Source organism: Sarcophilus harrisii, chromosome 4 (genome assembly GCF_902635505.1).
Source record: "Sarcophilus harrisii chromosome 4, mSarHar1.11, whole genome shotgun sequence".
NCBI lineage: Eukaryota > Metazoa > Chordata > Mammalia > Dasyuromorphia > Dasyuridae > Sarcophilus > Sarcophilus harrisii.
The window spans coordinates 95010313-95150175 of NC_045429.1; the positions used below are offsets into that span (position 1 = coordinate 95010313).

General features: G+C 39.5%; 3 protein-coding genes across 3 annotated transcripts; 2 read left to right on the top strand and 1 right to left on the bottom strand.

The window, feature by feature from the left end:
* Nucleotides 1-16903: 16903 nt before the first annotated feature.
* Nucleotides 16904-20810, top strand: SHISA4 (shisa family member 4). Its single transcript, XM_003767568.3, has 5 exons — nt 16904-17123; nt 17535-17706; nt 18578-18711; nt 19830-19997; nt 20205-20810. Exons 1-5 carry the CDS (start codon nt 17045-17047, stop codon nt 20249-20251), a joined length of 600 nt encoding a protein of 199 aa, XP_003767616.1. The 5' UTR covers nt 16904-17044; the 3' UTR covers nt 20252-20810.
* An 8209-nt stretch (nt 20811-29019) lies between these two features.
* Nucleotides 29020-96658, bottom strand: LMOD1 (leiomodin 1). Its single transcript, XM_003767569.4, has 3 exons — nt 95928-96658; nt 36465-37919; nt 29020-31246 (listed from the first exon to the last, which is right to left on the bottom strand). Exons 1-3 carry the CDS (start codon nt 96186-96188, stop codon nt 31220-31222), a joined length of 1743 nt encoding a protein of 580 aa, XP_003767617.1. The 5' UTR covers nt 96189-96658; the 3' UTR covers nt 29020-31219.
* Nucleotides 96659-110231: 13573 nt separating this feature from the next.
* Nucleotides 110232-128089, top strand: TIMM17A (translocase of inner mitochondrial membrane 17A). Its single transcript, XM_023501880.2, has 8 exons — nt 110232-110362; nt 111119-111236; nt 111861-112201; nt 119776-119875; nt 120021-120084; nt 123521-123649; nt 124791-124901; nt 127571-128089. Exons 2-8 carry the CDS (start codon nt 111225-111227, stop codon nt 127654-127656), a joined length of 843 nt encoding a protein of 280 aa, XP_023357648.2. The 5' UTR covers nt 110232-110362; nt 111119-111224; the 3' UTR covers nt 127657-128089.
* The last annotated feature ends 11774 nt before the right edge of the window (nt 128090-139863 follow it).

The following is a 139863-nucleotide window of genomic DNA, read 5'->3' on the forward strand; positions in this document are numbered from 1 at the left end:
GCAGCTGGCTTCTCTGATCATAATGTTTGCTGCTAATGGGGAGAAGGGGGAAGAAATACTCTCTTTTCTACTCTTAGAAACTTGACCTTAGTGGGTTGTCTGGAGTTCAGTGATGTCAAACTCAAACAATCAGGGACTACTAAAAGGAACATAAGGATCTCAGCAGATAGGTCTTTCTACATGGTGACTTTAAAAATCACATTAACATCAACTATGTTTGTATTTTTAATTTGTTCAATATTTCCCAGTTGAATTTGTAATCTAATGGGGGTAAGGGGAAGGAGTCTCATTGACACTGCTGCTTTATAGTATCTCCATAAGTCCCAAATTCATTCTTTCCTGGGTAGTGACCAGCCTTTTACTGTTAAGGTCTTTCATATTCTACATGCCTGTCAAAAAAAAAAAAAAAGAAAAGAAAAGAAAAAAGGATAATTACCTTGGGCTGAGGTGGTCCAGAAAGGTTTAGGGGATAGATATGGAAGAGGGCATTCTAGGAGCAATGAGCAGAAGCATAGAGGTGGGAATATATCATGTTTGAGAATAAAAGTCAATTCTGGCTTGGATGGCAATTTCGAAGAAGTAGTTTGAGATTAAATTCTGGGAAACTGAGTGCCAGGCTAATTCCTATGAATTTTATTTGGTAGTTGAGTGGTAGAACTGCTTTAGGATTAATGAGGAAGCATAATGGCTAGAAATCTAGTTAGAATGCTATAGTAGTGTAGAAATGAAGAATTAAATATAATGGTGACATTTAGAATATAGAGTGTAAGAACATTGTGAATTGACAGGATCATAAACTCGAAGAGCTGAAAAGAAACTTGGAGGATATTAGAGCCCCGTTTTGCAGATCAGGAAACATATGACTTACCAAAATCACACAGGCAATTATGTGGCAAAGCTTGTCTTAAAAAAAAAAAAAAAAAAACAGGTCTTTTAACTCCAAATCCCCAACATTGTAAGACCTAGAAACGTCTCCTAGATCACAAGTCTGGATGAGTAGTTGACCCTATGGCCCAAAATGTGGGAAAGGAAAATTTACTGTAAGGCTACTAGAAATGAGAAGTCAGGGCCAGCAAAGAAATGATATAGAGACCAAGACTTAAAATTTAAGATTAAAATGAAGGCTTGCTGAGAGAGAGCCCAGTTGTGGTGAAAGAAAGGTAATGGCAAAAACAGAAGGCATAGGATAAAGATGGCCAACCTTAGGGTGCACACACTACTAGTTTTAAGTAGTCCAGAAATTTATTGAAAGCCTCTTTCCAATTAGGAGCATCCGGCAGGGCTGGCTTGGGAGCAGGAGTATTCGTTATAAATGGATCTTGGGGCCTGTTCCTCCCCAGCAAGTAGTATGGGGCACTCCTGAAAGCACGTGTCCTAAATGTACCTATCAACAAATCTGTTCTAGTTTGAGGTAGATTTGAAAGCCATCTCAACTATCCCGTACCTTGTTTATGCATAATTCTATTGATGTTGTATCTGCCCATTAGACTGAGCTAGTATTTATTTGTCTTTTAGCAGACTCACATAGTAGGCACTTACTAGATGCTTGTTGACTTTGAGGCAAAAAACCAGGTGGTTATGACCCGGGTTGTCAATGTGGAGTGTTATCTCTGCCCATTAGACTGTGCTAGTATTTCTTTATCTCTTCAGCTTTTAGCACTGGACCCACATAGTAAGTACTTATTAGGTGCTTATTGACTTTGCTACCAAAAAACAGATTATGATCCATGACTTCAATGGGGAACTTAAGTTTTTAGGGAGGAAGTTTTTTCAGGTGCATAATGCAGACCCTGGTCTACTGGTACTTTCTGTATCTAAATTAATTAAGTGGGTGGGGTAAATTCTACTTCCAGAATCCAGAATACAATTAATCTGCTCTCCATCCTGCTTCTGGGATAATAACTTTTTGGTTGCAAGTGAAACTGGTCACAAGTTGTTTCACCAGTTTCTTCAGTCACAAGTTGTTTCACCAGTTTCTTCAATACCTTAAGACCATCTCTTTCCCTTTCCATGGAGGAAGAAAAAGCAGAGAGCTAAATCCACATTCTGGTCTTTCTACAGATGTAGGAAAAAAGAAAATGGGATTGACCTGAAAAAATGACCCACTCGTCCTCAAAAGGTATTCCAAGGCCCTGAGATTGGCCACTCCCCTGGATCAGAATAGATGGGATTCCTGCACTGAGTAGGAGCCTATTCTTAAGATATTGTCAACAGTGATAAGAACCACTTTACTGATTCATTCCATGACTCCGAGCAGACACTTTAAAAAAAAAAAAGTCGAAACCATTGGAAAAAAGCTTGGAGCTACTGGAAGATACCCTGATGTAGCTGAAACCAGGGCTTAGTGACGAAGGTTTGTTAGGTTTGCTCTCCTCTGATGATTAGATCCGTTTTATCAGATTCCCCAGATTCTAAGTCTGCTCCTAGATGTTAGAACAACCATCAGAGAATCATAGATTCAGAATTGAAGGGACACTGAGGCTGTACTCATTTTATGAAGGAGAAAGTTAAGCCCACCATGAGGTCATGCAAGCAGTAACACTGGGAGGATCTGAATCTAGGACTTCTGTCTGGTTCCATGTTTATTCTTCTTTCATGCCAGAAGGCGAAATATAGTAGAAAAGTATATGTTACCCATTCCCTATGTGACTAGCACAGGTAATAGAATTAAAAGGATGACATTCCCTGCTCCTTGAGTTCACATTTTAATTAGGAAAAAAATATATGGAAGACTGAAGCAGGATAGATGGAAAAACCTGGCAGTCTTTGGAATGCAATTCAGATAGCAGTCCCCCCCTCCTCCAAGCAGAGTAAAGAGCCAAGTTTCTAACCAACAAGTGTTTAGAGAGGGATAGTGCTCCTGAGATCTGGAGTGAAACAGGCTTCTGGCCTCCCTTTGTGAGCAATGAGGAGGAAAGGTGCTGTGTCAGCATCTATAGGGGGGAATAAGGGAGCACAGAATTGTGCAAAGGAGTCCACTCCCTGCTAAGGCTTTAGTGGAGAGGGAGAAATGAGACCCCTACACTTGCCCTGGAAACAATAGGAGGTTCTAGTCCAAAGTCAGACCCTCCTAAAAAGGTCTTCCTGCCCCAGTATTTTTACAGGCTTATAAAACCTTGGGCTGCATTTAAAACAAAAATTCTTCCTATTATCTTAGTTTATTTTCTTTCTTTTAGGGAAGAAGGATGATGTTTGGGTCTGAATGGAAAGGAGAGGTTAATGGGAGCAGGAGGGGCAAACATCCTCCAGACTCTGGACAAAGCCCCAGGAAGTGTCCACTCTCCAAATAAATGTGGGGTTGGGGAAAAAGGAGCTATCCATAGCCTAGCGGAGCGGGGGAAGGGGAAGAAATTCTAAACAGAACCCTCCCCCCCTTTGGCTCAACCATCATTCCTAAAATAGCCCCTGCCAGCCTTCCCGGTCTCTTCCCCCAACTCCCCCCTCCCAGTCACACACAGCCAAGGTGCCATTTAGAGGCAGACACTCAGGGCCTCTGAGGAGCAGACTGACCCCCAGTGGGTTTCCTAGGAAGATGAGGAAAGAGCGGTCAGAGAGCTCTGACTCACATCAGTTAAGGAAAAGCCCCTAGCAGTTTCAGAAGAATTCAAAGCTATCTATGGTCACATCACTATGCTTAGAAGAATGCAAATTAAAATAACAGGTACCACCTCCTACCTTAGGTTGACTAATGGGACAGAAAAGGAGAAAAGCTGGAGGGGATGGGGAGAAATTGGGACAGCAAAGCACTGCAAGTGAAACTGCAAGCGCCAGCCCTTCTGGAGGGGGGCCATAAAGGAGAATAAACCAGGGCTATAAAACAGCATACCTTTGACCCGGCAAAACCACTCCTAGGTCTAACTCTCAACGAGACAGAGAAAAGGCGGCTATTTGTACAAAATGTTAAAGCACCTCTTATAGTGACAAAAAATTGGAAAGAGGATGTCCCTCAGTTGGGCAATGGCCGAACAAGTTGAAGTATATGGTTGTGAGAGAATACTACTGAAGTCCTGGTTATTAAAGTGAGAAAGCTGGAAGCACTGATGGGATTAAAGTACTCCCGAGGCAAGCTGGAAGGGCTCAGCCTTAAAGGGGCCTTTTATTTAAGTGGACTTTTGATTAGAAACTCCACCTTTACTTATCTAATCAGAAAGTCAGGTTGTGATATCAAACTCCCAGATTATGTTTTCTCTATAAAAAGATCTAAAAAAGATTTAAAAGGGATTTAACATCCCAAAGAGTTAGCAAAAATGGATAGATCTCTTGCTAAATGCCTTTTAAATTTTAGAGCTAGTCACCAGTCGCTCTTGGCGTCCTCCTGGTCACTGCTAGGGAATTGTCTTCCCCCTTGTTAATTATTAAAAACCCCTTTCCTTACTAAAAACCCTTATGGATTTGACCCACTCTTATTTGCATTTGGAGCTCTATATCTACAAATTCTTGTGGGACAACTATGCTTTTGAGGTCTCACTCTATATATCAAATTCTCACTCTATACTCCATAATTCTGATGACCTGGCATGGGAAGAGTGACTGCATCCTGTAACTTCAACACTATTGTGCTTTAAGAAATAACAAACGGAATGTTTTCAGAAAAACTTGAAAAGATATATTTGAACTGATGCAAAGGGAAGAGAACAGAATCAGGAAAACATTGTATACTATAACAATGTTATACCAAGACCATTAAATGATCTAACTATTCTGATTACCCAAGACTTGGAAAGGTCCCATTTTGAAACATTCTATCCATCTCCAGAGAGAGTACTGATGAGCTGTGAATACAGATTGAAGCACATTTTTTAACTCTTTTTATTGTTTAATTTGTTTTCTTTTGCAAATAACAAATGTGGAAATGTTTTGCATGACTTCCCATGTATAATCAATATAAAATTGCTTGCCTACTCAAAGAGAGGGGAAGGAAAGGAGAGAAATTTGGACCATGATATTTTTAAAAATGATTATTAAATGTTTTTACATGTAATTAGGAAAATATTTGGCAAATAAAAAGAACAAAAAGAAAAGACCTTCAGTACTGAATGCCTTGTGATTAACTTTCAAATTATCATTTCAATTTTAGTAAACAAAATATGAAATCAGAGAAACCAAATTAAAAGTTGATTCGGGCTTACTGGTTGTCTCATTTTCCAGAAGGGATTGGACTAAGTGGTCTCTAAAGTCTCCTTCAGCTTTAAATCTTGAGGATGGAAAAATAGAATTATTTATGCCCCTCATCTTCCCAGGGCCCATGAGGGAAAGATTTGAGGAGAGCCCATCCTACCACAGACTGTTGCCACATAACCTAGGCCCTGGGGATTGTATAACAGAAGACTGGAGAGAAATTAAGGTGACTTCACAAGAGAAGAAAGCCAGATGTGGGAGTGGGACACTTGGCTGGAGAGAAAAGATAAAGCAGGAAAGCCAGCTCAGGCACTAATAAGCAATCATGCTGCAGAGTCAAGTTTCGATCTTAACACTGATGGCTATCCTGACCCCAAGCAGCCTGGCACTTTGCACATTCTAGCTTCTATTTTAATCTGTTCAAGTCTGGGTGAGTGGAAGAAGCATTCCTGTAAGGGGATCCCCAAAAATTCAGGCTTGAAATGGAGAGGGTTCAGGGAATAGAGAGGAAAACCTCCAAGTTATATTTGGAGCAGCTGATATGGGTGGGGATTGTTCTTCATTATTCTCAATTCCCCCATTCTACCCACCCCAAAGAACAAAGTAAAAGAATGTGAATTTCCATTCTGAAAAAAAAAAAAAAAAAAAAAAATCTAAGAGATTAGAAATCAAGATAAACTTTCTAGCTAAAGATGTAAACAACAGTTGGGGATGACTAAGGGACCTCTTTCTCTGGAGGCCCTTTGGAACAGTAGCATCTTTCTTCTGGATCACTTGTCAAGAAAGACATTTAAACATCTGTCATCTCTAACCAGGTCCAGATACCTAGGTTATCATCTCAGAACCCTAACTAGCGCTGGGTGAGCTTAGCTAAATCTTAAATTTAGCTCTGCTCACATCAGGATTTCCCTTTTCCTTATTCTCCACTTCTGCTTCCCATTTTTTGCCTCCCCCGTGGAGGATATTATGAAGACAGATGAAATCAGAGGAAAAATCCTTGGCAGGGAGGCTGTAATTAACTGTCTGCAGCTGCTGCTGCTGCTGCAGGGGGTGGGGGGGTGGACAGTCTGGTGGTAAAAGGTGTGGTTGGGGCATTATTTGAGATTAGAAACTGCTCAGGGTGGGACCAGGGTGACTGCTCAAGAACCAGAATCGGGTAGAGAGGAGGGAGAGGGGTTGAGAAGAAAGGTGATCCTGAACTCACATCTCAGTTTGACACATTTTAGATTGCCTGTAGTATCCGTTAAATGCTGGGGATGGGGAAGTAGCACCTAAGGGATGCTCGGACTTTTTTTTTTTTTTTTAATGACTGGATTAGAGCTGTCCAACTTTGGACCAGTCTGCCAAATAAGAGCTCCCTTGGAAATGGTCGGGGACTGGATAACTGCCTTTTAGGGATATTGGAAAGGGTAATTCTCCAAGGATGAGGTGGATAGTCGGACTAGGTGACCTCTGGTTTGACTTGGCTTGTTTTTTTTAGGGTTTTGTGGCTTGCTGAGGGTCACACAGCCAGGAAGTAGCTGAGGTTATATTTTAACTTGGATCCTCCTAACTCCAGGTCACCTAGGAGGTAACCTCAGAACTCCCTTCCAGCTCACATTCTATGTAACCTAGGTGAGGAAAGGTACTAAGAAACAGGAAGGAAGTGGGAAGGTGACATGTAAATGTGTAGGTGGGAGGGGGTAAATGCAAGAGGAAGAAAAGTCTTTGTCCCTGCTACCCCTCAGCCCTAGAGAAGAATCTCTGGAGCTGGGAAGGAGCAACTCAGAAGATTCTGTCATTCTCTTCTAGCTGAAAAGGTGACTCAACACTGAGACATTCCCACGCCTGCTCAGACCCACAGAAAAACTCAGATTGGGTCATCTGCCTCCTTTTCCTCCCTCTTCCCCCCCCCCCCAAACAAACACAAGCCATACATAGTCTAGGCATTGGTCTAGACAGGCTTCCCCAGCTCCAGCCTCTTCCCCATCCCCCTCAGCCTTTCAGTTACCCCATCATCAAGAAGTTGCCCGATATGAAAGGCCCTGCCCCCAAGACTCCACCTACTTATTTGCTTTTCTGACTTGGTCCCGTCTAATCTAACCTAATAAGGACTTAGAAAGACTCGGGAGAAGAAAAGAATGAGGAAAGAGGTTCAGCTTTTCAACTGTGATACTAAATTTTTTGATATTAAAATATATATTATTAATATTATATAATTATATTGTGTGTTGTATTATATTGGTATATTTCTATGACATTAATATATAAAACATATAATATGTAATATGTAAAATACATAACATTTAAAAATTTTATGCTGGGAAGCTAATTGGCAACATGGCGCGGGGCTGAGAGAGCCCTAGTTTTATTGTTGCTCTCCATAGTGAATCTCTGCTCCTCTGATAATCCACTACCTCCTTCCCATATACGAGCCCTGAAGGTGAGACCAAGATGTTCTGACCAGGTCAGCAGAGTTAAGTTTCTCTGTGTCCACGGCCAAAGCAGCACCAGAGGGAGTTGCCCACATCATCTTCCTGGCCTTGTGGATGCAGATAGAAGAAATAAGAGCAGGCTAACAGAATTAAGGGGGAGGAGGAAGGGGGGGGAGAGATTCAGGAGGGACAGGAATGTTGAGGGGTGAGATAACCTAAGAACGATGGGTGTCCCCAGGCAGGTTTGGGGAAAGAATTTGGAATTCGTGGTCCCAGTCTCCAAGCAAGATTTGGCAAAAATGGGTTTATTTTTGATGCAGGAAAGATTCCAGTTTTAGATTCCCAACCCTCCCTAGTTAATGTAAATTACCCTTTGACTCACAAATCCTGATCCCTTTGAATTGCAATAGAAGATCCGGACCTGTCTCAGTCCCACCGGGATCTGAGCCAACTTTGGGGCTACACCCAAAAGCCCCTCGAGCTAAGTCTCCTATTACAAAAGGGCCACGCTGGGAACCCCTCTTTGCAGAGATTCCATGCTAGCCATGTGAGGACCCTATGTCCAGTGCCCTCCTTATCTCTACCTTCACCTATCTCCTACTTCTAAACTCAATATTAAACATCTTTTATCAGTCTAGCTCTCAGGCTAATAAATGCTTTTATTGGGGACTCGCGCCGCTACTAGACCTCATTTATCGCCGTATCCTTGCGCCGAATCCAAGGGGGTTGCAGGGGAGCTCTGTTTGACTTCCTGTACCCCAAACCTGCCACTAGACCTTAACTAAATCCTAACTTCATTTAGGTACCCCAAATCTGGACCTCAACATTTTCACTGAGAGGCTCTTTTAGTGGACCCCTTTCTGATTAGGAAGATAGCAAGGATTGAGATACAGAGTATTGGTTTTATTTAGTCTTCTATGGTTTGGGACTAGGGAGCCAATTGAGGGACTAATTTCCAAATTAATAAGGGTGGTGATTGTTTCCCAGGTCAAAGTGATTCCCAGATCATTTGGAGATGGGAGTTGCCCATGGGAAGCAAGTAGGAGGGTGGGGAAGGGTTGAGATGGGGATCATTTTAGGAATTTTCCCAGGCCAAGTGGCCCACTCTCCACAAAGATCAGGGGGACACAGAGTCCTATTACATCAGGAAGACTGGGGAGAAAGGAGTAGGGAAAGGACACAGGCCAGATAAAGGGAGCTTCGAGGAAAGGGCTAAGAGGTTACAGGTAAAGGTTCAAAGTTTTTACTTCCCTCACTGGGAGATAATGATCTTATGGTCCATGAGGTTGCTGCCCTCATGGGGACTATAGCAGGGGGATGATGTACCCCCCCCAAAAAAAAAAAAAAATACAAAAACTTATGAAAAAAATTGAATGTAAGTACATAAGAAATACAACCAAGATTGCAGAGGAGAAATTACTTTCTTTCATTTCTCCAACCTCCTCACCCCTCCCCAGCCAAGCATTCCTTGACTAATCTTGAACAACTCTGGTCTCTCCAAACTCTCAGCCACATCTCCCTCAACAATTAGGTTTTTCTCCATATAGTTATAACTAGTTCTCACTTGCCTTTTTTGTTTGTTGTAGTCTCATGACTCTATCTTAATTGTATTTCTCACCTCACAATGCAAAAACCTTATATTTGTAAAGAATGCTCTCTGTCATGTAGGCTTTCCAATAACATTTTCCCCAAGGATTGATTATTTTCTCCTCACTAGCCAATGTTATAAGAAATAAGCCATTTGTAACTCTCTCCTTTTCCAATCTTTTGGCATTTGACACCCTGATCCCCTTGGGGTTGAGGGATATCCTGACTGGTGTTGAGCTCAAAGGGCATTATAGATATTATTGGTTATATGAAAGTTGGGAGACAGTATATGTTAACTAAACATTGCATTATGGATATTATTGGATACATGAAAGCTGGGAGACAGGATTCTCTCTCCTATTCTTGGACCCAATAGCAATCACCACTGTGCCAACATCCCTGGCACAAACTAGAAAGGGAATATTGAAAGGAAAATTCTTTACATGAGCATTCATTCAGATTAATGAGACAAAACTCAGGACAAAGAGAATTAAAAGGATCTTATTATAAGTTCATCAAAGCGGTAAGAAATGACCAGCAGGATGATTTCAGAAAGAACTGGAGAGACTTACATGAACTGATGCTGAGTGAAATGAGCAGAACCAAGAGACCATTATACACTTCAACAACAATACTATATGATAATCAATTCTGATGGACGTGGCCCACTTCAACAATGAGATGAACCAAATCAGTTCCAATAGAACAGTAATGAAATGAACCAGCTGTACCCAGGGAATCAACTCTGGGAGGTGACTAAGAACCACTACATAGAATTCCCAATCCCTCTATTTTTGTCTGCCTGCATTTTTGATTTCCTTCACAGGCTAATAGTACACTATTTCAAAGTCTGATTCTTTTTGTACAGCAAAATAACTGTTTGGACATGTATACATATATTGTATTTAATTTACACTTTAACATATTTAACATGTATTGGTCAATTTGCCATCTGGGGGATGGGGTAGGGGGAAGGAGGGGAAAAATTGGAACAAAAGGTTCGGCAATTGTCAATGCTGTAAAATTACCCATGCATATAACTTGTAAATAAAAAGCTATAATAAAAAAATTTTTTTTAAAGTAAGTTCATCAAAGCAGCAACAGATTGGCCAATCACTGAAGATCAGCAATAGCTTCAAGGTGGGGCTGGCTTTTATAGGTATTTTAGATCAATTCAGCAAAAGCAGTGGGGCTCTTGAATCTCTGTCTCTCCTCTAGGCAGCAAGAAGGTCATAATTTGCAAGTAAGGATACATGACAAAGAGCAGGCAAAGCAAAAAGCTGTCGACTCTGCATCTCATCGAAGCTTTCCTCCCCTCCTCCTCCCTAGTTGATAAGCAGGGCTGGAAATCTGGGGATGCTGAGTCAACATAACTTTCAACAGGAGTTTCATGGGACTATGGGTTAGGGGTAATAGAGTATACTGAAAAGATCACTGAACTTGGAATCAAAAAACCTGGCTTCCATCCCTGCTCCACTGGATGATCATCACTTCTCTATCAACTCAGCTGTCTCATCTTTGTTGTTGTTCAGTCATTTTCAGTCATGTCTAACTCTTCATGATCCCAATCGGGGTTTTCTTGGCAAAAATATTGGAGTGGTTCTCCATTTCCTTCTCCACCTCATTTTACAGATAAGGAAACTAAGACAAGCAAGAATAACTTGCTCAGGGTCACACAGCTAGTGTCTGAACCTGTATTTGAACTCATAAAGATGATTCTTTCTGACTCCAATCCCCTACACCCTATCCACTGTGCTACCTAGCTGTCCTATCTTAAATACATCAATAATAAGGGCACTATTTACCTCTATCCAGTTCAACCCAGCAAAAAAAATTATTAAACAATTACTCTGCATAAGCACTGTGCTGGGTTCTGGAGATTAAAAATGGCAAAGAGATTCCCTGCCTTCATGTAGCTTACCATCTAATAGAAAGTATAAGATATAGTCGGTGTATGTTAACTAAACATTTTCTATGTTCCAAACATTGTGATAAGTTCAAGAGTTACAAAGAAGGGCAAAAACATGGCATCTGCCCTCAATGAACTCACATTCTAACTTGGGAGACAACATACAAACAACTGTGGAAGAGAATCTCAGAGGGATGGGCATTAGCCAACTGAGGGAGGAAAGATGATTGAAAAGGCTCCCTCTCCCCTCATCCCTCACAGAATTTGGGATTTAAGTTGAGTCTTCAAGGAAGCCAAAAGTCAGAGATGAAGGGGAGAATTCTGGGCATGGAAGTCACACAAATAAGTGTGTGATCTATAGCAGGATCACAGGATCACAACAAGAAAGCACCTTAGAGACCATCTAACCCAGTCCCAGCAACAAGTAAGAAACCTGAGGTCTAGAGGCTTTCACCAAAAGGCAAATCTAAGCCCCTGCCCAAGCTTTCTTGGCTCATTGTTTAGGTTATCTGTTATCTGCTCAGTCAGACACTCAAAGGTCTTCCCCCTCCCTGACTGATATCTTTGTGCTGGTAAATTGGGTCATCAGTTTTCTCAATTTTTACCTAGTCCTTAGGAATTGAATAGACTGATCTCAGATAAACTGAGACCAGAGAAAGACCTGAATTTAGAAAGGCCAAGGTCATCCACTGCACATTGGGTATTGCCAATCTTTTTTATTATTTTTAAAATTAATTTTAAATTTAAATACAAAACCAGAAAAAAGAACATTTCCAGGCACACAGCAGAACATAAGAGAAAATTCAATATAAAACCAGGATATAAATAAAACACTATTTACTTCTTTTGAAAAACCTTTGTATTTGTTACACATTGCTTTCAAAACTATCCGGCTTCTCTGTGCTTCGTTCTAAGTTTTCCTTTATTCTTTGCTGTGCACTTTGTTTATTCTCTCCCTCCTTATCCTGCCTTAGAGAAGGTTGTAATTAAACATGTGTATATGTATAAGTACATACAAATACATGCAAATATAGACATATATGCACATAAACATATGTATATATGATAATATATAGTTTTGTTTTCTATTTGTTCATAGCCTTTGATGGTTCATCAACTGGGGAATGAATGGGATAAACTGAATGAAGACCTCTCATAAGAATGTGGCCTCAACCCATGTCCTAATTGTGACTTGAGACTTTGCAATAACAAATTGAGCTACAGCTATAATATGCAGGTGTTCAATTAACTTAAACTTACATTTCTTTCCTCCCTACACACCTTTTCATTAGTATTAAGTTGCCAACATAGTTTAAAAAAAAAAAAAAAAAAGTGTGTCATTAGCTAGTATGTATCTGGAATAGATTTTTAATCTCTGGGTAGATTTCTGAATTAGGACTAAGTCTGGACTTCCCCAGTCAAGGAGAAAAAAGTCAGAAGGGTATGGGGGCTTCTAGGTTAGGGTCTATATAATCCTGTGTTTGCAAGCTTGTGCTTTTCACTCCTCTGCTGATAAACACCTTGTCTGTTGGGAGTTGCCTTCTCTCAGAGATTATAATAAATCCTTTTTGCTTTTTACATTGAGGTTCTTTGATTTTAATTTGGGTAAGAGTCTCTGTCCCATACAGGGAATGACTAATGTTCCTATAAATTTGACAAAGTTTAATTTTGTATTTGAGAAATGAGATCTTTATCTGAGGAATTGTCTATGAAATTTTTTCCCTAATTTTCTGTTTTCCTTTTAATCTTGACTACATTGGGCTTTTTGCATCTGGACTTTTTGATATAATCAAAACAATCCATTTTATACCTCAGAATGCTATCTCTTGTTTATTACAAAATATTCTCCTATACATGAGTTTGATAGGTATTATATTTCATGATTTTCTGATTTTCTTGTGATATCTTCCTTTATATCTAGATCATTAAGTCATATATTCATTTTGACTTTATTTTAGTATATGGTTTACGATATTGTCCTATACCAATTTCTACCAGTGTGTTTTCCATCTTTCCCAATAATTTTTGACAAATAATGAATTCTTACTCACAAAACTTAAATATTTACATTTGTCAAACACAAGATTACTATAATATACTTTATTTTAATTGTGTGTATTATATACCTACTGATCTATCTTTCCATTTCTTAGCCAGTACCAGATAGTTTTGATATTTACTGCCTTATGATAGTTTAAATCTGGTACTACTGAACCTTCTTCCTTTATACTTTTTTTTCATTAAACTTCTTGACCCTTTGTTCTTCCAAATGTATTTTTTAATGTAGTAAATCATTTTTCAATAATTCAATTGGGATGGCATTGAATAAGTCAAATCATCATTATATTGACATTGCTTACCCATGAACAATTAATATTTCTCCAATTAACTAAATCTGACTTATATAAGGCATTATTCCAAAGCAATTCCAATAGACGTGGGATAGAAAATGCCATCTGCATCCAGAAAAAGAACAGTGGATATTGAATATAAATCAACAACATATGCTATGTTCATTTCTTTTTTGTTGTTTTTTTTCCTCCCATGGTTTTTCCCTTCTGTTCTGATTCTTCTCTCCCAACATGATTCATAGAAAGCAATGTGTATTAAAAATAAATTAAATTATTTTTTTAAAATGTTTTATAATTATGTTTATATAGTTCTTGGGTCTGTTTTGGAAGGTATACTCTCAGATATTTTATACCATCTATCATTATTTTAAATGGGGTATCTCTTACTATTTTTTCTTGCAGAGTTTCATTGGTGGTATATAAAAATGTGGATGATTTATGTGGTTTATTTTACATTCTACTTTTTTGCTAAAATTATTGTTTCAGCTAATTTTTAGCTGAATCTTTAGGATTTTCCAAATAACATCATATCATCATCTATTAAAAGAGTTTGTTATCTCATTTCTCATTTTAATTCCTGCAGTTTCTTTTTCTTCTCAGTGCTACTGCTAAAATTTATAAAACAATATTGAGTGATACTCATTATTCATAGTGTAGTTTCTCTATTTATCTTTTAATTAAATCTGTTTTAGCTTTAATTTTGTCTGAGATCATGATCACTACCTCTGTTATTTTCACTAAGTGAAGCATAACTTTTTCTCCCATCCTTTATCTCTCATTTTTAATTGTTTCTTATACACAATACATTATAAGATTATGGTATTTAATCCATTCTGCTATCCATTTTATGATTAAATTCATCCTATTCACATTCAAATTACTAATTGTGTATGTCCCTGCTTCCATTCTATTTTTCTTCATTGCTTATCCTTCTTACCCTATTTACCCTACTCCTCCTTATGTGTTTAATTTACTTTTTTTTAACTGAGACAATTGGGGTTAAATGACTTACTCAGGGTCACACAGCCAGGAAGTGTTAAGTATCTGAGACCAGATTTGAACTCAGGTCCTCCTGACTTCAGGACTGGTGCTCTGTCCACTAACTACACTAACTAGTTACCGCTCTAATTTGCTTTTTTTTTTTTTTTTTTTTTTTTTAATAGCCTTTTATTTACAGGATATATACATGGGTAACTTTACAGCATTAACAATTGCCAAACCTCTTGTTCCAATTTTTCACCTCTTCCCCCCCCACCCCCTCCCTAGATGGCAGGATGACCAGTAGATGTTAAATATATTAAAATATAACTTAGATACACAATAAGTATACATGACCAAAACGTTATTTTGCTGTAGAAAAAGAATCAGACTCCGAAATATTGTACAATTAGCTTGTGAAGGAAATCAAAAATGCAGGTGTGCATAAATATAGGGATTGGGAATTCAATGTAATGGTTTTTAGTCATCTCCCAGAGTTCTTTTTCTGGGCATAGCTAGTTCAGTTCATTACTGCTCCATTAGAAATGATTTGGTTGACTCTAATTTGCTTTTAACAATTACTTTGACTTCCTGTTCCTTACTCTACCACTCCTCTAAGAGTCCCTCCCTTATCCTATCATGTCATCCTCTTATTTCATCACCATCTTGACCTTATTTTGCCACTACCTTCGATGGCTCTGGAAAAGAAAGTGAGGCTAAAGACTTTGCCCAGCTCTGCCACATTCAAATCCAATTCATGAGCAAGCCAAGACATCCATCATTCTAAAGAGAACCATCTGCATCCAAGAGAGAGGACTATGGGGACTGAATGTGGATCACAATATAATATCTTCACTTTTGTTGTTGTTGTTTGCTTGTTTGTTTTTTCTTTCTCTTATTTTTCCCTTTTTGATCTGATTTTTCTTGTGCAGTATGATAAATGTAGAAATATGTATAAAAGAACTGCACATGTTTAACCTATATTGGATTACTTGCTGTCGGGAATGGGGGGAAGGGAGAGAAGGATGGAGAAAAATTTGGAACACAAGGTTTTGCAAAGGTATCTTTGCATGTATTTTGAAAAATAAAAAGCTGTTCTTATTTAAAAAAAAATCAAGGCATCCATCATTCCCATGATGTCACTGGTCCAATTGCAGGACAAAGGAGGAATAACAGCATGGTGACTTGCCAGAGGTGACACAGGCAGTTGTTTTGACCTTCATTCTCAAAGAGCATCATGACATCAAAGAGATGATGCCATGACATGCAAGTGAATTGTATTTAAGGAAGGGAGGGAGGTGCAAAGTCACCAGCCTTGCTCTCTCCAAGCCATCTGGGTTCTGTGGCAAGATACAGATCAGAGTGACTGGAAATGGCCCTGGGTGTAGTGGGAGATCTTGGCCCTATTAAGCTAAAGTCTTTCTTTAATAGGTCTCAGTTTGTGGCAATGTCCAGTCAGTGATTAAGGCTGGATAAGCACACGGGATCAGCACCTGACTCCAACTCTAGTCCTTTTACCAACCTAGCTCCAGTACACATTTAGTACAAAGGAATTTGGAGGGAGATCACTTTCAATTGTCTGAGTCCGGAAAGATCGGGGAGCTAGTGTCTGAGAGTTAATAATTAAGCCCACAACAAGGATGCTAACAACTGATACTGATCCAACAATTTTAAGATCTGCAAAGTACTTTAACATACATTACCTCAGTTGATCTTCACAAAAATCTGATGGGATGAATGCTTGAGAACATTAAAGTACTACATAAACAAAAGCTACAAAAGCGATGATTAAAATAACTATTATTAAATAGATCCCCAAAGATGTATTTTAAAGAAGAAATGATTTATCTCTTAAAAGTGCCAGTGTTCTCATTGTCCAAAGCACGACCAACTCTAAGGCAAGTCCCAGCACTGTATCAACTCGATGGGCACACGGGTGGGGGGTAGGGCCCGGCCTTAGCAGGCCAACACAGCTGGCAAAGCAACAGGGCCCTGTGAGGGCAGGGTGACACAATGCAGCTCTGAGCAACTTCTCAATGGGAGTCTGTGTTCTCAGGCTCTGAAGAGGGGGACCATCCCCCAGCCCCTTCTTTCCACGTCCCCCTAGGCTCCTCCCCATGATGGACACTCGGTAACCAGGGCAGCCTCAGCTACGCTTTACTCTCATGAAGGCTGGCACCGCAGCCCGAATATTCCCGGATGGTCCCCGGACCGAGGGTTCTGGCTCTTGCCTTGATTCCCATGGCCAGGTGAGGAAGGACTGGGGCGGGCATCACTGCAAGCTCCTGCATGAGGGGCAGAGAAGGCAGAGGGAGTGGGGGACAGGGTCGCCCAACTGAATTCAGGAGCGGTGCATATTACGTAAGGGGTGCGCGCTGCCAGGGCCGAGGGGGGGAAACGCCAGACCGGGCCCCCTGTAGACTGGACCTTTGCGGGGGCCAGTAGCACCGAGCCGGCAGGGGCAGGGTTACCCAGGCTAGACAGCCTCCTTAGTCCCTCCCCTCGAGGGGGCGGGCGCAGGATTCGGAGCTGCGGTCCGCCCGCCCGCCAGCCGTGGTCCCAGCCCTACCGCAGCTTCGGCGGCTCCGGCTCCCGCTGGGCTGTCTTCCTCTTCCCCAGTTCTTTCCTTCTGCCTCCTCCCCGTGGCAGCCCCAACACTGCCCTTGCCCCTGTCCTTGCCCCCAGTCATGTCGCCTCCGGGGCTGACCTGGGCCCCAGCGCAGCAGCTAGCTGGAATATTGTTCTTCATCCTGTTGGCTCCTCTGGGTAAGGGGGTGGGAGGTTGGACCGGGGCAGGTTTAGGGTGGGGAAGGAAGGGAGTGATGGGGTGGGGGAAGGGGGACATAGGACCCAGAGGGAGCTCCCAGAGGAGGGAAAAACAAAGGGCTCTGGGCTCTGGGAGGGAAAGTGGGGGGGTGACTGGATATCCCGGAGGAGGGAAAGGGTGTCGAAGCAGGAGCTCGGGCAATCGGACCCCATATTTGATGTCTGGAAAGTGGGCATGGGGTCAGATGCCAAGAAGTGAGATCTCATTGGGAGAAGCTGCAAGGGGGAGGGGAGGGAGGGAATTTCGTGGCTGCCAGGAGTCCATCCAGGACTGGTATCCACAAGCAGTTAAAGGGAATAGGCTGCAAAAGGGAGAAGCACGGTGCCCACCGGGTGCCTACTTGTTCGTAGTGTTGGCAGATGAGGACTGCCTGTGGTATCTGGATGGGAACGGCTCATGGCACCCCGGGTTTGACTGTGAATTGGCCTCCTTCTGCTGTGGGACCTGCTACCACCGTTTCTGCTGCAGAGACCTATCCAAGCTCATCACTGAACGGCAACAGAAGCACTGTCTGGCCTTTAGGTGTGAGCTCCCAGCCTCCTCTACCTAGCCTTTCTTCTCTGGCCCTTATTCCCTCCTCTTCCATCTCTTTTCTCTCCAGTGGTTCTGTCCCTACTGACTCTTCTTCCTTCCGCCATCCTTTTGTTTCTTCCTTTCTCCTTCCCACATTTTGATCTGAAACCCAGGAGGCTAGCTTGGTAATCACAGCTAAATGATTAGTGTCTAGGAGTGAAATGATGGACTCCTGGTTTCCATGTAGGGAGTCAGTGCTGTATACTACAGGACCTGGGACTTGACCAGGGATGGGCCCCCCTTATCTCCTCTCCCAGAGCCCTATTGTGTTTGTTGTGTTTTGTTTAGGGTTTTTTCCCTGTCCAGCAAAATTCCTGAGAGCTAAGTTAGCTGTAGAACTCAGACTGTGCTTTATCAACTCTAACTACTGCTGGTATGAAGTCAACGCAGTAAATCAATGAACAGGTTGGGGGTGCACTAAGCACACTCTCTTCCTCTGGTCCTTTATCAGCTCCCTAGGGCCTTCCTGGTACACCCAGGAGAGTATGGTCATAAAAGTAAACCCAGAAAACTACAAGTCCCAGGATGCCCCATACTTAGTCAGCTAGATATCTGCTGGCTCACCATGTTGGGGAAACTAGGCTCCTCTCTGTAGGGAAGAGCCACAGAACTAGGCCCTTTTTCTGACTAGCTATTACTGCCCCCTTCCCCCCCACCTCTGGACCCTGAAGCCCTGGCTAGAGCCAAGCACATTATGTTGGAATGTTCAGTCTTTGTACTACAATGGCAAACCAGGATAGCATCCATCTAGTTGGAGTCCCCGGTGTCCTGGCTCCTTTCTACATGGACCGGCTTTGACAGAGCCTTACTGTGCCCCTAGCCCCAAGACCATTGCGGGTATTGCCTCAGCTGTGATCCTGTTCATCGCCGTGGTGGTCACCACCATCTGCTGCTTCCTCTGCTCTTGTTGTTACCTGTACCGCCGACGCCAGCAGCTTCGGAGTCCCTTAGAAGGTATGGACTGGAGGGGGAGTGCCTGAAGCCTATGTGGGCCTGGGGGATACAGGGTGGGCTCAGCTGGGCATGAATATATGTGCACCGAGGTTTGGAATCACTGGTCGCTTTATTGTGGGCTGTATAGTAAGGTAGATCTTAGTGCATATTTGAAAGTTATCTATAAAATAGAGCACAAGTATGGAGTATGTAGTAAGGTAGATAGGTTATTATATAGTTGAAAGTTATATATATAATCGAGCTTGTAAATATTGGGTTATGGGGCCAGGGCAGGACGACAGCTGTTATACTGTTAGAAATTGTAGAAAGAACAGAGTAGCAGATGTCATAGGATCTTAGAACTTAAGAGTCCCACCCCCTTATTTTATAAATGAGGAAACTGGGGTCTGGAGAGGTTGTAATTTATCCAAAGTCACATGGCTAGTTAAGTACCTGAGGCAAGATTTGAACTGGGAGCTTCTGGATTCCAAAGCTTTCTATACCACGGATACTCTTGTCAACCATACCATGCTGCCTGTCTCACCCTGGTGGGTAGAATATGTATCTCCATGGGGATGGGGAAGGGGGGAATTTGCTGTGAGTGACAGAGCCTGGGGAATTTACCCCTTGGACAGCTGTATGGGAGTTTTGGACTTTTGGCCTCCCTGTCCCAGCTGGGTATTCCCCAGGTGGCCTGTTCTCAAGGACTGAGGTTTCTGAAATCTGAGCCCCCTCCAGGAATTATGCCTTCCCTGACTGGGGGTGGGGGAGAGGGAGGAGTGTCTGCTCTGTAACCTGATCTGTAGCAGCCGGTGTCTGAGCCCTACCCACCACTCCCCACCCCTCTAGAACTCTGGGGGCTGAGGGTTAGGGAGCGGGGAGTATGAATCCTGGAGTTCACCCAGCCAGGATGGGCCAGGAATATCGCTAAAGTGCTGTCCTTGGTCTATTTGAAAGGGATCCAGATTCTACCTTAGGCAAAGCCCTCTTGTTCCCTTTCTCACCTATAAACCAATAGGATCAGCCTGGATTATCTTTAAAACTCCTTTCCCTTCCGACTGTCTTACTCATTCAGCCAACAAGTGTTTATTCTGTGTTCACTGTCAAGAGTATTTAAGGTCTGTCCTTTGCCGTCCTAGTTCAAGAGATCCCGATGGCAGGCATCCCCATCCAGCCGATGTACCCGTATCCTCAGGACCCCAAGGCTGGCCCTGCGCCCCCACAGCCAGGCTTTGTGTACCCCCCCAGTGGCCCTGCCCCACAGTATCCCATGTACCCCGCTGGTCCCCCAGTCTACAATCCTGCAGGTAAGAAACCCTAAACCCCTCTGTTGTCTTCCCTTGAGTGCTCCCAGCCCTGCTTGGACATCTTCCATCCTCCCGCCTTCAGCCCAAAGTTCGTTTCCCAGTTACCGGTTTTCTTCCCACATACCTCCAAGCTCTCTCTCACTCCCTTCCCTTAATCTGCCAAGGGCTGTTGTTCATGTCACTAATTCAATCCCTTTTTCTTTCCAGCTCCTCCTCCCTACATGCCGGCACAGTCTGCTTACCCTGGGGCCTGAGGAACCAGTCCTGTATTTCTGCAGCCTTCCCTTTAGGCATCCACTTGTTCTGAGGCACACCCTAATTTCTCCACCTTGTTCCACTGGTGGGAAAGGATCATGCAGAAGGATCCGTGGACACTGAGCATCAGACCAAGCAGGACAGATACTTTGATTTGGGATAGACTTCCTGAAGACACGGAACAGTCGTGGGATACCTTACTGGGAAAGTCTTGGGATACTTTGGGGTAGGGAGGATGATGGGCTTCTTTTTAATGAAGGTGGAAAGATATGAAGTATTGGGAAGGAAAGCACAGTGGGTGAGGGTACCCTCCGCCCCCTGGTAAGTAATGTCCTCCCTCAGGCCACCTTAAGCAGTCCTGGTGCTTACCTATGTCTGCTGCCATTTCCACTGTCACAACTCCCCCCATCTGGGTGAAGGTGGAGATGGAAGAGGACCATATCCACTGGTCACCAATCATCCTTTTACTCCTTATTCTTCTCCCTTCTTTCCCACTACTGCCTTGCAAACCAGGGCTATCCCCACAGATTAAAGCTGTAAATGTGTAACACGTCTAAATCCTAACTTCAGTATCTTTGAGCATGTCCTTGACTAGCAAGGACATAACCCAATTCTATCCGTGACTATCTACCCTTTGTGGATTCCTAGAAGTTGTGTCTGCTTCTTTTGGGTTTCCTGACTTGGCTGGGCAGAGATTGGCCCCATACATGAGTCTCCAGTCCAGGGAGGGGGCAGAGACACAGCAGTGCTCTGATGTCCAAAGTTGGCATTAAACTCAGTTGAGCAGCCTGGCACCAGACCTAGATGTAGTTTACAACAGAGGTACAACTAAGGTCTTGCTGTGCCAGAGATGGGCATAAAACCACTGTCTGGTCGTTCCCTAGATTATGGGGATGAGTCTGGTATTGCTGCTCTTGGGTGGGTAGGAAGATTGCCATGTGGTTTTGGGGATGACTCACTTAGGGGTAGGAGGAACAGAAAGGAGAGACTCCCAAGCTTTTCTCACTCAGGTTTGCTTATAATTTTCTTGGAATGAAATGAGGGTGGGTGCTGTGAGGAACCTAAACTGGCAAAGGAAGCTCAGAACCCAGAAGCAGAAACTGGAATTTCAGAGAAGCTAAAACGGGTATCTTTTCTTGCTGCCCCAGGCCTTAAGAATGTCCCATTCCTTTTGTTAAGGTGCCTTGGCTCTTTTTTTCCTGCCCCTAAGACTATTCTTTGCTGTTGCTGGTGCCCTTCTTTCCCTATCCTTGCCAACTGACCCATAGACACATCTTTTTCTAGGCAGAGACAGGGGTGACTCAGCTTTTGGGTCCCCATGCTAAAGGGATGTGCTAGAAGTCTGATAGGCAACTGCCCAGGGTGAGAGATAATTGCTTAACTTCGTTCTCCAGTACTCAATGTGTTCCCAGATAGAGGGGAAACCCCAATTCTTGGCTATCTCTATTTGCTTTGTGACTTTAACTCAGGCATTTCACATCCTCTGGTCTTCAACTTCTTCTCTGCAAAATGAGCTCAGGATATATCTCTTAGAATCCCTTTCCATCCCTGAGATTCAGTGGAATAGCCAAGAGGATCCTGTACCCAAAAAGTCTCCAGAAGTGTTAAACCAGACCCCTCCTCCCAAAAGGGCTACTGTCACACCTGCTAGAGGAGGGGGTTTTCCTGGGATTCTTTTTATTCAAGTAGGGAAAAAAAATTTATCACCAGCCTGCTTTCTCTCAGCCCTCCCACAATCTCATCTGTTCTCTATATACTTCCAAGAGCTTTTCCTAAACTGGCAAACCAGTGTTACTCAGCAACTGGTTCCTTTTCTGGCCTACTATGCTCATAGCGTCATCTCTTAGGTTCTTGGCTCCAGCCCTAAATTTTGTTTCACTCTGTGCTAAATCTTCCCTCTTCTTTTCATACCCTCTGTCTCAGGTCCCACCACTGTCTCAGTCTTATAGTAAGGTCTAGGTGAGAAGGGAGGCTGGCCTTATTGGAAGTAGAGGTCTCAGGTCTGTGCTGTAATGTTGGCCACAACACCCAGGGCTGCTACTTCCCTTGATAGCACCAAAACAGTCTCTCATTGATTCTGTACACTCCTTAGAGAGGGCTCTCAGTTCTTCAGACTGGGCTTGTGCCAGTCACTCCTCAGCAAGGCAAGGTGGGGACAAGGCTCTGCCCATTGTGAGGATGATGTCCCCTTTGTTGCTTCCCCTGCCTCAGAAACCTCTCTCAAGAAATCCTTAGACCTCCCAAATTGTTCTGTAAGCTGCCTGGAGCTGAGAGGTTCCTACCCATCAGTTGTGGCTACAGTTCCGTGGCTTTCTCAGAGTGGGTAAGGTAATGTGACTTAGGTAATAGAGGGGACAGATTTGACCTTAAATGGTTCAACCTTCATCCCTGTGGCCACAGAAGTCATCCAGGCAGAGTCAGGGGCACTGGCCTTAAACTCTGCATCCTTTTTTCTAGATTGATAAAATAGGAAGCTTAGGTGGGAAAATGGGGGCCTAGGAGGAGACGGTTTCTGTTTTGGCAGGTATACAAATATGTTCAATAGCTATGACTGTTTACTTAAAAAAAAAAAAAAATTGTACTCCAGGAATATATCTTGGGTTATATTGCTCCATAGGGCTGCTAGCAAAGGAGAAGGGTACTAGTGAACGCTATTCATTTTTATGGAAATATTTCCCAGCATGGTATAGTAATAAAACTGTTGAATTTGGAGGCAGAGAAGTAGGATTCAATCAATCGGACAGGGACATTTATTAGTCACCACTGCTAGTTGTTGGCCACTGCTAGGTAAGTACTGGGAATGTGAAAACAAAAATGAAACTATTCCTGCCCTCAAAAGAGTTTCTGTGGGCAGAAACAACATGCACACATGTATGTAAATGCAATGTAATTTGGGTAGTCTGGTGGACCTGTGTGTAGTGCCAAAAAATAAGATCTCTTTGGATAAATGAATCACTGAGTAATTGGAAAAAAAAAAAAAAAGTCCAGCTCCCAGTTCTGCCGAATGCTGTAACCTGTGACCCTAGGCAAATCACTTTGCTTGGGTTTCAACTTCATCAATAAAATGAGGGGTGGGATTGGATTAGATGGTCTCTTAAGGTTCAAACCTATGGTGCTATGATCCTAAGGATGACAAAAGTACTGTTTTTACAGCATGCGACTATTGCCTAGAACTGACCTTTGGTGATATGATTGTCTTCACCTCCTGTACTCTTAAGAATGACACATAATTATTTCATTCCTGAATCTCTAAAGATCCTTTCCCCATGATTAAGAGGAATCTCCAAGCAACAGATTGTAGCACAGTGCAGCTTCCTCTAACATTAGTCCATCCGTGATTTTATAGTCACTTGTGTCGCTAAAGAACTGAATAGATGAAACTTTCAGCCAAAGGCAGAATGGAGTACTCAGTACCATGGATCTCTCGCCCACAATTCTCACATCCCCAGATGCCTTCTCTCAGAGTCTGTCATTATACAGGGATAGGCACTGGGCAGATTGAGTGGTTGGAGACCTATTTAGGGTCTAGTATATAAGTAATCCAATCCTCCTCAAAAATGGCACAGGTTATTTACAGAATAGACTACATAGGCTGGGGCAAGGAAGGGAAGAGAAGCAGATATTTATTGCTGGTCTTTATGCAGCAATTTCAGTAAGATTTTGATTGGGACCAAAGTAGGAGCTTCGGCAATGGCAAAGCAAAGTGGAGGAGAAAGGGAAGACGTAAAGGTCAGAAGGAAAAGAAGAGCACAGGATGAATCATAATTTAAAGTTGGAACTCTTAAATAAGAGGCTTCTAGGTGGCTCAGTGAATAGTGTGCTCAGACCTGAGTTTAAATAAGATTTCAGATAATTTAGTAGCTGTGTGATCCCTGTTTATTTATCCCTGTTTGTCTCAGTTTCCTCATTTGTAAAATGAACTGGGAAAGGACATGGCAAAGTATTCCAATACCTTTGCCAAGAAAATCCCAAATGGAGTCACAGTTGGACACTGATGAAAAAAAATGACCGAATAAGACCAACTAGACTTTACAAGTGAGGAAACCGAGTCACAGGACTTGTTCCGCATCATACAAGTATTATCACAGCAAAGTCTTGAACCAGAACCTTCCGATTCCACAGACAAATAGGAAAAGGGAAAGGAAGAGTAAGACATTGGATAGGCGAGAAAAAGGAAATGGGGTAAAGGAAGGAATGGGCATGAAAAACTGAAGAATAAAAAGAAAGGGAGAATTAAGAACATTACGAAAAGAACATAATCGTGGTGCTTAGGGTTGGGAAAGATGGGACACGAGAGACAGAAAAAATTGGAACATGCACTGGCAGGGGAATCGGAGGACGTTTCCGTATTAGTGGTTTAACCAAGTCATTTCACGTGCTGCTTTGAGTCTCATTTTTTCAAATGTGGTTGATAATGCTTTCCAGAACAGCTTTCAAACTGAACTTTTAAGTGTGATTGAAATGTGTCCCGCCAAGTTAAAATGCCCAGTAGTTAGGTTGCAGGAGGGAGCGCGAGCCGAGGCAGAGATGTACGGGCCCGGCTCTGATAGGCGGCGCCCCGGAGAGTGAATCCTCGAGGATACGCCATTCTCCAGAGGCAGCATCTCCGGCCGGCGGCCCCGAAGGCAGCACGCCCTCGCAGCCAGAGCCGTCGGGGATCCCGAGGTCGAGGGCTGGGACGGGGGTAACTTCGGGGATGCCGCGCGATCTGGTCCTAGGCTCAGCCCGCTAACCGTTCTTCACGTGGCCCAAATCGAGCTGATTAGGCCGGGCAGCGTTGGCCATCCTCCACCAGATCTGCTTTTCCTATACTTCTATGGCGGAGCCTGTACTTGAGCATTTTAAACCCGATACCCTGCACGCACCGTGAAGTTGGGCTAGCGCCTCAGTGGCTCCCGGCAGCTCAGCATCCCTACCCGACGGGCAACAGCGTGCGGGCCTCAGGTCACGGCGGGGGAGCGCCCTCGGAACTTGGCCTCCATCTACACGGGAGCCTGGACCGGGCTGGAAAAGCTGCCCGCAGAGGTTCCAAATCACGAGGCAAGAGAGCTAGGATCGGGGAACCCGGGTTGGGGGCGCGGTAGAACGAGAAGCAGATGCCCCGGGGCGAGATGTAGGGATCAACCAGGTACAATCCAGAGACGTGAAAGAGCGGAGGAAATGCGGGTGGAAAGGCTAAACGGGATTGGGGAGGGGCGGGACCAGTAATGAATGAGAGGGGGCGGAGTTGGGGGAGAGAGAATTAGTTCTTCTGAACCTGGTGAAGCAAGTTTACTCACCGATGGACAGATGAACTAAAAAGTGTGGGGTCCCGTCGGCATCACCTGGTGAAAGACCGAGCTCCTCATGAAGGAGGGTGATGGCCGAAAAAACTGACATTTTGGAACCTCTGCCACTAGCTAGCTGAGGGCTCGCAAGCAAGTGTCTCGTACTCTTAGTAAGAGGAGTCTGAACGCCACCAATTCTAAACTTAACAGTCAGTCAGCCAACAAGCATTTATTAAGTGCTTTCAATATACCGCTTGCTGTGCTAAGCTCGGGGAAGGCGAAAACGGTTCTTGCTCTCAAGGAACTCACACTCTAACAGGAAAGTCTTAAGAGAGTGTAACGATCAGATATGTACAAAATGTATCCACCTATATCTGTATATATACATATATATCTAGAGAGAGAGAGAAGATGAAAGTAACTCTCAGAGAGGGAGGTGACAGCAATTGGGATGGGGGGTGGGGGGGGGGGGGAAGGATGGGACACCAGAAAAAGCTTCCTAAATTAGAAGGTGAGTTTGAGCTGAGACTTGAAAGAAACTAGAGGAATAAAGGTGGACATGGAGGTGAATAAGGGAGATGTGACGACCTGTGAAAGAAACAGTAAGTCTGCCTCTGTAGCTGAACTCTACAGTACAAGGAGGGAGAAAAGTGTAAAAAGCCTGAACAAGCAACACCTTTGGTGATCAGGCTTCACTAAAGCCTGATATTTCTATTTTATGATATTAATGATCGAACAACCACTTATCTATATTGTCCCTATAGTTTCTTTCATCAAGAAATTTGGATAATACGCATGGGATGGATATACCTTGTTGAGAATAAACTTTGAAGTTTTTGCTTTTTGCTGAGGTTTAAGTGGGGTAAGCGATTTGCCCAGGGTCATACACTAGGAAGTGTTAAGTGTTCAAATTTGAACCCATTTCCTCCTGACTTCAGGACTAGTGCTTTATCCACTGCGCCATCTAGCTGCCCCAAAGTTTTATTTTTATAGCTAGTGAGTTCAACATTTTTTGGGTAATAAGTAAATAATAAAGATTTTTTAAAAGGTTGGACTAGCAGGAAAAGCTCAAATCTTGAAGAACTTTAAATGCCAAAAGGAGGATTATATATTTGAGTCTGGAGGTAATAGCACATCATCGAAGTTTAATGGGCAAGAGGTGACAAGGTCTCGACTTTGGGAAAATCATTTTTCCATCTTGGTGGAGGATAGACTGGAGTGGGCAGAAACTTGAATTGAGAAGATCAGTTATAAGATTATTGCAATTTTGTTGTACAGTCTTGAACGGGTCTGACTCTTGTTGACATCCTGGACCACAACAAGCCAGGCCACATCTTTCTATCCTCCATTATCTCTCTAAGTCTATCCAAATTTATGTTTATTGTTTCCATGAAACTATCAATCCATGTCATCATCCTTTTTCCTTTTGTGTTCAACATTTCTCCAAGTCTTATCTTTTCATTACATAGCTAAAGTTTTTAAGCTTCAGCTTTAGTGTTTGACCTTCCAGTAAAAAACCTGAATTAATTTTTTATTAGTATTGACTAATTTGGTCTTCCTGCTATCCAATGGAACCTCAAAAGTTTTCTCCATCACTAAGTGCTGAGAATCTGAATTAGGATGGTGGCCATGTGAATGGAGACACATAGAAAAGAGAGATAAGAAAAGATAGGACAATGGATTGGATATGTAGAGTGAACAAAATGAAAAAGCCAGGATGACACTTAAGTTGTGGACCTGGGTGACTGGAAGTGCCCTAAACAGCAGTAGGGAAATTCAAAAGAGGGGTTTGACAGATAAGATGAGGTCAATAGGATAATTTTGTTGAATTTAATGTAGAAACTTGATCTGTCTCCAGGATGTCTGGGGTGAGATATCCAATAGGTAATTACAGGACCGCAGATTCTGAGGAAGAATATTAGATGATGAGAGATCATCAGAGGACTGGCAGGGGCAGAGGTGGGGCTGGAGTCCTCTTGGGTGAATGATAGATGGACAGATGATGAAAGCAGTAAGTCAGAAGATCTGGATGCAAGACCAGCCTTGAACATTAACTGTCTGAGCAGATTGTGTGGTTTCTTTGGGCTCCCATTTTCTCACCTGTAAAATGAGGATAATAATATTTGCCTTATCCACCTCAAAGGGTTCTGATGAGAAGAAAAAAATACTTGGTAAACCTAAATGCACCAAAGAAATGTGAATTAGTAATTATGGGAGTGATGATACGCTGAGCCTCCAGAAGAACGGACCTCTTCTTCTCTTCCTTGCATCTCCTTGATTCTTTGTGTTTCAGAAATGTCAGCAATAACCTGACCCCAAGAAGGGTCCCATGAGGAGAGGGGAATATCTGTAAACATCCTTCATGGACTTCATATGAGCTGAGCAACAAATAGTTCAGCATCCCTAGTCAGCCCATGATGGGGCATGGGTACATCTGACCTCTAGGGGGAGCTAGAATTCTGTAATTGGTTATTTGTCCCCTGCATTGAGGAAAGTTGGAAAAGAAAAAGATTGAAAACAGTGGCAAAGAGTTGGATGAGTTCAGGGGCTTCTCTCTTTCCTTCCATGTACCTAGCCATTTCCATGTTGTCTCTTCTGTTTGAATGTAAGCTCCTTGAGAGTAGGGAATGTTTTCTTTTTATCTTTAGATTTTTTGTGCTTAGAACGTGCCTAGAAAATAAATGTTTGTTGATTGATTGGTCCCTGGGAGTAGAAACATCCTCAGGGTTAGTAGAGGGGTGTGAGTCAAAGTACGCGTTCCTTCCCTCTGTCACTTATATACTTTACCACGGCAAGTTTTTGTTCAGGTGAAATCAGGTTGGGATCAACATGGGGGGATGGAACATCACTGAATAAAAAAAGTCAGAAGACAACATTTGTCACCTGAGTTGGGGGAGCAAAGACTGGGCCCTAGCCCAGCAGCTCTCCATGTCTCTATTCTGCTGAGGTTGATTGCATTTATGGGACAAGTATATACATAGACTCATCTCATTTTCCTTTATTAGATGGCTAAGAGCTGCCTCTTTCTGTGTTGTCTCCTGCCTCCTTCAGTCACTGCCCAACCTCCTAGTTTTAGAAGATCTTTAGGGGATCTTCAGACTCAACTGGGTGCAATAGTCAGACCTGATGAATGGATACCACTGTTGGACACTCCAAAGCGGAAAGCAAGGATTGCCCTTTGTCACTGCAGAAGAGCACCCTAGAAGGGAATCTCATAGCTTCCTGACAGATAACAGCAAGGATATCTTTTTGCCTCTTTTTATATCCCCTGCACTTGGCACAGTACCTGACATGTTGTTCGATCATTTCAGTTGTGTCCAACTTCCTGAGACCCCATTTTGGAGTTTTCTTGGCACAGAGTGGTTTGCCATTTTCTTCAGCTCATTTTTACAGATGAGGAAGCTGAGAAATACATTAAATGACTTGCCCAGAGTCACAAGGTTAGTGTCTGAGACTGGGTTTGAATTTATAAAAATGAGTCTTTTTCATTCCAAGCTCAATGTTCTTTCCATTCATCTCCTAGCTTCCCTATCTGGAACATAGTAGGTACTTAATAAATTTTTTTTGATTGATTAGCCTATAGATGGTCCTTTCATGAGAGTTAGTGGGTGTATTCAATGAGTCTATAAAATTATCTATACTAGAAAATCTAAATATCTGTGGAGACCAGAGGGAAAACTTATTAAACACTTATCAGAGAAGGGGTGGGTGGGTGGGACTGCTGATCAGAAGAGCAGCTATTGACTTTGGGTAGGAAAAAAGAAAATGTGGGGAGGACAAAGGCTATTCTTCCCTATAGACCTATATCTCCTCAGTGTCCACTCTAGCTCCTTTCCATGCCCAGAGGTCATTTCCTTTGCTGCCTTGTGGCCTCTGTAGAGAATTGGCCCATAGCCCATGGTTAGGCAGAGAAATGGAATGAGTTTCTTTCTCTCTGAAAATGCCTAATATAGGCATCTTAGGGAACTCTGTTCTCCTGTCAGCCTCTTTTAATTGCCTAAGAACTAACTCCTATCAGTGTCTTCCACCCCTAACCCTTTGGATACCTTATACTTTATGCCTCTCAATAGTGAACATACTAGAAGCTGTGAGGTTTCTGGGTGTTAAGTACACAAGTCAGTAGGGACCTTTTGGTTCCTTGAAAGGTTCCTCTCTGACTCTTCCTGCTGACATTCTCCCTTTTCCCTCCCTACCCCATTTAATGGCTCCAACCACTGATAGCCTGATAGACTGGCAAAGATATAATAGGTACTTCCCAAGAGGGTTGGAGACTAGGCCTGTGGTTTTATTGGGCTGAAGAAGGAGCTCCATCGAACAGTGCAGGTTGGCCCTTTCTCTGTATTATTCAGAGCACGCTGAGAGGTTAGAAATCTTGTCCAGGATCATATAGCCAGCATGAATCCAAAGTAAGATAAACTCACTTCTTTATCCATTACCCCTCACTGTCTCTCAGGAAATTATTAAATGTTTAAAATGAAGTGCATTTACAAAGGGCCTCCATTTTATAGTAGAATATGTTGGGTTCTACCTACCCTGGCCCAGGAAACTTCCAAGCACCTCTCCAGGCTCTCTCCCAGCTTCCTCTCCCTCTCCCCTGCCTCCCTCCTCCCTCGCTCCCCAATCTTATAAGATAAGTTCAAATCTTAGCTGTTGGGGTTAGCTTAAGTGCACAGTTAAGGGCCTTCTTTCCAGAGTCTCCGGAGGAAAGAGGAGGTGAAATGGCAAGATGTGTTCACTTGCCTCTAAGTCCAAAGCCTGGAACCCTTGCAGCAAATACAATCTTAGGCAGCTAAAGGTTTGTATATATTATCAAAATCTTATGGAAAAAACAGATACACAGCTATCCTATACAGTAGCTAGTAGATATGAGGGACATGTCTGTTGGTATCTGGTATGACCAACTGTCATTCTGGGTTTGCCCCTCTCTCATTCTTGCCCAGCAGCCCCTTCCCCTTCCCCTCTATTTCAACCCCTGAAAAGTCAATCCAGAACACTGCTGTTCCCACCACTTCCTTTCCAATCAACCCAGCCACATTCCAGGAGCATTGCTGCTCCCTTTTTGGATCCAAAGATTTGGGGGTGACTCCCTATCACTTTCATTTCTTTCTGAAAACTCCCAAATTCTTCCCAATTATGTGCAGCCTAAACAAATATGATTCCTTTTGGCCTCCTGTTCATCTCCACTCTTCCATACCAAGCCATCTCCCTTCTCCTGGCAGTGCCACATTCAGAGACCCACCAACCCCATCAACTGTGTCTCCCGGGCTCCTCGAAGAGCCGAATCCCAGCCACAGGAGCAGCAGGTTTTGGGAGGAAAGGAAGAAGAGTGTCATGTGGTCCTTGCAGGGCATCTCTCTAGCCACAGGTCTTCCATGGCTAGCTGGGAACATGGTGCCCAGGAATAGTACCACCTTCTGAGTGGCACACGAGGTTGACTCATAGTCCAGAACCCTCTATTCCAGGGAAAAGAAATCCTTGGAGCATCTCAAAGATAAGAAAAGAAAGGTGAACTTAAAGGAGGTGTCTTTCCTTGAATATGGCCTGGACTTCAGGGTCATTGGCCTGTCTCCTGGTACTCCCTTCACAGAGTAGGTTCCTCCACAGCAGGAAGCTGAGGTTGGGGGAGGTCTGCATCATTCTGGGAGGCTTGGTCTGAGCACAGTTATGGGATGGGCAGACACTGTCCCCAGGCCCCTCGTCCTACTGAAGCAGTTTGGGCACTTCCACCTACAAGGGAAGGAAAGCAAAAACACAGTATTACTGAAGTTCTCTCAAGCTGGAGCTCCCTATGGTCATCTCATGTGTTTTCCACTTCCAACCATCATGGAACAACATAGGGAGAACTCTGACTCCAATTCCTAAGGGAAAGGAGAGAAAGGAAACACCTGTTTCCACATTTGGCAGTCTTAGCTGAAAAACTTGGTGTCTAAACTGAATCCTCCATGCATACTTTGGATGGTTCCCTCAGGAAAGAACTGAGAACATGTCTGGGTTTAAATTTAGACTCTGTCATTTATCAGTCATGCAGCAAATCACTTTACCTCTGAGCCTCAGTTTCCACAGCTATAAATGCAGTTGATAATACTTGTACTACCTGTCTCACAAGGCTGTGCTTAGGGTCAAATGGCCTAATATTATACACAAGTTATTAAGAAGATAAAATGAAAAGTAGGAGTACTACTCATGCTTTCCAAAATCATTTAAAATGCCACATTTTAAAATACTTCAAGTAAATCCTCTCTCTCTCTCTTTTTTTTCTGTCTGTGTAAATAAGGACACTAGAAGTTTGATACTAGATCAATCCTGTAGTCCGTGTAATCCAGTATTCTGTTCTTTCAGATGGTTTTTAGGATTCAATTGAGCAAATTTTCATTAGGCACCTGTGGGGCAGAACACCTGATAGTAAGATCGTAATATCTAGCCTAATGGGACTCAGATATCACTGAGTCTGACTCCTTTGTTTTTAGACTTTTGGAAACTGGAGCCCTGGGGAGATAAGGATCACTCAAATAATCATCAGATGTGGGATTTGAATTCAGGTTCTCTACATGCAGACCTTACTTACTGTATCAGTGTGGTCCATTCTATTCTAGGTGATGGGGAAAATACAAAGTTTAGAAAGAACACCATCTTTTCTTTTCTGGAGTTTTTGGGCATATATTCATTCCCTCCTTGTCTGCCTTATAAAATCCTCTGCTCCCTTCAAGGCTTGGTGTCAGTGCCTGCTCTTGTGAAAGGCTTTTCCTCATCCTTCTGTTCCTCCTGCTACTCTCCTAAAGTTATTTTGTATCTTCTTGGTATGTACTCAGGTATTACTAAACATAGTATCTCTCCAGTAGAAAGTAAAATCTGAGGACAGGGGCCATTGTTTTTCTTTGTATCACAAAACATCTGGCATAGAGCTTTGCAGATAGGAGAGGCTTAGCAAATGCTTATTGAATTTGCACAGGGGTTCTTAACCTGAAATTGGTGATCTTTATGCATATACACATACATATGTGTATAGATATATAGTTACATTTATATATAGATAGATAACTGTCACAATATAATTGATTTTCTTTGTAGTTCTGTGTATGTTGTTTCATTCATTTAAAAACATTATTCTGGGGCAGCTAGGTGGGGCAGTGGATAGAGCACCAGCCTTGAAGTCAGAAGGATCTGAGTTCAAATTTGATCTCAGACACTTAACACCTCCTAGCTGCTTGGCCCTGGGCAAGTCACTTAACCCCAATTGCATCAGAAAAAAACAAACCAAAAAAAAAAAAATCCCATTATTCTGAGAGAATAGACTTCCCCAGATTATGAAAGGGATTCTTGAAACAAAAAATGTTATGGATCCCTTGATAAGGAGGACCTCTAGGACATATAATAATAGTAATATATACATGTATGAAAGGAAGGATAACTCCATTTCAAGATGAGGTCCTCGGAGTATCTAATTAGGGAAGGCTTCATGAAGAAGATGGCATTTGAACTGGACCTTCAAGGAAAAGCAGAATGCAGATGATGGCATGAATTTCCTCCAAGACAACCAGCTCATTCTCATGATAGTCAGCTACATGACATTGTTAACATTCAATAAGTGCTAAAACAAGGGGAATCTTTTTTCACCTAAAATATGGTAAAGATCAGCACCATGCCCTAGGGTTACTGACAGTGGCCAAACTTATTTCAGAGTCTCACGAGATCTTGACACTACTGGCTCAGGGTCAGACCACCACTGACATCTACCAGGTCAGTCCTATGAATCCTGACTCTTGCCTAGATGAGCCTCCCAGAGAGAATGGGCTTCTGCTGATGGATTATACAACCTCATAAGGAGACAGAATAAACAAGCAAAGCTGACTCTTGGGAGTCATTTCCTTAAAGTGCTTTGTGTGTGTGTGTATGTGAGTGTGTGTGTGCGTGTGTGTGTGCGCACGCACGCGTATGTGTCTGTATAATTCTCTGTTCTCTCTCTCACACATACACACACACACAGCCCCCAAAGAGAAGGTCAAAAGATTGAAACTAGTTCTAATATTTTTGTTAAATAGCCTATCATTTCCACACACAACACTTGATGCCCAAAGTCTGTAACGACCTTTCTCCTAACTTCATACAACCCTTTTAGCAACATCTCTCAAATGCCCTTGTCATATACTATGGTGCATCAAAGTTTTGCTTAATGCAGATGCATTAAGATCGCTCATCCTACCACATTATATGACCCCCTTTTTATGAAAGAGAGGGACCCTTTTTTATGGAAGAGAGATTTCTTATCTAAACCACATGTGACATCCAGTAGGTAGAACAATTCAACACACAGCAAGATGTTGTGGGTAAAACCTGGCCACCATGTAAGGAAGACCAAGATCTTATCTGCTCTCAAATGGCTCTTTACAATCCTCTGTGATTATTAATTGAACAACAATGCCACATCTGGGTTGGTAAAGAGAATTTCCTATTGGGGAGTTTCCTAAACCAATGAAACTTGCAAAGCCAGACTACCTCCATTTAAATTGTTCAGGGCACAGTTTTTGCATACAGTAAGTGCTTAATAACATTTGCTGCCATGGACTTCTTCACTTCAGTTCAACCCACTACTGATTGTCTGGGAAGCTTTGACTCACTGCATTTCCAGCCTGAGCTGGTTGGCTCCTTCTCAGGTAGCCTGGTGCCCATGGCCCTCCCTAGAGATTCTGTGAGCTTAGTTCAGACACCTGATTGACAGCTCCTTGCAGCTCGGAATTTCTGAACTTAATCGCTCTACCAACCTCAACTTCTAGAGCACAAATTATAGGCCTGGGCCATTATGGTAACAATTTTTTCACTGAACTCATACCTGGTTCCCCTCAACCTAGCAACTGATTCCAATTTTAAGGGGATAAATGAAAAGACAGAATCTGCCCTGACTATTCCTTTCCTAAAGCTAGTGGTCCACAGTAATTATCACCTATTCCCCAGACAGTTTAGTACTTAAATAAAGGATCTGAGTGTTTGCCACTCTGTACCAGCCTGGTATCTTTAACTGGATTGAAAAGTTCATGAGGATACACGTGTCATATCTTATATTTCTCTCCTGTCCTCCACAGTACCCAACTTAGCACCACAGTGCACACACTCAGCAATGGCTTGCTTTTATTGACCAATGCTTGGTGCTAAAAATGTCAGGAGGCTTGGCTAATACTGAAGACAACCCAAACTATAAATCTTTCAAGGACCTGAGATTATTTATCATGGGGAAGAGAAGGTTGAGGAGAGATTTAATGACATTTTTCAAGTCAATAAAGGGAAAGGCTCTCTGGGAGTCTCTGTGTGTGTTTATCTCTCTATTTCTTTCTGTCTTTCTCTCTTCCTTTCCCTCCCTCTCCTTATTCTCCCACTCTCCCTTCTTCTCTCTCTCTTTTCTCCTTCTCTCCCTCCCCCTACTTCCTTTCCTCTCCTCTCCTCCCATCTTCTCCTATCCCCCTTTCTCCCTCATCTTTCTCTTCCCTACTCCCTTCTTGCTATCTATCTCTCTTCTCTCTCTCTCTTTCTCTAAGAATAGAACCAGAGATACTGTGGCAAAAAGTATCAGATTTGAAATCAAGGTATTTGAGTTTAGACCCTGCCATGTATGCTTACCACATGTAACCTCTCTTATAAAATTAGATCTAGGATACCCCTCCCCCCATTCAGCCACTGGTTGGTTTAACCTGAAGGTAAAAAAAAATTAGACATTCCTGAGATGGAAAGTTGGAGAGGGATGCTGAGAGGTATATGGAAAATTTCCTATTATTAAGACCTTTAAAGACAAGATATAGTCGTCCTCATCTTTGGCCCTATTCTCCAACCATTTCTATCCCACTGGAAACTTTGACTTTCCCCCAAGTTCTGATGAGTGAACTTTCTGCCTTAATTGCTAGTGGCCATACCTGAATGTCAACTCCTTCAGTCTCTTTCAAATCTGGTGAGATGCCCTTTCCTCTCTTACCCTCCTTTTTTTAGGACCTCTTTACTGTTTTCTTCTTCCATTAGAATGGAAGCTTCTTGAGGACAGAGAATATCCTACTTGCTTGTATTTTTATTTCTAGCGCTTAGCATCATACTTGGCATAATAAATATATTTGTTCTCTCCTTTCTTTTTGCAAGGAAATCAGGGTTAAGTGACTTGTCTAGCTAGTAAGTGTTAAATGCATGAGGTCACATTTGAACTCGGATCCTCCTGACTTCTGGACTGGTGCTCCAACCGCTGTACCACCTTACTTTATCTCCCTCTTCTTTTTTTCTTTCTCTCCCCCTCTGTCTTCCCCTCCCTCTCCTTACCCCTTCTTCTCTCCTTCTGTCTCTCCAAGTCCCTCTTCTCCCCTTTCTCCTTTCTCCTTTCCCCTTCTCCTCCCTCTCTCCCTTTTCCTTTCTCTGTTTCTCTCCTTTGCCCTTCTCTTCCCTTCTCCTTCCCCTTCTCCCTCTTTCCTTTTCCCTCTCCTTTTCTCTCCCCCTCCTTCTCTTTGCCCCTCCCTCTGTTTCTCTCTCTCTCCATTTCCTTTTTCTTCCCCTTCTCCTCTTTCTCCTTTCCCATCCCCTTACCTTTCTCCCTTTTCCTGTCCCTTTCTCTCTTTCTCTCCCTCCCTTTCCCTTCTCCTTCCCCCTGTTCCTCTTCCTCTTTCTCTCTTCCTCTTCTTCCCCTCCCCCTTCTTTTTCCCCTCTCCCTTTTTCTGTTTTTGGCTATCTTTATATCTATCATCTGTTGCATATGGCTTAAGTGGCTATAATTAAGGGGATGAACTAGATGACCTTTCAAAGTCCCTTTTAAGCTCTAGAATCTATTTATTCAATAGTTCCCAAAGGAGTCTGAATTATCTCCCTCAGAAGTCCTCAGAATCAAAAACAATCTGACACTTTCTCTGCCTCAACCCCAACCCCAATAAACCGTGGGTCCTGCTGCCCATCCCCATCTTCTATCCCACCCCAAACTACATGCCTTCTTGAGCTGCTTGAGGTTGCTGGAACGGATGGCAGCTAGCAGTTGGTCCCGAGAGTTCTTCTCTTGTGCTGGGAGGACCTTATCCCCCATCTTCCTTTGGGTGGCTGGAGAAAGGGAATTCCTCAGGTTCTCTGGCAAGAGGGGAGGAGCCAGGGGAGGTGGAGGTGGGGGTGGGGCGGCAGGAGTACCACCCTTTTGGGGGGAGTTCTTCGGGGAGGGCTTTGGGGAAGGCTGTGGAGATGGCTTAGGGGAGCCTTTGGGCAGGGTCCCAATCTTGGGCACTGTCAGCTGGTCCTTCTTCTCCCCACCCGCACCCTGTGCCTGCTTCTGCTCCTGCAGCCTCTTTTGCCTCTGTTTGTCCATATTGCGGCTGAGCAGATTGGTGACGGTCATCCGGGGACCCGCCAGTTCAAAGTGATAGCCCAGTTTGAGGAGGGTGGTGTTCTCCTTGAGGAGCTTGGCGATTTCCATCTCTGTCTTGCCCCCGCAGATGTGTCTCTGATTATGGAAGCGAAGCTCTGTCAGTGTGTTGTTCTGGAGCAGAGCCCGGAAGATGGCCAGGATGCCTTTGCCAGTAATGTGGTTTGAGTCCAGGTTGACACTGGTTATGGTCTTGTTGGCCTTGAGCATGATGGCGATGGCAAAAGCCACGTGGTCATCGGCCCGAGTGTTGGCTAAGGCAAACACCTTGACCACAGTGTTGAATTCCAGGGCCTCGGTGAATTTGACCAGGATCTCATTTGTGATGCAATCTGAGTTGTTGACATTTACCTCTGTCATCTCTGGATCATTGTTCTTCACCTTTTCCAGGGGTTCATCAAATATGCTAGGGGCCGCTTCCTCTTCCGCCTTAGCCGGAGTCTCTGGGGCCTTGGCAGGAGTCTCTGGGGCCTTGGAAGGGCTACTGGAGACTGGCTTCTCAGACTCTGCAGCCTTAATATTCTTGTGCTTGCCATCATCCTTGGGCTCCTTTGGGGTGGCGGGCTCCCCCTTCTTAACTTTCCCATCTTCCTTTTTGACCTCTTCTTTGCCACTCCCTGTTTTCACTTTCTCTTCTTCCTTTTTTTTATCTCCTTCATTCTTGTCTTCTCCCTTCTTCTCCTTGTCATTGCTCACACTTCTGCTCCTTTCAATCCCTTTCTTCTCATCTGCTTTCTTTGCTGCCACTGTTTTTTCTTCTCCTTTCCCATCCTTCCCTGTCTCTTTCTTGTCCACAGCAGCCTTGACCCTGCCTTTGTCTATGCCCCTCAGGACTTTGTCATCCTTGAATTTCTCTCTGCGTTTGCCATCTGCTTCATCTTTCTCTTTTTGTTGGCTTATCTTTGGACTGTCCTTCTTCTGTTCTTTTCCCAGGTCAGAGTCCCGTTTGAAACTAAGGGCTTTTTTACCAGCATCCCTACCCTTCTCATCTCCATTCTTGGCATCTGTCTTGGTCTCCACTTGCCTGCTTTCCTAAGGAGAATTCAGAAAAAGAAAAATTAAAGATGAAGTAAGAGCTAGATCGAGAGAGTATTGAGTGGGGCATGGAGTGCCCTAAGCATGGCCTTAGAGTCTTTAAATAGTTTTTATGTAGTGTGATTAGCCATTTTTCATTCTTCAATGAGGGTTCTACAGTAGTTTAAATTTCAACAGAAGGGGATTTATTTTGTATTCTGCAACTCTGCTGCAGTTGTGAATTGTTTCTAGTAGTTTTTTAGTTGATTCTCTAGGGTTCTCTAAGTATACCATCATATCATCTGCAAAGAGTGATCATTTGGTTTTCTCATTACCTTCTCTAATTCCTTTAATCTTTTTTCCTTCTCTTATTGCCAAAGATAACATTTCTAATACAATGTTGAATAGTAATGGTGATAGAGGGCAACCTTGTTTCACCTCTGATTTTATTGGGAATGGTTCTAGTTTTGTTTCATCAGAAGGGAAAGATATAAGGAAGAGTTTCCTGAGTTAGTAATGATGATTCACATTCCTGTGATATGAGAGGATAAAAGCCTGGAACAGTAGATCTAAAGATCTGGCCTTAGAGCCTAGAAGTCTTAGGTTCAAGAGTCTTGGGTACATACTGGTTTTTTTCATTCTGGGCAGGTCACTTAACCTTTTACTACTGATACAGTGGATAATGTGCCAGGCCTGAAGTCAGGAAGACTCATCTTCCTGGTACAAATCTAGCCTCAAATATTTAAAAATGCTCTTTCCACTGAGCCACCTAAATACCTTTTCATTTTACATATAAGGAAATAAGGATTCAAAAAATAACTTTTTATTTTACACATAAGGAAATTAGGATTCAAAGAATTTAAAAGACTTATACATGGTCACCAAATAGTAAGTGACTGAGCTAGGATTTAATTTCAGGCCTCTGATCTCAATAACTAATGCTCTTGTCGTAAAATGAATAAATACAGGTGGCTCCTCTCCTAAAGAAGATAGTCTCATCTCTCTTGCATAATTCTGAATCAGTCTTGCTGAGGGAATTGGGGAAATGGATTAAAATCGAATTAGGAGGAACTTGGAAGCTTTGGGGTTCCAGGGTTCTATGAATCCCCTCTTGGCTATTGGCCATTACATAAAATTGTGATGGCACCCAAACAAACACTTATCCACCAGGCTCAAGCAATAGCTATAGAGTCATAACAATCACAGAATCAGAGAATTTTAGTGTTAGAAGAGACTTATCCAAACAAGAATTTAATCTATAACATATGCAGTAAATGGTTACCCATGAAAATCTCCAATTAGGGATAACCTACTTCCAAGGTGACTGGTTCTATTTTTAGTCAGCTCTAATTATTTGGAAGTATTTTCTTTCACCAAGTCTACAGAAGGGATGGGGTATGTGGGGGCAGGAGCCTGGCCAGTAGGGGCCCCATCCTTCAAGCATAGCTAAAAGGCCCAGAAGCATGGTTTCTGAGAATCCATGCAGGTTGGTGACAAACACAGGAGGTTGTTCACACTCAAAAAACTGGACCTCCATCGGCCAGTTTCCCATTTTACCTACATTTTCCTCTTTGCAATTTCTATTGCTTGCTACGGTTTTGACCTCTGGAGCTAAAGAGATGTCTAATATATAATGAAATGTCTTCTATATTGTGTCTTTAGCTAGATTTTCCCCTTTATGGGCAAAAAATCCTTGGTATCACCAATCAGTCCCGTAAGAAATGAACAAGGGACCTTGAACATGGACTGGAGACAAAACACCGAGAGAAACAGGGGAGCTAAGTTTGGTCTCTGGTTGTTGCCACAGGAGGGTCTGTTAGTCATTTCTCCTTCCATAATGGAGCCAAAGTAATATCATGGAGATTTGTTTTCTTTTTCTGGGGAGTAATTAGGGTTAAGTGATTTGCCCAGGATTATCTAGCTAATAAGTGTCTGAGGCTAGATTTGAACTCGGGTCCTCCTGACTCCAAGAGCCAATGCTTTATCCACTGCACCACTTGGTTGTCCCTGGCATTGGTTTTCTATCTTCATAAAGAACAGAGCAGGTCTTGCTTGCTAGAGGCTGCAGGAATTATATGCTGATCAAATCTTCCTAACTAAGAGACAGATGCTACAATGTCTGGGACTCTAGGTGAGAACCTCACAGAAAGACCAATAGCATGCCCTCTGGCTCCATGAGGATGCACATGCTTATTGGCTTCTCGCTGTGGGATTAGTGCTTCACTTTGTTGAAATGACACAGCAACTCCTGATTGGTCCCTGTGTGTTCCTGTGACTGAGGTTTGTGTCAGAGAAGATTGGTCACTGAGCATCTGGGGGAATGAATTTTTGCAGAGAAGACTCTTCTCTTATAGGCTGTGAATGCTGGAAAAAGGCACTTCTACTCTCTCTTGTAGACCACTAATTCTTGGAATAAATCCAGCACCAGTTCTCCCTCAGACTTTTTTTTTTTAATCTTTGATAGTTACACATGAAATTTATTACATATATTTATAGATATATACATACATATGTATGTATATATTATGTATATATTCTGTTTCTATTTTTTCTCAATAGTATTTTGTTTTTCCAATTACATGTAAAGATAGTCTTCAACATTCCTTTTTGTAAGATTTTTGAGTTCCTAGCTATACCCAGAAAAAGAACTCTGGGAGATGACTAAAAACCATTACATTGAATTCCCAATCCCTATATTTATGCACACCTGCATCTTTGATTTCCTTCACAAGCTAATTGTACAATAATTCAGAGTCTGATTCTTTTTGTACAGCAAAATAATGTTTTGGTCATGTATACTTATTGTGTATCTAAGTTATATTTTAATATATTTAACATCTACTGGTCATCCTGCCATTTAGGGGAGGGGGTGGGTAAGAGGTGAAAAATTGGAACAAGAGGTTTGGCAATTGTTAATGCTGTAAAGTTACCCATGTATATATCCTGTAAATAAAAGGCTATTAAATTTAAAAAAAAAAAAAAAAAGATTTTTGAGTTCCAAAGTTTTCTTCTCTCTCTCCCTTACCCTGCCATCCAAGGCAACAAACAATCTGATAATAGTTATATATGGACAATCATTTTAAAATATTTCCATATTTGTCTTGTTGTGAAAGAGAAATCAGAACAAATCATGAGGAAAAAAAGCAAAATCCAAAAAAGGTGAAAATAGTATGTTTCTACCTGCATTCAGTCTCTATAGTTTTCCCTCTGAATGCAGATGGCTTTTTCCATCTCAAATCTATTGGAATTGTCTTTAATCAGTGCATTGCTGAGTTGATTATCACATGATCTTGCTTTTGCTATATACAATGTATTCCTGGCTCTGCTCACCTCACTCAGCATCAGTTTGTGTAATTCTTTACAGATTTTTCTAAAATCAGCCTGTTCATCATTTCTTATAGGACAATAATATCCCATTTTATTCATATACCATAGTTTAGTCATTCATCCCCATTGATGGGCATTCACTCAATTTCCAATTCCTTGCCACTACAAAAAGAGCTGCTATAAACATTTTTGCACATGTGGATCCTTTTTCCACTTTTATGATCTCTTTTGGGATATAGATCTAGTAGTGACATTGCTGGATCAAAGGTCATGCAAAGTTCCACACTCCTTGGGCATAAGTCCAAATTGCTTTCCAAAATGGTTGGATCATTTCACAACTCCACCAACAATATATCAGTGTCCCAATTTTTCCACATCCTTTCCAATAGTTATCATTATCTTTTCCCTCTCATTTTAGCCAATCTGAGAGGTATGAAGTGGTACCTCAGAATTGTCTTAATTTGCATTTCTCTAATCAATAATGATTTAGAAAATTTTTTTCATATGATTATAAATGGTTTAAATTTCTTCATCTGAAAAATTGTTTGTTTTTATCATGTGACCATTTATCAATTGAGGAATGTCTTGAATTATTATAAATTTGAGTCAGTTCTCTATATATTTTAGAAATGAGGCTTTTATCGGAAACACTAACTATAAAAATTGTTTCCCAGCTTCCCACTTTCTTTCTAATTGTGGTTGCATTGGTTCTGTTTGTGCAAAGTCTTTTTTAATGTAATATAATAAAAATTATCCATTTTGCATTTCATAAAGGTCTATAGTTCTTCTTTGACCATAAATCCCTCCTCTTCTACACAGATCAAACAGGTCCACAAATTCCCTTGCTTTCCTAATTTGTTTATAATATCACTCTTTATGTTTAAATCATGAAGCTATTTTTTATAATAGCTTTTGATTTTTCAAAGTATATGCAAAGATAGTTTTCAACATTTACCCTTACAAAACCTTGTGTTCCATATTTTTCTACCTCCCTCCCCACCCCAGACAGCAAGTAATCCAATATAGGTCAAACATGTGCAATTCTCATGAAGCCATTTTGACCTTATATTAGTATAGGATGTGAGATGGTCATTATCTAGTTTCTGCCATACTCTTTTCTAATTTTTTTAGCAATTCTTGTCAAATAGTGAATTCTTATCCCAGAAGCTGTGGTCTTTGGGTTTATCAAATAGTAGATTATTATAGTCATTGACTATTGTATTTTGTGTAGCTAATTTATTTCACTGATTCACTATTCTGTTTCTTAGCTAGTACCAAATGGTTTTGACGACCACAACTTTATAATATAATTTTAGATCTGATATGGTTAGGTCACCTTCCTTTGCATTTTTTCATTAATTCCCTTGATATTATTGACCTTTTGTTCTCAGATAAATTTGGAACAGGCATAAACACCTACTATATGTAAGGTACTGCGCAAATATCTCATTTGATTCTCACAGCAATTTTGAAAGGTAGGTGCCCTTATTATCCTGTTGTACAGTAGAGGAAACTGAAATGACCGAGGTTAAGTGACTCACTCAGAGTCAGCCCTTGGTCTCCTAAAATGTATTCCTTATCATTAGAGGATTTCATCCTGTTAAAATTGGAAGGGATCTTATAGTTCAACTCCCCCATTATAGATGAGAAAAGAGGCTGAGAGAGGTGGTCTGATTTATAACATGGGTAAGTAAGGGCTGAAGCAGAGCGGGATGGGAAAGGTGATCATGAAGAACTCAGTTCAAACGTGACCGCAGACACAGTCAGTAACCTCTAGAGTTGTATTTCCATATAGGGACAAGGACTTAGAGAAGGGTCATGTTGGCCAACCAAGTTAGTTGTACAAAACAAGATATTGAGCTGCTGAAATGACAAAAGTGATAAAAATCACCCCAAAAACAAGAAATGGGTTAAAGGCAACTGCAAACACTGAGTGTGTGGGCTTAATGAGTTAATTAATATTAACTTCTCTCCAGAGGAGGAGTTTTCCACCATTTTTGAACATGGATTGCATGATGAGGGAGGGGGAAAATGTCAAGAAGGAGCATGCAATGAGAGGATCAAGAAATCTATCAATTTCATCATCCCCAACCAATTGGGAAAGATGAGGGAGGGATCTTGCACTTCAGGATAGGAAATAAAAAACTCATTTCTGCAGCTCTAAGCACAGATCGTCCCAGGAACTGTTATTGGGTAGATTACTTGTTTCTTGGAAGAATTGGAAATAAATCAATTTCATATACATCTGAATACTTTTTATCTTTGCAGCATATTTATAAGACACACTTACTAGACAGCTGTGTGACCTTAGGCAAATCATTAACCTAGTTTGCCTTAGTTTCCTCATATATAAAATAGAGATAATAATAGCATCACACTCCCAGGGTTGGTGTGAGGATCACATGAAATCCTTCTGAAAAAGTTTCTTAACTCTGTGAGAGCTTAATAAAGGTTTCTTTCCTTAATTCTTTCTGGTAAGTTTTTGTTCATCATACCCTATGGCCTCTCTGTTAAGAGAACTTCCTGTGCCTTACATGTCTATCTTTCAAATAAGTCCTTTTCAAGCTTTTGGACTTGGAGTCAGAAGCAGCTTGCCTCTGAAACTTACTAGCTGTATGGCCTTTGTCAAGTCATTTAACTGCATGATCCCCAGTTTATATATAAAATGGGAATCATAATTACTTGCACCCACTATTTCAGAGAATTGTGAGGAAAGTGGTTTGAAAAAGATGAACGTTTTACAGAAGCATGTTATTAATAATAAGTGAATTAAAAGATCCTCTGCTCCTGAGCTTATGCTTCCTTTTCCCTCTGCCACACATGTTCTCATATACATTTAGTTGTCCTGGGAAATAAGCTGAAGAATCCCTCCCCTCCCCCTCTCGGTTCCCAGGAATACTCATAATCCATTTAGAGTATCAGAGGGTGACAAGGGACAGGAGGTTCCAAGGGGACAAGGCTCAGCCTGGTCCTTAGTTCATAGGATCCTCCCCCAAAGTAGGCCTTTCTGTGTATGGCTGGGGCTCAGTAGCCTCAAGGGGAGGGAGAAGAGAGAGCCATTCCAAGGCCATGTCTCACCAAACTCTGCCCTTGGACTATGAGTCAAGCCAGAGAGCCAAGAACTTTCTTTGCTAAATAAACTTAGGTCAAGTCCCCGATGACATGTTTGTGGTGTAGGTACAAAATGTTTCTAAAGAACTAACCCAGAATCTCCATGGAGGGCTTTGGGCTGGATGATTTGCATGGGATCTGAGGCAAGGTTCTGTGGCTTATTCATCCATCTACTTCCCTTCTCCTACCATCTGATCTTGACCAGACACAGCGAGATTTATTTTGGGAGAGGGTCCTGGCAGGGAAAGGCTTCTACAGTCATGGAGTCTCCTATCCCTTGTCATCCACTGACACTTGACATCCACTGATTGAATAGATTATGGGGATTCCTGGATGGGATTCTTCAGCTCATTTCCCAAGACAACTAAATGTAGCCGAAATCATCTAAGGTATTAGGACCATATATGTTCTATTCTTCCTATGGATCTTTGGGGAAGGAGCTGCCACCCACATTCCAAGATGCTTCTCCCCAAAAGGGGCTCTGACTTCAGACTCATACAAAGCCCAGATTCATCCTATATGGGGCAGGAAGAGGGATTCCTTTATCATATGGGTTAGACTCTTTATAACTCCACGGGAGCTGAAATTGTCCCCACAGCAGATTCATGAAGTACTGTTCCCTAGTCACCAACAGCTCAGCCTTTCAGGGGACTTAGAAGCCTCATTCTCAGCTTCTGCAAGCACTGGGGTCATCTATGCTGGCTGGCAGCCAGTCCTGGTATCGCTGGCACTTATGAGCACTTGTATATCCTCTTATATTTCTGTCTCTACAGTGCTGATGGGTCATGAATTCTCCCAGGTGCTTCATGGGTATGCTAGCTTTCAGAGAGCAAATGGAGCACATGCCTAAGAGCCCTGGGAAGCCTCCTGGGAGCCCAGGCTTTGGGGACCACCTCTGGAAAGGTTCCAGTTAATCCATAGGTCATAGGACAATACCTGAGGGGTAGAGGGTAGGAAGGTTGCTGCCTTAAGCTCACAGAGCTTATATTTTGGGGAAATTTATGGCCTGCATATTGGCCATGATTTGTCCTAAGCCCAAGAACCAAAACTGGATATCTGGATGAGGCTCTGGGGTCTTGTTGGTTAATACTGAGCCACTTATTAATGAAGCAGCTAGGTGGAATAGTAGATAGAGGGCTGGGAATAGAGTCAGAAAGAGCCAAGATCAAAAACGACCTCAGGAACTTACTAGCTATATGATCTTAAGCAAGTCACTTTATCCTGTTTGCCTCAGTTTCCTCATCTGTAAAAGGAGCTAGAGAAGGAAATGGCAAACCGTTCCAGTAACTTTGCCAAGAAAACCCCAAATGGGGTGATGAAACATCAGACAGGATTGAACAGCAACTTAATGAACCACAGAATCTCAGAGTTGAAAGGAAGCTCTGCAGCCATCCAGTTTAACCCATATGAGAAAGCATTCCCTTTTGCTGAGAATTGAGAGACGGCCTCAGCATCCAGAAGAGCTGGCTTTAACAGTCCTGACAGTACTGTCTGTGTAGTCTAGGCAAATCACGAAATCTCCCCAGTGCTTTTGTAACTAATAACAATAACAGTTAATATTTACATAGTGTTTTAAAGTTTCCAATGTATCCTATGCTGTTATCTCATTTGATTCTTGCAACAACCATGGTTGGTGGTTGAGAAGAGCTGGGGGAGGGAAGCATAATTTTTTTTTTTTATTCACAAAACATATACATGGGTAATTTTTCAACATGGATACTTGCAAAACCTTCTGTGCACTAATTTTTTTTAAGTTTATTTATTTTTAATGCACATTGTTTTATGAATTAAGTTGGGAGAGAAAAATCAGAGCAAAAGGAAAAGACCATGGCAGAGATTTAAAAAAAAAAAAAACATAAAAAAGAAGTGAAGTGTGCTGATTTACATTTACTCTCCATAGTTCTTTTTCTAGATATATATGGCATTTTTTGTCCAAAATCTATCGGGATTGCTTTGGATCACTGAACCACTGAGAAGAACCAAAAACTTTCACAGTTTTTGATCATTGCACATTCTTGCTATTGTTTTGTACAATGTATTCCTGGTTCTACTTATTTTAGGAAAGCATTATTTTTAACATCCATTTTATAGATGCGGAATCTGAGGCAGGCAGAGGCTAATTAACTTGTCCAGGGTCACACTAGTAACTATCTGAGATAGCTTTTGAATTCAGGTCTTCCTCATGCCCAGTGCTCTATCTTTTCCCCAGGGGCTTCTTAAACTTTTTCTACTTGCAACCCCTTTTCACTCAAGACATTTTTATGTGACCTGGATATATAGGTATATGATGTAGGTATACAAATCCAACATTGACAGATAACAAATCATAATTTTACAACTCCCACATTCAGTTACAAGATCCCATGTGGACAGTTTAAGAAACTGGGTTTTACACTACCCAGCTATTCTCTAAGACTATAATATAACTCAGAGAAGGGCCAATATGCATTAGTAGAGGGAATTTCCTCACCTGGCAGTTCCCCATACCTGTAAAATCATACATCCAAGCCCTACCTCCTATTTGCTGTTTTATATAGCACTTCAAGGTTTACAAAGTACCTTATTTATATTATTTGTATGTGGATTTTCTGAACTTTCAGTTTCAAAGTAAAGATACCCGTACCAGATGCCAGCTCTGAAACGGCATCAGGATTAAACTAAGTAGGAGACAGAGAGGAGAGAGATGGCCTGGACCCCCTCACTTTCTCCTCATCTCTCCTTGAGTAGAAAGCCCTTGGTCCCTTTTCCCCTGGGCCTTCCCCATATACATATAGAGGATTTGACTCAAGGGGTCAATGGTGGTAACTCTTGGCAGCTTCCCTGCCCCGTCCTTCCTATGACCACTGTTGTCTTCCATCTTGCCCTACACTCCTGAATTCCCCCTCACAATTAGATTAAGCATGGTCTTTTTAGGCAATGGGGTTATGTTTTAGTATCCTTCTTCCTTGCTTTTCATCCCTATCACCACTCCCAACAAGGACTTCTCTTCCCTCTTCACCATCACCTTCCTCAAACATCATGTCTCTACTTTGATCTGACTCAAAGAATTAAGAGTTTAAAAGGGCTTTGCAGGTGATCTATTCCAACCTTTACCTAAAGAATAAATCTTCTTTCCTATTCCCTCCTCAAGTCACTCCTCCTCACCGAATATCTGACAACCCCCTTGTTAGGAACCTCAGATGTCACTAAGAATTCTACTTAGAGGGTCCGAGCTGTAGGGGCTCTTCCATGCTTCTATTACAGTGAAATCCTACTAGACCTTTTAAAAATACTAATGAAAACCAGGTTGGTGGTAGGGAGGACTGGGAAAGGGGGGGTGGTGGCCAATTAATCTGCTGTTTCCTCCAAATAGTTAGGAATGAGTGGGGCTGAAGCTTGTTGTAGCTTGCAGTCCTCAGAATCTCTCAGACATTTCCTTAAAAGGAGAAGGAGACCAAATCCCTCCCTGGGCTGGGATCTCAGTGTTCAGAGCCGCTGAGGTCTTTTGGGCACAAACCAGAGCTGTCTTCCATATGCCTTTCTACAAAGGAACACCAAGCCCTCGGTTTGACCCCCTTCTTCTGAGACTGATGGCTGAATATTCCCCAGATACCTCCCTTCTCGGATCTCTAAAGCAGGCTCCATTCAACCTCATCTCTTTTAGGAAGAGTGATTTAGGCTAGATGTCAGGCAGAACTGCTCAAGAGTGAGAAGCCCAGAAATGCATGACAAAACAGGGAGAAATGCACGACAAGTAGAGAGCAGGATCTCTTTCCTTGGGGAGAAATCTTTGGGAATGGAAGCCATCCCGGTGAGCCACGTAAAAAGTCCTTTGTGGAGGCAGGTGTATGGAAAAGTGTTCTGGGAAGTGGATGAAAATAGTTTAAGGACTGAAGGATGAAGGCCACAGGGAAGGGCTAGCACCCCTGCCCTCAGTGCTTGGAATACTGTAGACTCTTAATGCATTTCTATAAATTAGATTATCGCCATCCTAGATGACACAATGGAGTAAAGAAGACCTAAATTCAAATCCAGCCTCAGACATTTTTTAGCTTTGTGTTCCTGAGCAAGGTACTGTGCCTCTCTTTGCCTTGATTTTCTCATCTGTGAAATGGGGATGAAAATAAGACCAACTACATTTCCTAGCTTTTTGATCTTAGGCAATATTTTTTTCTCCTGAAGTAATTGGGGTTAAGCGACTTGCCCAGGGTCACACACTAGGAAATGTTAAGTGTCTGAGACCAGATTTGAACTCGGGTACTCCTGACTTCAGGGGTGGTGCTCTATCCATTGAGCCACCTAGCTGCCCCTAAGAAAGATATTTTAACCACTGTCTCAGTAACAACGATACTTCCCAGCTTTGTGAGCTTAAGCAAGATACTTTAAACTCTGTTTGCCTTGCTTTTTCCCCACTTATGAAATGGGGATGATAATAAGAGCACATACATTTTCTAGTTCTGTGACCTTGGACAAGAAATTTTAACCACTGTTTGCCTCAGTTTCCTCATCTGTGAAATGGGCACTATAATAATAACTATGCTTCCTAGTTTTGTGAGCTTATGCAAGATATTTTAACCTCTGTTTGCCTCGGTTTCCTCATCTGAGAAATGAGGATGATAATAATAGTACCTACATTTTCTAGCCTTGTGACCTTAGGCAAGATATTTTAACCTCTGTTTGCCTCAGTTTCCTCATTTATGAAATGGGGATAATAATAGCCCCTACCTCCAGGGTCATGTGAGGATCAAATGAAATAATATTTATGGGACTATGCTGGCCCATTGTAACTACTATATAAGTTTTATCTATTATTATTGTCCTATAAACAGAACTGAATTGAATTGAATCTCTCCCACTGTTCCTCCTGGACACATAAAGCAATTGAAATCCCCTGAATTTATTTATATCTGGTTAGTTGACTTCCTTCTATGGGGCCAAAGGGACACAGCACCATGTCTTTTCTTTTTTTTTCTATGAGCCCTTAATGTGTTGCCTTTTCTAGGAAGTACTCCCTGATTACACAGAAGGGAAAAGGGGGAAATCTCACCATCATCATAGTCCACTCTTTGGTCTTAGAAAGGAGGAAAAGAAAAAAAAGGCAATTTTATGAATCTGTACACTCAGAACTTCCTGGAGCTCCACAGTAACGTCTCTCTCTACCGAAGCCAATCCTTTCCTTAAGCAAAATGGCTTATTAAAAGAAGCTAGACTAGGATCTCAAACAAACTTCTTTACCTTCCTAAGCCTGTTTTCTTGTATATAAAAATAAACCATTGAACTAAACGATCTCTAAAGTCCCTTAAGTTCCCACTAGTCTTTGAGTCTCTCTAGCATTTTCCTTTCTAAAGACCCATTTAACTAAAGAGGAAGCAACATGTCTCCTAGCATAACTCAGACTGGGGATGATTTAGGTGCCAGAGGACTAGGCAGGGTCTCAACAAAGAAATGTGAGTGGGCTTAAGCTGCAGCACACAACATATAGATTAGATGTTAGAAAGAATCTCTTAAGTGTGGATTGCAAAATTCAGGAATCCCTTTCTTTTGAAGAATTTTCAGAATAAGAGAGGACTCCTCCCCGTGTCACATGTGCTTGGGATGTGAGGGTGCCTGGAGGGGAATGGATGAATGATAATCTTCACTGTGGCCAGAATCCAGAAGAGAGAAATTCCTCTTCCCATCCCCCCATCCCCAAACCAGAATGGGTTAGCTGTCAAGTGGATTCTAACGTCAATAGTTAAAGCCAGATGGCTGGTTACTGGAACCCAATATATAACTGGACCGTAATTTATGGCTTCATTGTGATACCCCCTAAACCACTGTCCTGAGGGGACAGATATATCCCCAGGATGATCTCTGGGTTCAGAGTGATGACTTCTGGGAGTCCTGCCCTGTCTTTGGCTGAGTTTCTCTGTCTAGGTATCTATCTGTGTTTTTCCTTGGTCTGGGGGCTCTAGGCTTTTTTCCCTAAGGAAAATGGGGGCTGCTGTGTGCCAAGGACTGGAAGTTCCTTAAAACATATTGTTATAACTGGTGCTCTGCCTTCTGTTACTCCTGGATCTGGATGCTTATTCACAAAGAAAGCACTATAGGAATTTGTGATATCTTCCCCCTGTGTCCTCCCTGTTCTGCCCCACAACACATACACACACACACACACACACACACACACACACACACACACACACCATCCTGCACTACCTTGTCTACTGAAAATGATAACAAAATCCAACCTCTAATTGCTAAAGGGAGATCCATATCCCAGGTGTAACTAGCGTTCATTCTGCTCTCCCAGCTCAGCCTGTCCTTTAGGTCCCAGGCCCTGACCCTGCCTCTCACTCAGCCATCTGGTGGCCCCTTGACATTAGTCGCTGCAGCTGTTGTGGAGTAAGTTGTCTTCAGGAGAGACTTGGAGCTCAGCCTGGTGCCAGAATCATCTGCTATCTCGAGGGAGCAGCTCCATTTCAGGGTTGACGAGAAGGGCAAGGTAAACTGACAATCCCCACCAGGCCTGGGGACCCAGCAATGGCCAACTCAGTCTTTGGGGGCCAGGACAGGAACGTGAGTGGCTAAGTTTGTGAGCTTAGACAAGATATTTTAACCTCTGTTTGCCTCAGTTTCCTCATCTGTGAAAAGGGGAATGATAATTGTGAAGACCGCGTATTTTAAAATCAGCCGGAGTCAGGAATTCAGGTTAGGGGAAAATCATCAATCTTTATTCTCAGTGAAGAAAGATCGGAGGTGGAAGAGAATGAGCAATAGCAATGTGTGCAGTTGAGTCAAGAAGCTAGCTAGACCAGCAGCCACACGACCAACAGCTACAAGCATAGAACCCAGGCTCAATCTCTCTCAGCCTCTCTTTCTTCCTGTCTCTCTGCCTTCACCCACCAAAATCGTCATTTCCTATACAACACATCAGGACTTGCCCAGAGAGTGGGTGGGGGCCATTCTTTATCCAAGCATGTATATTAATATAGTCCAATTACTATTTAGCCTCATGTGCTTGGGACCTCCGTGCATCAACTCAAGCCTCAACCCATTACAAATAATGATAACAACTACACTCCCTAGCTTTGTGACTGAGTTCATGGTTCCCTAGAATAAATAGACTAAGAACTGGAAAGGAACATAAAAGTCAACTAAACTGACCCTCTCATTTTGCACATGATGAAACTGAGCCCCAAGGTCTCAGTCTAATTTTTGTGTGTGTGTCTAATCCAGAGTGGGTTTTCACCAAGTATATTGCATAGTGTCCTTTGGAGACTTCCTCCTGGAGGGGAGATTCTTCACTGGACATTGGTGGGGCATGAATAGAATGAAATCTAAAGGGTTTTTGAGGCCTGAGGAGGGATAACAGCCCATTATCTCACATAGTATTGAGTACCATGAAACAAGGAATCAGAGGAAGAAGTGATCTGAATAGGACCAGAACTCATGGCAGAGCTTTCAGGGGAAAGACTTCTAATGAGAGCAACTATTCCAATAGACTTGTGATGGAAAGTTCCATCTGTATCCAGAGAGAGAATGATGGGGACTAAATGTAGTTAGTATAGTATTTTCAACTTTTTTGTTGTTATTGTTTGTTTGCTTGTTTTTTTTTTTTCCTTTCTTGTATTTTTTCCCCTTTTGATCTGATTTTCCTTGAGCAGCACAAAGAATTGGACATTTAACCTATATCAGATTCTTTGTTGTCTTGGGGAGGGAGAGAGGGAGAAATATGTGGAATACAAGGTTTTGCAAAGATATATGTTAAAAACTATCTTTGCATGTATTTGAAAAAAAATTTAAATTATTAAAAAATTTAAAAATGAGAGCAACTCATAGCTTCACCAGAAAAGATCAATCCCCAACTATTCCTCAGAACCAGGAAAGTGACCAGATGTGCTCTAGAAGTGTTTTAATTCAGCCAACTCTCATTTCTCTCATTCTTGTTTTCTCCTTAAGAGCATCACTGGTAGTTTGTTTTGTTTTTATTTATTTTCCCATGGAAGTCCTTGCCTCCAAACAAGATTGCCCCTAATTCAGCACAAATAATCGGGTCATCTCACAACCTTTCACATTCATGGGGTTCCTTTCTTGTGAGAAGCCTCCAATGATCATGAAAATTTAAAAATTGACTAAAACTGTCTTCTCTCATTACTTTTAAAGGGGTGTATCTCCTTTGTGGCTTCACTGTGAAATGTGAAGATTTGAATTTTTAACAGTTTCAAATTGGGGATGTTAATTCTTTTTTTTTTTTTTTTTGGCTGAGGCAATTGGGGTTAAATGACTTGCCTAAGGTCACACAGTAAGGGGAGGGGAATGTTAATTCTTCAAGATTTCTAGAAACCATCCACCAGTACACCAAAGCTTACTCGGTGTAAATATCTTGTCATCTGCCTTGATACTGCTCCCCTTCCCCACCAGGAATCGATGTCACCTAAAGGCTATTCCAGGGAAATTAATTCACTCATTAGAATTGTCCACATTGCTGAGGTTTGAAATCACTTCAGTCTCTTATACCTAGTCAGCCCTAGACCAGGCTACACTTCCTATGTGGTCATTTACCAAGACACCAGTGCCTGCCCTGCATGGGCATCTTATTATATGAAATGCTACCATGTTAAACTCCACCCTCTCTCCTATGCTTCTTACCGTGGAAACAAAAAAGTAATAATATCATCGCGGCCAGACAATCTACTGCCCTATGGTTCTATTCATATATATGTAAATGTATGTATATTATATAATTATATAATATATATTATATATTATTTTATTTTATATATGTATATATATATAACTTTTTATTTTTCAAAATACATGTAAAGATAGTTTTCAGCAGTCATCCATGCAAAACCTTGTGTTCCAAATTTTTCTCCCTATTCCCTTCCCCTCTCCCCTAGACAGTAAGTAATTCAATACAGATTAAACATATTCAATTCTTCTAAATATATTTCCACATTTATCATACTGCAAAGAAAAATCAGATCAAAAATGGGGGAAAATGAGAAAGGAAAAAACAAGCAAGCAAACAGCAACAAAGATGAAAATACTATGCTATGATCCACATTCAGTCACAGATTGCTCTCTCCATCACAATTGGAATTGGTGTGGCTCTATTCCTAATGCTTTGATTGTCTAGACCAGAACTTCCTTTCCTAGTCACCACCACCCTCGAGTGTGTCTGCATCTCCCTATTAAAGTGTGAACTCCCGGTGCGCAGGGACTGTTTCTAAGAGACCACATACTTATTTTGGAGAAAATGCTAGACTCAGTCAGGAAAAAGTGAGTTTGGGAACTATTTGTATGGTCTTGGGCAAGTCTTTCTAAACCTCAATTTCCTCATCTGTAAAAAAAACCCAATACCTAACCTCCCTTCCAGTACTAAACCTATTGTCCCATGTTTTGTCCATGTATCTCCATCATATAACATGGTACCTGGCACACTGCAGATTTTTAATAAATTCTTGTTAAATGTGTGACAGAAGGCATTGGAGGCGAGCTTGTATTGATATAATCTTCTATGAAAGGAGCAGTTGGACACAGTGGATAGGGCACTGATCTTAGAGTCAGGAAGACCTGAGTTCAAATCTATACATATGACTTTAGGCAAACCATTTAACTTTGGTCTGCCTTAACTTCCTCATCTTTAAAATGAGGATCAGAATAACACCTAACTCCAAGGGTGGTTGTAAATATCAAGTGAGATGATAATTGTAAACTGCTTTACAAACTTTAAAGCACTAAATTAATGCCAAATGTTATAATTAACTATTGTCCCCTGAGCTTCACAGTGACTATTCTCATACCCCAAAATTAGTTTTCCAGTCAAGAGGATCTACTTGGTCCTGGCCCCAGTCTCAATGCCAGCCTCCCTAATAAGGTCATTTTTAAGCTGAGAGGCCCCTTTCCTGACCATTTCCTGGCCCAAGGTGCCATGACTCTCACTCTGGCAATGACCAACTCCCAATGACACAGGCTTCAATCTTCTGCCAACATTCCTCTTCTCTTCTCCCTCAGACCTCCAGATTTTCCCCAGTGATCCTTGAACCTCAAAGCACAATAAGTGTCTGCATTCCTACTTATAGGAAATTCAAATTACCCTAATGAGGGTTACAGCTTCTATCCAAACATATGCCCCCTGTCCCATCCACTCGCCTCCCTTGTCCCGAATGGATTAGACAGATAACCCCCCTTGATGGCAAGAGTCTTACTGGGTTGCAAAGAATTTATGGTCATGAAGATGAGGAAGCATTTCTTCAGATGACAGCAATCTGTCGTCCTGAACTTCTGTGTCTGGAGGTACATTATATGCAGACATTGCCTCTCTCGCATGGTTTCTATATGGTCAGTGACATCATATCCTAGTGTGAACAACAGTACTTTCTGTTATGTGCACTGCTGCACAAATATACAGACTTAGGCTGTTAACTTTAATTTGCCCTCTTAAATTCTGCTTTAGTGAAACTAATAATGAAGTGAATTTTATTCCTTGAGCCCATACTTTTCAGTCTGTTGATAGAGAACTTCACTTTGCTTAGCAATTTAGATAAGGCAGAATGATGAGTAAATAATGATGTTCATTGTTGATAATAAATTATGTTAAGTAGCAAAGGGAAGTCAGTTTTGTATTAAACATTGTCCTGTGATAATTTATACTCTACAGTAAAGCTGATCAAAAGGTATCTCCCTCTCTTCACAACATACATATGTGCATATGTATATACATATATCTATGGAGTGAGGGTGATATAGAATATCAAGCCCAGGAAGACCCAGGTAGGAGCTTTCAGTTTGAAGCTTTTCCACACTGGATAGAAGTCAGAGAATCAGGTTTAAACAGAAAGGGATTTTAGACATCATCATATCCAAGCTCTTCATTTTACAAATGCCAGAAGTATTAAGGAAACTCACCTGCTAAGTGTCTATGGCAGGATTTGAACCACAGTCTTCTTAACAAATCTAATAATACTCTATCCAGGAGTTCATGCTGCCTCTCAGGGTTGAAGGCTAACATGACCCATTTTGGGAGCTGGGTATTTCAGTAGATCTATGATTTCATCAATGTGGTGTGATCTTCCTCCACTGATGCAAAAATCACAGAATCTTTTTTTTTTTTTTTTTTGCTGAGGCAATTGGGGTTAAGTGACTTGCCCCAAGTCACACAGCTAGGAAGTGTTAAGTGTCTGAGACTAGATTTGAACTCAGGTCCTCCTGACTTCAGGACTAGTGCTATATCCAAAAAAATCACAGAATCTTAAAGTTGGAAGAGGTTTTAGAGACTTATGAATGCAACTAAATCTAAAAAAAAAAAAAACCAAAAACCTCCTCTAAATGCATAGTACTGAGGAATCCCTTTCCACTTTTTGGGTAGCCCTAACCCTTCTGAAGTTTTTCCCTCAAATCAAACCTAAATATGTCTCTTTGCCTCTTCCATTTACTATTTTTAGTTTTTCCTTGTGGGGCTAAACAGAATAAACCTCATTCCTCTTCCATCTAAGGCCCTTTAAATACTTTAGACTATAATCCACAAATCTTCTTTGAACTAAATATCCCTTTTTCCTTCAATCAATCACTATATGACAAGATCTCAAGGCTCTTCACTATCATAGCTTCCCTCCTTCTGGCCAATTTGTCAACATCTTGTCTAAATTATGGGACCCAAAATGTAAATACGATACTTTAATTGTGATTTGACTGGTGGAAATACCATGTCTCTAGTCTTGGGCAATTTCTTCTCTAAATACATCCTAAAATCACATTAACCTTTTTTTTAAAATCACATCACCCTGTTGAATTTGTTGAGATTCTGTGCATTAAATCTAGATTTTTCTAAGACGAACTACTACTTAGCCTCTTTCATCTTATAGAATTGATGTTTTGAACCTTCAAGGGAAGACTTTACATTTATATTTACTGTATTTCATCTTATATATCCCTGAAATCTTTCAGGATTAACCTTAGATTAATCATATTTCTTCCATTTTGTACTTATGAAATTAATTTTTTAAAAAACCTAAGTATAAGACCATTGAAACTTCATCTTATTCAATTTGGCCTGATATTAAGGTGTATCAGGATCTTTTAGAATCTGACTCTTTCATCCAGTACATTAACCATCCCTCCTAGTTTGTATCAATAAGTGTGTCATTTGTTCCTTTATCCAAGTCACTTATAAAAATATTAAATAATATAGAGCTAATCACAGATGGTTGGAGCACTTCCCTAAAGAGATGCTTTTAAGGTGATGTCAAATCATTAATGACAACTATGAACTTTAGCCATTCACATAAATTTGGAATCAATTTAGGAGTACTACTGGTTAAAGCACATTGTTTTTCCACAAGAATATCATGAAAGACTTTGTCAAATGCTTCATTAAAATCTGGATAAACCATATCATCAGCATTTGTCCATTCTACCAGTTAAGTAACCCCATCCACAGAGGGGAAAAATTATCTGGAATAGCCTGTTGCCAATGAATCCATGTGTGCATTTTATAATTTTTCCAGATGGTTAATTAACATCTTCAATACACTTTGTAATTTTGTCAAAGATTAAAGTCAATTTAATGAATCCATAGTTTTTAGACTCCATTCTTTTCCCTTTTTTTCAAAACTGGGGTATCATTTGCCTGCCTGTAATCCTTGTACACCATGATCTTTTACTACTGAGGGTATGTGATCAAGAATCTGTCCATCAGATGGTGCTACAATCAAATCAACGACCCAAAGATCTTATCAAGGCCTCTCTGACATATGTGCATGAGATCCTTTCTTGTGTGAAAGAACTATACTCCTACTACCCATCTCTCACCCCTCGAGTTAATTTAGCAGTAGCCCAATCATATCCATCAGTTCCCTCAGTACTCCCATTTTATCAGAATGTGGTGATTTGAACTCATGAAGGGCATCTAGGTGCCCTCTTAAGCTTTTATGTTGGTCATCAGCTCCCCAGTAGCTTTTTGTTTTGTCCCCAGCCTAAAGGTCATTTTCCTACAGGGAGAGAAAACAGAAGCAAAATAAAAAATTTATAGAACTAGAAATGAAAAGGGCCTTAGAGGCTAGCATCTAATTCAACCTCCTCATTTTACAGATGAAAAAATTGAGTCCCAGGTCACCTAGGTAGTTAGCATAAAAAGGAAGATTTAAACCCACATCCTCTGATTCCAGAATTAGTATTTTTTCCCACTTTACCATGCTGCTATTAGCAGCCAGATAGTGCAATGGATAGAGAGCTTAGAATTAGTGATATATGAAGTCAAATTTTGTTTTTGACACTTAAGTCATAATTAAAGCGATGGCTTTAGAAAATTCACTCAACATTTCCTAACCTCAGTTTCCTCATCTATAAAGTGGGGAAGGGACACAGGTGAGGCAGGCAGTAAAAACAGCTCCTTATTACAGAAGTGTTCATAAAGCACTTCATAAATCTTAAAGAGGTATATAAATGCTAGCCATTATTATAATTTTGCTATCTCTAACAACAGCCTTCTCTGTCATTGATTATTACTATTCTATTCACTCTGAGCAACAATCTGTGTATTCCTTCCATAGTCCTTTTCATTTTCCCAATATATTATTGCAGCTGAGACTTTAATGGCTTTCATATTTAATAGAAGATGGGGGTACAGGGAGAGGGCTCTCCAAATTCCGTTCAGAAGAAAATAGAGTGGGACCAAAAAGCACTGATTGAGACCAGTGGGTAGAAATTAAAAACTGGGGGCATTTACATAGAGTTGTGAATAAATCACAGCACTGGAAATCAGGAAGAGTTCAAATCCTGCCTCAAACATGAGCTACTTTGTGACCTTGAGCAAAAGATTAGGATTAGTCTCTCTTAGCCTCAGTTTCTTCATCTGTAAAATGGAGGTTAAAATAACACCTACTTCCTAAGGTTGTTTGAGGATCTTGCAAATCTTAAAGTTAGCTATTATTGGAGCAGGGTAGAAACCATGACATGACAGGTCCAGCCCTGAGAGAAGATTTGAGATCATCAAATGCAGTCTAGATCATGATGGCGAGGAGATTGTTTTACCCTCTGTACTATGTCTGTTTTTACATGTTCACAATCCAGATCCCAATATGGGGTCCCAGATTTACAATACCCATTCCTTGATATTTCCCATGATCCATAGTGGGTTAAGTATTTCAGAATTGTCCCACTGGAAAAAAAAAAAAAAAGGTTAAATGGGGGGCAAGTTTCTAAGAGACTTTTAGGTTGGAGAGTTCCTATATAAGAAATAATCCATCATTTTGCTTGCATGTTTGCTCTCTCTAATAAACTATGTTGTCTCTATGAATTGAGTGCTTTTACCTTATGGGTATGTGGGAATCACTGATTGAGTATGGGAAGTCTAGATCTTAGGAAAGGGTAGTGTCAAAGACTTTCTTTTAATTTGTCAATAACTGAGAACCACATTTCATCACCTGTTGGTCTAGATTAAGAATCTAGCTGGACTTCACTGGGCTATTTAAAGCCATGCAGTTTGTCTGTGTAGAAAGACAGAGTTCACATATTCAAAGACCTCCTTATTTATTTGTTTGTTTATTTATGGTGAGGCAATTGGGATTAAATGATTTGCCTAGGAGTCACACAGCTAATAAGTGTTAAATGTTTGAGGCTGAATTTTAACTCAAGTTCCTCCTGTCTTCAGGGCTGGTGCTCTATCCGTTGTTCTATCTAGCTGATTCTCTCAAGGACTTCTCGTACATATGTCAGAGACACATTGTTATACTTTGTCTTCCCTTGGCCCTGATCTTCTGTGGACTTTAAGAAAGGCAACATATAAGCCTGCCTGGGTTGATTGGTCTACAGCAAAGTTACAACAGATACCTACCAAGCACATACACAGCCTACCCCAGTACCACAATAGTTTAAACATTTTGTTCCCTTTTTTTCCTTTTTCTGTTTTTTTCACTTTCTCATGGTTTTTCCCTTTGTTCTGATTTTTCTCCCCCAAATTATTCATAAAGAAATTTGTGTCTTCAAAATTTCATTTGGAATTTCAATCCCTTCTGGACTATTTTTCCCTGTATATTTTTAGATCATTAGAGTCAACTTAGCTTTTCTATAAACACTTAGAAACCTACTCTCCCAAAGTCAGGCACATGTCAGACTCTGCCAAATTGTTCTTTTATCGATTACAAATTATAAAATAGAATGATCACTCCCTCACTCCATCCCCAAGGTTCCCATTATTTCTACTCTGAGCAAATTAATTCCTTCTTACTGGTTAGAATTAGGTTCTAACCCATCTTAGACTAGGCAATAGTTATCTATGTTTTCCTATGACTCCTTCATAGAAGATCTACCCAATCTGCTGTATCTTCTAGCCTTCCCCTGTATCTTCTAGCATTCCATAAATATAAATGCAGTACTCAGGCTATCTCTTCTACCTTATTATTGCAACATATAGGGTCTACCTCCTTTTTTAAGCTTACAGCTCCTGGGTTATATCTCATTTTCCATGTCTTATGTTCAAGTCAGTGTTGTAACTTGACCACAATACCTACTAAAATATCACGGGGATGACTCTGGAGACTCACATCCTTTTTCAAATTCATGGTGTGAACAACTGCTGGAAGATCAAAGGATGTGAATGCTAAAGGAAAACACCTAAAGGTTTTCATGGGATCCTGGAGGATAGGATTGGAGTTGAGAAAACTGAATCTGCATCCTAGGTCAGATATTTTAGTAGTTTGATTATGAACAAGGTACTTAGCTGTGAAGTTTCAAATTTGTCATGGATAAATGGTAGACAGCAGTATTTGCTGCTCTCTGGACCTGGATTTGAATCTTGTCTCTGCTCCTTATTATCTATATGGTATTGGACAAGTTCCATTTATGCTATACATAAAAAGGAAAGAAGGAAGGAAGGAAGGAAGGAAGGAAGGAAGGAAGGAAGGAAGGAAGGAAAGAAGGAAAGAAGGAAGGAGAAGAAAAGAGAGAAAGAAAAGAAGGAAGAAAAAGAACATTTTCAAGTGCCTTTTATGTACTGTTATGTACTTTATTAATTATAAATATTATTTCATTTGATCCTCACAACCACTCTAGGAAGTAAGTGCTATTCCCTGTTTTCAGTGGAAGGAAACTGAGGCAAATAGAGGTTAAGTGGCTTGTCCAAGGTTATACTTCTAGTATGTATCTAAAGTCATATTTGAACACTGATCTTTCTGACTCTATCCACTGAGCCATCTGGCTTCTTATAGAGCAAATCCTATGCTCCTCTTTCTTTTCTTGATCTTTGTATTATATTACACAGAATGGATAAAAGAATGAGAACTTGACTAGTACTGGCTGAATGGGCGTCTATTTCAGGCACTCCAGTTTCCCATTATCTCTCCACTTTGCTTCCTACTTTTTGCATAAAGATGGAATTATGGGAGAGAATACCTCCTGAAAAATCATAAGATGATTCTGGTACAAGAGTTGTTAATCTTTTTAATGTCATGGACCCCTTTGATAGACTAGTGAATTCTATGAAGCCTTTTTCAAAAAAAATTTTTTGAGCTGCACAAAATTAAATATAAAGGTTTTAAAAGGAACTAATTATATTAAAATATACTTATTGAAATAGTTTTTCAAAATAAGTTTACAAGTGAGTAGAACCAAGAAAACACTGTATACAGCTACAAGAAGATGATGTGATGATTAATTTTGATGGACTTGATTCTTTTAAACAATAAGGTAATTCAGGACAATTTCAATAGACTTGTGATGGAGAGGGCCATCTGCATCCAGAGAGAGGATTATGGGGACTGAATGTGGATCATAACATAGTATTTTCACTTTTTGTTGTTGTTGTTGTTGTTGTTTGCTTGCTTGTTTTTTTCCTTCTTTTCCCCTTTTTGATCTGATTTTTCTTATGCAGCATGATAAATATGGAAATACTTTTAGAAGAATTACACATGTTCAATCTACATTGGATTGCTTGTTGTCTAGGAGAGGGAGGAGAGAGAGAAAATTTTAAAACACAAGATTTTACAAGAGCGAATGTTGAAAACTATCTTTGCATGTATTTTGAAAAATAAAAAGCTAGTATTATTAAAACAAACAAATAAACATGTTCATAGATTCTTTCTCTAGAATCACATACTCTGATTGATCTTACAAATCATCCATCCACAGGCCCACTGGACATGTTCCAAATCACTGAGAAAGAAACAAGGGAATGGCTGGGCAAGGGCCCAGACCCTAGGACTTGGGAATTTGCCTTCTGGAGAATTTCACTACAAGCAAAGCCAGTTACTTCTTCCTAATTAAGCCTTAAAAATGGACAGATCCATCTCCATAGTCAAGATACTTCATTCCCTAAATTACCCCTCTCCAATTTAGGTTGCAAATTAAAGGGTCCTGTCATCCCAGCCTAAACCCTATCTCTTCCTCATTTCCAGAATCCAAAGAATTCTATTTCTAAAATTTCACTGTCTCTTTAACTTGACAACTTGAAAACTCCTTTGATCTCCAGCTCCCTCTTTCACCTAAACCCCCTACACTGAAGAATACAGCATTTCAAATGGAAAGGTATCTTAGCTCTCATATATAGTCTTTCTTTCCTTCCCAGACCTAAATAATGGAGTAACTTATCTTATGTCACCTAAGGGATAGGCAGCGGATGAAGGATGCTCAAGGCATCTCAGTTCAAATGCATTGTTTTTTCCTACTATAATTTGCTGGTGTCTATTCCACCATGATACTTCCAGAGAGCTCCCTTTGGACCAGCATCCTGAGAGCAGAGTAGAAAACTCTCAGAAACAGAGAGAAATGGAGGAGTCTTCAACATTCCAAAAATTTGCAAGAATTTACTTGTTACCCTCTGCCCCTATCCAAGTAGAGTGGAAAAGATGCACTTTCCCACCCCACTAGGATACACTTGGAGTTATAATGATGTTTTCTTGGAAATATTTTTAAGTGCCCAATGCTAAGTGTTCCTTAAGGGAAGGTGACAGGCTGAGGATAATTTAGAGAGTGGCAACTGAAGTGATCAAGGGAATGCTTGGGTGGGGCTTCTATATGACATTAGACTAGACAGAATTTTAAGGTGATGGAATGTTAGCACTGATTAAAAACCTTAGATGCCAGGATTTAGTGGATTGAGCACTGGACTTGGAATGACTTGGATTTAAATCCCACTTCAGACACTTACTAGATGTGTGACCTTAGACAAACCACTTAACTGCTCTCAGTTTTCTCATGTGTAAAATGAGGGGGTCCAGTCTGAACATCTCTGAGGTACCTTCTAGTTCTAAATCTATGATCCTATGATCCAGTCCATCTGGCTCATTTTTACAGATGGGAAATTGAGATTCAGAGAGTGACTTGTCCAAGTTCACATAACTTGCTAATAAAAGAATCAATTAGCTATAAGACTAATAATGGAGCTAGAATCAAGAAACCCTAAGTTCAAGACCTCAGGTTTTTCATTTATGAAAGCAGGATTCTAATAGCACCTACCTCCCAGATTGTTATAAGAAACAAATAAGAGAAAAATTATAAAGTGCTTAGCAAGATGACAACAAAATATAATGATAAATGTTGAAGAGGTTGTGAGAAAACTGGGACACTAATGCATTGTTGGTGAAGTTGTAAAATGATTCATCTATGCTGGAGAGCAGTTTGGAATTATGCCCAAAGAACTATAAAGCTGTGCATACCCTTTGACCCAGAAGTGCCATTATTGTATTTGCATCCAAAAAAGGTCATAAAAAAGGGAAAAGGACCATGTCCAAAAATGTTTGCAGCAGCTCTTTGTATGGTGGCAAAGAATTGGAAAATGAGTGGGTGCCTATCAATTGGAGAATGGCTGAATAAGTTATGGTATATGAAAGTAATGGTACATTATTGTTCTATTTAAAAAATGATGAACAGGCTGATTTCAGAAAAGCCTGGAAAGATTTGCATGAACTGATGCTAAGCGAAATGAGCAGAACTAAGAGTATATTGAATACAGTAACAACATGATTAGGTGATGATCAACTGTGATTTTCTCATAATCGGATGATTCAATTCCAATAGACTTGTGATAGAAAGTGTCATCTGCACTCAGAGAGAGAACTATGGAGACCGAATGTGGATCAAAGCAGAGTATTTTCACCTTGTGTTGTTATTGTTGTTTGTTTGCTTTTTTTTTTCTTTCTCATGTTTTTTCTCCCTTTTTATCTGGTATTTCTTGTGCACTATGATGAATATGGAAATATGTTTAGGAGAATTGCATATGTTCAATCTATATCAGATTGCTTAATGTCTTAGGGAAAGAGAAGAGAGGGAGGAAAATTTGGAACACAAGGTTTTGCAAAGGTGAATGTTGAGAACTACTTTTATATGTATTTGGAAAAGCAAAATGAAAGAAAGGAGGAAAGAAGGAAAGAAAGGAGGAAAGAAAGAAAGAAGGAAAGAAAGGAGGAAAGAAAGAAAGAAAGAAAGGAGGAAGGGGGGAGGGAGGGAGACAGGGAGGGAGGGAAGAAGGAAGGAAGAGAAAGGAAAATGAACAGTCTGATTAGAAATGCCTGGAACGAGTTACATGAACTGATGCTGAGTGAAGCAAGCAGAAGTCAGGAAAACATAGTTTGTTTGTTTGTTTGTTTATAAAGCTTTTTATTTTCAAAACATATGCATGGATAATTTGACAACACTGACCCTTGCAAAGCTTTGTGTTTCAGATTTTTTCCTCCTTCCCCCAACCCCTCCCCTAGATGGCAAGCAATCCAATATATGTTAAACATGTTAAAATATATGTTAAATCCAATAAAACATTATACATAGTAACAGCAAAATCGTGTGGTGATCAATATGATAGACTTAGCTCTTAGCAGTTCAGTGATCCAAAGCAATTCCGATAAACTTTGGATGGAAAATGCCATCTGCATCCAGAAAAAGAACTATAGAGACTGAATGCAGATTGAAGCATACTATTTTTACCTTTTTTTTCCCCTTCTCATGGTTTTTTCTTTTTCTTCTGATTTTTTCTCTCCCAATATGACTCATATAGAAATGTGTGTGTGTGTATGTGTGTGTGTGTGTAAAAACCTAAAAACATTTAATTTTTTTAGCTAAAAAAAGTGCTTAGGGAACTGTCACTGAAGCCTACAAAGGATCATTTTAGGAAAAAAATAAAAGGAAATTCTACTTCAAACAGGTTAGGTTTTGTTTTTTGGTCTGAACCTAGGATTACCTTGCTATAAGGAAATGCAAGTAGGGAGACTCCACTTATCTTTACCAGTATAGATAAACAACATGACTTTCCCCAAGTCACTTAGCCAGAGGATATCAGATAGGACTTGAAATGAGAAGCTAGATCTTCCTGATTTGAAACTGGTTCAAAGAAAATTTTTATCAAGAGCCTCCTATGTGCAGATCCCTCTACTAAATGTTTTGGGCATACAAAGCAAAACAGTGTTTCATTCCTATACTGAATCTATCATTTATGCTCTGGAAGGAAAAAAGGATCAAGAATAACTATAATCAGAAATAGTCTGTCATATATAGTAGAAATGGAAGAAGAGATGGACGAATACAAGAAAAAATTCTTGAAAATGAATCCATGAGTTGTTGAGCGATTGAATGCAAGAGGTCAGGGAGAATTTCAAAGATGATTTATAAGTTTTCTATCCAAGTGTCTGGGAAACTGATGGTACTGCTGACAAAAATGAGAAAGTAGGAAGGTTTGAGAAGTCATAGACAGGAGAGACATTTTTGAAGATGAACAGCAGTACTGTATAACCGACTGGATGTGTGTTGGGGTTAAGAGGGGGGATATGTTGGATATGGGAGCTTCCAATAAAATGATGATTATTTTAAGTTAGGTAACTGGGAGAATGGAGATTGCATTAATAGAAACAAGGAAAATGAGGAGAAACTGATTGGAGGAAGAGGGAAATTCTAGAATTCTAGAATTTCAGCTCTGGAATGGACTTAGAAGCCATCTATCCTTGAAAAAGGATCCTTCCTAAGATACATCCAATAAATGATCCTCCAGCCTCAATTGACAATCCCTTGAGGCAGCCTATTCTGCAACATAAAAATCTCTCTAATCATTAGAAATCTTTTCCAGATATCAAGCTTAAATCCATTTCTTTGCAACTTCTGCTGATCCACTGCTTGTTCTTTCTACCCTCTAGGACCAAGCACAACGAGTTTTTATACTTGTGCCTTCATTTCATTCTTATTTCTACCATCTTAGTCAAGAGAGCAAAGGGGCTCAAGCAAGTGGGCAGATGCAAAAATGGATTTGATTTGGGACCAAGGAATTTGGTAGATTTGATAAAGGGACCAAGACTAGAAGCAGAGGCCCAGGAGTTATCTATACAGGTGCCAACTAAAATTGGTGGGTGAAGTAGATGAGATTACCAAGAGAAATGTTGGTGAGAGGAGAGATTAGAGGACAGAACTTTCATGAACTCTACCATTTAGAGGTACGAAAGGGCAAAGGAGTCAGTGAAGGAGATAGAAATGGTCATAAGGAGAACCAGAGCAAGGCTTGGTCATGGAGACAAAAGAAAGAAAACATGGCTATATGAGGTTTATTAAAAGAGTTAAATGCTGCAATTAGCCAACCAGCAAACACTTATTACAAGTTTATTTTGCATAATATTACTATGCCATAAGACATAATAGTGAAAGTGGATGCCCATCAGATCGGGAATGGCTGAATAAATTATGGTATATGAATGTTATGGAATATTATTTTTCTGTAAGAAATGACCAGCAGGATGATTTTAGAGAGACCTGGAGAGACTTATAGGAACTGATGCTGAGTGAAATGAGCAGAACCAAGCAATCATTATACACGGCAACAAGACTATATGATGATCAATTCTGATGGATGTGGCTCTCTCCAACAATGAGATGATTCAGACTGGTTCCATTGATCTTGTGATGAAGAGAGCCATCTACACCCAGAGAGAGAATTGTAGAAATTGAATGTGGTTCACTTCTTTTGTGGTTGTTTGCTTACATTTTATTTTCTTTCTCATTTTATTTTCTTTTTGATCTGATTCTTCTTGTGCAGCACGATAATTGCATAAACACATATGCCTATATTGGATTTACATATATATATATATTTTTACCATGTTTAACCTATACTGAATGACTTGTCATCTAAGAGAGGGGGTGGGGGGAAGGAGAGGGGAAATTGGAACACAAGGTTTTCAAATTATCCTTGCATGTTTAAAAAAAAAAAAAGAAAAGAAAAGAAATATCAGCGAGAGTGAGAACACAAAGAAGCATGGAAAGATTTACACAATCTGAAGTAAAGAAAAAGAAGAAAACAATATAAGAATGATTACAATAATGTAAATGGGAGGGGTGAAGGGGGGAATGACCACAAATGTTGTCATATTGCAAAGTATAAACAATGGCTCCAAGGAAGAGATTATAGAAGACACACTGCCTCATGTTTTTCCAAGGAGCTGGTTAGAAGAAGCTCTGTGGCATAGTGGTTAGCGATCCAACCCTGAATACAAGGTTGGCTATCTTGGATACAAGTAAATATCTGAGGCTGGAATCCAGCCTCAGATATTTACTAGCTATGTGACCCATAACTGGCATTTATGTAGTACTTTAAAGTCTACTTCCTTCTTTATAATATTTCTGTGAGGCAGACAAAATGGAAGAAAAATCATTTAATCCTGTTGCCTCACTTTTTCATATGTAAAGTGAATGGGAGGGGAAATGGCAAATCACTCTAGTAGCTTTGCTAAGAAAACCTCAAATGAGGTCATGAAAAGTGGGGCCTGTGAACAGCATGAGTACATATAACTAAATACAAATACAACTAAATATAAAATGTTAGTGATTTGTTAATTTTAAAAATAAATACAATTTAATTTTAAAAACCACAATAACTGATTATAAAAGGAACTAGTTGAGAGAATGATTGGATCACTATAACTCTATTCCCACTGCTAGAAAAAACAATTCAAACCCTATAATATACTTTATTCTGATCTTTGTATGGAGGTGACAATGTATTACTAGTAGCATTACTAGTATATCCCAGTAACAGTAATCCTACTAATACCCTCCCTTTGGTAAGAGCCTGTGGCAAAATCCTGTTTCCTATTCTTTCTTTAGGGACCTAAATATCCCAGGAGAGGTTTTCCCTCTCTGATAGTGGTTTTCCAGGCTCTAGACCATCATTGGTGGGCTCGGACCAGCTAACACTAGGACACCAGAGGAATTGAGCACCTCTCAAATCTGACTGGAAATCTGTCCTCAGACAGAACTTCACTGCCAGGAAGGGATCCTGAGAAACACCAAAAGCAGAGGCACTATGGCCCGTGACCTTGAGGCTGTTCAGAGTTGGGGGTGGGGAGAGAGAGTCAGGGAAAGAAGTCCGAAGCCAGGAGGGCCAGCTTCACAGGGCCTGCCCCCCCAATGACGATGACGTTCCCTAAAGGAATGTGGTAAACAAGGAGAGGCAGAGCCCAGCTGGGCCAAGCCATTGCTAAGTTGGGAAGGGAGGGTGGGCAGTGGAGTGTGGAGGGAGCCATTTTCTCCTTGAGCTTCTCTATATTCATGAATAGTCTAGAGAAGCCTTGGGTCCTCTCAACTAAAGCCAAGTTGCCCATTGAAATCAGGCAGAAAACTGTCTTGATTTTCCCAGGTTGAAAAGGGTTCATCCTGGGAAATAAAACATGAACCAAGGGCTCCTTTTTTCAGAGCGGGAGGCTGTGTCAGCTCCCATGACCCTCTGTGCTCTTCTGCAGCCATGCTAACACTTACCACTGGGGGCTGACTCAGACTTTGGGCAGAGAGCCCTCAAACACTCATTCAGCAGGGTCAGGGCAAGGGGTCAGGCTAATACAACAGTGACCATGGGCACAGATCCAGAGGGAGCCTTGCTTCAGGCACCGAGCTGGTGCCCTCTTGTCCAGAACCTGACCTTCCAGGACCTTTGATTTTTCATCAGTGTGGGTCATTCCCTTCTCTATGTCTAAGAGACTCCAGGAATTGTTCTGGCTAAAACACATTATCACCAGGGCTCAAGCCTCTATCCTCTGCACCCAGGTCTGGAGTCAGGAAGACCTGAATTCTGAGACATTTACTAGCTATATGACCCTGGCCAAGTCATTTAATCCTGTTTGCTTCTTCATCTGTAAAATGAGCTGGAGAAGGAAATGGCCAACCACTCTTGTATTTTTGCCCCAAAAAAAATCCCCAGTGGAGTTACAAAGCATCAGATATGGCTGAAATGACTGAAAAAACAACAGTTATATTGCTATATTTCCGTTACCATACCCAGAGTTAGTCAAATAACATCTATCAAGCACCTATTATTTTCCAGGCATTTTGCTAAGTGCTGGGGGTATAAAGAAAGGCAAACAACAGAATTTGTTCTCAAGGAGCTGAGTCTAAATGAAGAAATAACAATAAAACAGCTATGTACAAACAAGCTACTTATTGGTATATAGTTGCTTAATAAGTGGAGAAATCAATGAAGGGATGTTACTGTTTTCTGGCCCAGTAGATTCAGCCAGCACTTGCATCCTTCTGACACAGCCATCAAAAACCTAGACTTGCCCTATAAGCCATCAAAACAAAATCTAATTGTTAAAAAAGATTATATGTCCTCTAGAGCGAGGTGGGGTAGAAAGGAAGATGTATTTATTCAGCATCTACCATGTGTCAAACACTACATTAAGCACCAGAACTTTAATCAGTCCATCTGCCTCCATTGCCAGGAGTGTTATAGAACTTTAAATTGAACACATCCTGTTCTCATTGTCACATACAAAGGTAGACGAAACTTCTGGGACTGTCTTGTTAGGATATCTAAAAGCACATTCAATTCCTCCTGTCCCATGGTGTAGCAGCTCACATAAATACAATAGTGCGGCATTTGCAAGTGTGTTTTTGATTAGGGCTCCTCTCTAACGCCGTGGATCTCACCCTTACTTCTCCCCTTTTCCCGCTGGACCTTAAATAGATATTTCACCCATAACTTGTAGCTAAATCATTTGAATTTTGCCCATCAGTCTTTTCATATCAATAAATACCTTTTGACTATAATAAACATCTGTTGTAAAATTTTCACATTTGAACTGCTCTCCTGGTACTTCTTCACTAAGTGCTTTACAAATACTGTCTCATTTGATCCAGGTGCTATGATGAGCTCCATTTTACAGTTGAGGAAATTGAGGCAGAAAGTGCCTTACCCAGGGTCATACAGCTGATAAATATCTGAACCTGGGTTTAAACTTAGGTTTTCCTTTGCTCTAACTGCTTTACCTCCTATTTGCCTCTAGGTGGTGAGATAAACAACTTAGTTCCCTATCCCATCTCCAAACCTGGAACTCTTTCCTGCTTAGTAATCAGGACCACAGATCTAGAGGTAGAGATTTTTTTTTTCTGGTCATCTAGTTCAACACCTTTCATTTTACAGTTGAAGAAACTAGATTTTTGTTTGGGGGAGAGGCAATCTAAGTTAAGTGACTTGCCCAGGATCACACAACTATTAAGTGAGACCACATTTGAACTAAGATCCTCCTGATTATAGGATAAAATGTTCTACCCACTGCACCACCTAGTTACCTTGAAACTAAATTTAAAGTGATGTTAAATTGTCCAAGATCACACAAATAATGTCAAAAGTGGGATTTGACCCAGGTCTCTGAATCCAAAACTGATGCCATTTTCACACTATCTCAGGCTGCAGAGGAGAATGGACTAAATTTTTAGCCTGATATGGGCTTTTTTTTTCTTCTTTTTTTAAATAATTGGGGAATGCTTATATATATTTGTGATAGAAAGAACCACCAAGTTGGCATCCCCTTCCAGACCCTCCACTTCAACCAGGAGGTGGAGTTCAAATTCAATGTTTTCTGAATGCATAAATGTTTTTTTAATGGAGATGATGACTCATACTGAGCTTTCAGAAAACCCCATTCAAGGGAAGGTTAGAAAAGCTCCTTCCAAGAATAAACAAGTTGGTTTAGCATCTAGCCCCTTAGAAATATCTAATGGGGGCTCATAGCAAGCGAGGTTTCTCTCTCAACAAAGCTGTAGCAGGGAAAGTTTGGGAAATATTATAAAGAGCAATGGATAAATTATCTTTCCTCAGGGAATTGCTTAAATATAAGCTATTCAATCCATAACAGTCAAGCCCTGTTTTGAATCCCACAGAGACTGCCCAGCTCATCCTCTCAGCTGTTTGGGCTGTGATTGTGAGCTAGGACTTGCAGGGTTCTGCCTGCTACTTGGCAGATTTAAGTCCCACAAACCTACAGTGACAGTGATGGGGATATCAAAGGCAAACACAAAATAGTCTCTACCTTCGTTGAATTTGCATTCTATGAGAGAAAAGGCTGTGGCCATTTCACTGAACCCATGGAGACAAAAGCACTGCTTTTCTGCTCCAAAAGCTGTCTTGATCTGTAGCTGGATGGAAGGGATGAGAAGGGAAAGGAAGATGTAAAGAAATTTTTGTCTAGGATTAAATCTAAGGTGGGGCAATGGATAGAATTAGCGATCTGAAGTCTCAAGAAAGACTCATTTACCTTAGTTCAAAGCCAGCTTGGACACTTAGTCACTATATGACCCTAGGCAAGTCACTTAATCCTGTTTACCTCAGTTTCCTCATCTGTCAAATGAGCTGGAGAAGAAAATGGCAAACTACTTTACTATCTTGACTAAGAAAACTCCAAATGGAGTCATGAAGAGTCAGCTCCAACTGAACATAATTCTAGGGTACTTATGCCTGTCTCTAACACCACCTCTTTCTTTCTTTTTTTTTTAATTAAGTAACTTTTTATTGACAGAACCCATGCCAGGGTAATTTTTTACAACATTATCCCTTGCACTCACTTCTGTTTTCCCCTCCCTCCCTCCACCCTCTCCCCAAGATGGCAAGCAGTCCTATACATGTTAAATAGATTACAGTAGATCTTGGATACAATATATGTGTGTAGAACCGAACAGTTTTCTTGTTGCTCAGGGAGAATTGGATTTAGAAGGTGTAAATAACCTGGGAAGAAGAACAAAAATGCAAGCAGTTTACATTCATTTCCTAGTGTTCTTTCTTTGGGTAACACCACCTCTTTCATTGATCATCAGCTCTTAGGGTGTTTCTCCAGACCCATAGCACCACAGAATCATAGCATCACAGATAAAAGGAAGCTTGGAGATTATTTCAATCCAACTTTTTCTATTTCTGTAGATGAAGAAATTAGTCTCCTGGAGAAATGAAATAGCTCACCAAGAAGACCACACACCAAATAAGAGGCAGAACTAGGACACAAATTCAGTTCTATAGATTCAAGATCCAATATTCTTTTTGATATACCACAAATTGAGCCAGCTTTTCCCCAGGCTTCCAATATTTCCCATTTGGGTACCATACTATTAAAAACTATAGTTCCTCTTTCCAAGTACCTCGGAGTGCCTGCAGCAACTTTTGAAGGAAATAGTGAGGGCTTGTGGTTCTTTATCAGATCTGAAGGGTATGGCTTGCTGCCTCTATCCTGTTGGGAGAATGGGTTGGAGATCATTTTGACCTCTTTTTCTCAGTATCTTTACGGTATTAACAACTATTGAGAATATGTCCAAAGAGTTTTTGTTTATATGGGTTACATAATAGATATTTATCATAAATAGAAAAAAAATTTTTGAATTTGTAGACCCTCTGAAAGGATCTCAGAGACCCTCCAGGATTCACTGCACCACACTTTGAGAACCACTGGTCTAAAGTCTAGAGTCAAGGACTTGCCCCAAAATTAAGACAAGGAAAGAATCCAGTATAAGATCACTGTGTAGGGTTGGGCGACATTATAGATCTGGTACCATGAGGCAGTGGTGCAAAGGAAGCAATGTCAGGGCAATGAGAGCAGAGACAAAGTTGTAATAAAAATTGAAGAGGAGAAGGAGCCCTATAGGAGACAGAGGTTGAGGGAGGGACAAGGTGAGCTAGGATACCCTATCCTACCCCACTTATCAGCCATGAAGAGGGTAGTTGGAGACCCATACCCGCTGATGCCTTCTTTTATAACCCACAGAATGGTTTCTCATCTGTATTCAAAACTTGGACTGATCCCTGCTAGACTGCTTGCTCAAGTTTGGGCATCTAGAATAAGTTATCATTTTGACAAGTAATCCTCCAGGCCCACGTAGAAAGTTTTGGTGACCAACATATTTGTCTTTGTCCAGTACAAAGAGAGCATGTCGGGTGATTTGGTGCCAGTGGGGAAGGCAATCAGGGTTAAGTGACTTGCCTAGGGTGACACAGGCTGGTAAATGTCTGAGACCAGTCTTCCTGATTCTAGACCTGGCACTGTATGCACTGAGCCACCAAGCTACACTTCCCCTTCCCCTTCCCCCCCACATATAGTAAAAGCTTAATAAATCTTCATCACTTGACTAATTGATAGATGTCTAAGGTTTCTTCAAGGAGAGCTCAGCTCTTTTAACCACAAGTCTAAAGCCATTGAAGGCACCTTTATCTAGTAGCTTCTAGAAGATCTCAAGTTTATATTGTCTCTTCTTACAGTATTTTTACCTTTTGCAAATCTCAGACTCTCTGGATGCTGCCTATTTGGAGCTTAAAAATTACTTTTAATGTCTATCATATCCCTGGGTCATTAATTTATCATCTGGGGTATTCCACTTAGTAAAACCACAAAGGAACTGTCTGGGTTTTAGGTTCCTTGCAACTTCCTGATAGTTCTACAAATCAACTTGGAAAAGACTGAAAACCTAGTGGAGCCAAGTAAAATTGGCAGCTTCTGCCTAGTTACTTTGTTTTACATTCTTGTCTTTGTTATTAATTCCTGCCTACAAACACATCCCCAGTCCTCCAAGATAACAGTTTATAATTCTATCTGGTTAGCTTCCAATCCAAACTAGGATTAATGAGCTGATCATGGAAATCCTCAGAAGAAAAGACTCTGGGGAAAGGTGCTTTTTAAGGAGATAACATTTTGCAATGCAAAGGGAAACATCATTCATTTCTGCAGTGTCTGGGAGACTTAGGTACACCTTGGAGAGAATGTTCCTTCTGTTCCATGCCTCTTTAGGCATAGGAATGGAACAGGGGGGAGGATTTGAGTTGAGTAATATCTGTTTCCAACAACTCTTCCAACTCTGCCAATTTCCCAGGATGCAAAAAAAAAAAAAAAAAAAAAAAAAAAAAAATGTCCAGAAAGCTGACAACAAAGGAAGCCATCAGGTCTAAATTATCACATCTCTGTTGGGCTCACAGATAATGTTTAGTGAATTGCTAAATTTATGTATGTATCATAGAAGTATGATTCAAGAGGAGGACCAAAGAGAATGACTGAGGAACAGTTTTCAGTTCTACTTAAATATACAATTTGTGTCTTATATGCTGTGGAGAAAAGAGAATACTTGGCATAGATTAGGCCCTCCTAGAAGAAAAAGTAAGCATTTGTTCAATGGTCTCATAGGTAATTTATTATATTTGTGTTTTTCCATGAGGGAAGGAAACAATAGTAACCCAAATTTTTCTCAGGCCAGATTGACATAGAGAAAAAGAGAGTTATGTCTATGGGACATGACTGGGAATGATGGGGTGAATGGACCCCACCCAGGTCTAAGCAGGAATATTCATGTGAAGTCCAGTGCAGAAAGGGTCTGTGAACTGGGACAAAAAAAAAGGTCTCTAATCCAGTACTGAGGGGCTTAAACAATGAGTAGGGTACAAGAGTACATGCAGACTGTCAGCTTTGTTGCAAATCACAGACCTAGGGCTGACTGAGTAGAAGATGCACCAAGGAGAAGTGTTCTGTGGTAGGAGCAGTCATAGGCTTAGGTTGTTTACTAATTAAAGAACAAGTTCAAGTTCTTACAAGTAAGCAATAGATGTGAGGCTCAGAGGTAATAGCAAAATAAGGTCTCGGTTCTAGTTTCCAATCCAGTATGAAACCAGCAATGGAATAATCAGGGTAGGAATCCCAGACCAAAGGGGAGCCTGTAATTCTGTCCCTTCAAACCAGGGAAGCTTTCCAACTGAGTCCAATGCAGTGTAGTAGAACTGCAAACAGGGTAGGGCAACAGAAGTGTTACTCAGACTCAAAACTAGGAGGGCAGAAATCAGACTTTGCCCTGATTTAAGGCACTTTGAGAATACCGAAAGTTTGCAGGTTCTCAACCTGAATGCTCCCTAAGATTCTAAAATAACATAATAACCCAAGAAAGCAGCAGTAGTGATGGGTCAGAGCTTATGATCTACTCAAAACTGCATATCTAGCTAAGGAATGTAAAACAATAAAACCTCTTATATGTTGCTCCTTATTTTCGCCAGGAAAACCCTCATCCTGACTTATTTGTCTTTTTGTAAAATCTACATTCTGACTTCTAACCTGTCTCCTTCCCTAAATAACAATAGCTGGCTAAAAGAAATCTAACTCCTTATCTGGATAAAAAGACATTTTGACTTCTCCCTTTTCTGTATTTTGCTCTCCACATGTAGGCTATTAGCCTGCTAACTGATGCCCCAAATTTCAGTATTTAATGCTCTCCCAAACTCTTCCTAATTGCCAGACTCTCTCGTTTGGTCTGCCTGCTATGGCACCAATAAATTCTTTTGTGACTATAAGAATATCTCTTTGAATTCTTTCAAACTATGAACTATGACTTTCACCACTTCCGTAGAGGACATTCCCTCTAGATGCATGTAGAGACTAGGTCTTACATAAAGTCTGAAGTCAGGAAAGAGATTAAAAGAATGAGCAAACAAAAGAAGGAATCACACCATTAAAAGATATTATGGTGAAAAGGATTCAAGACACAAATGCAGAAGAGAATGACTACAAAACATCTAGGAACAAAACCTCAAAGAAAAACACTGCTTGGGGACTAGTTTAATTAGAATTTCTGGAACAAGTGAAATGAATTAAAAAAGGTTTTAGAGTTTACGAAAATGTTTTTATAAATGAAATGAGAGCACTAGAGGAAATAATTTGGGAAGAAATGAGAGTTGCAGAAGAAAAAATTGAAAAGAAAATTAGTAGTTTGGTACAAGAATTATAAAATATTACCCAAGTAACAAACTTCCTGAAACAAAAAATGGACTAAATAGAAGCCAATGATACAATGATATAAAACTCAATGATACGAAAAGAAATATTAAAATAAGGTTTAAAAATTGAAAAAAGAAAGGCAATATTAAGTATCTCATAGCAAAAAACAACCGATTTAGAAAACAGATTAAGGAGAGATCACTTAAGAATCATTAGATTCTAAAATCTAATTAGATTCTAAAAACCATAACCAAAAAGAACCTAAATATCATATTTCAAAAAATTTTAAAAGAAAACTGCCCCGAGGGCAAAGTAAAAATAAAAAAGATTCCACTGGTCATCTCTTGAGGAAAAAAAAAAAGCCCTCACTGGAATGCTATAGCCACAATCCAGAGTTTCCAAGTCAAGGAAAAAATGTAAATGGTCAAAAAGGAAGAATTCATATGCCAATGAGCCACAATCAGGATCACATATAATTTAGTAGCCATCAGGAGAATTTGGAATAAGATATTTTAAAAGGCAAAGTATTTAGGTTGATCAACAAATATGATTAATCCAGAAAAACTAAGTTTAATTCTTTTGGGAGCTGGGGGAAGGGGGTGGGAATATATCCTTAGGAAATAGTAGGTTTCCAAGCATTTGTGATAAAAACACTAGAACTGCATAGAAACATTGAAACAGAATCAAGAAACAGAAATTAGGGAAACAAGCAATCATAAAGAATTAAAACAAGAATATACTATTTCAATTCTAAAATGGGGAGATGAAAATGGGATAAAAGCTAAATGGGTCCTCTAGGTACTCTATCATCAAAGTCACAGGGAGAGCCTAAATGAAAGAGGACTTGGGAGTGATTCTATTACACCTCGATGTTATTAAAAGAAGAATAGAAAGAAGAACACTAAAATAGGGGGAAGAAGAGGAAGAGTGGGAAAAATTATTTCACATAATCAAGATGAGCAATTTGAAGCTTATACAACTGAGGCTGCTGATTGTTCAATGGTTAGAGTACTGATCCTAGAGTCAAAAAAACCTAAGTTCAAATTTGGTCTCAGACATGTAAAGTTTTATAAGTCACTTAGCCTAGGTAAATCACTTAGCCTCTGTCTCAGCTTTCTCATCTGTAAAATGGAGATAATGGGGTTATTAGGAGGAATAGATGAGATAATATTTGTAAAAAGCACTTAGCAGAGTGCCTGGCATATGTGAGTATTATCTCATTGTTTTGCTTCCTTTCTCCCTAAAGACAGGGAAGAAGGAGTGGAGGAAGGAGGTGTCACTTTTCATTTGAACTGTTCAAAGGAGAAAAGAACCACACATGTAATTAGAGGCAGAAATGAATTTCACTCAGGGGGATTACAGCAGGAAAAGAGAAGGACGAGAGAGAAATAACAGGGAGGATAGATTAAGAGACAGATTAGTCTAAGAAAAACAAACTAACAATATATAAAAATATTTATAATAACTCTTTTTGTGGTAGAAAAGAATTGAAAACAATAGGGATGTCCAGAAACTGAGGAATAACTAAATAAGTTATGTTAATGTGATGGAATACTGTTATATTCTAAGAAATAATGGAGACGGTTTTTCAGAGAATCTGGGAAAACTTGTATCAACTGATGCAGAATGAAGTAAGCAGAACTAGGAGAGCAATTTATATAATTACAACAATCTTTTTTTTTTTTTTTAAATGGGGCATCTAGGTGGCACAGTGCATAGAATACCAGCCCTGAAGTCAGGAGGACCTGAGTTCAACTCTGGTCTCAGACACTTAGCTGGGTGATCCTGGGCAAGTCACTTAACCCCAACTGCCTCAGGAAAACAAACAAACAAACAAACTTTGAAAGATATGGGATTTCTGATCAGCACAGTGACCAATCATGATTACAGAGAACTAAGGATGGAACATGCTACTTACTCCTTAGGTTATTTAGTATAAAGGTATTTAAGTCTTTGCTTTTATAGTTGTATTTCCAGTATTTAGCATAGTGTAGATAATTAGTAAGTGCTTAATAAATGCTTTCTCATTTTCACTTATGACCTAAGAATGTTTAACGATTCCCAGGAGAGCTACCATTTTGCTAAGATTGAACAAAATTTCTGCTAATACCAAAAGCTTTCTCTGATTTCTTCTGCTCCATTCATATATTTAAACTCTCCTCTTCCCTTCCCTGTTAGACATTTTGAAAAAAGTTGTCTACACCTGATACTTTACTTTGTCAACACTGCCCCATGTCCTGCAAATCAGGCTTTTACCTCCATCACACTAAAGGTGCTGCTCTCACAAAGTTCACCAAAGACCTCATATTGACCAGATCCAATTTCATTTTATAATTTTTATCCTCTTTGATCAATCTACATTCAACACTATTTACAATGTCTGGCACATAATAGCTACTTAATAGATTTATATTTATTAATTTATTGATTTATAATATATATTTACTACCATCCCTACTGAATATGCCTTCCTTAAATTTGTCAAAGACACCATACATGTAGTTGTAGTGGACAGAACTTTGATCTTGGAATCAAGAAGACTTGAGATAAAATTCAGTTTCAAACATTTATAAACTGTGTTATTCAGGGCAAGTCACTCAACTTCTCTACATTTCAGTTTCCTTGATTGTAAAATGCATCTCCCTCACAGAGTTATTGTAAGGACCAAATGAGATAATAATGTAAAGTGCTTATTACAGTGCCTGGCATATAGTAGATGCTTAATAGCTTGTTCTTTTCTCCTCCATGTCCCTTCCTTAAGTCTTCGAAACTTCTTCATCATTAGAACTTCAACTTATATCTTACTGAGAAAATGATGACAATTTACTATGATCTCTCTCTTCTACTATTCTCTACATCTCATAACCCCTTGACAGCAAGTCTTTTAGTCTAGTGTCCGATAAAGAAATGGTACTTGTCTTCAACAAGGCCAGTCATTTAACCATTCTCTTTCTATATATAATTTTCAGTCTCTCCCTTATTTCCTACCTTCTTCCTTGCTGCCTACAAATTCCAAGTCTCCTTGATCTTGACCAAAAAAAAAAAAAACAAAAAAACCCTCACTATATCCTACTATCCCCTCAAACTAATGTCCTATATCCTTTCTCCATCAAATGACTAAACAAAAGAAGTCCATCTAGTTCCCTTTCTTCTCAAATGCTTCTCATGCTTTGAAATGTGGTTTCCAAACTCCTCTTTCCAAAATTGCCACTAATCTTTTAATTGCATTTGAGGACTATTCTCATCTTTCATACTTCTTGATCTCTCTTCAGCAGCATTTTCTATTGCTGGTCCACCTTGTACTTCTATAGACTCTTAAGTTTTCATGACAATATTCTCTCCTAGTTCTTCTCCTACTTTTCTCACAGCTTCTTCTTAGTTTCTTTTTATGGTTCATCATTCATATCAGGTTACCTAATTGGAGATCTATTCCAAAGTTCTGCCTTGGACCTTCTTTCCATAGACTCTCATTTCACCTCCTTGACTCCCTTGGGTTCAGTGATCATCTTTTATAGATGACTCACCCCTTTACATATTCAATCCCAGTTATACTCTTGAGGTCCAGTCTGTTTATTTTGTTTTGTTTTGTTTTGGGGGGATTGGGAGGTTTTGTTTTGGTTTGTTTTGGGGTTTTTTGGCAGTTGGGGTTAAGTGACTTATCTACGGTCACATAGCTAATGAGAGTCTGAGGTCAGATTTGAACTCTGGACCTCCTGACTCTAGAATCAGTGTTCTATCTGCTATGCCATCTACCTACCCTCTATTCTCTAATCTTGCATCACTAACTAACTACTGGACATTTAAAATTGGATGCCCATTTTAAAACAGATGTTTTCCAAACTTTGAGGTCACCATCACCTTTCTGATTCACTCAGGTTCACAACCTCAGCATTATTCTGAACCCCTCAGTCTCTCTCACAATACATTTCTAATCAGTTGCCAAATCTTGTCATCCTCACCTTCACAACATCTTCTGTATCTGACCCCTTCTCACTATTCATGTGACCACTGTGATAATTGAAGTTCTTTCACCTGTTCTATTATAACAGCCTTCAAATTAGCCTCCCTACCTTAAGTCTATCTCCTCTCCAATTCATCTTCCTCACAGCTATCTCTCTATCTGTAGCTAGATAGATATAGATATAAATGTAGATAGATATAGACATTTAAAATTCAGGTCTGGCTACATGCTTCTCTACTCACTAAACACAACTGTTTTTTACTGTCACTAGGGACATAAAGTCGTTTTCACCTTGGCCCCCACTTGCTTCTCAAGCTTTATTAAAAAACATTCCCTTTCTTCACTCTAGAACCCAAAGAACTCACCTTCTTGCACACCCTCTATCCTCTATTTTCATGTCTTTTCATTAGTTATCCCTATGTCTGGAACATATTGTTCCCCCTTAGAATTGCTTGCTTTCTTCAAGACTTTTCAAAGAAAGGTCTAAAATAGCAATATTTATGTTTGTGACTGTTCTATGATTAGTACTGATTTTATATCCAAACTTTTTTGTTTTTATTGAGACCATTATCATCTTTTTTTAGTTTATTAGGTTCACAATCTCAGCACTGTTCTTCATGCTACATTTCAAATCAGTTTCCGGATCTTGTCAAATTAATACCTGTCCCATAATGATTTATGTGGAATACTGTGTACCTTGTTATTTGCACCTTTAGGAAGACCTAGACAGGAGCCAAAGCCTTAAATGATATGGCTTCAGGGCTCTGGGCTGGGAGTTTAACAAGCAGAAAGGTATGAGAAAAGAATGCCCAATCCTCCCTCCCTTCACATCGGAGGCCAGGCTCTGCCAGAATTGTACTCAGACTAAACTGTCTATATGGATACAGTTCAAAGGGACCTCTCAGGGAGAGGGAAGGAGTGTAGTGCTCTAGACCACAGGTACCCATTTAGAATGTAAATTTTTGAAGAGACTGTAAGATTTTTGTATTTGTATTCCATGCATAAGCCCATAATAAGCAATTAAAAGATGCTTGCTGTTTGCTTGACTGTTGGGTGACCCCCAAGACAAACCAAGATTGAGTCCAAATATAAAAATCAGACTCCTGATAGAGATGATGTTTCCTCTATTAGAGGGACAGCTCAAAGCCAATATCCCAGTTCGTTGTCGTTCCAGTGACTCGATCCTTTAAGAATGACTGCCCAGCTGTGTATCTCATTTCACCCTTGATTACTGAGTACCCAGCTTGTGAACACACCACCAGGGTTTAGTTTCCAGTTATGCCTTTTCCCCCCTCCATTTGGATTTTCATTTCACTTTTTTGGCCATAAGTCCTAACTGGCCGACAGCATGCTGATGGTCTAATTAATCATTCTCTTTGGCTGACTCCTCCTTCCTGGTCTCACTCCTTGGCCACCTCTCTAGGGAAGGGCTCCAAAGGTCAAGGGAAGGAGCCAATTCTCAGGCTTAGGATTGGCTCTGTTGAAGGCCCTGGATAGTACATTTATTAACAACAGCTCCAAAGCCCAGGGGTCTCCTCTATAGCCTTTAAGTTTCATCTTGCATTTGCTCAAATTATATGGATTCTGGAGCCTGGAAAATTATGCTGAATGAATCCCCCAACATAAGCACTGAGTTGATGAGGGACAGTGTGCTGAAGAAATTGACTGAAATTAATTCAGTCCTGGGTGGGTTTTCTACAGGGGAAAATTAGGCATTTGCCAGGTGGTTCAGAGGATTAGCTAAAGAAAAGGGAAAATTAACAACAAAGTTACCTCCTAAATGGTCAAAATGAAATAGGATTCTTTTCTAGCTCCTATGTATATATCTTGCATAGTCTCAGTGGTTTATATGTTATATCCTCCTTCTACTCCATTAGACAAAAGCTCCTTTGGGTAAGTACTATTTTTGCCTTTCTTTGTATCTTCAGTGCTTAACACAATGACTAGTATACAGTAAACACTTAATAAATGCGTGTTGACTGAATAATGAACGGGCAATATCAAATTATGGGTCTAACTATCTATCTCCCAGAAGTGGCTCTAATACCTTAGTGTAGCCTGATGCAGAAATTAGATGAACTGAATTTTTACCAAGATTCCTCACCTTTTCCTTTACCTAAGAAAGTCATCAAACTATTTGTCTGACCTACAAAAAGTGTGAAATGCACAACTTCGTGTAGATTTAGGTTAGAGACAAGAGATAGTGCTTATAAATGGCAGGAGAATTCTAAGTAATTGTTCCTGGGACAAAACTGAAAATTCTTGAATGGCAGGGTCTGAGGAGAGAGACCTAGATCCTAAATGAAATACTCAAACCGCTTTAGTACAGCAATTCCTAAACAGTCAACACAATGTGTTCTGGGGACAATTCCTGGGCTGACAGGCAGGTTATTGTCATAATCACTAACACTGATATAATACTTTGAGTTCTGACAAGCTCTGTATCTATGTCATCTCATTTGCTCCTCACAATAAATCTGGGAGGTAGATGATATTATTATACCCATTTTATAGTTGATGACATTGAGTCTGAGAGAGGCTAATAACATAGGAAAGGCTGAAGGTGACTTCTGCAGTATTCCATCTCTAGGAAGTATGTGAAGAGAGTTTGGTCTAAAGTCTTCCCAAATACTCAGTATAGCATTGCATATTATGTCACCCCCCCCCCCCCGCCTTTTATTATGAAACAATAATGACGAGAGATAAAAAAATATTTTCATAATCATGCTAAGATGTTATTTGCCTATTATATAAGATGCTCTTATCTACTTAGGTTATTTATCTATTAAGTAAGATACTCATTCCTTTTCCAATTACATATCATGGTGAATCTGGATTTTCCTGATATTTACAACCACAACAACATATCCTAAAAAATTAAATGCAAAAGTAGATGGGAGATTTTCACTTTTTTTCTCCTGTTTTATTTTCCTTTCTTGTGCTTTTTCCCTTTTGTTCTGATTTTTCTTTCACAACATGATTAATATGGAAATGTTTAAAATGATTGTACATATATAACCTTTATCAGATTGCTTGCTGTTTTGAGAAGGAGGGAGACAATGTAGGGAGGGAGAAAAAAATGTGAAACTCAAAAATCTAACAAAACTGAATGTTAAAAACTATCTTTGCATGTAATTAGAAAAATAAAATAACATTGAGGGGGAAAAAAGAAGCAGATGGGAGAATCAACTATTTTTTATAAGCCTGACATTAGAGAAATTTTCAAAAGAATGCTCCTATTCTCACTCATTTTTTTTGTTTGTTTTGGAAATATTTTAATAAATTGTGTTATGTTAATGTGTAATATTATTATTATTTATACATGAATTAATGAATATTTTAAATAATCCATTTTAATTTCTAAATTAAGTAAATATTAATAGATATAACTCAAATAAACATAAGCTCTTTGGTGGATTCTCCATAATTATTTAAGAGTATAAAGAACATCCATATCTTATCTTTATTTATCTTTTCCTGTACAGGTTCTTTTCTCCACTCACACAGAAGCCACAAAAGGGAAGGAATTATATTTTGCACATCTTTGAGAGAGTGAAGCAGTGCAGGGGAGTCCTACAGTCAGGAGACCTCTTTCAAGATCTACTAGCTAAATGTCTTTGGGCAAGTAGTTTCATTTATTCAGATTTATCTCTCCATCCCCTCCTCCCCCCCTTTTTTTTTGCCTTATTTTCTTTATTTGTCAAGTGAAAGTGCTAATACTTACACTCCCTGCCTCAAAAGGCTACCTGGAGGAAAGCACTTTGCAAACCTACGAGGACTCTTTGAACACTAGTTGTTAAGCACAGCACCTAGTACAACATCCTGTACATAGTATGACCTTAAAAAATATTTTTGATGTGGAGGACAAGGCAGCTTGTATTTTTCAGGAGAGTTGATGGGAGAAGCAATGCTTGGACGGATTCTATCCCAGTCTTCTTTTCTAATCAGGACCTTGTTGACACTGCAGAGCACTTGCATGCTGAATCTTGGGAAAAGTTGAAGAAAGCCTCATTTTCTAAAAGGCTGCTGCCTCCGTGGTTGTGGCTGCCCATGTCATTGCGACAATCACTGGACTGTAGATTTAGAAGTGAGAGGGATATCACTTAATCTGCTCCCCTCATTTTGCAAATGGAGAAGCTGAAGGCTAGAGAACGTAAGCAATTAGATGGATTGCCTTGGAGTCAGGAAGACCTAAGTGTCTGCCTTGGACACTCAATAGCTGTGTGATTCTAGGCAAGTCAACATACCACACTTAGTTTCAGTTTTCTCATTTGTAAACAGGGGACACATGTCACAGGGTTGTTTTAAGGACAATATGAATAACATTTCAAGTACTATATAAATTCTACTATTATTGTTAAGTAGACAGCTAGGTGGCACAGTGGATAGAATATTAGCTCTAGAGTCAGGAGGACCTGGGTTCAAATCTAGCCTCAGATACTTCTAGCTGTGTGACCCTAGACAAGTCACTTAACTCTATTTGCCTCAGTTTCCTTATCTGTAAATGAGCTAGAGAAGGAAATGTCAAATCACTCCAGTGTCTCCATCAAGAAAACCCAAATGGAGTCACAGAAAATCAGATATGACTGAAACAACAGAAATTTGTCCAAGATACAAAGTATCAGACATGGATCCAAATTCTTTTACTCCTAAGCCCATACTCATGTCACTGTGCCAAACTGTCTTCATGGGTATAAGTAGGTATCGGTGCTTGGATGCAAAAAATAATATCAAATCATGTTTATATAATGCTTTTCTCCCAATGTTTTTTTTTTTTGGTTGTTGTTTGTTTGTTTGTTTTTTACTGAGGCAATTGAGGTTAAGTGACTTGCCCAGGGTCACACAGCTAGTGTTAAGTGTCTGAGGTCAAATTTGAATTCAGGTCCTTCTGACTTCAGGGCAGGTGCTCTATTCACTGCACTACAATGAATGGTCTTTTGAGGAAAGATTCAATCACTAAGTATTTTATTAAGCATCTATTTTGTGTCAGGCACTATACAAGGTAATAAAAATATTCTCATCCTCTTTTTATTTTTTATTTTTTTTTTTATTTTTCTTTTCATCCTCTTTTTCTAAATGAAGAAAACTTAGGATTCAAAGATCAAGTGACTTAACTAGGGGTCATCCAGGTAGTAAGTGGCAGAGATAGATACAAAACCCAGGTCCCAAAGCAACATTTATGGCTGTGGTTCAATTGTTCAGTCATGTCCAATTCTCTGTCCATTTGGGACTTTCTTGGCAAAGATACTGGACTGGTTTGCCATTTCCTTCTCAAACTCATTTTACAGATGAGGAAACTGAGGCAAATAGGATTAAGTGACTTTCCCAGATCACACAACTAATAAGTATCTGAGACTGGATTTTAAATCACCAATTTGGGTCTTCCTGACTCCAGGCCCAGCACTCTATCTCCTGAGCCACCTAGCTGCCCTTGAATCAGCATTTATCAAGCACTTGCTGTGTATATTACCTACTCTGGGAATTGCTATTGATAACTGATGTTCACATAGCATTACTTTGTAAAGTAGGTGGAACAAGAATTACTCTTCCCACCCAAGAGACTCAATTTAAGCTTCCTTGTCCCTAGCCAGTCTGCTTATAAGAGGTGGAGCCGAGTATCAAATCTGCATCTCTGACTCCCAAGATTTCAGGAATGGGCAGTCCCAGACACCAGGAGGTCTTTGGGCAGTGGGAAGTTGGGTATTTGGGACAAATCTCAGAGGGAATATAAAGAGGGAGCTGCAGTTGGGGAGGAGGGAAGGGAAGAGGAGAAGCCTTAAAGGGTAGATGCCTCCAGAGGCTCCTTTTCTTGTACTATTTCTGCTTGGAATGATATCATGGTAAATGTCACCAATTTCTAATTGCCTTGTCCTGGGAAGTCCTAGACTCCAGAAAGTTCAACAAGAACTTAGAATCCTAAACATTTGCTTTGCTGTCTACATAGGGTTGTCCTCAATCCGGAGGTTTACATTGGAATACAAAAGGTAATGATAAAATTTAAAGCAGTATATAAAACTCCTCCAGGAGGGAGCATTTGTGAAAGGCCTTTCTATTCCGAGATGTTTATAAACAGCTTTCCTAGTAACCCAGGTTGATCTTTCTGTCGCACACCCTAGGGACATTTGAAGTCAACTCCAAACTAGACTTTCTGCTGGATTATGCTGAGGAAGGAGAGTATGTTAGTTCTGAAACTTTGCCCCTTTTGTTATATAGTGCTAACCAACTGCACAAATCAGTCAATTCTTATGTCTGGAACTTTAAAGAAATTAGGCAAAGACTAAAAAAGAGATCAGAGGCAGAACAATTAAAAAAATTTTAAATCCTCAAATCATCTCCTTTAAAAATCTTTCTCAGAAGCAGGAAAACAATAGGCATAATATCATAGTCAATCAAAATACTGACAGAAAGGTAATTATAATATACTAATTGAATCTCCTTGTTCCACTGCTAAGTTACTATCTGGGCTTCTATTTTATGGAGGGGTCCAGGCTTCCATCCTGGAAATTCCCCCAGCTCCTGGAGTCTCCAACTATCTATTCAGTCTTCTTACCTGGGAATATTCTGGCTTTTTATGCATGCAAATAAAGCCTGGGACCAGAGTAAAAGCTAGATATAGAAAAGAAGGCAATCTCTTTCACATTCATAGTCTCCTACTCTTGGCCTTATTATTATATATCTGCCAATAGCAAAACTCCCCACTTTTTGTGGCTTTCCTAGTTTCCCTACACTGACATTTATTTGGCATTGGACTAGAATGTACAAGCTAGAAAGATCTAGATAAATAGATAGGTAGATATGAATTAAGTAGATAAGATAAGCCATTTTCATATCATGCTACAAGAATTACAAAGCCCTTTTCAAATAGTGAGGTAAACACAGTAAGTCATTTCTATTTTACAGATAAGGAAACTAAGGAAGAGCCACTGGAGGATGAGTCAATGTTATCTATGGCAAAGCTGAGATTAGACATAGGTCTCCTGATACTTAATCAGTCCCATGTTCTTTCCACCTTATAGTATCTAAGCCTTGTGACGTGGATTGTCCAGTTTTTAATCCATTTCTGTCTTCTTTGTCATTTAGACTCTAAATATATGGGGGATAGCCAGAGAAAATGACCATAGTCAAGAGATGTGGTATCTTGTTCATTGAACAACTTGGAAGCCAATTTCAATGAATCAAGGAATACATGTCAGGGAGTGAGATATAAGAATAGAAAAGTAGGAGGGAATTAGATTGTGAAGAGTTTTGAATGCCAAATAAAATATTTTGTATTTGCTCCTAGAAGTAATAGGGAGCCACTGAAGTTTTTTGAGTAGGGAGGATGACATGATGAGCCCTGTGCTTTAGGAAAATGACGTTGGTGGCTGAATGGAAGTTGGACTGAAGCAAGTTATTATACTAGTCCAGGGATGAGGTGGCAGAGTAGAAAGGGGCTTAATTGAGAGATGCTACAAAGGACTTGGCTACAGCTTGGACAGGGAGTGGGGAATGGAAAATGATTCCTAAATTGTGAGCCTGAGAGTCTGGGAAGATGGTGATACTCTCTATAGCAATAGGGAATGGAAGATGAAGGGAAGATGTAATACATTTTATTTAGCTATTATTTATTAGCTAAGGGGAAGGATAATGAGTTCTCTATGGGACATCCAGTTTGAGATATCTGAAAGATAATTGAAAAAGTGAGATTGTAAAATAGCAGAGGGTAGGGAAGATAGAATTAAGAATAATTGGCATAGAGAGGGTAATTAAATACATGGGAGCTAAATCACCAAGTGAAATAATTTGCCTAGTGTCTCACAACTAATAAATATCGAGAGCACATTTGAATTCAGGTCTTCCTAACTCCTAGAACTCGTTCCATTAATACCATCTAGTTTCCTCTAGAAACAATCTAAATGTGGAAAAACAAGCTTAGTCTGCTTTCATCCCATCAAGGTCAAATATCACCGTTAATCTAGTGTCAAAAGAAGCATATACACAGGACCACTGTCATCATAAAATAAAATCTTATGAAAACTCTTGCTTATTCCCAAGTAATTTGTAGACTACCATATGAAAAAGATATGTGTTATGGGTGTATGTTTCAGCAGGGGTGGATCTGGGAAAGGGGCCCTTGAAAATGGTCCATAAGGATTCTGATATAAGAGGATCTGAGGAACAACAAAATATTCATGATTATACCAAGATTATTCTTGTCCATGGCTTGGATAATTGAATGAGATCTGGTTTTGATAGATATAAGAGTGCTTTCTAATGAATGGAACATTAACATTGCTAAACAAAACTATATCCTAGAAATTTAGAATAAAAATCTCAGTTAGGGTCAAAAGGGTAGGAGTCAGGTCATTGACACTAGCTCAGGAAAGCTAAATTGTTAAATTTTCAGTGTGAGCATTTTTTAGTTGTTGCTTTCGTTGTATTCAATATTTGAATTGATTTGGGTTTGCCATATCATTATCCAGCTCATTTTATAGGTGAGGAGACTAATGGTTAGGTAACTTGCCCAGTAATATATTGCTAGTAAATGTCTGAGTTCAGATTTGAACTCAGAAACTCCAAGCCTGGCACTCTGCACTATGGCATCACTTAGCTGCAGAAAATATCAAATGCTACTAATTCAAGCTTGATTTATTAGTTTGTTGATTGTCTATGCTTAAGGAAGTGATGAAGAAAATGTTAATAATTCAGATTAAATTTTAAGACGTGTCAAACATTTTTTCTCTTTTAGAGAGGTAGTTGTTAAATTAGCATCCCACTGTTTAGAATGGCACTAAGTGGGAACTTTAGTTACATAATCTTTTCAAGTTCTTGAGTTACAAACAGTCAATAAGTACTGATAAAAACTATATACCAATTATTGAGTATTAAATATAATAGCAAGAGAGCATCTGCCCTCTCAAAAACTTTATTTCTCTGAAGGGAAATAGAGTATATATCAATAAGAAAATATAAGATATAAAAAATTAAGAGGTGGCACTAATAATTAGGGGAATCAAAGAAGACCTCAAGAAGGAGATATAAATTTGGGCTAAGTGGTTTACTTATTAAGAAGTTTATGTTGACATCTAGGCCCACTGATGAAGAATTCCTATCTCTAAATATATACCCCAAGGAGAATAAAGAGAGAAAAAAGGACTCCATGTACACCTAAATATTCAGAGCAGCACTTTTGTTTGTTAGGAAATGGAAATAAAGTAAAAGGCCATTGACTCTAGAATAGCTAAACAAACTACATTACATGAATGCAAATGGAGTATTCCTTTGCTATAAGAAATAATGAATCCAAAGCGTTCATAGAACTGATGCAGACAGAAGTAAGGAAAACCAGGAAACACTATACACAAGGACTACAGCAATATAAATGAAAAGAACAACACTAATATATAGTATTTCATTTGATTATGTAATTATAATAACCAAGGTTGACCTCAAAGAATATTTATGCCTCTCTCCTTTTGTTGAAGAGATGCCAAATGAAGAGTAAGGAATATCTAATATACCACCTGCCTCATTTGTTGGTTTAGTTAATTTTGCTGAACTGTTTCTCCCCCCCTTTTTTTTTATATTATTATAAGAGATTGCTCTCTGGGGAGGAGAGAAGGGAGAGATATATTTGGAAATGAAGGTGATATAAAAACAAATGACTTCAATAACAGTTTTTAAAAAGAAATTTATTTTGAGCCAAAATTCTCTCAGAAAGAAAAATGATGGGAATGAACCAGGACTAAAAAGGAGGGAAGATGTTGAGCCAGAACACTTTTTTTTAAGCTCTACTCATAAAGTACAAGAAACAAACAAAGAGCTTGATCTGGATGGGCTGGGCAGTCCTGACTCATTGACTCATTATGTTCCTTTCTGGCAGCTACACTAACTCTACCCTTTTCCTCCTGGAGAATTGCTGTGCTGCTCCATAACCATTACTCTTAAGGCATTAAGAAACAGGTTTGTTTGGCAGCATCAATATAATACAACGATCAATCCTGATGAATGTGACTCTTTCCAGCAACGAGATGATTGATGTCCGTTCCAATAATCTTGTGATCAAGAGAGCCATCTACACCCAGAGAGAGGATTGTGGGAACTGAATGTGGATTCAGCACATAGCGTGATAAGTTAATACATCACAAAATACTTTGAGAGAAGGAAGGATTAACAACTGGACACAGAATCTGAGAATTTCAAAGTTGAAAGAGACCTGGGTGTTGTTCAAGTACAACTAATATATGAAGAAGAATCCTCACTCTAACAAGTGAACATCCAACTTTTTCCTGAAGATCTCCAGTGAGGAGGAAGAGATTCCAAGAGACAGAAACAAGAAAAGAGTACATTCCAAACATGGAAGATTGTTTGTATAAAAAGAAGGGAGATGGAATGTCAAATCTAAGGAACAGTGAAGAGGCCAGTTTGTCTGACACACAGAATGCATGAAGGGAAATAACATGAAACAAGTCTAGAGAGGAAGGTTGGAACCAGATTGAAGAGAGCCTCAAAAACAAGGCTGAGGAGTTTGTTTTTTATTCTAAAGGCAATAGAACTGCAGAATCCCAGAAATTCATCGGGGATGGTAGTAGTTGGAAATTGGGTCTAACTTAGGAAAGAACCAAAAAGAGGCTCCCTAGCTACCTCTGCCCTCCATCCAGCTTTGCTGTCCCTACTCCTGGCCAAAGGCAGGTGCTAATCCCTGTGCCCTGCTAATGCCAAGGCAGAGGAAAGGAGTGGCAGGATTTTCTTCACTGCCCAGGGAGGAAAAGAGAAGGCACAAGTCAGCTAGGTGGGATCTGGTTCCTGCAATCTGACCCAAGGACACTGGCATAACAGAGCCATCTTTCAAAAGGCCAAGGGACTTGATCTGGGATCAAAAGAGAGGAACTCAAAAGTCTCTACTGGGTCTAGGGTCAGGCTACCAGGACAAACATTTCCCTGATAAGTTGGTAGGGGTTATCCATTGCCTTTGGGAGATGGAGATAAAAAGGCAGCTGCCCAATTCCACCTCCACTCTCCGTCTCCATGATCTCTGCCAACCTCATGCAAAGAGAAAACAATCTGGAACCAGTCTTCTAAAAAGCTATATCCACATCAATAACAATTTAACAAATTCAATTCAATGGAGATAGACTAAGAGGCAGCTGGGTGGTCTAGTGAATAGAGCAGCCAGGAAAAACTGGGTTCAAATCTTGCCTCAGGCACCTTCTGCCTGTATTACCTGGGGCAAGTCATTAAAAAAAAAATCTTTCTGGGGCAGCTAGGTGGCACAGTGGATAGAGCATCAGCCCTGAAGTCAGGGGAATTTGAGTTCAAATTTGACCTCAGACATTTAACATTTCCTAGCTGTGTGACCTGGGCAGATCACTAAACCCCAAATGCCCCAGCCAAAAAAAAAAAAAAGATTAAATAAAAGAAATCTTTCTGTGCCTTAGTTTCCTCATTTGCAAAATGAGAAAATTGAACTCATTGTTTTCCAAGGATTCTTTCAGTTCTTGATCTTTTATTATACTATGTGCCTAACACTATGCTCTACATGGTGGATGGAAAAATGATAGTTATAATCTAAGTCTTGCCTTCAAGGAGTTTACCGTTTAATGGGGAAGGTAAGGTATAGCCACATATCTCAGAAAGTCTCTTGTCCAGCTGAGAAAAAATAATCCAGTCCCAGGGTTAGTCAGCAATTCCAAGGACCCAGATATAGTAATAATTTCTGTCTATAATAGTAGCACATGATATAAAGATTAAAGTTCTAAACTAAGAGCTAGGTTCAAATTCCCCCATCTGACTCTTGTTGTTTTGCCTGGTTGGCAAGTCACTTATTATCTTTGAATCAAAATTTCATCATCTATAAAATGGGGATCATACCCTTGACTAAAAAGAAATCCCTACTGTAAGGTTCATGAGGTGGTTGCAAGACTAAAAGGAGATGATATATGCGATTTTGTTGTTGTTCAATCTTGTCCAAATCTTTGTGACACTATTTGGATTTTTTTTGGTAGAGATACTGGAATAGTTTGCTATTTCCTTCTCTAGCTCATTTTAAGATGAGAAAACTGAGGTAAATAGGGTGAAGTACCTAGCTCAAGGTCACACAGCTAATTAGGGTCTCAGTTTATATTTGAACAGGTCTTCTGACTCCAAGCCTGAGTGCTCTATCTTCTGCACCTCCTAGCTGTCCCATTATATACAAAGCACTGTACAAATGTCAGCTACAATAAGGGATTCAAATACCAGGATCCCTTTCTATCAGAAATTCCAAGATTCATTCTGCCTCATGTTTATTTCCTACCAAAATATACAACTTCCCTTCAGAGATATGCTGGGATTTCCTTTGCTAATGAACATTCAGACTAGATTGAGTTAGATCCTTCTTGACTAGAAATTCTTTTTTTTTTTAATTAAAGCTTTTTATTTACAAAACATATGCATGGATAATTTTTCAACATTGATCCTTACAAAATCTTCTGTTCCAAATTTTTCCCTCTTTCCTTCCCCCCCTCCCCTAAGAAGGCAGGTAGTCCAATACATGTTAAATATGTTAAAATATATGTTAAATCCAATATATGTATATATATTTATAAACTTATCTTGTTGCACAAGAAAAATCAGATCAAGAAAGAAAAAAAAACCTGAGAAAGAAAACAAAATGCAAGCAAACAAAAACAGAAAGAGTGAAAATGCTATGTTGTGGTTTGACTAGAAATTTTTAACTTTCTTATGTGTCATGGATCCCTCGGGCAGTCTAGTGAAGCCTTAAAACTCAGAATAAGGTTTTCAAATACATAAAAAAAAAAAATAAATAAATAGAACTACAAAGGAAATTATACTGACATTGAAAAGTTATCAAAATATATATTTTTTAATGTTATGGCTCTCAGCCCTTAGCACAGTGCTTGGAAAATAGCAAGTGATTAATAAAAGCTAGTTGACTAAGGGCAGCTAGGTGACAGAGTGGATAGAACACTAGCCCTGAAGTCAGGAGGACCTGAGTTCAAATTTGTCCCCAGATACTTAACCCTTAGCTGTGTATGACCCTGGGCAAGTTACTTAACCCCAATTGTTTGGGGGGGAGGGGTAAAGAATACAAAAACATGTATCATCTGAGCTCCTTTAATGATATAGAAATACTTAGTTATCAATAAGAGTGTAGCATCTATGTAGCAAAAAAAGTCTGTTAAAATAAACTGAATTTCTGTGTTATTATGATGGCCCAACCTGGCTCAATGACAGAGAAGAGATGAGAAAATCTACCTTTCTCTTTTCCTCTTAGAGATGGATGACAATGAATGTGACTTATTGCATATGCTGTCAAACACAATCAATGTGTTAGTTGATTTTGCTGAACTTTTTTTTTAAGTCTTGATGGGTCAGAGAAGGAGGAGGAAGAGAGGAATAGGGTGAAAGTAAAGAGCATCAGTGAACTTTAAAAAAAAAAAAGAAAAAGAAAGAAAGAAATTGGTTTAAATAGGAAAGTACCAGATTCTCTATATTGTTAATAATGCCTATTTACAAACCACTATCATCTCCTTTGGATGAATTCCTCTTAGTTACTTATCAATCAATTAACATTTTAAAATACCTCCTATGTGCTAGATTACTTCTTATATTATGTTCAAATCATGAGTTACAAACCTGGTTTATGCGCATATTTTTTAAAACTTCTATTTTTAAATATATTTATTTTTAACATTTATTTCAAAAACTGTTTTTGAGGTCCAAATTCTCTTTGTGGGCATATTATTTACTACTTGCTATGATGCTAAAATTGCTAATTACTCTTCTGGATCCTTTTCCCATTAATCAAAGTTCATACCAGGAATTAAGAAGATAATAAAATAAATTCTAGAAGATTCTTTCATTTTGGAATTTCCCATTGTATTCTTTGTGTGCCTCTAGAACCTTTTCTGGCTATGGCAACCCGAAATCATTCAATCAACAAGGATTTATTGAGTGTCTTCTATGGGTATCAAGGATTGTAAAAAAATCCCTTACTTTCCTATTCTCTGCATCTCTTGCTACACTGTTGCTGATATGGATACAATTTTCCCCCCCATATCAGCATGCTTCCTTGGAACTGTTCTCAAGGGTATTGATTTGTCTACCCCTTTAGATTATCCCCTTCTAAGAGAAAATAGCTTCATCTTCAGAACTCCCAAGTGTGTTTACTTTAGCCCCTCATGTGAAAGAGATGAACAGTAATGATTTGCTGAATAAGTGGCAGTCGTTTACATGGTAGTGAAATACTCTTGAAGCTAGGCATAGTGTGTGGAGAGTGGGCTTTGGAGGGAGGAAGATGGATTATCACCAACCTAAGCTATATAAGCAAGATGGTAGGGAAGACACTGGCCACCAGTCTCATATGTGGCTAGCCATGCTTGCCTGGTGGTAAATATGGCCACTGCCTTCATTGAAGAAGCTAGACATGCATAGCCTCCAAGAAAGCTCCTTGGAGGGAGCAGGGTTAAGTGGCAAGATAAAGCCTTATATTTCCTCCCTCCCCCTTTCTTATTCTACAAATATCTTCACTGTTGAATTCATTTAACTGGATTTCAACATGGTACCAATGAAGCCAATATTGGAAATATCACTCTCTGGATACTCAGACTTGCGCAAGGAAGGATTCTATCTCCTGGCCACAGAATACTAGCGTTAAATAAAGTTATGTCCTGGGTTGATTCATAGATGTCACAATCCAAGCCCTCTCCTAGCAAAACAATTCAGAATGTATTTTCTTATATAGAGGCCATATAACATAGTATGTCTCCCAGCGTGCTGTAGATGGTTGGTGGGGCTAGAAAATAGGAGAATGAAAGAGAAGAAAAGTCTAAAAGGCTGGTGACAAGTGGACAAAATTTCCAAAAGGAGAGAATTTTGTGAAGCAACTCTAAGGAAGCCTGGAGTCTTGTATTTCATCTACATAGTGCCATCAAAGCCAGACACTTTTGATTAAAACTTCAGTAGCCATCTGTGGAATCTTTTCTTTATGATCATCAAATGACAGAAATGGTGATGCACAGCCAAATTGAGTAAGAAATGAGCAAGGCCAGTCCCTAAAGTGTCGGGGGCGGGGGATGGGAGGGGGGGGAGGTTAAAGTTAGAATGAAGAATGGGGAATAGGACATAGAAAAGCATCAATATCTTCAGGTCTGTTTCATTTCATTCTTCCTATTTTCTGACAACTGTCTTTGCATTATCAGGCACCAGAAATTTTCTGCTGAGCAGAGTTGGGATAAGACATGATAGATGCTCACAGAATCAGCAATATAAGACCTCTCTGAGCTCATCTCTGTCTCAAAACTATTCCTACGTTAGACACAAATGTGGAGATTAGGGAAGCCAAGATAGAGGCACCTTGATTCCATCCCTGTATCCTTTCTTTGCTGCTCTTTCCTCCTTCTGATTCACAATCAGCAGTCTTTTTCATCATATATTTGGATTGCTGAATGTTATTCTTCCCGCACAAAGCTATATCTAATGAATTATCTTGATAATGGAAAGAACTAGTATAACAGATAGGACAATTTTCCCACCTAAAAATATCTACTCATGCTGCTTGGCACAGACAGGGGGAATCAACACAAGTCACATTCTCATGGATGATATAACGTGCCTTAAAACCCGGGGGGATCCACATGTGTACTGTAGTACAAAGCTTCTTAAACTGTGGGTCATGACATAAGGGGGTCACATATCTGAATGTGGGGGTCATGAAATTGTGATTTATTACCAGCAAATATTTGATTTACATGCCTATTTTATACCTATATACCCAGGGTCATGTAAAAATTTCTCGGACAAAAAGGGGTTACTAGTGGTAAAAGTTTATACAAAGCTCTGCTGAGATATATAGAAATCTGTTGTACTAGAGCCCCAGAAACAATTCGTGTGCTTCCAGCCAAAACAGAGTGTAGATCCTATATAGGCAAATGCCAGATGTAGGCAAATGTTTTGGAGACATTGTTCTTTCCGTCTCCCTTTCTCCAACACGTACTACATAGAGCAAAGTAGTGCTGAAAAGTGTCGCCTATAAGGCTGGGGGTCACATCTGATATTAGGAAGGAATGGAAATTTGGGTGGAGCCACAGAGAGAGAAGGGATGTTCCACAAGAGCTCCTTCCTCCAGAGAAGAGGATAGAGAAACATCCTCCCAAGAGAGTGAATTTAAAGCTAATCAGGCTAATCAGTGGGTCTTCGTCTTCTACTGCCCCCCACTTCTTCCATTGCTTTTGGAGTCTGTGCCTGCCTAATGAAATTCCTAAAGTGATTTGAGTGTTAAGATGAGACCCAAGCACCACATTAACCAAAGCCCCTAGTATTTGAGAAATGAGATCATACGTGCATGTCTACCTACAAGCTTTAATTGGGGGTGGCTAGAAGATGCCATCTCTATTCGTTGTATTCTCATCTCTGTCCCAAACCCGTGCTCCAGACACGCTTTTAGTGGACACCGAAATTGTGGGACGAATGAAGACACTCCCCGTATATAACAAATTCTTGGGAATAATAAACTGAAGTTGTGGCTCACAAGGGTGAGCTAGTTCAGTGGTCACTCTGAGGTTATAAGAGATGAAATCCTTTGCTAACTTTCCTTTTCAGTGACCTTGATTCCCCCAGGAAGAAATTCACCAGCTCTGTTCTTAAGCTCCAGTAATTAGTTCCCAGAGCACTTTCAGCCTACCCCCCTACTCCCCCAGGGCTTTTACTTACATCCATTGACATTTCCCTCTGGATAAGTTTCTTGGTCTCCTTTTCACAGAAATTGAGCATGGCTTCACGATTGTACAAGCCTGTAGACTGCTTGTCTGTCTGGTTCCTCTGCCGGAGCCCCACGGGAATACTCCCATCTGGGTCCACCACATCCAGCTCCTTCTCCAGCTCCTCCATCTCCTCCGGAGAGAGCGTAGACAGCAAGCTGTCAATATCAGGATCTTCGCTCACCTGCCTGCGGTACTTGGCTACCTTGGACATCTTGAAGAGATGGAGCTCAGCTCAAAGCGGTGTGTGCGTGAATTCGGAGAGGGGAGGAGGGGCCCTGGACTCGTGGGAGAGCAGGTGAAGGGGCTCAGTTTGGAGATTTGGATGAGAGAGAATGGACTTGGGAGCAAATCCGCAAACTGGATAAGCGAGTGGCTACTTTCCCCTCTCTTGATGCAGGTGCTGAAGTGTTAAATCGAAGCAGCCTCCCTTCTGCCCGGGGGAATAATGGTTATAAAGAGAAGACCCCGCTGGTATAACAGTTGACCAATAAGAGCCAAGAGCTTCACAGCCCCCGTCCGAGGAACCAATCAGCGGAGGCCTCAGGCGGGTCTGCCTCCCTGTCAGAGCTGTTTGAAACTTGAGGACATTCCAGGGAATCTTGGAGCCGCAGCATGACCAAATTTAGTACGGAGCGTTTAGCCTTTTAAAGACAAGGGGGGCTGCGCAATGAGAAAAGATACAAAAATGCACGAGCTGGCAGCTCTCGGAGAAGGGGCAAGAGGAGGCAGTGGCGAGCTCCCGGCGAGACCAAGCAGCCGGGGGCGTCCAGCCAGTTCCCTTGCCCAACATCAGCAGCTCGTGTCACCCCGGGGCAGGGTTCGCTCCATTGATTCCTTTCTACTCTATTTGGTCATGGGCTGGGTGATCCCACAATGTTTACAGCCAGACAAAAATGGGAGTGGGGACATGGCACGTTTGCTTTCTTTCCCTAAAATGTCACCATCTCCTGGCCAAAGGGAACCTGGCTCCGTCCAAGGCCCCTGGGCTACCTTGCCGTTGGTCAAAAAGAATCAACAGTCTTCTCCGGATGTTTGAAAGGAGCAGATCCCTCTGGGTGATTGCGGCGGGGGAGTTGCCTGAGGCACCCAGCCCCCGCAAACGCCCAAAAAGCTGACAAAGAATGGTATGAGGTGCCCGGGTCCAAGTGCCTAGAAAAACTCTTCTCACCTACATCCTCCTTCCTGGATGCAGGGGCTTCCAGACAGTTTTTCCTTGGACGTAGGAAGAGAATGCAAAGGACAGGATTTCTGATATACTCCAAGGAAACCTTGAGGCATCTTCAGGGAAATGCAATTCTGAGCTGTTAGGAGATACTATACTGCCCCAGAACTGGTATGTTCCATACAAGAGTTTTCCACTGTTCATCAATCATGTTGCCTTAGGCCAGTCACAGAGACATTCAATCTCCCATCTCCCTTCTCAGACTCACTTCTCAAAGCCCGGTGTCACCCATCAAGAGAAACTTGGATTTTTTTCCTGGCTTCTTTCCTTCTTAAGTGAGAGGGAGACTATCACACTTAGTCAGCATTTGTCAAGTCCACAGAGGGATCAGGACTAAAAATCACCCCTGAGATTTAAGAAATAGTCTCATTATTAGGGGAATATGGCAGAGAAAGTAGTCAATTAGTGAATTAACATGCATTTATTACACATTACAATGTACCAAGCATTGTGGATATATATATATATATATATATATATATATATATATATATATATATATTTTTTTTTAAGTGAAAAAAGCAGACCCTCCCTTCAAGGACCTTTGAAAACGAAAAAGAGAACTTGTAACTAACTAGGTACATACCAGATATATTGAGAACAGATAGAGAGTAATCTGAGAGAGGAAGGCACTAGCAGTTGGAGGAACCTGAAAAGACCTGCCCAGAAGATGGGATTTAAGCTAAGTCTTGAAGGAAGCCAGAGTAACTAAAAGGCAGAGTTGAAAGGGCAAAATATTCCAAGCATGAGGCTCAGCCAATGCAAAGGCATGATGGCAGGAAAGAGTAGGAGGTGTTGTATTTGAGAAATTCTAAGTAAGCCAGTGCAGCTACAGCATAGAATGTGTAGCAAGGAATAAGGTATTTAAAAAGTTTGACAAGATAGGATGGAGTTCGATGATGGGAAACTTTGAATGTCAGACAGAGAGGTTCATAGTTGAGCCTGGGGGTAATAGGAAGCCATTGAAGCTCACTGAGCAGGGAGTGACGTGGTCAGACCTATACTTGAGAAAAATCACCTTGGAATGAATTAGACTGAGAAGACTGAATTAGTAATAGAAATTTACTAATTAGAAAGCTATTGGACTAGTTCAGACAAGAAGTGATGGGTGGCTGAACTTGAAGAGAGGCTATATATACATATGAGAAGGACTGTGAAGATAGAAACAAGATTTGGCCAGATTGGATGGATATGGCAGAAAAACAAGAGGGAGATGTCGAGGATGACACCAAGGTTGTGTGGCTGGGTAATTGGAAAGATGATGGTGGCCTCTACAGTAACAGGAAAGTTTGGAAAAGGGGCAAGTTTGGGGGGAAAGATGAAGCTAGCGTGGACTCTATTTCCTGCATTTCTGATTCTTCAGAACTTTTTACAAGTTCACAAGCTCACAGCCTGATCTAGCTACAGGACTAACCTTAGATCTTTGAACAGAGAGTAGAAGTAAAAGGGACAGATGAATTACAGGACATTTTAATGATTTGTGTTCTAGAAAGCTAAACTTTTCCCCATGCTTTTATTTATTTCTCCCTCCCATTAGCTTGTCCTCAACCCATGTGTTCACTTCTACCCCATAATTATCTTTCTCTTTTTTCTTCTCATCCTTACTACAAAGTCAGCCACTGCTTTTTCACTTATGCTTGTCTTCTTGTCTGTCTCTCAAACCCTTGTTACACATGGTTCCAGCATTTCATAATCCCAGTTGGAAAGAGTCAGAGGAATACTAATATAGCAAGATATAACTCTAGACTTAACTCTTCTAACCTGCAGAAACACTAGGTGATTAGGATCCCAGAATATCATAGATTGTATCCTCCCTTAATGTTAAAGGGAGTGCCCTTGAAGGAAAGTAAGGTTCTGCTGATGTTATCAATTTGTCTCCATTCTGGTTCATTCTCCTGCCCCCATATCATTTTTACTGTTGGAGTTCCTCTTTGTATGGATTAACCAATTAATTTCAGTTAACTTTTTAAAAACTGGAGAATGAAATGGCAAACCACTCCAGCATCTTAGCCAATAAACCCATAAATGGGGTCACAAGGAATCAGACACAACTGAAATGACTCCATAACAAACATTTACTGAAAACATATAGCAAGAGCCAAAGTACAAAAATATTTTCCTAGAATGGACATACGCTTCTCTCTCCATACTAGTCCCCAGGGAGAGTAGGCTGAAACTTTTAATGGAATCCATGAGCATTCTTCCTACTAGCAAGGTCACTTCCAGAGGCAGCACAAAGCATCTTGGCTGCCATGTTAACTCACTACTGAGCTGGATGCCACTGGGTATTTGGAGCTGTGCTGTTCACTGAGCTGGCTCCTGGCAAACTCTGCCGTGGACTCCAGTTTCTGCACTTCTGGTCTTCAGACCTTTTCATGAGTTCACAAGGACACAGCCTGTTCTATTCCATCTCTAACATCCATTCACCTAAGAGAAGAGCAAACACATAAAAAAGGGCAAAACAACAGAGATATCACAAGGTATATTCCAGACACATAGTGACAACCTAGTGCTGGGGAGGGAAGGATCAGAGGTTTCTCTTTCTCTATCAGGAGGATTACAGCGTGTCTTATCTCAGTTGCCACAATAAAGAGATCCATTTGTCAATTAAGAACTCTTTATATGAACATTGTATTCCAGCTTAATAGCCAATCAAAAGACTTTTAACTATAGTATTCAATAACTAGACAAGAAGCAATCACAGAATACATAGGCAAGCTTTGAAATCAGAGAGCAAGTCACTGTATTATATAGAATTCATGCATTTCCATAAGTAGATTAACTCACGGCTTTTTAAACTTTTTCCACCAGAGACTCCTTTTCATCCAAGAAAATTTTATGTGATCACAGGTATGTAAGTATACAAAATAGGTATACGAATCAAACAGTTACTGATAATAAACTATAATTTCATGACCCTCACATTTGCTTACATGACCCCATGTGTGGTCCTGACCCATAATTTAAGAAGCTTTGGATTAATCAACCCTTAACCTCTTTCCCAATTTTGGGAATTAATTACATTACTCATTAATTACATTAATGAGCATTCTGCCCATGATTGAATATGTCTAATCTATATCAAATTGGTCATCTTCTCAATGAGGGGGTGAGAGGAAGGGAGAGAATTTAGAACGCAATATTTTTAAAGTATTTTTTAAAATTACTTTTATACATGTAATTGAAGAAAAAAAACAAATATTAAACAAAAAAAATTTTTAAATGTGTATTCTGCCAAGACTGAGCTCTCATTGATCTGTACCCATTACCTTGGAATGTGTGTGTGTGTGTGTGTGTGTTTGTCTCTGTGTAGTCAAATTTGGTCATTCTCTCCGCTGTTTTTCTATCAATCAACATTTATCAAGAGATCTCTATGTGCTGAATCCTGAAAATACAAAGATAAAAGTGAAAGTCCCTATTCTCAAAGACATTACAGAGTAACTGTGGGAGAAAACAGGTTTTGGCCTAAACCAAATAGCCACAAAATATGTACATGGTAATTTAGAGGAGGAGGCACTAACAACTGTCGAAAGAAAGCTTTTATGTAGAATATAGCTTTGGAGGTGTGCCTTGAAGAAAACTAGGGATTCTAAGAGGTAAAGGTGGGGAATGAAAGTATTCCTGGCTTGGAGGACAGTATGAAGGCACAATGTGAAGGAAGAGTGCTGTGAATAAGTATTTAAAAGGGTTTGATTGGCTGAACTTTAATTGCACGGGAAAGGGAGAAAGGATGGGAAAGTAAGCTATGGCCAGGTTGTAAAGAGTTTTAATTAAATATCAAAGGAGAAATTCTGTTTGATTTTCTCCTTTGGGAGAAATGCAACTTATGGAGTAGAAGATTGACATTGTCAGATCTGCATTTTAAGATAATCACTAGTTCTGCACAAGATAAAATGGAGTAGGTAGAGATCTGAGACAGACAGGCCAATAAGAGATTATTATAAAAGTCCAGATGAAAATAATGAGGACCTAAATTAATACGGCCTTTTGAGAAGAGAGAAGGGTATAGATATAGGAAATGTTTTTTATTGTCACAAGAGAAGCTTCTATACGAAGTCTGGCGATGAAATGACTAACAGAAGAACAAAAGGCATCAATAGTTTTATTTATTTATTTATTTTATTTAATTTATTTTTTTGTTTTTTGTTTTTTTTTTTTATTTTTTTATTTAATAGCCTTTTATTTACAGGATATATACATGGGTAACTTTACAGGATTAACAATTGCCAAACCTCTTGTTCCAATTTTTCACCTCTTACCCCCCCCACCCCCTCCCCTAGATGGCAGGATGACCAGTAGATGTTAAATATATTAAAATATAACTTAGATACACAATAAGTATACATGACCAAAACATTATTTTGTTGTACAAAAAGAATCAGACTCTGAATTATTGTACAATTAGCTTGTGAAGGAAATCAAAAATGCATGTGTGCATAAATATAGGGATTGGGAATTCAATGTAATGGTTTTTAGTCATCTCCCATATTTATTTATTTTAACATTAAATAAAATCCCTAGATCCCTACCCCTGTCAAACTGCTATCTAACCAGGCTTCTCCTATTTCATGTTTGTCAAGTTGACTTATTGAATCCCAATATAAGATTAAGAGATAGTAAAAAGAATTCTGGATTTCAAACCAAAGTCACTTCTTTCAAATCCTAACTGCTACTTATTATTCATGTAACACTGGACAAATTACTCAAATCCTAACTCTATAAAATGAGGGGATTGGATTAAGTAATCTCTAAGGTTCTTCTAGTTCTAAAGTTATGATCATATGACTTTATAATTATATTAAATTTCTACTTATTAGATTTAGCACCATATTTTAAACTGTGGTTTTGGATCCTTACTCTCATTCAGCATACTAACTATCTTTCCTAACTCTTAGTAATCTGTAATTTTGATAGGGATGCCATTTTTGCCTTTCCCCCCTTAATAAAACTATTGGATGGAAAAGGATCAAATAAAAATCCTTTGGGTACTTTACTAGATATCACCTTCCAGATGAAGGATGAAGAATGACTTATAATCATTTTTTACTAATTCTTTTAATCCAGGCATCCAATGATTCCAATATCTATCTAATTATTTATCCTGGCTATCCCATATCCATTATTGTCTAGCCTTTATATTTTTCACAAGAATAGTATAAGATGTTTTATCAAGCACTTTTCTAAAAATCTAAATAAGCTTCACCAAACTTGGCACCAAATAATAGATATGAAAACGTACTTCCTTTGGTAAGGAGCCATGAAGGTCCATTACAAATTTTTTGCTTTTTTTTCTCCTTTTTAAAAATTATTATAAGAAATTGCTCTTGTGGCTGGGGTGGGAGGGGAAGAGAGAGAAAGAGGATTATGTGCCAGCCAAAGTACTTGCAAACGGAAATTCTTTTTTGTTTTCTATATCCTAAATAGGGGGAATTTATTAGAAACAGCTCTTCATTTTTTATTCAAGAAAAGTCAATGAGAGTTTTATATGTGGAACCAATTCTAAAAATCTAGTAAATATATCCCCCCCATCCTCTTTTTTCTTCTTCCTTATTTCTTTCTTGCATCTTTCTTCTCTTCTCTCTCCTTCCTCTACCTTATACCCCCATCCCTCTTCTCTTCCTTTTCCTCCTCTACCTTCTTCATCATCATCATCTTCTTCCATAGAGTTGACATTTACTTATGCATTTCTTTCTTTTTATTAAGAACCCTATAAGTTTAAAGGAAGAAGAATATAATAGGGAATTACTGTGATACAATGTTATATGAATTTTTAAAAATCTGTATTATCTACAGCATTGCCTTGATCAGATACTCTGTAAATGAACAAACAAAAAAGGAAAATTTTTAGCCTGTTTCCCAAAAACCATCAGTGTCTCAAAGCTCTGTGACAGCTCTGGTCCTAACATCTCTTTGGTTCATCCTTGTCATCCAAAACACTAGCTATCTATTTTTATTGACTCCTCTCCACCTTTAGTCACCCAGACCCACAAAGGCAGATCAGTCTTTAACTTTTCTCTGTCACTGACACTCTAAATTCAATTGGTTGCTCAGTCTTGTCCATTGGACTTCAACATCTCTGCCTTTCTAGTTTAGTTCACTCATTGTCCCCCAATTGGTCTCATCCCTCTCTAGTTTCTCCCCTCTTCTATCTACCCTTTACAAAGCTATCAAGTCTAACCAGGGAGAGACCTCCCTGGTCTCTGGTCTCTCTCCCTCTCTTTTCCTGCCTCCTTTTGTGTATTATTTCTCCCTTTTATATTATAAGCTCCTTCAGGGCAGGAAATATCTTTTTTTATTTATTAATAATACCCTCAGCACTTAGCACAGTGCCTGGCATGTAGTAGGCACTTACTAAATGTTTATTGTATTGGATCAGATCTGATGGCTCTTTTCTTGCTGTCCTCAAGGAAGGAATCACAGTCTCCTTTGGAGAGAAATGAGTAAGATTCCACAGATAATGTATCAATGCTTCCCATAAGCCACAGTTAGGTAATCTACTTACTTTTCATGGGCACTCACACTCTTTATATATGAAAGAAAAAGGACGTGGCTAGAGAGGACGAGCTGGCCTTAAAAGTGCTTAGCCCAGTGCCTGGCACACAGTAAGTGTTTAATAAATGCTTATTCACTTATTATGTGCCAGGCACATTTCACATTGGCAATATGAAAGAAGGCAAAAATATAGATCTGCATTGAAGGAGATCATCTCCTGATGGAGGAGAGAACTTGTGAACAAATAAGACAGAGAGAAGGTCAATGGGAAATAACTTCAGAGGGAAGTGGGGAGTACCTGGGAACATCCTCCTACAGGGGAGGTGGGGATCTTGAAGGAGGCCTGGGAAGTCAAGAGCTAGAGATACTTCCTGGAGGCTGAGGCCTGGGATAGCCTGAGAACATTTCAGAACAGTCCAGGAGTTGGGACATCCAGTGAAAAGGCACAGAATTTAAAAATGGATTGTCCTGAAGAAGGCCACCATTGCCATGTGATAGAATACATGGTATGGAGTAAAGATAGCAAAGGACTTTAAAAGATAAACAAAGGATTTTATTGATTGGATACAGTAAGGTGGGACCGTCATAGACTTGGCGGGGGGGGGGGGGGGGGGGGGGGGGGGGGGGGGGGGGGGGGGGGGGAGGTAGGACTGTAAGGCTGAGCTGAGCCCATCAGTGTCCTTGCCTCAGAGAATATTGTAACTTTATCTTCAGGCTTTCTCTGTTACCCCACTAGCTACACAGGACCTCATCAAAGAGAACACAGCATACCACAATAGCAACATTGTACACTGATGAACTATGATAGATTTAGCTCTTTTCAGCCACACAGTGATCCAAAACAAAGCCAAAAAGACTCGTGATGGAAAATGCCATCCACATCCAGAGAAAGAACTAAGAAGTCTGAATGCAGATTGAAGCATATTATTTTCACTATGGGGTGGGTTTTTTTTTTTTTTTTTTTCCCTTTCTCGTGCCTTGGATGAGGTCCTGAATAGTGGGTGTATAATGGGCAGAAAGAAATTGAAGCTTTGATAAAATTGTTCCCTGGGGCAGACAGGAAAGTTTAATTAAGTGGTCCTATCTTCTGTGGAGGTAATGCAGTCAGAAATCCAAGTTATATCAAGTCCCTGAGGGAAAATTTTCCCTACCAATCCGCCAATAACCCATGCCATGATTTGCTCTATTCCTTTGGGTCAGTCTGCCATTCCTCATGGTATCTTTCCCCTTATTTCTCCCCCATGCCACGTGGTGTCTCTCTGAACCCCCACCATGCTTTATATGTCTCTCACGCCACTTCTCCTCCTTGTAACTAACTCTTTTAGAGTGCTAAGTCCCTTTTAGGATTTAGCCTTCCAGCTAAGGGCATGCCCCAACCTCATGGGGTGTTTTCTTTCCATATTCCACTAAGGAATTTGCCCTTTTCATCATTAATTATTAAAACCCCTTTCTATGCTCTCCCAGCTCATCTTTACCATTCCTGGTGTCTATAGTATCTCTTCATTTTGTCTGTAACCTCTTCTAAATAAACTTACTTTTTGCCAGAGAATGGTTGCTGTGAATTCTTCACATGACTGAATTCCAACATTTGGTGCATCATCATTTGCTACATCAGTCACATCATATTTTTGTTCTAATTTTTCTTCCCCAACATGAATAATATAGAAATATATTTTACATGATTGCCCACATATAACCTGTTGTGGTGAGGGAAGAAGGAAGTGTTCAAAACAATATTCTGAATCCCAAAAAGGATGCAGTGAATAAACAGATTCAGGAGAAGTAAAACAGTTTAATTTCCTGTAGGAAATGGGTATGGAAGTAATCATCCTCTTTTTTTTTAATAATAACTAATTACTATTGGAGAGATTCAGTATTTCTTTTTCTTTTTTCTTAGACAATTGGTGTTAAGTGACTTGCCCAGGGTCACACAGCTAAGGAGTTTTAAATGTCTGAGGTCAAATTTGAACTCAAGCCATCCTGACTTCAGGGCTGGTGCTCTATCCACTGCACCACCTAGCTGCCCCTAGTATTTCTTTTCCTTTCTATTTCCTCATTCTGTACTAGGTCATGGCTGTGATCCTTTATTCTCAAAGAGGACCAAAATGACATCTATGTTAAAGTCAAGTTATAGTGTGTCCAACTATGGTTGATCAGACCAATATAACCTCGGAATGCTCTATAACAGGTTCTAACCTGGCACATTTTGAGTTTCTTTTGAACTAATTCAATTTTGCTTAAAGAGTACAGCATCCTCTCTGATGAGGGCACATCATGTGATTCTAACCCAGTGTCTCCCGTGTCCTACAATCAATTCTAAAGTTTTTTTTTTAATTGTATTTTTTCCCAGTTACATTTAAAACAATTTTTATATTTGTTTTTGAAACCTTTGAGCTCCAGATTTTTCTCTTATTCTTGTCCCAGCTCCTATTAAGAAATCACATGTGAAATTGTGCAAAACATTTCCATAAAAGTCATGTTGTGAAAGAAAACATAGATCTCCCACTCTATTTATTTATTTAATTGTTTGTTTGTTTGTTTTGCTGAGGCAATTGGAGTTAAGTAACTTGCTCAGGATTACACAGCTAGGAAGTATTAAGTGTCTGAGGTCAAATTTGAACTCAGGTCCTTCTGACTTCAGGGTATGGACAGGACTTTTCATCATAAGTCTTCCAAAGTAATCATGGGTCACTGTACTTCTGAGAATAGCAAAATTATTTACAAAGTTATTTATTCCAGAACACTGCAATTACTTTACATACAGTACATTTCACTTTGAGTTCATGGAGGACTTTTCAGGTTTTTTCTGAGAGCATCCTGCTCATCATTTCCCACAGAACAACAATATTTTATCAAAACACATATCACAGTTTATTCAGCCATTCCTCAACTGATAGGCATCCCCCCAATTTCCAATTTTTGCCCTGTAAAAAAGTTGCTACAATTTTTCTTAAACATGTGGTCCTTTTCCTTTAAATATCTTTTGGGATTCATGCCTAGTAGTGGTATTATAGATCAAAGAATATGCATGAAACTGGTGCTGAGTAAAGTGAGTGGAACTGGGAGAGCATTGTGCATAGCAACAAGATTATATGATGATCAATTTTAATGGACATGGCTTCTAACTGTATTTCTCCCCATTTATTCTATTCTCTCCTTTCACCTTGTCTGTCCTCAAAAGTGTTTTGCGACTGACCCTTCTTTTATCACTCCTTTTTCTGTATTCCCATTTCCCTCCTATTTTCCTACTGGGTAAGGTAGATTTCTATTTCTATTTTGTGTATGTTACTTCCTCTGAGCCAATTCTGATGAGAGTAAGGTTTACTCACTTCCCCTCTTTCCTCTCTTCCCCTCCACCATAAAAGCTTTTTCTTGACTCTTTTTTTATGGCAGATAATTTATAGCATTCCTTTTCTCCCTTTCCCTTTCTCTCAATACAGTCTTCTCTCACCCTTTAATTTCATCATTTTTTTAGATATTATCCCTTTACATTCAAATCACACCGGGGGTTGCCTCTCTCTCTCTCTCTCTCTTCTCTCTCTCTTTCTGTCTCTCTTCTCTCTTTCTCTCTCTCTCTCTCTGTATGTATGTGTGTATATGTGTATATATGTATTTCTTCAAACTTCCATAATAACGAGAAAGTTCTAATGAGTTACAAGTATCTTCCCAACGTAAACAGATAGCCCTTATTAACTCCTTTATGATATCACTTTCCTGATTACCTCCTTGTGCTTCTCTTGAGTCCTGCGTTTGAAAATCAAAATTTCCACTCACAAGTGCTTGAATTCTATTTCACTGAATGCCTATCTTTTCTCCTGAAAGAAAATCTCCTTGATTTTGCTGGGTAGAGATTCTTGGTTGTAATTCTGGCTCCACTGCTTTCTGGAATATCATGTTCCAAGCCCTCTTGTCTTTTAATGTAGGCGCTGCTTATCTTTACTCCACACATTGTAACAAACTCAATATACTAAGTCTTCATTTGTATGAATGCTTTGTATTGTATATAGTTCATCCCATGTTATTTCAGCAACTTATAAATATTACTATCCTGTGTTATCCTGACTGTTGCTCCACTATATTTAAATTGTTTCTTTCTGGATATTTGCAGTATTTTCTCTTTGACCTAGGAGTTCCAGAGTTTAGCTAAAACATTCCTGAGAGTTTTCATTTTGGGATCTCTTTCAGGAGATAATTGATGGATTCTTTCGATTTCTATTTTATCCTCTAATTCTAGAATATCAGGATAGTTTTCCTTGATACTTTCTTGAAAGGTGATATCAAGGCTCTTTTTTTGAATCATGACTTCAGGTAGACCAATAATTTTTAAATTCTCTCTCCTGAATCTATCTTCCAGGTTAGTTGTTTTTCCAATGAGATATTTCACAACTTTTTTCTTTTTTTGGGGGGGAGGGTTGCTTTATTGTATCTTGATTTCTCATAAAGCCATTAGCTTCTGTTTGTTCAATCCTAATTATCAAGGAATTATTTTTCTCAGTGAGCTTTTGTACTTCCTTTCCCATTTGACCAATTTTGCTTTTTAAGATATTCTTCTCATTAGCTTTTTGTATTTTCTTTTGTATCACTTTTACTTCTCTTCCTAATTTTCCTCTATCTCTCTTACCTGATTTTCAAAATCCCTTTTGAGCTCTTTCATAGCTTGAGACCACTTCTTATTTTTCCTGAAGGCTTTGGATGCAGGAGCTTTGACTTTGTTATTTATTATCTTCTGAATGTGTGTTCTGATTTTCCTTGAAACCATAGTAACTTTCTATGGTCAGAAACTTTTTCTGTTGTCTGTTCATTTTTCCTAGTCTATTACTCAACTTTTAAAGCTTTGTTAAAGTAAGGCTCTGTTTTCAGGATGAAGGGTACAGTGTTCCAAGCTTCAGAGGTTTTATGCAGCTGTTTTCAGAGATCCTTCTAGGGATCTGGCCACAAGCACACTTTTCTGTTCTAGAACTGTTTCTGCCCCACAGTAAGGCTCTAGTGTGCTAAAGCAAGAGTCCTGTTTTGCTGAAGCTGGGGGGGGGGGGGGGGCAGGTCAGGGTTATAGCTATAATTGACTGGTCAAATGATAGTTTGATAGTAGGGAGATGTTAACTGATTAGCTGATATTGGTAGATAAGACATCAAATAGGGGCTTGAGAGCAAAAACATTAGAGAAAGTGTACATCACCCCTCCAGACTGAGAACTGCATTTATCACTTCACTATTCCTAGAAGCTGTCTCTCTTTTATTGCAGCCCCAGACTGCATTGCATTTTATGGATGTCATATCTATGACTGGTGATTGGTGATTGATGACTTTATAATTTGAATTTCTCTTGAATGGAAAATAAAATTGAAACTGCTAGAAAGAGACATTCCAACATTATGGCAAGCCTCTTGCCTTAGAAAGGCAGTGGGGTAGCTTTTTTTTAGAGACAGTGTGGGCTAAGGAATAGATCACTGCATTTGGTGATAGGAAGACCCAATTTTTAAGCCAAGGGTTCTGCCCTCCAAAGGAAGATACAATCAACACTAATAAGCTTATCATGTAGATCAGGGAACTTCTTTGATCCATCTCTATGATGATGATGGTTCACTATGCAAGTCCTTTTCATGCCTCATCATCTTGACTCCTACTTATTTTTAAAATTATTTTAAAAATAAAGTTTTATTGACTTTTTTGTTTTTATATCACCTAAATTTCCCCTCACCACTATCAGCAGTGCACAATCTGTGGCAGGCTACTTACAAAGCTGGAAGCATGGGTCAAGTAATGGATTTTGTGTCTGTCATCCAAGAACCAGCCTAGTTAATTTGGGAGAGGCTTATCACTAGGTTGGTAATGGAGTGATGAATTTTTGGCCATAGTTCAAATACCATCTACTAAGTGGTAGAAGGGCTTCAATCTGTATCAGAGAAGGGAGGATACAAACCAAAGAAATCCTTGATCCTTGAAGTATGAAGTAGTAATAAAGAGCATACTTACATAGATGTATGTATATATACAAGTATATAATTATTGTGTATATTATGTGTGTATATAGTGTATATATACATGTGCAAATATTACACACAGGAATATTCAGGTATATGTATTCAAATACATGTACATATGCACACACACATACATATACATATCCATATATCATTCCTCTTGGTTAAGACCTATGATATTCTGACTTAGGGTATTCTTCTGGCAAAACTGAATGTCATGAGCTTAGAAAAGGTGCCCTGGCACTCTGATTTGCCCTGAGTCATATAGTCAATATAAGTCTAAAGGACTTGAACTATTATAGTCTTGCTGACTCCACATCCAATACACTAACCACTGACCCATTCGGCCTCTGTTATTATAATAATTATCATTATCATTTTCTTTCTCCTATACTATCTTTTTGTTCAATGGTGTTTAGACTGGAAGAGCACTGGGGCAAATTACTAATATATTGTAAAATCTGTTAGTGCACTAAGTTTTTCTGCAGATATTACTGTACTGTATTTTTAAGAGCCAAACGGAATGTTATGGAAAAAACAGTTGGGACTGTCAGTTTAGGATGACAGTTTAAACAGTCTTCCAATGAGGTGCTTCTCCTTATATAACTGGGGAGTATGAGTATGTGTTTTTAATCTTTAATCCATGAATACGTTTGAGACAAACCATGTAAAAGATAGAGAGAAAAAAAGGTAAGGAAAACTTTTCTTGTGAAAAGTATTTTCTCTGTTTTTATTAAGAAACATAAAAAAAATTATGAGTAGTCTGTGAGGAACTACATTTTCCATGTGTTCTTGGGAAGATAGTTTCCAGAGGAGAAAACAAAGGACAAACCACTTATTTCCTGAGAACTGAAATTAATAAAATATTAAGCAGATTCCTCAGAAATTTTAATCAGTACATGTAGTGGAATGAATGATGAAACTGTATTTCAAAAAGTGAAGAAAAAAAAAGTGAGATGTGACCATTCTCGTAACCAAAGTACTGAAAATATGTTTGTTTTCATGATTGATTTCATTTGTTAATAAATTATGTATTTAGTCATTTTAATATTTACAGAGTTATAAAAGATTAAGGGATTCATGAGAGAAACAAATTATTATTGGGAAAAGTTTTTCAAATAATAATAAACTACAGTAATTTTTTACTAATTACTAATACTAGTAATAGTATTTACTAATTAAATTAGTGCTAATTTAATTAATACTAATAAATTACTTTACTAATAATTACTATTATTAATACTAATAATTAAAAAGAGGTTGTAACTTGTGAATAGTTTTATTTACCCCTGCTCTTTCTTAGAGCTCGGCGTAAGAGTAAATATAATGAAAAGCTGAGGGCCAGTCTGGGGGGGGATCAGTGTAGAAGAGAGGCTGTGAAATATTTGCACGTGTTGCTGAATTGCCCTGTTTGTCCCTTTATTAACGTTTGAAGGACTTTTACAGAGATAGCCTGCAAAATGGTTGATTTCGGAAGCGTTGGGAGGAAGGTTCCTATTGCATAGACTGACTGCAAGCATTTTTAGGACGACTCCAGGAGCAGGCAGGATGAATGGTGGGCATGGTGAGTAGTAAATACTATTATATAGATTTCTGGAACTTCTGAACGAGGAAGCTCCTTTCACCAGTGCAGATTAGATCTCTGCAACCATAGAGCAAGGGAAAGTGACCTGCCCCTAGATCCCCCCTCTCTTGGGCACTAATGTTTGGCAAAGCGAGTTAATTCATCCCCACTAGCCCAGTCCTCCATTTGGTGCCTTTCGGCTGGGACTATCCTCAGTCTGTCCCTCTTGGTTGGCGATGGCTGTCTCATTACGCAGGGACCTTCTGCAGGAGAGAGACTCTCCTTTGCGCTTCTTTGTAGCCCTCTGCTTAGTACAGCCTGATACAAATTAATTAATGTTTGCTGACTGGCTGCAAACTAATGGATACACAACCACCATTATTATGACCCCATTTTAGTGGAGCAAACTGGGGCAGCAGAGGAAACTCAGTTACGGGACTTGCCAAGGGTCATCTGGATTTGACCTGGGGGGGGATGGGGGTGGGGTTAAGTCAGAACTTGAACTTGAACCCAAATTTTGCTCGGTTTGGAGGTCAGATAACCTCCAGACCTTAACCACAGACCCCAGGAAACATTCATTCATTCATAAGTGTAATTCAAAATTTCAAAACAGAATCTCTTTAGGGTTTAGGAAACTTCCCAAGTGAAAATGGAATCTGCAGACGAAGCTGCGGCCAAGTGAGGATTCGAACCCATGACGCCGACCTCTCCGGGGATGAAATCGTTCTTTTAGCTAATTCTCGGGAAGCCGCGCCCCACCACGCCTCCCAGGGCTGCTTCTCCCATTGGCTCGCTGGAAAAAGAGGTGACCCAATCGTCGTCCGCCTTAGCCACCCGGCCCTCCCCCGGGGCTCTCTAGGGGACAGAGGTCACTTGCACGCCGAGAGCGCTGGAGCTCCGCCCTGTTTGCCCGGCATTCCCCGCGCCGCCGGATCCAAGATGGAGGAGTACGCTCGTGAGCCCTGGTGAGCCGCCCCGACTGCTCCCTGCCCTTTCCGCCCCCCGTTCCCTGACCTTCGCCCCTTCGCTCGGGCCCGCGGGGCGGCCTCTGCCTCCGTCTCCTCCTCTTCCCCCCCCCGGCCGATGTCCCCGGCTTCCCTCGCGTCGCTCGGCCGTGACCTTGCGTGCGGTCCCGACGCCCCCGGGCCTGGAGGCTGCGCGTTGGAGCTTGGGGGAAGGAGTAGGGGCCGCCCCGCGAGCCTTAAGGGAATTCCGCGCCTTGGCCCACCTCGCCGGCGCCCCCCGGTCTGTGCTGCGGCCCCCGGGGCCCTGCCTCCGGGGACGCGGCGTGGGGGAGGGCGGGGGTCCCCGGGGCGGGCGTTTCCGAAACAACCTTGCCTTCTCTGGCGGGGGCTGCCTCCCGGGGCGGTCAGGCCGGCTCCGTGAGCGTCTGTGAAGCGCCGGTGTGTGCAGGGACACCCCGAGAGGCTCGCGGTCTAGCGTCCCGTTGTTAATGTAAATGAAGCGATAGGCTGGGGGAGGGGTGGTCCCGAGGGTCGGAGATCGGGCAGCCGGGGGCGGGGCCTCCCCGTGCATCCGAGGACTATCTGATAACCGGCGCTCTCCGGAGCCCAGAACCCTCGGGTCCCCGGGATGCGCTTAGGGGCTTCTAATCTGCCGAGTCCCGGAGAGCAGCCCCGCAGTCTGAGCGCGGTGGGAGGGGAGGTGCCTGAGGCGGCTTCTCTCCCGCCGCCGCGGTCAGAGGCCGGGGGTAGCGGGGCCCCTTACCTAGCTAGGTGACCTTGGGCCTTACTCAGCCTTGGTTTCGGCCTGCTCATCTGTGAAATGGGGACGCCACCATCTGACAGGAGCTTATTCCTTTCCCTCCTCTATCCTGGGAGAGAAAGCCCACCAATCTCCCCTTTCTGTTCAGCACCACATGCTTTAAAGAATATATTAGCTGCTGCTGCCACTTGTTTTGCCTTAATCCTTTTCAAACTGTCTTTCAATTTAACGTTAACGACTAAGTATTAGTTGTTGGAGGTATAGAGAGGGAAAAGAGCCCCTGTCTCCAAAGACCTTATCTGAGTTTATGGAAAGTGTATGCAGATAAGTATGTCTGGGAAGAATGGGATAATATATTGTAAAAGGAGGAGACACTTAGGTGAGTGTATCCTGAAATGGAAATGTTAGAACTAGAGGAAAAAATCAGTGGGTTGAGATGAGAAGGGGGGGGGGGGGGGGGGGGGGGGGGGGGGGGGGGGAAGTGTTTTCCAGGCATGAACAAAAACAAAAGTTTTAAAGTTACCTCGGTATGTATGGGTCACTTGTCGAGTAGTTGGAATATAGTTAGAACTGAGAATGCATGAAGGCAATTAAAGCAAAGTAAGACTTAAAATGTAGATTGTTGCCATATTGCAGAGGATCTTGTATTTCACCCCATAGAAGATTTTTGAGAAGGGAAAATTGTGCATGGTGAATCTAGTAGTATATTATTTTAAGAAGATGATTATTGAGTGAAAAGGATGAGTTGGAGAGGAGAAAGGGAAAACTTCAACTGGAAGCTTTTAGAATAGCACAGAAAGATTTGAACCAAATTGGCAACAGTATAAGTGATGAAAAGAAGATTCAATAGGAAGATAGGAAGAAAACTTCCTCTCAGCAGATTAACATTGACCTAATCATTTTCATTTTTTTCCACTCCTTTTTATTCCTTCTGAAGCTGCTGATTACCTTCTCAAGACTTGATTCTTCCTTAACTTGTATAATATTGAATTCTGATGGTGCTATGAATCTTAACTTCTTATCCCCTATGCCCCTTCCTCTTAACTTGCCAGTCTATTATATATGTATCAGACGCTTAAAGGACACAGTCAAAAATAAACTTTATATGGGGAGAAATCACAAAGAAGTTAATCCAAAGTAATTTCTGAGGGTAGGGTATGATGATAGTGAGGGAAAGCATTAAGTGAAGGAATTAGGGTTGGCTTTGTATAAGAGGTAGCATATTTGAATTTTTGAATCTTAAAAAGAGGCAGGGGTTGGGAGTTCTAAGCAGCAGAAATGGGTAAGAAATGATGGAAATAGAATGGAGTTGCCGGTATGAGCAATAGCAAGTAGACTAGTTTCACCAAAATATAGAATGCATAATATCAATCTGGAAAGATAGGCTGGAGGCCCAATTGTGAAAGGCTTCAAATGCCCAAATCGAAAATTGAATTTTGTCCTAGAGGTAATGGAGTTTTTTGAGCAGGGAAGTGATATGTACTTAAGAATATCACTTTGGGGGCAGCTAGGTGGCCCTAGGGTGTCCAGCCTCAAGTCAGGAAGACCTAAATTCAAATCTGGCCTCTGACACTTAAACACTTCCTAGCTATGTGACCCTGGGCAAGTCATTGAACCCCAGTTGCCTCAGCAAAAAAAAAAAAAAAAAAAAAAAAAATCACTTTGGCCACTGGGCAGGATTCCTGAATTAGAAAAACTAGGTGGAGGGATGAATTACAATTAGGTATTGTCATTGGCCAGGCAGGTGATGAAGTCACAAGAGTGGTTGGTAGTATTAATATGATTATTTCCGCCATCAAAAAAAAAAAAAGGCTCTGTACTTAGATGTATTTTGATGTCATCTATTCCATTGACTTTTAGCTATCAGCTTTATTATATATGATTTCATAATATCCTTCTTGTAGCTCCCTCCTGTCTCTTAAGCTATAATTGAAAAGAGGTGAACTTAGATTAACTTCTCATTGCCCAACTACTCCTAATATCTTTTCAATTCAAGTTATAGGAACACCAACCATTCTCCTCTGAGGGAAACTTAAATATCATATTTGAGTCTTGTCCTTTCCATACTCTAGTGCTTTGGTCTCAGTGATTGTCCCTGCATCAGCTTCCTTTTCATTCCAGTGAACTGTAGGGATTGGTCAGATCTTCTAACTGGTTTTGATCCTCCTAACTGGTCTTGCCAACCTATAGGATGAACTAGAGGCTTGGCAGAAAAAAAAGTCACCAGACTCCAGACACACACTCCCATGTCTTATGGGTGGAGAAATTGATTCAGAGCAACTCAAAATTAGTTCAGAATCACATACATTATAGGAAGAGCTTGAGTTTGATATAGATTTTCTGACTCCAAATCTAGCCCTAACTCACCTTAACGCTCTGTTGTCTTAAACACCATTGATTACCCTTTCCTCCTTGCCATTCTTCTTAGAAGATTTCCGGACACCTCTCTTCTCTTTCATGAATTTTTGTGGATTTAATTACCACCTCTATGCTGATGATTATCATATCTACCTATCCAATCACCAATTGGATAAGGAAAGGGAAGACATATTAGAGGGTAATAGACTCTTGTGGAGTGTAGAGTTAGGGGGAGGAAGGGAGGAAAAAATTTTCTTTGTACTGTTAACCTTTATACTTATCCTTTACTTTCTAATTATATATTATTTCTTGAGTATAAGAGCTCTATCATTTTTTTAAATTGTGAACTTAAACCAAAAGACGATAAAAAACTGAACAGCTATATACTGTTTTTAAAAATAAATGTAATTCAACAGAATAATGATAAATGTTTTCCCTTCTGTAGTCTTGCTTTCTAATGTGCATAATTTTTTTTTCCTTTATATTTATCATTTACTCACTAATGGCAATTCTTTCCCTCCAGATAAAATCCTGGAACAGTTATAGACAAACACATTGGTCATGTCTGAGAATTGAGTGTCTCATTTGAACTTCTACTCCATTACCTCTCTGCTGAGTGTAATTCTCTTTCATCTGTCTAGAAATTGTTTAATTGCTACATTGGTCAGGGTTCTGAGATTTTTCAGTTTTTCCTTCCATATTAATTTGTAATTGTGTAAATTCTGATTTTTCACATTTCATTGTCTTAATTTTTATAGATTATAAATATCTTTTCAAATTTCTCTGTCATTTTCTTGATTACTTATAGAACAATATATCCATACCTCAGTTTCCCCCAGTGATGTGTAGCTATGTTTTTTCTAGTTGACAGCAACAAAAAGTGTTGGCATAAATTTTATAAGGGTCTTTGTACAACTCTGTCCTTGATCTCTTTGGGGCATATGCCTAATAGTAATTTACTCTATCAAAAGTTATATATAGTTTAGTGACTTGTTAACATTTACTTCCAAATTGTTCTCCATGGTGATTGAACTAATTCACAGCTTCACCAACAACTCCTATCCTACAAGAACTCCAAAATTGCTATTTTCCTCTAGTTTTGCCAACTATGATAAAGAGGTGTACCCCACACAATATACATTGAACTTGGTATGAATATTGAGAACTCACTAGAAATATTGAGCTTGATGAAATGCATCTTTGAGAATATTGAATGAGTTGCTGTAACACTTTACATAATGTGAATGTTTGGGCAGTCTTGACTGATTATTCTAGTCTTGGAGACCTTAGCAGTGTATGGGTTAACCAGACAACAAAATACAGAATCAGATTTTTCAGAGCTGGAAGTTTTGGGGGACAACTATTTTAAGGTTCTTATTTTACAGATGAGAAATCGGGCCCCAGGAGCTGGTGGTTGACCCCAAAGGTCTCTAGTATTAAATCCAACCCTTTGATCTTGAGGCCAAGATATAGTTTGGGGTGGTGGGTCATCCTTTACTTGGCTCTAATGACTAACCCTTCAGAGTTGAATGAAGCGGTCCAGCCAACTTCCTGATAGCCCTTGAACATGTTCTTGTTCCCAACACTTGTTTTAGTGCCGTCCTTCTCCTTTGTTGCCAACTCTGAAATGGCTACCCTGTGTGTAGGCTGCCTCTCCAGGCAGATTCCTGTTGATTCTTTTGTGTTAGTTTACTTTTCCTTTCCCAAGCATTGCTATCAAATCCTAGTTCATTCAGAAAGAACTCTTTATTTTGGCATTGGACTATGTAGTAATTGTCAGAACTGCTAGGTGGTGCACTGGCTAGAGTGCTGGGCCTGATGTCAGGAAGACTTGTGGTTATGAGTTCAAATACGTGATCTTGGGCAAGTCTCTTAACCCTGCTTTGCCTCAGTTCTTCATCTTTAAAATGATCTGGAAAAGGAAGTGATAAACTATCACTTCTGCGAATAACACTCCAAAATGGGGTCATGATGTGACGGATATAACTGAAAACTGAGCAAGGTTCCCACATCAACCTTATATCACCTTGGTCATTCATCAAACAAAAGGCAACCTATTTTTTTTTTTTTTAAATACTGTATTAGTCATTACTTTGCAAAATATTTTAAATGGTTCCCCATTGCTTTTACATTAATATCTAAACTCTGGCTTAGCATCTAATGCCTGTCTCTCAACCTAACTATTCGATTTTACTTCCTCCTATTATAAAAATATCTATGATGTACTTCAGCCAAGTTAGTTCACAACCTGCTTGATATGCTTTTCAAATTCCTGCCTTTTTTGCTTTAGGTTTGAAATGTGTGTGTGTGTGTGTGTGTGTGTGTGTATATATATATATATATATATATATATATATATATATATTCATCATCCTTTAAAGCAGGAGTGGGGAATCTGTCCCAACTCATTTGTGAGCCATACAGTGTGAATGAAAATGTATGTTTTTAAATACATAACTTGAGTATGTAGCATGAATAATTCTAGTTATGAGATGGTGGAAGAAGTATTGTATGAAATTCTCTTCCTAACTGGGACAATATTTATTCTACTCTTCACATGAAAGTTTTCTGGCTGACCTGATCACTACCATTGAATAGTGATCTTGATTCTATTAAAAGACCATGCATAGACATTTACTTGTTTTTATTATTGTGTATTTACTTACTTTACTTTTTACTTTGTCACTAATGATTATGTGTGTGACCACAAGATAGATCTTTCTTTATAGGTTTCAGGTGTATTGATTGACTCATTTAATTTTTAAAAACCAGTTATTGTATGTGGAACATTAAAACATGGACTAGGCTAATTTACTGAAGATTTCGATATCTAGTTGTCACCAGCAAATCTTTCTTTGAAGTTTCGTGAGTAGGCCTTTTCTAGTGCTTTATAATCAAGCAAGTTTTAACTAATACTAGTTGATGATGATTGGTGCCAACAGACATGTTTGAATAAATGGTATTTACTATGTAATTATAGAGAAGGGATGTCTAAACTGCATTCTTAGAATTTATAGATTCAATTTGAATTTTAGACTAAATAGAACCAGGAATCTCAATTGGAAGGGATAGCCATCCACACCTGACCAGGAACAACTTCTAAAGCAGGGATCCTCAAAACTTTTTAAATGGGGGCCAGTTAACTGTCCCTCAGACTATTGGAGGACCAGACTTAATAAAAACAAAAACTTTGTTTTGTGGGCCTTTAAATAAAGAAACTTCATAGCCCTGGGTGAAGGGAATAAACGTCCTCAGCTGCCTCATCTAGTCCGTGGGCAGTAGTTTGAGGACTCCTGCTCTAAAGCATCCTCCACACATGATGCAGTCTCTTAAGAGGCCTCTCCAAAGGGCGTAGCTGCTCTGTCTTGTTTGTTTTTACAGCATCTCTTATATGCATCTGTTCCCTCTTGGGTACTCATAAAACTATCCCAGCACCTTCATTTAGTATTAAATGACCTCTCATATGATTGTCTTCTCTAGTACATTCTTTCCCCAGCTGCCAGAGTGATATTTCTTTCCAAAGTCAAGTATTAGTATTTGTTTGTTTTTCTATCACCTTCATTTTCATTTAGAGGCAATCTTGTCTCACTGGATAGAGAGCTGGCCTCAAACCAGAAAGATCTAGATTTCCATTCTGCCTCAGATGGATGAGGCTTTGAACAAATCCCTTAACTTTGCAATGTGCTAGGCACTTTTCTGAGATGAATTGCAGGGAAGATGACTTGCATTAGTAGATGGATTTTCTTTATCTTCTGTATCAATATTCTTAGTTAGTTCTGTTCATTTCAAAATACATTTCTCCTTTCTCCACCCCAGGGAGCAACCTCTTGGGGCAAAGCATGAAAAAGGAGAAAGCAGTTCTCCAGAACTAACCTAATGTGAATCTAGTATGACAGTATGTACTATCTTCTATGAAGTTATCTCCTTCTGCAAAGAATGTCAGCTCCCACACCATCTTCTACGCGGTCCTCTCAACTACTAATGGACCACCTCCCAAACTACTTAGTATATTTTTGTATTTATTAACTTTATGATGTTTATATTTTATACCTACTTGTCTTCTTTATTAGAAAGTAGTAGGCAGCTTGTGAATAAAAATAGTTTCGTTCTTTGTATTGGGGTCCACAGCATCTAGCATAATGCTTGGTGATAGTAGATGCATAATAAATACTTAATGATTGATAGATCATCAACCAAAGTTATTTTCACATGAACTGAGTGCGGTGGAAAGTGGGAACTTACATTCATAGTCCTTTGTTATAGCTTCATTAACTTAAATTGACTGCCATATAGCTCTATATATATTTTGTGAGGTACAATTTCATTAATTGGGCTAGGTCTGTGTTTGAGGTTTGCCATTCATTTAAACAGGGAAGGTTTTGTGGAAAAAGCAAACTTTTGAGATATGTGACTTCTTTAAAAGGATTTTTGTTTGTTTTTTTCTTTTTCCTCTTAGCCCCTGGCGAATTGTGGATGACTGTGGTGGGGCTTTCACTATGGGTACCATAGGAGGTGGTATCTTCCAAGCAATCAAAGGTTTTCGCAATTCTCCTGTGGTAAGTGAATGGAAAACTAGTGTCTTCTATATGGAACCCAGATTTGAACATTTAAAAAAAAATTATAATAAAACAGATTCTGCCAGTGAGTTGGAAACCAATTGTGTTTCTGATATTTTCTGGTCATTTGATTTTGTTTCCATAGGGAGTAAGCCACAGGCTTCGAGGCAGTATGACAGCCATCAAAACCAGAGCACCACAATTGGGAGGTAAAGAATTATTTCACATTCAGATTTTATTTTTAATTACTGAAGATGAACTTTCATACTTTTTTTTTTGCCAATTGTTGATCTCAGTTTGGCTGTAATTGCTTATTCCTGGAAAATAATTAATTTCATTATCTGATACCCATGTGGCCTGTTTCAAAAAATAGATCTTTTATACTAGACCTTATTAAGGTAAACCCTTCTTCATTGCCCCAAAATACATATTTTGGATAGAAGGGGGGAAATCTTTAAAGTTGCAGGTTTTGAGACTTCTGGGGAAACTGAAATATAGTGTTAAAACTGTACAGTATCTTATGAGAGAAGTTGAAAAGTAGGAGAGCTATTTTTTTGGGATACAAAAGTAAATGAATGCCAAAAAATTAGAAGATGATTATAGTTACTGAGCTCTGCACAATCAGCAGTGTATCTGGAAGTACCTGGTGAAGAGAAATGCAAAATGTTCTTCCTTGGGCTTATTGATGAATTCTTGGCCATTCATTAAAACCTAGTTCAAATGTCACTATTCCAGTAAAACACCTCCCCTGATCTTTCTCATCATTAAAGACCTTTTCTCCTTTAAACCTTACATTACACCTTGTTTCTACCTCTCAAGTACATAAACACATAGCAATGGTGTATATGTAATACCCCCTGTTTATTTGTAAACTATGAAAGGACCTGGCTTAATTTGAACTTTGTGTGATTCCCCAGAACCTATGAATCCCATGGTTTCAGTAGTATATATAGATGAAGAAAAGTAAATTGAGCTTGAATCCTGTGAGACTTTACTAATTAGTAAACATTTATTAAACACTATGTGCTTACATATGTAAACTATGGAGATACAAAGAATCTTAAGCTTTTCTTTGTAAGATCCTTTTTGTCCTCAAGGATCTCAGTCGTATGTGGGAGACAGCAGATGAAAAAGCAGAATGAAGGGGAGTGTGATCAAATTCAGGGAAGGAAATGATCTGAGGAGATAAGATTCAAATTTAATTTCATCTTGCAGGATAATAGTTTGTATAAATGTATATGTATAAATCAATTTAGAGAGTCGAGGAATTATGGTAAAAACTGAGGAGATTGCCCTTGAGTTAAAAATTGAGGGAAGCTAAGGATTCTAAGAAGCAAAGATTAGTTAGAATGAGTATTCCAGATATAGATGAGAGGTGAACTGCTGATTATGAGTGAACAGTCTACTAAACCTACTCTGGCAGGAATGGCTGGGGAAAATCTGACTTCACTTTTAGGGTGTTTGGTGAGCCAGTTCACTAGCAATGAAGGCACCCCGTATTTTGAATATAAATGTATGTTACCAAAAACCTCACAACCTCAGTAGTCATTGCAAAGTGATAAATTGGAGATGGTATCCCCTGTTGATCTTATACGTCACCAAACTGGCTTATGTTCCTGCCTGATCCTGGCTTAAGATCCTGCACAATCCTATTCTCCCAGAAGCTGCTCCTCCATAGTTTTCTTTCCTCATTCTGCCTTCTCTTCCAGGTATCCCTTCTTGATCACCTTGTACTTTCAGTGCACAACATTCTCATGCTTTAACCATGTCTGCTAGAAAAGTAATATGCAACCAAATGTAAAACTCGCTAAGCTTTCAGTGAACAATATTGATCATTGTTATTTGTAGTAGATTTTTTTTTTTAATTATACTATCCCTTTTTAACTTTGTCTTCAATCACAATAGCGTAGTAAGGAAATAGTAATTAACTCATTTTTGCTTAAATGCTTGTTGTGACAAACCAAAAGTACTGCAAAATGAGTAACAGCATAACTTAATATTTTAAAAACACATTAGACCCGTGATGTATTCTATATGCTATTCAGTTACAGAAATGACTGAATCCAACCTGTCCCTAAACGATAATGTCTTATGCCACAACAGATAATCATGTAGTCTCTACTTGAAGATCACTAGTAACTGGACATGCCCAGGGCAGCCCCATTCTGCAGTTGACAGTAAGCCCAAATCTGTATCTTTGCAGCTTCCATTCATAGGTATCTGTTTTGCCCTTGTTGGCTGAACTAAGAAAGGGTTTTTTGTGGGGGGTGGGGGAGGTTTGTAAACAGCTGTTATGTACCACTCCTAGAATCTTTTTTTCAAGCTGATCATCATTTCCCTCAAATGATCCTTGTATGACAGTTTCCATTCAGTTCACTGTGTTAAATGTATTTTCCCTTGCTTATATTCCTGAATAAGTAAACACAGGACTCCAGAGTCATCTGATCTGTTTCATCACCTCTCCCATTCTAATGACAGCTTAAGATCACATTTCTTTTGATTGCCATCTTACAGTATTGATACATAAAGTTCTAAATTGCATTTTTTAAAAAAATCTTTTTCACGTGAACTATTATCTAGCTATACTTGTAGAGTTTTTTGTTTTGTTTTAAATCCAAATGTAAGACTTTAAATTTATGCCTTTTACAACTTTTTCTTAATTAGATTTAGCTCCTTGGTCTAAGCCTATCAGGATATTTTTCATCTTTTTTTTTTTTTCTTCAGCTTAATAATTGATCTTTCTAGCTTCATGTCAGTCACAAATTTAATAATAAGAATATCATCTGAGCCTTGGTTTAAAGAAAATTTAGAAACCTGAGTATAATTGAGCAAAAGCAAATCTTGGAGAACTTGTTCTTTCAAGGTGACAGATCCATTAATCACCATTCTTTAGATCAAGTCATTTAACTAATTCTGAATCTAATTAGAATACTCAGCCTTTATCTGGTTTACCTTGTCCAGAAGAATATTGCAGTCTATCTTAAATGCCTTCCTGAATTCCAACTTTATAATATCTGTAATCTTTTCCCTTTGTCATTATCCATTTCCTGACCTCTCAGGAAAAAAAATAACATATTATTCTGGCATGACCTATGGATGAACCCATGCTGACTCTTATAATTCCATTTTTATATTAACTCTTATAAAACCAGTTCTTTTTTTTTTTTTTTTCTTGATGCATCAGGTTATGACCTGATTGTATAGTTTATAGCCATTAATAAGGGAAAGGAATGAGAATTGTCCCTTCAGCAGCTAGCATGGTTAGATGCTAAATGAATGAATGAAGAAAATAAGATAAGAAAAAACTACTGAAATCAGAAAAAAAATAATGGTTAAGAAAGAAAGCTCAAATATATGACAATGGGACAAAGCATACTTGGTGCAGCCTGATTTCTTTTAGCCCTGATTTATCAAGCTAGTGGTGTTTCTAATATTTTCATCTTGTATAACAATTCAAGCTTTTTTTTAAGCTAAGTATTCTGACTTTATTCAATTCTCGTGCAGATTTGTGGTGTGTGTTCAAATTGTGCAGTAATTCATAAAGAGTAGAATTTGATTTCTACTTGTTTCCTACTAGATCATTTTGTTAATAGCAGGAAAATAATTTTTGCATTTTAATAGGAGTTTTTGTTTTAAACCAAACAGGTAGCTTTGCAGTTTGGGGAGGTCTCTTTTCCATGATTGATTGCAGTATGGTAAAAGTCAGAGGAAAAGAAGATCCATGGAATTCTATCACAAGTGGTGCCTTAACTGGAGCCATATTGGCAGCAAGAAGTAAGAAACTCATGGCTATAATAGAAGATTATTTGGAAGACCTCAATAAACATTACATCTTTACTTTGTCATTTAGCATGTGAGAAATGATAGCTGTAGGGGAAAAGCTAAGTTTTGTTTGATAACAGAAGTATACATAATAGCAATTCAGAAAGGAAAAACACCTATTATCTTGACATTTTTGAATGTGACGGTATAGCATTTCTTGACATTTTATCAAAAAATAGACTTGCTTCCTTAAATATTTCTTCATCCGAACCTTTTATAATGTATTTGAAACAGTTTTGTGAGAAGATTGTTCAGGGTCAGACACTTGATATATATATATATATATCAAGCAGGAACAGCTAATGCTAAGTTCAACATCTGTGATGGCAACTTACTAGCAGTTGAGCTTTTTAAAAACACTATCTCATAAAAGGATACTCAGAATTTGGGATACCTAATATATAATAGTTGACAGACAAGTTGAATGTCCAAGTACCTCCAAAGGTCATTCCATATCTGTTCTGACTTCTGGGATGTGGATTTGGTACAGAAAAGGAAGAGAAGGCCTACTTGGTCCCCAATGTCTTATAAATTCAAACTCTTCAAACCTGGGGAAAACAGAAGGAATCCCAAGGAAATAAAGATAATTCTGAGGATAGTGCAGAAGGTGTCGGGTTTATTCTAGGGCAAGTTTGAGTGAACCTGAAAGCATCAAATTAAACTGAAATCCTGTTGATTAGGGAGAGATCTTAAACATAATTTTCTACCCTTTGGTAAAAAGATGAACTGTCGCAGCTAATTTTTGGCCTTTTGAATTCTTGAGACAAAAAGCTGACCAGACTTCATTTAGATCAGTGATTAACCCTTTTTTCTGTCATGTATTCCTTTGGTGGTCTGATGAAGCCCTGTGGATCCTTTAGAATAATGTTTTTAAGAGCATAAAATAAAGTATGTTGAGTTATTAATGAATAAAAAAATGAAACTTAATTTTATTGAAATATAACTTCAAATATTTTCTAATAAGCAAAGCCAGGGAACTTAGGTTAAGTATTATTATGTATTTACTGGGCTCATGTCAGTCTCCTAGTGTAGCTAATGAATAAACATAAAGTCAGAATTGGAAATTAATTTCTCTTGTCATTGATACCTTCAGATGGACCAGTGGCCATGGTTGGTTCAGCTGCAATGGGTGGCATTCTTCTGGCTTTAATAGAAGGAGCTGGTATCCTGTTAACAAGATTTGCATCTTCACAATTTCCAAATGGTAAGTTTTCCTCTTCTAGAATCTAGTAGTAGTCTCAATATATAAATAATATTCTCAAAAGCCAAAAATCTTGGTTTTGCATTGTTCACTCATCTTTTAGATCTATACTGTCGCTTGAATTTATTTGGGCTAATGGTTTAAACAACATTTGGGGAGTCGGGGAGATATCTATCTATCTTGTGTTTGAACTATATTCACATTTTGTTGTGGAAACCCTGAGGATGTTGGTCATAGGGATAGTGCCCTTTGAAGAATAGAATGTGGATTTCAACAACTGTTTTTGTTGTTGTATTCATGCTTTTTTTTGCTTTTTTTTTTTTTTAATGTAACTTTTTATTGACAAGAGTCCATGCCTGGGTAATTTTTTACATTATCCCTTGCACTCACTTCTGTTCCGACTTTTCCCCTTCCTCCCTTCACCTCCTCCCCCAGATGGCAAGCAGTCCTATACATGTTAAATATGTCATAGTATATCCTAGATACAATATATATGTGCAGTACCAAACAGTTCTCTTGTTTGTTGCACAGGAAGAATTGGATTCAGAAGGTAAAAATAACCCGGGGAGAAAAACCAAAATGCAAACATCAACAACTGTTTTAAAGAAAAATAAAATAACTGTAGCTATATATATTTTATAGTGAATATTTTCCACAAATTAATTTGCTTTTTTTTAAGCATTTGGGTTAACTGGGAGAAAAGGGATCATGAAACTTCATTGGTAAGATGCATGTTATTGCTTGTTGGCTGTTAGCTATTCTTTATCTACAGCATTTAGGGAGAAAAATTTAGGAGCTAATGATCACATTGAATTTAGTTTGAACATTGTAACCATAGAAACTTGAAACAGCTCTTACTCTAAATTTGGAACAGTTTTTCCCTGGAGCACAGAGGAGAATAATGGTATCAGGGACTGCTGTTGGAACTAACAAAAAGGGATCACTTTCTGTCTGAGACAGTAATAGCAAAACATTGACTTGCCTGTTCTTTAAAAAGACGTAACAGAGGAGTGAAACAAGTTGAGAATTTTTTGTTCAAGCAGTTGGACAAGAATCAGTATAAAGTATGCAGAATAGACTATCTCTCTTAATTTGATTTCATTTCCCTATGCACTGAGCAAAGATCCCATGTCCTTGTGGCATAGCTTTGAAATAGTGCTCTGCTCATTAGATACCATTGGGAGGGACTGGATGACCTCATGGGCTCTTTCTGTCTGATCTGTGTACTTTTTAGTCACCTCATTTCTCACCCAATTGAGAGAGCCATGTTCTGCCATACTTAGAATACTTTTAAAATTTCAGAGTCAGAATGCAAAAATGAAAATGGTCATATTAATATCTTCACAAAAAGTAAAAACATGTTAAAATTTTCCATATATCCTAACTCTGTAAAGGAAATGTGGGCATTTTTGATTATGCTTTACTTGCTTTGGCAAATTTTCTTGAAGAGTTCAGTCACTAAAGCAAATCATTTATCTAGAAATAACAAAGTAATCTTTAAAGACATTTTTAATCTGGCTTTTGCTTGATTTTTTTTTTTTTTTTTTTTTTTTAAGTCTCAGAAATAACCTGTTTTTGCAATAGATCAATATTTCTGGAAAAATATTTTTAAAATCTCTTGGAAAGTAAATCATGTACAAAATTAAATAACATTTTCAAAGAAATTTCTGTAGGGAAAAATTGATCTTGAAATTGATGAAAAATACAAAAGTATTTTGTATAGCAAGGAGGCAGATGATTATAATTCTCTGAATTGCATTAAATGTTGCTGCTATTGAGGTAGTGAAGCACTTTGTGAGGAGAAAACTTTGGTGTATCTAATTCTCATTTTAAAAAATTTTGTAAAATACTCATTTTCATATATACATGTGCTCACACACCCAAAATCACACACCTTTCAAGCATCAAAAGACAATGCAAAGAATGCAAAACATTGCTACACTTGAAGAAGGTAAGACTTATGGGCAAGCCTCTTGAAGTTTTAGTTTCCATCTGTAAAACGAAATGACACTTGTATTTCCTATAAAACAGGGTTGTAAAGAAAGTAGACCTTAAAAGTTTTATGTCATTGTTTATCACTCCATTCTCTGCAAACTTAGTTCCACAAGATTCCATCCCTAGCACTAGTCATGAGCATCATCTTCCTCTTCAGAGTTTCCATTGCCTACTTGATTGATTTTATAGGGTCAGATTCACTGGAATGTCTTAAAACACAGCATACCTGCATTTTATAAATGTTTGACAGAATAGGATTTCTTCCATTTGCCATGAAATTGAGGAAAAAATGCTTTTTAAGTAATACCTATCCCAGTTTGGGTGGCTATAGCAGCTTGTTACTATAGTTACTTAAAATTTTGACTCTGCTTCTTGCTGAAATTAATTTACATTGCATTTCTGGCTCAGCAGTGGAGAGATCTTGACTCTTAAAACACAAGGGAAGCCAGACTGTCATCTATCCTCCTCAGTTTGAAGTGCCTCCAATTCTGTCACGCTAGTACAGGAATTAGGCAACCCTAAAAATAAAACTAGACTGATGTCCTTAGTTTAATGCAATGTATTTTCCATTTGGTTGGACTCAATGCAGACTTAATTTACTCAACCTTATTATATTGCTCTTAGCTGTAACTTCTTGATATTTAAGAATGAAACTTAAACATTTATGTCAATTGCAGGACCCCAGTTTGTTGATGATCCTTCCCAGTTGCCTCCAGCTCAGTTGCCACCCTCACCATTTGGAGACTATCGTCAGTATCAATAATGAAACTGTTGCCCTGAGGTTTCTTATTAGTATACAATCTTTAGTTCTAAAAAGATTCTGGAAGACCAAGTTACAGTCTGATTTGGACAAGAAAGGCGGACTATACTCTGAAGAAACACTTAGCACTTTTTCTATTTAAAAAGAACCTGGGACAGAAAGTCTAAAAGTTTAATTTTATTTATTAATACTTGGATTGCATTTGTAATAAAAATAAATGTCTAGAAATACTTTTAAATGCTTAGAAGATGAAGGACCAAAGTTGGGAGAATATTGAAATTGATTTCCTTATGGACTTCTCTGCCTGGTTTGTTGTTCTGTGGTTCAAACAATAATAATCCCTGGAATTTGTTCTTTCAAGATCATCAGTAGTAGTGTTCCACTTTCATCAAGTACTTCATCTTCTCAACAATAATAGATTTTTAAACTTGCATGTGATGGAGTTAGAATCTATTCTTACTCCTGAAATGGATTGTGTACCAAAGTTGATGCCAACCCACACAGGTTTTTAGAAAATACTTTTAAGCATCAAACAGATACAGTAAAGTGCTGATTTTTCACACAACATCGCCTTATACAAAAATAATATGTTTGCCCTTTTGAGACTGTGAACTACAAGACTTTTCTGAGGCTACTGTGCCTTGGTTTCTGACCATTAGAAATTTCACCAGAAGTGACTGGTATCCAAAATGCTTGGTCCTGTAAAGGGAGAGCTCAGAGTTGGAATAGTTTTCATTATTGGAAAAGTTTGTTGTTTATTTGTGGGATTGAAAATAAAATATGGAGATTTTTTGTGATGCTTTTGTGGTCTCAACTGATTTTTACACATATATAATGGGGAAGGTCTTTTTAGGTCTTGTAAACCTAGTTAGGTGAGCCGAGTTGCTGATATTTCTTGACTAAATCATCATGAACTACCAGAAGGTATAACCAGACACTTTGATTTGCAACAGCATTCACTTTACCGAGTGCTAATTATATACTTGCCATTATAAAGAACACAAAGATGAATTAAACAGACCCTGTCTCTAAGGAATCTAGTTTGGTGACTGTACTTAAAACTGCTAGAGTGTGAAATGGAAAATTCATCATAAGCATTAATTAATCCCTGTGCACCAAGTTAGATATTTGATGATTTTTTTAAAATGCGATTTTTATTTAAAGCTCTTTGATTATTGGTTGCACAAGGCGGCTAAAAATCAAGCTGAGGATTTTGAATTGCAGAGAAAATTCAATGTTGCTTTACTGGAATGTTGAGGCTTGTCTTAAGAATAATGTGAATTTCTTTTACACAAATGGAGTGCCATGACTGAGTGGGAAACTTGTTAAACCCTTAAGTCTTTTTGTTTTTTGTTTTGTTTTTGTAAAACCCTTAATCTTCAGGGCAGCTAAGTGGCACAGTGGATAGAGCACCTACCCTGAAATCGGGAGGGCCTGAGTTTAAAAACACATCCTAGCTATGTGACCTAGGGCAAGTCATTTAACCCCAGTTGATGGGGGAAAGGAGGGGAGACTTTAATCTTAAAGGAACACTGAAGAAATTTGTTATAATCAAGCTTTTAGATCACTGATAATTTTTTTTTTCTGGTTATATATGTACATTCTTGTTTGTTTGTTTGTTTTTTTAATTTGTGAATTATGTTGGGAGAGAAAAATCTAAAACCATGAGAGAAAAATAGAGGAAAAAGTGAACATAGCATGTGTTGGTCTCCATAGCTGTCTGTCTCTGGATGCAGATGTTGTTTTCTACCTAAAGTTTTAGAGATTGCCTTGGATTACTGAACCTTTTAAGTTTGATTCTTTTTGTTTTGCTCAGCATCAGTTCATGTAACACTTTCCAGGTCTTTCTGAAATCGGCTTGTGCTTCATTTTTATAAAACAATGTTCCATTACCTTTATATATCACAACTTGTTCGGAATACCGATTTTCCAATTCTTTGCCACCACAGAAAGCTACTACAAATACTTTTGCCTATGTGGGTCCTTTTTCTCTTTTGTGTTTCCTTGGAATACAGACCCAGTTCACCAATACATTTTTGTCACATAACTTGGTTTCACTGGATTTAATTGAAACTTTTTTTTGTAGGACTTTATTTGCTTTGAGCAGATAGAAACCACTTGATACTTATCCCTACACTGCTTTACAATTCCCCATTGTCATCCTCCCCCTCCCCAAGTCAGGGACTTGGGAGGGAAAATATAGACATATTTTGAGTCCAGGAAATAAAAGACAGGGCTAGCCTGGGCACTTAAAATGGAAGTTCTGGGAGACATTGGCCAGAGGAAGGGGCGTAGAGGGTGAAAAAGCTTTGTTATTGTGGAAATTGTCCTATAGTTCAGGAATGGAGCCCAAGCCCAAATTTTTTGAGCCCTGGCTCTTTCCATAGTAGGGGTTCTTAAACTATGGGTACATAGATCCACAAAGGGTCTGTGGAGAGATTTTCAGGGACATGTGAATTTGAATGGGAAAAGAATTCTATTTCTATTTTCATTAACTTCTAAAATTATTTCTATTTCAACTAGTGGATTTTTATAAACCTTTTTGAAGAAGTCCACAAGTTAAAAATAAAAATGACAAAAGCTAAGAACCCTTTGCTCTAGGGCCAAACAACCAGTCTGGTTTTTCCTACATAGGAGTTTTTTTTTTCTGCTTATACATGTACATAAAATTTTTTTAAAATACACATTTATGAATCATGTTGGGAAAGAGAAATCTGAAATGGGAAAAACCACGCAAGAAACTGAAGTGAACATACCATGTATTGATTTATATTAACTCCATAGTTCTCTTTCTGGATGTAGTTTATTCCAAGTTTATTGGAATTGCCTTGGATCATTGAACTGCTGAGAAGAACCAAGTCTTTGATAAGTTGATCACTGCACAATCTTAGTGTGCAATATATTCCTAGTTCTACTTCCTCTACTCAGTATCAGTTCATATAAATTTTTCCAAGCTTTTCTATAATCAGCTTGTTCATTTTTTATAGAACAATCATCCATTACTTTAATATACCACAATTTATTTCCCAATTGATGGGCAAATTTACTCCTTTTCTAATGATGAGCTAACCTAAAAAGAGCTGCTACAAATATTTTTTGCTCATGTGGGTCCCTTTCCCTCTTCTATGATGCCCTTTGGATATAGACCCAGTAATAGCACTGCCAGATCAAAGGTTATGCAGTTTTATAGCCTTGAGCGTATAGTTGCAAATTGCTCTCCAGAATGGTTGGTTCATTTCACAACTAATTAGTATATATGAGTTTTAACAAAATTTGAGGACATATCAGTTGCCTTCTAAGTCTTGCCTTTCCCAGGCTAAAACAATCCCTTGTTCCCTTAGCTGATCATCATGACATTATTTGAAATATTTTACCATCCTGGTTGTCTCTTAAGACACTTTTCAGCTAATCATTGTTCTAATTAAAATGTGCCTGGGATTGTACATAATACAGCATGGTCACCATTATGCTTCTCTTAATTCAGTCTAAAATCAGGGTAGTTTGTCATATTACACTAAAATCCAGACATATTTTCAAAACTATCCATCCTTTGTCTGCCTTATACTTGTGAAGTTGACCCCAGTTTACCATGCTTTTTTTTAAACTAGGAAAAAAAAAATTAGGTTATACATGTACATTTTTGACATTTTCATGTGAATCATGTTGGGAGAGAAAAATCGGAACAAAAAAAAAATACAAGAAAAAGTGAAAATAGTATGCTTTGATCCATTTTCAGTCTCCATAGTTTTGAGATTAGCTGCATCTATTATAGTTGATCGTCATACAATCTTGCTGTTGTATACATTTTCCTTGTTCTATGCACTTCGTTCAGCATCAGTTCATATCTTTCTAGGCTTTTCTGAAATCACCCCTGTCCATTCTTTTTATAGAACAATAATTCTTTAAAATACACATTTATCAATCATATTGGGAAAGAAAAACCAGAACAGGAAAAAACCATGAGAAGAAAAAAGTGAATGTAGCATTCCCCAATTTATGGGCATTGATTCATTTTCCAATTCTTTGCCACCACAAAAAGAGCTGCTACAAATATTTTTGCACATGTAGGTCCTTTTCCCTCATGATCTCTTTTGAGTTGCCATGCTTTTTTGAGTGCTGCTTACATTTAAGGAAAGGGAAGGGAGTCCTCATTGTTGAGAATCAGTTCAGATGCGGGTCACATACATGTGAACTTGGCAGTAAAATTATTTTAGCAGAAGGTATATGGTAAAAATAGCAAATAGCATTACGTTTGTGGGCCTCGAGTCCTGGTGTACTCATCACTTTGGCCAAGTCACAAGCTCTCAAAGTCTATTTTCCTCATCTGTAAAATATGGATAATGCTATTTGTACTAATTACCTCAAATAGATGTTGTGAGAATCAAATGAAATGTGCGAAAGTGATAGATAGTTATAAGCTGCTATTTTGTATAAATCTCCATGAACATCATCTCTGATGCCATACTTGGGGTGTGGAAGTGACCTGACTCTAGAATCCCAGTGGAGTCCCAAGTTCTGGTCCGGTCTGCCACAGTGGAAAGACTTCGGGTTGGGGTTCTAGCTGTACACTGCTCTGCAAGGATCTACCTAGTTAAATAACGAAAGGCTTACCACAAGAAGAGTGGCTACTAGTTTATGAATTTTTCAGTTTTGGCAACCCAAGAATCAGAAAGACAAAAGAGCTCTTAATCCTATGTGGATGTTTTCCACCTCCATAATGACATTGCGTGGAATTGTGGGTAAAAGGGCCATTCTCAGACTCTGCAAGTATTAAGCTGTTGCTATCCAATGTGCAATTTTTGGCCAGTGAGGATACAAATAGTATCCTCATTAACAGTCTAAATAAAACCAGACAAAAACTGAATGGAAGGATACTTCATGGGTTCTCAGCTAGGTAAATAAAAAAAAAAAAAAATCCCCTAAAGCACCAAAAACTATGGGATAATTGCACTGCCCAATGAACATACTTGGCAAACAGACTACCATGAAGATAATTGCAGTTTATGCACCAATGCTTATTGCAAGGTTGATAAATTAGTAAATTCATGAAGAACTTCACTGATAAGACCTTCCAGACCAACCATGTTTCTTGAACCCCAGAAACTTCAAAGCATACCTCAAGATGGGCTCTTGCTCTAGCTATTAGTATTCTCATGTACATGTTGTATCCTCCATTGGATAGTAAGCTCCTTTAGGGGAGGCATTTATGTTTTGTCTTTTTAGTCCCGATGTCTAGAATAGACTTTAAACATAGGTAACATCTAGGTGCCTAATAAATGCTTATTGACTTGAAAGGAATGGAAAATATGGCAAAGAATATGTTTATATATATATATATATATATATATATGGCTCAGAACCACTTGGAAGCCTCACACCTGTATGTTGTAAATACTTTCTTAAACAGAAAAGTCCCTGAGTGTCCTAAGTGTTAACAAGTAAGGAACCACTGCTCTGGAGTCAGGTTGTGGGTTCAGATTTTGTCTCTGCTCTTTTCTGTCCACATTACTTCAGGCAGGTCACTTACTTAGCTGGAATCTTATCTGTAATAATGGGCTTGGACCTATTGGTCCCTATAATCCTATGACATAAAATGATTTTTTTTAACAAACAAAATTCTGATTGTCTATATGGAAGTCAAGTTAGTTGTCTTTGTGCATGACTAGTTAGAATAAAAGTCAAACTCAAATTAGAAAAAAAGTGCTGAATAGCTGGCAGATATTTCAACTAATATGAAAAATAGAAGTCTCCTTATAAAATCTCTCAGAATCTTTACCTTGCTTCAATGCTCAACATGTCATTTCTTCAGTAAGTCCTCTTATTCCTCCAATTCTCTCCTTCCTCAATTTTTCTTTATACTGTAGCTACCTATGTGCATGCTGTATCCTCTATCCCTAAGCTTCCTGAGATCAAGGATGGTTTTATGTTTGTAACCCCAGTACCTTACATATGGTAAACTAGTAATGTTGGAACTGAATTGAATCCATCCTTGCAAATTTTTCAATTTTTTTAGGATATCCCATTTTCCCATCACACAAATTTATAATGCTATAAACACCCTTGATTCTTTGATTCACTGATTCTTGATTCTTCATTCCCTGCATCAAAATAGTAGTCAAATTCTATTTATTCTACCTCTGCAGCCCTTCACTTACATGACCAATATCCTAATTTAGACCAACATTACTTCTTATCTGGGATACTATAATTGGTCTTCCTGTTTCCAGTCTCTTCACTCTCTGCTCTGTACTTCACTTAAAATAATCTTTTCTATCTCCCCTTGTAGAAGATAAACTCATTGTTAGAAGGGATTGTTTCATTCTTTGTACTTATATCTCTTATATCTGCTTATATATACTTATATCTGGCACCTAGTAGGTTCTTGTTGATTAATTGACTGATTGATTCCTAAAGCAGAGAGCCAGATGTGTAGTAGAAGTAGAGAACCAAGTTTTTTATCAAGAAAAAAATGAAATTAAATCTTGCTACTGACACATACTAGCTGTATGACTTTGAGGAAATCACCTAACCATTCAATGTCAGGTAACACTTTTAAGAGTCTAAGCTATCCGTGGAAGGACCCTACACATTAGGACACAGATGAAATCAGAAGACTTTTCCCTTCTAAAGCCACTCCCACAAAAACATTCATTTTCATTGTCATACACCATAAATGGCTCCCTCATTCCACAAAAATAAAATACAAATTTTATGGTTTTCCATAACCGGTTTAACCTTTATTTTCAGTCTTATTACCATCATTCACATTGTGTTTTAAACCAGTAGCTTTCCTCAAACTCAGAAAATCTATATATTTTGTGAAAATGGGCAACACTTTTAGTGAGTGACCTCAAAGCACTCATTTCAACAAAAGCTCATCCTTTTAATACCAATATTCCACATTGTTGTTATGTGATTCATGATCATAGAGCTATCTTAGGGTAATCAAAATTGCAGTTGATGTAAAAGCCATTAGAATGGATTGGTGTTTTGCCCAATATTGCATCATTAATCCTTGTGAACCTCCAAATGATCTTTTTCTTTGGCTAATACATTCATTTCAAATGAATTATTTCAATTTCTTAAATAGAAATGGCAACTATCAATTGTCATCCATGGTAAGCCCTAGTGATACAAAGACAAAAGGAAAATAGTGTTTCTCCTGAAAAGGCTTACATTCTACTTGGGAGAATTAGAAAATTCATAAAAAAGTAATTCCTTATCTACAAAATGTAGTTTAGAAGAGATTTTGAGGCATGGTCAGAAATGTAGGAGGTGAATCAGAAGACTACAATAGTATCACAAAAACCCAGAAAGGTAAAGTCTCCAGATTGCAAATATATTTGGCAAGAAAAGGAGCCATTTCAGTCATTTGGAAAGGGTGAGAATCTGACTGCTGCATTATCCATAAAAATGTTAAAGAAAACAAAAAACGAAGGCCTTTGTTGGGTGGATCCTCTTCGTAGACTATAATAACTTATAAGGAAAAGGAAAAGAATAGTTAGCACTTAGATATGAGGTAGCTAACTCTCAGTGGATAGATCCATAGTCCTGAAATCAGGAAGACCTGAATTCAACTCTAGCTTCAGACATTTACTTGCTGTGTGACCCTGGGCAAGTTATTTAATCTCTCTTTACCTTAGTCCACTGGAGAAGAAAATAGCAAACTACTCCAGTGTCTATCAAGAAAACTCCATAGATAATGTGGTCCACAACATCATGAAGAGGACACAACAGAAAAGCAAGCACTTATTACAGTTTGCAGAGTACTTATAGGTACTATCTCATTTGATCTAAACCATAATATTTTGAGGTTAATACCATTAGCATTTTACAGACAAAGAAAGCTGAGATTGAGAGGTTAAGTGACTTAAATGTCTAAGATAGGATTCAAACCCAGGTCTTGTTGACTCCAGGTGTTGCTACCAAACTGCCTGTGAAAAATGTGAACTAAAGCTCAGTAAAGTCTTCCTCTGATTCCTCCTTATTACACAAAAGGGACCTTGGATTCTTGAAGGTTTTATGATTGTAGCTCAGATTCTAGCAGGACCTACCAACCTAGAATGGCTTCAAGTTTGATTCAGTTGATGAACTGCATGTCTGTCACCTGGAGATCACTAGGTTGGCCACTGGATGGTAAATTTTTCCACTCCTGGCAGCTCTTGAAGACCATTTCCTAAGCTACCCATGGCGTGAATCAAATTATAATCTTTGAAGTACTGCATGCAATAGTACCACAGAAAGAGAAGCAGAATTGCCCTCTGCCTTAAATAGAACTGATCAGTGGGTCTTTTAACAATATTAGTAACTATCCTCTCCCTCATACTTTTATGTTCGGTTAACCATGGAAGTTTGTTAGCCGGAATGAGTTCACAGTTATGCAACTTTGCTGTTTACCAAATCATGGAAGAAACTCATTATTTAGAATAAGTCATCAGAGATTGAATGAGAAACCCCAGGCCGAAATGCCCAAGAAGTAAATTGTTTAAAAGTTTTTAAACCAAACATGGCACATTTGGGCTAAAAGGAACAAAACCAAGATTCAACTCAACAAACTGTTTTGACTCCAAAACTAAATAATTAGGTGAAACAAGCAAACAGTAAGGAAGCTGTCTATGGCTCATATCTGCCTGGTTGATTAGGTTTCTTAGTTTGAGAGATGATGTTCCCATCAGAAAAAAGACCACCCACCTATTTTAGCCATTCTGGTCTCAAAATCTGGCCCTTTGTGGAAGAATCCTGTGGATTCGGATGTACCTGTAACTAGTGAAAAGGCAGCATTTTGATAATGCAAAATGCTTGCAAATTGGGAGAGTACCTGAAGGCTGGTGCTGGATATGGAATTTATTCTTCCCTTGCATGACAGCACCTCCTGGTGGCACGATGTTTTCAGATAAAATAGAAGGTTCCCACTCTGAATAATTTAACCATGATTCCAGAATATTGATAATGAAATAAGGTTGTAGAGTCAGAGTACAGAATAAAACATGCTTTTTGGACCTGTTCAAAGCAGGAACTTATTTTTCTTGACTATTCACATGTAACATGATAACTCTGATCTCAGCATCTGAAGACTATGTTTTACTTATGGGCTTTTCCAGTATCCTGAAGGGAGTGTGGAGTCTAACACTGGCTCAAGTTTCCACTGGTAATATTCCCTTCATTTTTAGAGACCCAGTGACAAGTATCCCAGTTCCATTTAATCACTTAACACTAGAATAGTTTTACAAATGGCTATTTATTTGGGATGAGTCATTCTTCTGCTGCTGCTAGGATCATGCCTCAGACTTGAGCCCCTCGGAAGTCAAATGCTAGGAGTGTTCCAACAATCCAGACTCTTGCATCTCCTGACCTCATTCCTTGAACTCATAAAGGAGAAGCAAAAACAAAAAGGCCGGAGGCCCAGACTAGTTTCTCAGGACTATGTGGCTAAAAGTAGGGAACCAGTGAGGGAAGAAAGTAGCCCTTGGGGTTTCCCTCCATATTGCATGGTTTACCTGCTATGAACAAAGGAGTCCTTCACTTCTGATGCAGATATGAAGGGGGAAAAAAAATCTGAGGGGCTGAATCAGGCCATTTTAAAAACACCATCTTTTATGACAATGTAATCAGAAGAGGTACCTCTCAACTACATGGTTATCAGTGCAGAATGGCCATGCATGTTGCATTCCAGTAGTCTCTCAGATACAGGTTCCCTGCAACCTCCATGTATGATGACATTATACTTCTATTATCTATATGAATGTACAGTGAAGTTATGTGAGATCTTAGATGGATGGCCAAGGCATATGTCAAAGTCCCATTTTCCATATTTGTAACAAGAGTTTTTCCTTTTTTTTTTCCCCAGTGAAGACAGGGGAAATAAAAAGGAGATAAAATAGACATTTGTCCATTTAAAAAATTTAAACAAAATAAAAACTGATAATTTCATCCTGATCAACATAGTGACCAACCACAATTCCAAAGGACTTATGATGAAGCATGCTACTTATCTCCTGACAGAATTTATGGACTCAGGATAGAGAATGAAACAAATACTTTTTGGACAGATCCTATATAAAGATTCATTTTGTTTGAATTTGAATATAAGGGATTTCTTTTTTTCTCTTTTTTCCAATGAAGCTGGGAAAGAGAAAAAAAGATTTTGTTAATTAAAAATTTGAATTATAATTAAATAAAACTGATAGTTTTAGTCACTATTTTTGCTGATCCTTATGAAGAACCATCAGTTACAGCAAATGGTGAAGTTTTGAATGCTGTGAAGATGTTCCAGGGATTTTCCAGGGATGTCCACATTGATAATGAAATTTGACACATGTTTTTACCAGAGCTAGTTCAGTGTTTGGGAGGCTCCAAATGAAAGTGTGGAAGAGGAGAAATATTAGACCTACTACCAAACTGAAGGTCTACAGAGCTGTTGTGCTGACCTCATTGTTGTATGCCTGTAAAGCCTACGTGCCAGGAAACTGAATCACTTCAATTTGAATTATCTTAGGAAGATTCTGAAGATCACCTGGCAGGATAAGGTACCAAAGCAAACTCCCAAACTCTGCAGAAGAGCATAACTCCTTTGGGCTGGCCACATTGTTCGAATGCCAAATACATTCTTGCCAAAAAGATTTTATGGAAAACTCAGGGCAAATCCTCACAAGGTGGTCAGAAAAGATGATACAAAAACTTTAGAATAGATTATATGACATGGGACACTGGCACAGGACCACCCAGCAAAAGAGAAGGTGCTGTGCTTTATGAGCAAAGCAGAGTTGAACTAACCCAGAAGAAATGTGAGATGTGCAAAATTAGAGAAGCCACCCCAAGTGTTTTTGTGGATTATTTGTGTCTGACCTGTGGCAGGGCATTCTGAGCTCATATTGGTCTAATCGGCCATGGTCAGGCAGACTGTAACTTGATTCTAACACAGTGATGTCATTTTGGTCCTCTTTGAAAATGAAGTACAATATTCAATCATTCACTTATTGACCAATGCTGCCAAAAAACAAACCCCAGAATCTACCTAAATTCTTTTGTTTTGAGGCACTAGAAAAACCATTGAATCCCTCAGAGTCTAAAATGACCTAGATTTTAATCTCCATTTCCACCACTCACTAAGTGACCTATAATGAGGCACTATCTACTTCAAAAAGTTGTGAAAGTTAAATGAAACATGATAACACATACTGTCAAATGTGGTTGCTGGATCAATTGGTTTTACTTTAATTGTTTTTTGTTTTGTTTTGTTTGTGTTTCAATGGGGTTAGACTTGCCCAATATCACACAGCTAATGAATGTCTGAAGCTAGATCTGAATTCAGGTCTTCCTGGCTCCTGGGTTCTTTTTTTCTCTGCCAGCTAGCAGCCTTAGTCTCAGAGCAGGAAAATATTCCCAGCATGCATGTTGCCTAATCTGTAACCAATAAGCTTTAACAGCTCTTATAATGAGATGCTGGCTGTGTAAAGACCTGCTTCCTTTTTGCTGTGGCTCAGGATGGGCACTGCTCCTGGGTGGATAGCCCATGCCTGGACTAGCTATTATTCCCTGATTTATTGCACCTAAACAATTCAGACCATGGGAAACTGAAACAGGGCCACTAAAATGATCAAAGGGGTATATGGAGTGGGATTGCCCTCTTGAGTATTCTGGGTCTTGTAGAAATCTTAGGAGGCAGCTCAGTGGTGCAGGGGCTGGGGGTCTGGGCAAATCCCTTCCCTCTGTCTCAGTGTCCTCATCTGTAAATTGGGGGTGATAATCGCACCTACCTCCCAGGGTTGTTGTGAGGAGGTTTGGTAAACACTCCCTATTATTAGCACAACTGTGGTGGGAGAAGCTCAAGTCAGGTTCCTATCCCACCTCTATTCCCTGTTTGGCCTTGGCCAAATCACTCTGCTTTTCTCTTGGTAAAATAAGAAGTTGAGGGAGGAGTGGGACTGCGTGATGCCTCCTGACTATGATGTTGAGAATGCCTTCTGACAATACTTGGCTTTCTGCCTCGGCCAAAAAGGAAATGAGGGATGGGAGGGATGGTGGCACTGACCCAGCTCCATAGCACTGTGGTTCCGATCCCAAGAAATAAAAGCAAGAGTTTGTTAGAGCAGAAAGCCAACTCTCCCCATAGTTGGGGTAGTCCTTTGAGCTCGGATGCCTTGCACTATCGGGCCAATGAGACTGGAGTTCAGAGATTGGGTCTGGATATACAGACCTGAAAGTTGTGAA

Coding starts and splice junctions, on each gene's coding strand:
- SHISA4 (XM_003767568.3), top strand. CDS start 17,045: ATGTCGCCTCCGGGGCTGACCTGGGCCCCAGCGCAGCAGCTAGCTGGA. Junction 17,124..17,534: donor CATCCTGTTGGCTCCTCTGG/GTAAGGGGGTGG, acceptor ACTTGTTCGTAG/TGTTGGCAGATGAGGACTGC. Junction 17,707..18,577: donor AAGCACTGTCTGGCCTTTAG/GTGTGAGCTCCC, acceptor CTGTGCCCCTAG/CCCCAAGACCATTGCGGGTA.
- LMOD1 (XM_003767569.4), bottom strand. CDS start 96,188: ATGTCCAAGGTAGCCAAGTACCGCAGGCAGGTGAGCGAAGATCCTGAT. Junction 37,920..95,927: donor AGAGGGAAATGTCAATGGAT/GTAAGTAAAAGC, acceptor AATTCTCCTTAG/GAAAGCAGGCAAGTGGAGAC. Junction 31,247..36,464: donor ACCTCAAGCAGCTCAAGAAG/GCATGTAGTTTG, acceptor CTTCCCTTGTAG/GTGGAAGTGCCCAAACTGCT.
- TIMM17A (XM_023501880.2), top strand. Junction 112,202..119,775: donor GAGTACGCTCGTGAGCCCTG/GTGAGCCGCCCC, acceptor TTTTCCTCTTAG/CCCCTGGCGAATTGTGGATG. Junction 124,902..127,570: donor ATCTTCACAATTTCCAAATG/GTAAGTTTTCCT, acceptor TGTCAATTGCAG/GACCCCAGTTTGTTGATGAT.